This window comes from Herpailurus yagouaroundi, unplaced genomic scaffold (assembly GCF_014898765.1).
Source record: "Herpailurus yagouaroundi ecotype Mexico unplaced genomic scaffold, PumYag 197, whole genome shotgun sequence".
Taxonomy (NCBI): Eukaryota; Metazoa; Chordata; class Mammalia; order Carnivora; family Felidae; genus Herpailurus; species Herpailurus yagouaroundi.
Window position 1 is genome coordinate 14,463,569 of NW_024412428.1, and position 128,586 is coordinate 14,592,154.

Genomic DNA, 128,586 nt, shown 5'->3' on the forward strand with positions numbered 1-128,586 from the left:
TTAAAAAAAAACCCACTGCTGGGGTGCCTGGTGGCTCTGTGGGTTAAGTGTCCAACTCTTGATTTCGACTCACATGATCTCGTGGTTCACGAGTTCAAGCCCCACGTTGGGCTCTGTGTTGACAGTGCAGAGCCTGCTTGGGATTCTTTCTTTCCTTCTTACTCTGCCACTCCCCCACTTGCTTTCTATCTCTCTGTCTCTCAAAATAAATAAACCCTAAAAAAAAAAAAAAAAAAAGAAAAAGAAAAAGTCTAATAATTTGCCTGGGCCATAGGAAGGGCTCAATAAATGTTTGTTTCTGTCCCTACTTCCTTTTCAGACAGGGACAGTGACTGCTATAACACCTGCAAGCTGTCACCTTTTCTAAGCAAACTCCTTGCACCTCTTTCATTGTAAAAATAACACTGCAACTGTCTCATGACCAGCCAACTTGATTTGACAAAGGAAAATCTGCTTCTTTTTTTATGGGCTCTTCCTTCCTTGGCTGAAAGCTGAACTTACTTGGAAGAGCATAATTTACTAAAAATGAAGTTCTAATATTAGAAATAAATTTGGGGGGTGCCTGGGTGGTTCAGTCGGTTAAGCCTCTGACTTCAGCCCAGGTCATGATCTCATGGTTCGTGGTTCGAGCCCCACGTCGGGCTCTGTGCTGACAGCTCTCACCTGTAGCCTGCTTCAGATTCTGTGTCTCCCTCTCTCTCTGCCCCCCAGACCCTGCTTGCATGCTCTCTTGAAAATAAGTAAACATTAAAAAAATTAAGAAAAATAATATTCTTTAAAAAAAAAAAAAGAAACAAATTTAGACACCTGCATCAAGTTCAGGATCATGGGAAGCAGTCATGGAAAAAACAGAGCTTTAACAATGGATCAGAGAGCCTTGCTCTTCATGTTGAAAGGAAAGGGGGACTGAGAGCGGCCAGGAGCCAGGATATACTCTCCAGGTCTTCTGTTGAGTTCGCAGCCACAGGCTGTCTCTCATGATCCACATGTGCACCTAGGAAATCCTCATGTGGAGCAAAAGTCCTAGTAACGATTAAGACCAGTTGTGAACATAGGAAGTGGCCACAAGTACCCAAAATACCTCAACAGGTTCTCTTACAGTATCAAAGCAATCACTCCTAAAAGCCAGAGTATAAAGAGTCAAGCACACATTTGTAATAATAAGCATAGAATCTTAGTTGGAAACTTGTAGTTCCTTTATAAAGATAAAGTTGGTCAAATATCTACAGGTTCCATTATCATGGCATCCTCAAGGAAAAGTTATACAATTTAACATGAAAATTAGGCTATGCCTAAAGTAATTTTTAAACTTCTCAAAAATCTAGTAAAATTAAATTCCCTATATTGTACTACTAAAAAAGGGAACGCATATTTATTAAACAAAACAAAAACAGACTACCATTTTCAAGGTGAACACTGAATATTTTCTTTAACAATAAAACTTATTATATGTGTAAGAACATTTCAGTGAAATATAAAACAAATATTTTTCTCCCCTTATTTTCAGCAGTTTTTTTCTAATTCGTCTTTTCTAATATCAGTAGGGAGGAAGAGATGAATAACAAAGAAAGTCTGTAGCTGAAGATCCAGAAAGAAAAATCTACCTATTAGCTATCATTTCACTCAAGGGATTACAAAATGCAAAAACAAACACATCAATTTATTCATTAGGAGTCAAGTGAGGAGATAAACACCCCTGTTGAACCGAGAGATCTTAGTTTGGATGGTGCATAATGGAGGAAGCTCTCTAAGATGTCAAATCTAGAAAGATACCACCTAGAAATGAGTGACAGTTATTCACAGTGATACTAAAAATAGGAATCGGGTTGTAACATCTATACTCAGTGAGGCTGGAGTATCAAAGCACCTCCCTAATCTTACCAATTTATCCAGTGTACCTGGACCTTCTTTGTAGCGGGTCATAAATTGTGGAATATTTTTTGAGGAGGAGAAAAAAAAGAAAGAAGTCTAGGTCACCAGACCATCTGTTCTTGTAGTGCTCTGGCTGGGGGAGATCCAAGTATATCTGAGGTTAAGTGAAAGCGAGTGGCTAGCACTTTTGCTATCTATCTGCAGAAGCTTTTAGCACATTTATCAGAAGCCATACAGTGCAAACTCTTTTGATATTAGGTCTCTGGGTGTAGCTTTCAAGATCATTCTTTGTTCCATTCTTCCTTTATTGTCAAACTGTACCCAACAGGTGGTCTAGAGTGTGAATTTCAAACATGTGCTATTAATATGCCCAAAACTGTTGCTGCAAAGGGGAAAGAAAACCACATTAATTGAATCTTGGCCTGTTTTTACTCATAATGTCACAAATATATTTTCTATGTCCTAAAGCAATATGAAATGATTCATAAAACCATGTGAAATCTTTAGGTGAATAAACCCATTAAAATATGTATTATTTATTGCTATTAAAAGTAATTATTAGCTTACAGCAATTCTCCACCAAAAACTACACACAAAGTAAAGGTCAACATTAAAAAAATAATAATGTTACAATCTCTTTTTCATTTACCCTGTTTCCTGTCGGTAGACTGATGATCATTAGCAAAAGTATTATATATGTAAATAATTCATATTTCAAAATTTCTTTGTAAGTATCTTTAAAATATTTTTCTCATAAATGTTTTTTGGGTAGGTCACTATTTCCCATTTTATAGATGCCATATGGAAATAATAATAGCACCTACCTCAAAGTATTGTTTCAGAGATTCATTAGATCATCCACATTAAGTACACAGAGTATGTGGCAGATTACTTATTGAGTGCTCAAAACATGTTAGCTATTATTAATATGCAAAAGTATTAGCAACTATATTAAGGTTATCAGGAGTCCATTGAAAGCAGGCCAGGCTGGTTTGGGTCTTCATCTAAAACGGTACAGTTCTTCCAAAAAATAAAGATACCATTGTTTATATAACTAACTAGAATTTAAATGAAAACTTGAAACATTAAAAAAAAAAGATACCACTGTTTATATCCATCTGCCTAGAATGCTTTTCCCCTCCTCACTCCCAACTCCTGACCTCTCTACTGGGCTAATTCTTATCCTTCAGATCTCAGCTTAGATAGTACTTCTTCCAGGGGTGAGCAGTCACTAACCTCTCCCAAATCTAGATTATACTATATATACTAGGGTCCTCCTCCTACATGCCCCAACGTGGATCACAATTGCCTGCTTCTATGCTTCCCTATGACACTCAGGCAGGGATCATGTCTATCTATACACTACATTCTTGGTGCTTAGCACAATGCTAGAACAGAGTGGATGCTCAATAAATATCTGTGATATGAGGACATCTGGGATCTCAAATCAGCCTGGTTTATGTTGGCTGAACAGGTTTTCCTTTAGCCTGATTGACTACTACCAGCCAATGAGATAAAGCAGCAGACAGTTGGCGGGGGGTGATGGGGGTGGTTGAGGATGAGGCTGGTGAAATGGGATGTGGCATCATAGAAGCAGAGGGGCTGAAGGGAGGGGCTCTAGAAGAAACAGGTCCCATCTGGCCACTTAAGGTCACACCAGCAGCATCACATTCAGATTCACTAATTCTGGATATCTAGATATCAGTCCTGCAGCATGGGGAACGAGAGCCTGGGTTAAGTGCACCTGGCCCCAGTCTAAGAGACTTCTGACCAAAGTATTAATAACAAAATGCAAGCCAGGGGCCCTGAGAGCTGGAATTAAAGAATCCAATCTGATCCAAGACCCCAGAAGACTTACCAGACAGTTGGGGTGTGTTGAGCACGTCTGGCCCAGCACAGAATTGTAGTGCTGAGGAAGAAACTTTGAGACTTTGGGCACAGCTGATGGAAAATGAACTGAAATGTTCTGATTTGTTACAGCAGCTGCATCATAGGAAGGGACAACTTTAGAATAGTATCTGACAGCATGGAAGGAATTAAGAGAGAGAGCTTTGCTGGGAATTCGAGTTTTATACATATCACCAATTGCATTCTCTGAAGTGGAGCTGGACTGACCTTTAATAAAAAAGAAAACAAATATCCATCAGTATTCACAACTCTGTAACTTGGAACCACTGTATTTGAAATAAAAGTCCTCTATGTCCTTCCCTCCTGTTACAAATTTATACTACTCTTGTACTCAAATGCTGATGGAAAAACACAGCGGACTTTTTAGTATGAAGGTGCAATACACATACTGTAAATTAGTGTTTGTGTGTCATCAGAAGACAGATTTTAGAGGAGCATCAGATCTCTGTGACTGTGTGTGTGTGTGTGTGTCTTTCATAGTAATCAAAATTGTGACCATTCTTATGAACCTGAAGAAGCATGAAAGAATGTTGAAAAGTTGAACTCTACTCAAGCACAAATAAAGTGTGGTTGATTTTATATCAATGAAATGGGTTGTATAATCATATATCTATGGTCTGTACAGTAACTAGAAGGCAGAAAAAAATTTTTAAATGTATCATGAGGGGTGCCTAGGGCCTAGGTAGCTTAGTCAATTGAGTGTCTGACTCTTGATTTCACTCAAGTCATGATCCCAGGAATGTGGAATCGAGCCCCACGTCGGGCTCCGCACTGAAAGCACACAGAGGCTGTTTGAGATTCTCTCTCTCCCTCACCCTCCTCACACATGCAGGCACTCTCCCTCTCCCTCAAAAACAAAAACAAACTATACATATATATATATATATATATACACACACACACACACACACATATATATACACACACACATATATATAATATTAATAATGTAATCTGAAGTAACACTGTGAATACCTATCTTCTTTTGGATATTAGTAGTAAAGAAAATAAAGAAATTTTATGTCTACTTTACATACAAATGTATCTAGAATATTTGTGAAAAACCATTTCAGCAGATATGTACAAAGATTTATGGAAAGGACAGGTAAAGGTTACCTAATAAAATCTAAACACTGAACTCAATCAGTACTTCTGTGTTACAGGTCAGATGGTAGCAGACACCTGGTGACCTTGGGTGGTAATTTCATTTCTACAGCCTTCAATTTACCGACCTATGTGGTGAAAGTGACATTGGAAGACTTAACTGATTTCAACTGTTCCAATCCTCTTTCAAAAATAATTTGGCAACATGCATTATGACCTATATATGTGCTCACATTTTCAAACTCATTCATCACACACTCCCAGGTAGCTACCCCAAGGAAAAGTTCAAAATATAGGAAAATCTATGTATGGGGAAATATTTCCTATCATATTGTACACAGAATCACTCTCCCCACAAAACTACAAACACTAAATGTAGCAGTTGGAGGATGGCTAAGAAAATCTTCTATAAATTATTTGATAAGCCATTAAATGGTGGTATGAGGCACACAATAAAAAATTAAAGTATATTGGACATAATGTTAAGTAAAAGACACAGGCAACAAAACTGGATGTCCAATATGATTACTGCTGTAGAAAAATATACATAGAAAAAGACTTGAAGGAAACACATTAAAAATGAACAGCTATTATCTTAGCTGGGCTAGTTAAGGACTAATATTGCTTTCCAAGCGGAAAAATGTATATAAATAAAATTAAAATGGAGGTTCTGACTCAACGACCTTCAGGTCTTCCCCAGTCTGAATATGGCATACAGTCCACAGTCCTAGTATATTTGTGTCTTCCCAAGAGCAGCTGCTTCATGTGATACAACACCAAGAGATGTTGGGGCACAGAGAGGCTTGAACTCACCACCATGTAAACAGTAGTTCAGAGTTTCTGCAGAGTATAAACACTGAGAATGCAGAAGTAAGTACTGTATGTTCAAAAGGTAACATTGACAGGCATATGCCTGTGGCCTGACCTCTATCTGATTTAATCTGGGCTGATTTAATCATTCTGGGTGATATTCAGCCACAACTACTTTAAGTAGATTAACTGTGGCTCATGGCTACTTTTTTTTCTATTTTCTTCCCCTCTCCCCTAAGTCAGGGGAAAAGTCTGAATTGACTAATAAAACACCCTGAATCTTGTTTGATTATATGAACAAAGAGGACTGTATGCTATTTTGGGTCTCTTTCTCTTTTGACTTTAGACACCATCCCTAGTAACATCATTTATTCCTGCAGCTTTTACCATGTCCTCATAATATGCACAGTACCTCTACAACAGCATTTAAAGTACTACAGGAATTCTATTTTGCTACTGTGACCCTCCCCCCTACTCATTTGCCAGCTGCATAAGAACAAGAGCTGCACCTTGTTCGTCTTTGGGCCCCCATCTTTCAAGCAGGGACATTTAAGCTGAGAACTAAAGGATGAACTGGGAGTCCCCCAGGTAGAGTATGGAAAGGACATCCCCAGCACAGGGAAGGTACTGAATTAAGTGAGTGGAATCCCTTCAAGGAAGTCAACAGAAGGGTGACCTCAGACTCAGGCACTGAAGAGACAGGTCCGGGTGTCCTGTAATCTAGCATCTAACATGCAGATTAGGAGCTCAGTACCTTACTGACTTCTCAGTGAAGAGTCACTTTCAGGAATAAAAAAGTCACAAACAGGTAGCTGTATTTTTTTACTCTGGCTCCGCTTTTTTCCATCTTCTTATTTCTACAAGTACATTGGCATGCCTTGACATTATAACACAAATAACAAAAATGCCTCACAGTGGGTAAATACTTTTTTCACAAAGAATATTCATATAATGAAGGTTTCTTGAGCACCTACTGTATGCTGGTCATTGCACTAGGTACTAGAAATACACCAATGAACAAAATAAGCAAAAAAAAAAATTTCCGTGTCTTCATGGAGTTGATGATACTCTAGTGGGAGGTAACAGGCAATGAGAACATATGCAAATAAATAATATTAGAAAGTAATAAGTGCTATGAAGAAAAATACAGCAGAGAAAGTGGATAAGTCTCATGCCTTAAAAAAAGAAAGAAAAGAAAAGAGAAGAGGAAAGAAAAGAAAAGAAAAAAGAAAAGAAAATGAAAGGAAAGGAAAGGAAAGGAAAGGAAAGGAAAGGAAAGGAAAGGAAAGGAAAGGAAAGGAAAGGAAAGGAAAGGAATGAAAAGAAAAGAAAAGTCCATGCATTATGTAATGCTGGGAAGTATACAGTTTTAATAGGTGGTTGAGACTTACTGAGAAGGAGACAATTAAGCAAAGATATGAAGAAGGTAAGTAAGTTAATATGTTAAATCCTCACAACATAGTTATTATGCAATTAATCTGAGTATTTCCCTTTCCTTTAGATTCTATTCATGTAATAAAGTCACTAATGTGCTTATCATCTATCAGTAAGGTAAGCTTTCTACTGGATAGCCACATGCAAAAGAATGAAACTGGAGGCCTAATTTACACCATTCACAAAAATTAGCTCAAAATAGATTAAACACTTAAACATAAAATCTGAAACCATAAAACTCCTAGGAGAAAACAGGGAGTAAGCTCCTTGACATTGGTCTTGGCAATGATTTTTTGTATTTGACACCAAAAGCAAAGGTAACAAAAACAAAAATAAACATGTGGGACTATATCAAACCAAAAACCACTGCACAGCAAAGAAAATCATCAACCAAATGAACAGGAAACCTATGAGAAAGGAGAAAATATTTGCAAGTCACATACCTGATAAGAGATTAATATCCAAAATATATAAAGAACTCATACAACTCAACAGCAAAGAAACGAACTGATTTAAATATGGGCAGAGGATCTAAATAGGCGTTTTTCCAAGAAAGACACACAAATGGCCAATGAGTACATGAAAAGATGCTCAATATGACTAATCATCAGGGAAATGTAATTCAGAAGCACAAGGAGAGATTACCTCAAACCCATTAGAATGGCTAGTATCAAAAAGACAAGAAATAACAAGTGTTGGCGATGATCTGTACTCGTGCATTGCTGGTGGGAATGTATATTGGTGCAGCCACTAAAAACAGTACAGAAGTTCCTCAAAAAAATTAAAATACTATTACCATATGGTCCAGCAATCCCATCTCTGGGTATTTATCCAAAGAAAATGAAAATACTAACTCAAAAAGATGGAAGCACCCCTATATTTATTGCAGCATTATTGACAGGAGCCAAGAACAACCTAAGTATCCATTGATGGATAAATAAAAAAAATGTGATAGATAAGAGATATATAGACACACACACACACAGGCAAGCACACACGCACACATACACTGGAATATTATTCAACCATGAAAAAGAATGAAATCCTAAAAAAAAAAAAAATGAAATCTTGCCATTTGTAACAATATAGATCGACCTTGAGGGCATTATGTTTTGTGAAATAAGTCAGAGAATGACAAATACTGTACAATCCCACTTATACACAGAATCTCAAAAAACAAACATAAAAATTGAGCTCATAGATACAGAGAACAGACAGGTGGTTTCCAGATATGATGGCTGAGGAGTGGATGAAATGAGTGAAGGTAGTCAAAAGGCATAAAATTTTCAGTTATAAAATAAATAAGTCATGGGGATACATGTACAACATGGTGACTATAATTAATACTACTATATTACATATTTGAAAGTTGCTAAGCAACCAGATCTTAAAAGTTCACAAGAAAAAATATTGTAATTTTGTTGACAGATGTTAAGCAGACTTATTGTGATGATCATTTCACAATGTGTACAAATAACAAATCATTATAACATTAGAACATATCATCACCTGATATAATGTCTTATGTCAATTATACCTCATTTAAAAAAAAAAGATGAGCTTTCTGGTAACAATGGTCAATTTGAACCCAATTTCTGGGACAACACCATATAAATGCTTGTGGCCATCTTGTGTACTTCAAGCAGACAATACCAAAAGGACTCATGGTGTAATCTTCTAGCTACACTCCTTTCCCTGGTTATGGCAATGAATGCATAGAAGCACAGGGGTGCACAGGACACCCACATAACCCAAACATACAACCGCACAGGGCATCAGGCAGAGCTCACCTCTCACAGCTTCATCCAAGGAGCCCCCTGAGGCAGGAACAGAGTACACATTCACACACTTATTAGCCAGGAATCTGATCCCTCTCACAGGTGAATAGGCGCTTGTCAATACACCATTTTCCCTTAAAAGGATAGGAAAAAAAAACACACCTTATACAATTCCCAAGGAAGACAACATGAACATTGCTGAGTTCAATTCCTCCCTCTATCATTCAAGTTTTAACTTGACAGAGACAAATTATACATTATTTAGGCATATGAACAAATTGGTGAACAGGACTCATGATGATAGTTTCGGATGTACAGGAATGATTTGCTTTATAGTTTTTCTTTGTTTAAACATACTAATAAATTTAAATACAGAAGCATTCATTTGGCATGTCACATTTTGTACCAGCAAATTTTTTTTAAAACTCCCAACTGAAATAGGGCTGGACTGCTCCAGGGTCCATGATCTCCTACTGGGGAATGGTAGAATGCATCCTGCCTCTGTTGGTCTGCCAGTCATGACCGTCACTACTGATAAAGCCTTATTTTATGATCTTCAGAATTAACAAAACAAGAAATAAGAGTGAGTCAAATGATGAGAAGGTCGTGGGCCTGAGAATATTACATATTTTATCACTGTGACTAAATGATACAGATTGGCAATGGGAGAAGTTCATGGATTCTTCATAAATACCTGAGTTTTCATTATGGGTGGGTTCACTGCCTGTCACAATACTTCTAGTGTTAGCACTGGAGGAAAATAACAAGCCAACTGCCAATTTACAAGAGCCCTCGTCATACCTTTGTGCCATGATTGGGCCTGGGAGGGATGTCTGGATGGACACTTGTTTCTTACAAAACCTCATATTGTTCTGAAGTATTTCCGTGATCTGAGAGACCGAGACATTTATTTAGATATTTTTTCATGTATACAAATACACATACATTTCCAATTATAAAAAACAAAACTGGAGCTTTAAAGCACGGTCTATGAGGATAAAATTCAAGGGCTTAGAATCAAATACCTGGCCCATAATGGCTGGAGGGATTTTCTCCCGGACGTACTTCACATAATCAACTGTTGCCTCAAGAATCGAAGCCGCATCATTCTTTCTCCCCTTTATATATGGCAACAGAGTACGCAGCTGCTCACAGCAATACTTGATTCGTTCTCTGAGCAGAGAGTTGTAATAAATGAGGAATAATTAGTTTCATTTTCTTCCTTGTACAACAAGGACAAACAGTCCTTCCTTCTGGGTCTGTTAACAGGGAACTGCCTCCCTCCCTATCTAGTCTCTGTTTCACAGAAAGGCCATGTCCCCGTAAGCCAGCAGCCGCCATAGCCCCTGGAAGCACAACTTCCTGGGGCGTCTGTTCACGCTGCTGCCCAGTACAATGTTCGTGCTGACCGCAACCCCAGTTCACTTGCCCCGGGCCTGCTGCAGTGTGCAGGATGACCCTGCCTATGGAAACCCCCTCAGAGGAGGGAGTGGAATGCTACACATAAGTCCTTTTGTACTTCACACTAGAAGACTAGCAGACAAAGAACAGTCAGGAGATGTTTCATGTCACTGTGACCTGAACCACATTGTCAACAACAGATCAATTAGCATCTTGTAATTACATGGGCTTTACATGTAACTCTGTGTTCTGAGCCAAAAGAAAATCAGAAGGCTGCTTTCTTCAAATAAAGTAGGTATGAACAGAACAAATAAACCAATATGCAAATGAGACCATCGTTCAGGCTAGTATCAGAAAGAAACTCACCTAAGTCTTTCATGGTTCTGAAGGGAAATGCATAGGAAATATAAATCCAAGCTTTTGATCTAAGCCTTTGGTACTTCTATTTATGCATATATTCATTTAATAAACATTATTAAGCACCTGTTTTACGCTGAATAGCAAGCACCTTGACATATATAGGGTCAAACGCTGGCTCTGACAATTACCAGACCTTTGGCAAATCACCAAACCTTTCTGAACCTCAAATTGATATATAGCCTGTGAATAACTCAAATATTCTAGATCAGCAGCATTTTAATTGGACTTTGATCAGTACTGACAGTTCTCTAGAGGTGTCTCAGGGACTATTCTAGAAAAAAAAGGATAAAAAAAATCAACAATTTGACCATGTACACAAAGGCTTGAAGCTTTTCAGAACAAACTTTTTGCAAGATGATATGCATTATAGCAGTATATCAGTAAGCTATTAAAAAAAACAATCTAAACAAAACAATAGGTGGACACTTAAGTAAGCTATAGCTTACTCACTCAGTAGAATATTATCTGGCAGTAGAAATGAAATGCTATAAATCTTATGGGAAAAAATAGGATATTTGAGAAGATACAACTATAAAATATAAAGCAGTATATAAAATATGATCGAAGACATTAAACAAAGTAAAAATAAAGCACAGGAAAAGATTTGAAAGTGAAACCATCAAGTCATAGTTATTTCTGGATGGTTGGGCTATGGAAAATATTATTTCTTCCTTTTATTTTTTACATTTCCCAAATATTTTTGCCGGGTACAAGCTACTTTTACACTAACAAATCCTATAAGATATTCTTTCCAACATTCGTTAGGAAAATGTTCAAACACAGAGAAAGACTGAAAGAACTTAGAATCTGAATTCTTACAAGTTGAAAAATTAAGAATTTGTACAAAGAACATATATATACTTCACCCACCTAGAATCTACAATGAATGTTTACTGTTTTCACTTTGTCACATATGAATCATCGCACTGGCCATACCTCAATCTATTTTATTATACTGAAGAATTTCAAAATAAGTTGTAAACTTAAGACACTAAACTCTTAAACATATCATTAGCTAGAGTTCAATTATTTTATTTTCAAATAAAAGTTACATAAAATTAAAAAATACACAAACCTTAAGTGTACCATTCTATGAGTTTTGAAAAACGCACAAAACTATGTAACAAAAACCCTAATTATCATGATCACAACCCCAAAAAGTTCCTTATCTCATCCCTCAAAAGGGCCAACAACATTTCTGATATTTTTCCATCCGACATTAGTTTTGCCTGTCTTCGAACTTCATATAAATCAAAATCTACAGCATGCGCCATTTTATGTAAAATTTCTTTCACTCAGCATGTTTTTGAGATTTGTCCATGTGGCTGTTTATTATCAGTAGTTTGTTTCTCTTTATTGAGTAGTAGTATTCCATAGGGTAAGTATGCCATAGCTTATTTATCCATTCTTTTACTGACGAACACTTTGGCTGTTTCCAGTTTTCGATCATTATGAATAAACCTGCTAGAACACTCTGTACATCTTTCTGTGAATGCATGTTTTTATTTCTCTGGGAACACATCTAAGAATAGAATTAATGGGTTAATTTTTTAAATTTATAAGACACTGGAAGAACTTTTCCCAAAATAGTACCATTGTACACTCGCACTGTCAATGTATGAGAGTTCCTATTGTTTCAAATCCTTGACAACATTTAATACTGTCAGTAGTTTTAATTTTAGTATGTTGGCCTTTCTAAGCAATTTAGCATATTGTCAGTAGTTTTCATTTTAGCATTTTTGGTACATGGTAGTACCTCATGCTTTACTTGCATTTCCGTGACAAAAATAAATTACGTTGAGCACTTTTTCTGGTGTTTATTGGGCACTTGCATATCTTCCTTTGTCAAGTGTCTGTTCAAATATTTTATTTCCATTTTAATTGGATTGCAGGGCTTTTTGGTACTGCACTGTAGGAGTTCTTTATCTTCTGTAATACCATATTTTTTTCTAGCATATTTGCTTTGCAAATATTTTCTCCCAGTCTATGGTTTGCCTATTTATTTTCTTAGTGGTGTGTTTTGATAGCTACTTTTAAATTTTGATGAGTCTAATTTATCTACTCTTTTATGGTTATTACTTTCTATGTCCTAAGGAACAACTGCCCAACCTCAGCTTGTGAAGACATTCTCCTATGCTTTCTTCTAGAACAGTAAGAGTTTAATGTCTTAAGTTTACAACTTACTTTGAAATTCTTCAGTATAATAAAATAGATTGCTATATGGCCAGTGGGAGGAATCATATGTGACAAAGTGAAAACAGTTCTTCTAGAACTGTACTCTCCAATCCAATAGCCAGTAGACTGGTCTATAATGATTTACATAGCCATTAGTCTATATAAACTAGTTAAAATTAAATAAAATTCAAATTCATTACCTGTTACAATAGACATATTTCAAATACTCAACAACTACATATGACTAGCAGCTCCTTTACTGGACAATGGATGCAGATAGAGAGTATTCCTAACATTGCAGAAAGTTCTACTAAACAGTACTATTCTAAGTTTTAGCTTTATACTATAGTTCTGTCTATGCTCCAACTTGAATTAATTTTTATACAATATAACAAGAGATCAAGGTTCATTGTTTCTCCATTTGGATATCCAGCTGTTCCATCATCATTTATAAAAAAGACTTTTGTGGGGCGCCTGGGTGGCGCAGTCGGTTAAGCGTCCGACTTCAGCCAGGTCACAATCTTGCGGTCCGGGAGTTCGAGCCCCGTGTCAGGCTCTGGGCTGATGGCTCGGAGCCTGGAGCCTGTTTCCGATTCTGTGTCTCCCTCTCTCTCTGCCCCTCCCCCGTTCATGCTCTGTCTCTCTCTGTCCCAAAAATAAATAAAAAACGTTGAAAAAAAAAATTAAAAAAAAAGACTTTTGTTTCCCAGTAACTTTGCTCTGGTGATTCACTGAAAATCAAATGAACACAAATGTGTTGGTCCAGTGCTGGGATATTATGTTCCATTGATCTATTGGTCAACCTTTATGATAGTAACACACTGATTAACATACTGTATACGAAGTCTTGAATCAGATAGTTTAAGTCTTCCAATTTTGTTGTACTTTTTCAAGACTGCTTTATTCTAAGTCCTTTTATGTTATAGGTCTTTTTCATTTTTAAATCTGATTATCAATTTCTTTTTTTAATTTAAAACAATTTTTTTAATTTTTTAAAAAATTTTTAAATTAAAAAAAAATTTTAATGTTTATTTATTTTTGAGACAGACAGAGACAGAATGCGAGTGGGTTAGGGGCAGAGAAAGAGGGAGACACAGAATCCCAAGAAGGTCCAGGCTCTGAGCTGTCAGCACAGAGCCCGACATGGGGCTTGAACTCACAAGCCATGAGATCATGACCTGAGCCGAAGTCGGGCGCTCAACCGACTGAGCCACCCAGGCGCCCCTAAAACAATTTTTTTAATGTTTATTTCTAAGAGAAAGAGAGAGAGAGAGAGAGAGAGAGAGAGAGAGCATGAGTGGGAGAGTGGAGAGAGAGGAGACACAGAATCTGAGGCAGGCTCCAGGCTGTGAGCTGTCAGCACAGAGCCCGACACAGGGCTTGAACTACTAAATTGTGAGATCATGAACTCAGCTGAAGTCGGACGCTTAACTGACTGAGCCACCCAGGTGCCCCAGATTATCAATTTCTGTAAAAAAAAAAAAAAAAGCCTACTGGAATTGTGATTTATATTCAAATAAAGTTATATTTCAATTTGGTGAGAACACATTAACAGTACTGATTCTTTCAAGTTGTAATTATAGTGTAATGCATGATTTAAGTTTCCTTGGTTTATCACAGCAATAGTTTGAGTGATCAATGTACAGATACTATGTGTCTTTTGGATATTTTTTCCTAAGTACTGCCATAAATGTAATTATTTTTCATTTTTATTTTCTAATAGTTTACTGCTTATATGTAGTAACACAATTTCTGTATATTAACTTTACATCTTGCAACCTTGCTATATTAATCTTTTGGTTTTAGAGGTTGTATTGTACATGTCTTAGGACTTTACACATAAACAATCATGCTGTCTATAAATAAGAAAGTTTTGCTTTTTCCTTTCTAATCTGTATTTTTGAATTTCTTTCTCTTACCTAATTGCAATGGCTAGAACAGTTTGATCAATGCTGAATACAGTTAGCACAAATGGGCACCTTTCCTTTGTTCCAGATCTAAGAGACATGGTCAGATTTTCATCATTAAGTACAAAGCTAGCCATAGGTTTTCATTGATGCCCTTTAACAGACTGTGGAGGTTCTCTTCCATGTCTGATTTGCTGAAAGGTTGGTTTTGGTTTTTTTTTTTTTAATCTGAAAAGAGTATTGAATATCATCAAATCATTTTTCAGAATCTGTTACTCACATGGTTTTTCTCCTTTATTTTGTTTACTCTGAATTCCACTGATTGATGTTTTGAATATTACACAAGTCTTGCTTTTCTAGAATACACTTGGTGTGGTCATGATGTATTACATCTTCATATATTGCTTGATTTGATTGGCTAAAATTATGTTAAGTGTTTTATGTCCCTGTTCATGAGGAATATTGGTCTGTAATTGTTTTTTTATGCCTTTATTAGGTTAGGGTTATGCTGGCCTCGTGAAATGGGTTAGGAGTTATTCCCCCTCTTCCATTTTCTGTAAAAATTTAAGATTGGTATTACTTCATTAAATGTTTGACAGAATTCATCAGTAAAACCATCTGAGATTAATGTTTTCTCTTTGTTAAGGTTTTTAATAACAAGTTCAATTTCTTTACTATATAAGGCTACTCAGATTTTCTGCTTCTTCTGGTATCAGTGTTGGTAAATTGCGTTCTTCAAAAATTTGTCCATTTTGGGAGCGCCTGGGTGGTTCAGTAGGTTAAGCATCCGACTTCAGCTCAGGTCACGATCTCACGGTTTGTGGGTTCAAGCCCTGCATCAGCCTCTGTGCTGAAAGCTCAGCACCTGGAGTCTGCTTTGGATTCTGTGTCTCCCTCTCTCTCTCTCTGCCCTGTCCCACTCACGCTCTGTCTCTCTCAAAAATGAACAAAAAATTTTTTTTACTTTGTCCATTTTGTCTAAGTTTCTGAGGTTACTGTCATAAAATTCTTCAAAATATATTATTCCTATATTTAAATGTTTATAGGATATGTAGTGATAATTCATTTCATTTAACATATTGGTAAAATGCTTTCAATATCTCTCCTCACTTGCCTGCTTCCCCTACTTTCTATTTAATTTAGATTTAATTCACTCTTTTTCTAGCTCCTTAAAATGGACTCTTAGGTCACTAATTTTCAGACCTTTTGCCTTTTCTAATATAAGCACTTAAAGTCATAGTGTTTTCCATAAGATTTGCTTTAGCTGCATCTTGTCAATTTTGAAATACTCTCACAATCATTCAATTTGCAATACTTTCTAGTTTTTCTTGTGATATTTTTCTTTTACCCATGGATTATTTAGAAGTATGTTTTTCAATTATTTGAGGTTTTCCTTTATATCTAATTCTTATTGATTTTTAATTTGACTTCATTGTGGTCAGGGAACATACTCCTTATGAATTCAACTCTTTTAAATTCAACTCTTTCAAAACATATTATATCCTTCAGCATATGATTTATCTAAGTCATTGTACCATGTGCCTTTGAAAAGAATGGGTATTCTTCAGTAGTTGCTGCATACAATGTTCTATAAATATCTATTAGATCAAGATGGTTAATAGTGTTTATCCATTCTGACAATCTGTGCTATAGTTGGATATAGGCGGATAAAGGCCTATCATTTTATGATTTTTTTTGCCTGTAGTTTCTTTGGCTTTTTTTGTTCTTCTCTTCTTCCTTTCTTGACTTCTTTTTAAATAATTTTTAAAATCCAATTTTAATGTATTGGCTTCATAGCTATGCCTTCTGCATATCTCTTTAGGATTGCTCTAGGGATTACAATATATATCTAACTTTTCATAGTCTATTTAGAGTTAAAATTTTGTGACATCACAGAAAATATACAAATGCTGCCATCACATAAGTACCTTTGCCCCTTTCATCCTTCATGCTATAGCTGTCATATGTACACATCTACATATACAGCTGACCCCCAAACAACATGGGTTTGAACTGCACTCATCCACTTATACAGATTTTCTTCAGTAAATACAGTATAGCACTATAAATGTATTTTCTCTTCCTTATGATTTTATTAGTAACATTTTCTTTTCTCTATCTTACTTTATTATAAGAATACAGTATATAATATACATAACATATAAACTATTTGTTAATCAACTGTTTATGTTATTGGTAAGGCTTCCAGGCACCAGTAGGCTATTAGTAGTTAAGTTTTGGGGGAGTCAAAAGCTATGCACAAATTTTTGACTGCATGGGCATCAGCACCCCTATCACTTATGTTAAGAGTCAACGGTGTTACAAACCCCACAATACAATGCTATAAATTTTCACTTATAACACACTGAAGCATTTTATATAAATAAGGAGGAAAAATGTTTGTTTTCTAATATTTTCTCATGTATTGATCACTTCTGATTCTTTTCAGCCCTTCCTAAAGATCCAAGTATCCATTTGTTACAATTTCTGGTTAGCTTAAAGAATTTCCTTTAGCCTTCTTACCCTGCAGGTCTGCAGCTGTCAAAATCTCTGGTTGTCTTTTATGTTGAAATACCTTATTTCATTATTTACTGTTAAAAAATAATACCTGATGGAAATACGATTTATACAAAGAAGTGAAGGGTATCAGATATAATAAGTATGGTGGCATACATAAAAGACTAATTTGTATCTAATTTATTAACATCTTAAAAACTAATTAGTAGGCCTCTGACAGATCTGGAGCAGTTATGTCTGCTGCTGGGGTTTCTACTACAGATGCAATAACAAAGTGTTCTCACACTTTCTACCTGTCTGATTGTGGCAGCCATGACTAAATGGGAGAATACAAGGGAAAAACATGGTAATACAGAAAAAAACACGGAGAAAGAATTTATGTAACTGAGAAATAACCTTGTAAACAGTAAAGAGCCTATTTTACTAAAAAAACAAACCAAAACCAAAAAAAAAAAACCTAAAAATCTAAAATTTGAGCTAGAAGAAAAAATATTTATAGGTGAAAATGACTGAAAATTATTTACCACTTCTTCAATAAAGATGTAGGGTGTATTTCCCTCCCCTTGAATCTCTCCTGGCCTGTGCCTAAGCTAATCAAAAGATATCCAGAGAAGTGACTACAACAGTTCCAGGACTAACATCTGAGAAGACAAAGCTTCAATGCTGGTCTCGTTAAACCCTGAGCCATCAGGCAAGAGGTCTGTCTTAGCTTGCTGGAGAGACCACGTGGAGAGGTACTGGGACCATAGGGAAAGATAGCAACCCATTTGAGGATGTTTCAACCACACCCCACCAAGAGGATATCCATGTGGATGAAGCTGTGCTGGGCTCTCCAGACAGGATACTTAAGCTGAACACCACGGGGTAACCACAGTAAACACCATGTGAGGAGAATCACAAAATCAAGTTCTACTCAAATTGATGATCCATAAAGTTGTGAGATATGATAAATAGGCTGTTGTTTTAAGCCACCAAGTTTTAGGGTAACTTGTTACACCACAAAAGAACTAGAAGAATAGCTTACAATTTAAAGCAAAAATAATAACAATGTGAGGTTGATAATATATGTAAAAGTAAAATATATGACAATAACAAAAATAGAAGGTAGGTAGAAATATACTGATGTATATCAAGTGTCATAATGTCAAATCAAGGTAGACTACGGTAAGTTAAGGATGCATATTATAACCCTAGAGAACCACTAAAAAAAGATAGTTTTAGCTCAAAAGCTAATAGAGGGAATAAAAAGGAATGCCAAAACATACTTAATTAATCCAAACTAAGGCAGACAATGAGGGAAAAAAAGGAAAAGAATATTGAACTAGTGAAAACAAACAGAAAAATCATGGACCTAAAATCAAACTTAACGGTAATTATATTATAAGTAAATCAAATAAACATTCCAATGGAATAATTGTTAGAATGGACAAATTAAAAAGGAAAATAAGGGGTGCCTGGTGGCTCAATTGGTTAAGTGTTTGACTCTTGATTTCGGCTCAGGTCATGATCTCGTGGTTCATGGGATCCAGCCCCATATCGGGCTTTTTGCTAACAGCTCTCCTTCTCTCTCTATCCCTCCCCTGCTCATGTTCTCTCTCCTCCTCAAAATAAATAAACATTTTTAAAAAAAAGGAAAATAAGATTCAACTTCATGCTCTTTACATTTAAAGATACCCTTTAAATATAAAGACATATTTAGGTTACAAAAAAACATGCAAACACTAATCACAAGAAAGCTATATGAATATCAAGGTGGATTTTAAGATGAAGTACTAGCATAGATAGTTAGCACTTATCATTTCCTAACAAGTGGTCAATTCATTTAGAAGACAGTCACCTAACAATTTCAAAATACATGAAGCAAAAACTGACAGGAATGAAGTAAAAAGTAGAGCAATCTACAGTTACCACTGGACATTTATCTCTCAGAAAAATCAATAAGGATACAGAATATATATGAAAAACACTATCAACCAATTCTACCTTATTAATATTTAGAACACTATGCCCAAACAGAAAACATTCTCTTCAAGTGCATGTGGAATACTCATCAAAGGCAACCATACTTTGGGCCATAAAACAAATCTCAGAAAATATCAAAGGACAGAAACCTGACAGAATATATTCTCAGATGATAATGTAATTCAGTTATGAATCAATCCTTGGAAAATCTCCAAATATTTGGAAGCTAAGTTATACTTCTAAATAATCATTGGTCAAAGAAAAAATCACAAGGGATATGAGAAAAATACTTTGAACTAAATGATAGTGGAAATGTAATAAGTCAAAATTTATGAGATGCAGCTAAAGCACTGATAAGAAAAAAAACTTTTATAAATGGAAATTTACAGTTTTAAATACTTTTATTATAAAGGAAGAGAAGGTTAAAATCTATGATTTATGTTTCTACTTAAGAAAATGGGAAAAAGAACAAAGTATACACAAAGAGGAAATGACAGAGTAGAATCAGTGAAATATAAAATGGGCAAATAATAGAGAAAATAAATGAATAAAAATCTGGTTCACTGAAAAAAAAAATCAATAAAACAGATAAACCCCTTGTGAGACTGATCAAGAAAAAAAAAGAAAGAAAACACAAATTATCAATGCCAGGAATGAAAGAATATCATCAGAGACCTACAGACATTAAAAGGATTATAAGAGAGTATTATGAACAAAAAGTCATTCAAAAAATTTAACACCTTGGGTTAAATGAACAAATTTCTTGAAAGACATAAACTAACTGGGAGGAAAAACACAGAAAATCTATTCCTATAATCATTAAAGGAATTGAATTTTTAATTAAAACTTTCCCACAGAGAAAAGTCCAAGCCTAGATTACTTCACTGTTAAATTCTATGAAACATTTCAATCTTACACAACTCTTTTAGAAAACAGAAGAAAGACTTTCTATTTCATTTTATGAGGTCAGCATTTCCAATACCAAAATCCAATAAAGACATAAGAAATTTAGATAGCAAGAACCTTCATGAACACAGATAATTAACAAAAATTAACAAAATACTAGCAAATCAAATCTAGCAATAAAAAAATACACTAAGATAGAGTACAGCATTTTAAAATAATCAATGTAACCAGTACATTAACAGAAGAAAGGAGAACACCATACAATCAGTTTAATATATACCAAAAACATACAGACAAAATTTTACATCCATTCATGATGAAAACTTGAACCAGGAACAGAAGAAAACTTTCTTAAGCTAATAAAAGGCATGTACAAAAACAGAGTCTACATCATATGTAATGGTAAAAGACCTAATTCTTTCCCTGTAAGACTGTAAACAAAACAAGGATTTACCTTCATCACTTCTAATTCAAAAAACTGGTCAAGGCATTAAGGTGAAAAATGGAAATAGCCAAAGATTGGAAAGAAAAATGTCTTTATTCACAGATGACATAATTGTGTATGTGAGAAATCTAAAAAAATGACTAGAAGTGATGAATAGATAAAGCTAGGTCATGGGATACTAGGTCAACATACAAAATAAATTTAATTCTAGATATTACTTATGAAAATTTTGGAAATATGAATAAAAAAACTGCTTAAAACAAAATGTTTTAAAACTTCCGAAAACATTCAGAAATAATAAACTACAAAACACTGTTGACATAAAGATCTTTTTAAAAATGGAGAGATGAACTGCCAGAATCAATACTGTTCAACATCAATTTTCCCCCAAACTGATCTACTGATTCAGCACAATCCAAATCAATATCCTAGCGGGAGCACCTGGGTGGCTCAGTCTGTTAAGCATCAGACTCTTTTGGCTCAGGTCATGATTTCACAGCTTGTGAGACTGAGCCCCTGCATTGGCATTCTCTCTCGCTCACTCTCTCTCTCTGCCCCTTCACCATGCACGCACTCTTTCTCTCTCTCAAAATAAATAAACTTAAAAAAAAAAATCCTAACAGGATTTCCTTAAAAGAAAGAAATTGACAAGCTTATTTTAAAATTTACATGAAAATTCAAAGTACCTTTAATATCCAAAGCAACTTGAAAATGAGAAACAAAGTTGGAAGACTTTATCTGATTTTTGAGACTAGAAAAGCTAAATAATCACTACAGTGTATTACTGGAGTGAAGAAGAAAGAAAAGTAGGTCAGTGAAACAGGGAATCTAGAAATACACTGATATGGTAGTTGGTTTTTATGAAAGTACCAAAACAATTCACTAAAGAATGGGAAGTCTTTTCAACAAAATCTTAAAAATCTCCATCTGAAAAAAATTTCAACAATCACTTCATCTCATACATATAAATTAAGATAAATAATCATAAAAGCTAAAACTATAAAATAAAACATCCTGTAGACAACATAGGGGCATGTAATTGAACTTGGTGGTAGGCAATGGCTGCTGATACAGGATAGAGACAGCATATTTTTAAATACTGATAAATTGTACTTCAAAATTTTTGAAAACTTCTGCTGATCAAAAGATGTAACTTCGCAAAAAAGAATAGTGAGCCACAGGTTAGAAGAAAATATTTGTAGACATAAATTTGGCAAAGGATTTGAATCCAGAATATTAAAGAGCTCCTATAACTCAATAATAAAAACACAAGTAAGCACATTTTTTTAATGGGCAAAAGATTTGAACAGACTGTTCACAAAAGAAGATATACAAATGGCCAAACACATGTGAAAAGCTGCTCAACCTCATTAATCATCAGGAAAATGCAAATTTAGAATCACAATTAGATCATACTCCACAACCACAAGAATGACTAAAATGGAAAAGACTAACAATACCAAATGATGAGGATATGAAGCAACTAGTGTTCTCATATATTGCGGGTGGGAGTGCAAAATGGTGCTACTATTTTGGATTTCTGCTTGGAAGTCTCCTAAAAAGAAACATACACCAATCCTGTGATATGCCACTCTATTTCTGAGAAAAATGTAAATGTAGGTTCGTAAAACATATATAAAATAATGTGCATAGTCTTCTTCTCCTTTTTTTTTTTTTAAGTAAGCTCTATGCCAAGAGTCACATGCTCTATTAGTCAATCAGTCTATTAACTGAGCCAGCCAGGCACCCCCCCCATCCCCCACCGCCAACAGTAGCTTTATTCTTAATAGATAAAACCCAGAGAATGAATAACCAAAATGTGGCATGTTTACACAACGGAATATTCCTCAACAATAAATAGGAACAAACCACTAAAACATACATTACATTCAACACACACATTACAACAAACACACATTACAACTGTAATGAATCTTAAAACATTTTCTAGGTGAAAGAAGCCAGACATAAGTGTACATATTGATGGTTCCATTAATATATAGTTCTAGAACAAGCAAAACAAATCTATAGTGATAGAATAGTAGCTGTTGCTAGGAGATGCGAAAGGATAGACCAGGAAAGAACATGAGATAATTTAAAATGCAGGTTTTATTATTATTCAGGTATGGTGAGGCCAACAGATCAGGAGATGACCACCATTAAAAAGAGTTTGTTACTCACAGTTCCCAAGAGGAGGGGGCCACTTCACACTATGCAAGGCCACATGGGGAAGCACCAGGGTCAGTTAGGAGGCAGGAGGAGTCAGAGGAAAGAAAACAAGGGTAAGAGAGTTTATTGTGGTTTCTGAGAGAAGAAACAGGCTAGGTGGGTAAGCAGGCCTAGGATTGGCTAGTTTGAATAACTTCAGCAGGCTGTGGGATGTAGGGGCTGTCCCAGGTTGGTAGCACATCACCATGAGGTGATAAGAGCAGGGAAATATTGGCCTGGAGCATAAGAGCCTGATAGAGAGAATGGGTGTGGATGGTCTCTGGATTGGTCAGTTTGTACATATGCAGGGCATGCTCACCAGCAAATCATTTACTATCTCTAGAAACTGGCTAGTGCTGGGATGAGCTGTCTCTACATGGTCAATAAGGTACCTGATGTCAAAACATCAGAATAAAAAGACATACTTGGAGGTGCCTGGGTGGCTCAGTTGGTTAAGCATCCAACTCTTCATTTTGGCTCATGTGATGATCTCGCGGTTTGTGGGTTTGAGTCCTGTATCAGGCTCTGTGCTGACAGCAAAATGTCTGCTGCAGATTCTTTCTCTCTCTCTCTTTCCACCCCTCCCCTGCTCTCTTTCTCTCTCTCTCAAACCAAGTGAACATTAAGAAAAAAAAAAAAAAAAAAAGACATGCTTAATACACAAGGGAACATTCTGATAATGGCAACGTTGTGGTTTAGATGGGTGTATGCATTTGTCTGCCTCATGACCAATGCTGGCCCTTCCCTATGTATTCCTGAATGGTGTGATATACCTCCTCCTCTTGGGAACTGTGGGTAACAAACCATCTTTTTAAAATTCAAACCAGGGGTGCCTGGTGGCTTAGTCAGTTAAGCGTTCAACTCTTGATTTTGGCTCAGGTCATGATCCCAGGATCATGGGATATCTCTCCCTCCAAAATAAAAAATAATAAAAATAAAATTAAATAAATTCATCAAACCAAACACTTAAACACATGCAACTTACCTCTTACACTGATTTAATCTTTAAAAAAAAATTTTTTTTTTCAGCGTTTATTTATTTTTGGGACAGAGAGAGACAGAGCATGAACGGGGGAGGGGCAGAGAGAGAGGGAGACACAGAATCGGAAACAGGCTCCAGGCTCTGAGCCATCAGCCCAGAGCCCGACGCGGGGCTCGAACTCACGGACCGCGAGATCGTGACCTGGCTGAAGTCGGACGCTTAACCGACTGCGCCACCCAGGCGCCCCTACACTGATTTAATCTTGATATCAATTAAGTGTAACTTTTTATCCTAAATGCTCTAATATTCCTGAGACTATATAGTATATTAGCAAACATTATGGATCTAGCCTTTTTCATTGCTTCTCAAATCTTTCTGGCTCTAACATCAAATTTAGGAACTTGAGGTTAGGAGAGGGCAGGAAAATATGAGACCTGTATCCTTAAATGATAGTGGAGAAAACAGATTGAGTAAAGTTTCATCCTTTGACTGAGACACAACTCAAAGTGACCTCTTATGAGCACTTTGAAGTGAAAGACTTCTTTCAAGTCTTATGTATTAACTAAAAATGTGTCCAGATGCACCTGGGTGGCTCAGTTGCTTAAGCATCTAACTCTTGATTTTGGCTCGGGTCATGAGCTTATGGTTTGTGAGTATGAGCCCCGCACCAGGCTCTGCGCTGACAGTGCAGAGCCTGCTTGGGATTCATTCTCTCTCTCTCTCTCTCTGTGCCCCTCCACTCTCACATCAGATCTGGGCATGAAAAACAATGAAATAGAGGTAGCATCTCCCAATATCCTTTCATTGCAGCCATTTAGAAATATCACAAATTCTAACACCAAATAAAGTATGGAAAACACAATCTTAGAATATAAAATGTATAATATATAGTTTTAAAAATACTCCTGCACTGTGTTTTTCTCACTCAGTGCAGATCACTGAAATCTATGGGACAGCACTAGCCAACAGGTCCCCCCTAAGTCTTCATTCACTCAGCCAAAGTGGCAAACGTGAGTGATGGTCTTTTGGACTAAACTAGGCCATCCACTAGCCCATGTCATCAAGACCAAACCCTACCACATTCCCATTAATCTTCAGCAGATAACACAGGCCATTTGGCAAAAATTACTCAATTTTCCTCATGAAAAGATTCATCTTTATCCACACTTAGCTTTAGCTTCTTCCTTCCATTTTTAGAAGAGGTGTTCTTCCACCTAGTTATAGATTCCATAAGCTTCTACCTACTTAGGGATGCTAAGTCCATCACCAACCCCCTCTCTAGATATAGGAGATTTTACTATTATTTGACCTTCCTCCCACTGAGAGGTGAGGTTATGTACCCTTCCTTTAGATTGGGATAGGTTTTGTGACTGCTATGACCAATAGACATACAGGAGAAGTAGCACTGGGCCAGTTTCTGGTCCCCCACCTCAAGAGAGTGGCAGCTTCCTCTCCCTGTCTCTTGGAACACTCTCTAGGATCCCTGGGCTGCCATGTAAGAAGCCTGACTACCATGCAGGAAAAGCTTCAGTTGATAGCCCCAGCTGAGCTTAAACTTCTAGCCATCCCTCCAAAGGCTCCAGACATAAGGTCTTAGATCATCCTGACTAGACCATCCACTAGCTGAATACTACCAAGTGACCCCAGTTGATGTCATGTAGACAGAATTGCCCACTGAGCTCTGCTCAAATTTCTGATCCATAAAACCATGTATCAAGCCAGTAAATTTTGGCTTCATTTTTATATCATAGATATGTCATTTTTTTACACTATAGATCATCAGAACACGAGTATCTTCACGACCTCTGTCTCTCTTCCAGGTATTTTCTTTTGGAATATAAAAACATATTCATGTCTGGCCCAATCTTATCAACATTTTTCATTTTACCCAAGATCCCCTTTTACTTATCACACACCCTCATTTTCTTTCCTTCCACTTTCCACAGTGGTGCTTCTTCCCTAGTCATGCCAATGAAATTATTTTTGCCAAGACCAATGATGTTTAGGCTCTGACAAATACAGTTAATTATTAGTTCTTCTCTCACTTGCTCTCTGTGTCATGTCATTGAACACTCATTCCTTTAGGAAACTCTTCTCTGGTCGCCTCAATTGGTCGCCTCAATTCCATTCCCTCTTGGCTTATCTTCCTAGTAACTCCTTCCTTTCTCCCTTATTTCTTCTCTGCTGCCTGTACCCTAAATAGATTTTCCCAAGGTTCTCTTTTCCACTTATCTCTTCTTTACATGGTTTGCAAACTCATCATATCCATCCCTACAACTACTGCTTCAAGTAGATGCTGTATCCTGAGAGTTCTAAGTCCATATTTGTAGCCTGGATCTTTCTCTAGAACCTAAGGGTCAATTCTGACTGGACAGCTTAATGGAAACTCCCCTGGAGTGTTCACACCCAACAAGAGCAAAAGTCACCTCCCACTGCCAGACTGCCATTCTCCTGGACTTCCCAATCAGTTGGTAAATGCAACATCTATTTGAAAGTTACACTTGACTCCTCCTGCATCCATGCTTATACTGAATGTACCTACTTAGTATATCTGGAAATGGTTTATTCCTCTTTATCCCATTTCTAAAACCATAGTTCAGGATTTCATCACTTCTTTTTACAGATTCCACAGGCTTCCGGATTCAACTCACTCTCTAACATCCTGCTAGAGTGTTCACTCTAGGTGCAAATCTTATCATATCACTCTTTGGCTAAAACCCTTTGGTGCCTCCCCAACAGTTTCAGATTCAAATTCAAATTTCTTAACATGACGAGCACAATCCTTGGCTACTACTTCTCATCTCTTGCCTCTTCCCACTTGTGCCATTATAGCCAAGTACATGGATACACTTGGAGTTTCATAAATTCACTGAATTTTCATATTCTGCCAGTCTCTATACCTGCTCTTTCTGTTACATGAAACATCCTCCCCTTTCAAAACAAATTAATAGTCACTTTTTGTTTAAAGCTCAGTTTAGCGATCATTTTCTCAAGAAAGCCTTCCTGCCCCCTTATTCTGTCTTAGGTAACTTTCCCAGTGTGATTACTATGTGCTCTTCTCTATCATGACACTTAGAACATAATTTTCTATGTAACATCCTATTGAGAGGTCTGTCTGAGCACTAGACTAAGATTTCGAAGGCAAGGATTTTTTTTACCTAAATTCTCCAGTCACCCTTTGGCACATATCAGATACTCACAGATATTTTTTGAATGAATGAATGAATGAATGAATGAATGAGTTAGTGGCACATATTTGGTTGCCAGATTAACTAGTCTCACAGAGACTTTTAATAGCAATACAAAACATTATGAAATTCATGAAAGTAATTTCTTCCTAGAAAGGAATAATGAATATTAAAAAAGGGTTGTATCATAATTCACCTTCTCAGCTTTTCTTTGCTTGAATGAAGAAGAGAAACCTTTTTGCTTTTCTCAAACTCTGGCAATGGAGCCTTTAATTCAAGCCCAGTCTCACTTCTTAGCGATTCAGAGCTAGAAACAAGAGAAAATCATGTCACAGATTTCAGAGGAAAATTGTCAGACAATATTAAACAATCAGCACCAATACACTAATCAAAGGTGCTTCTAAGTTCCTTGCTTCATGTAAAGGTGCGGTAAATACCAAAGCACTTTACCCTACATACTTGGTGAAGAATATTTATTTCAAAGACTCTAAAGAATTTATGATCAAGATCATCACAAATCCATGATTGATTAAACTCTAAAATATACAGATACAGAGTAACAGATACCAGCAGTATTAAAATATTGACTTCATTGATTATGACTCTCCAAATTATATGACTGTATCGAAAGGTGTATAATAGGAAAAAAACCACAAAGGATTAGAGGGTCACATTACACTATTCCAACCTGATCAGCAAAGGTCAGATATCCTCCATTTATGGATATTTTCTGGCTCTACCATTTTTCTAAAACTTCTCCATGCATTTTGATTAATTTTTTTTAAATAATTCCCTAAGAAACAAATAAACTAATATTATCTCCTTTATCCCAAGAGACAGAACTTAATTTGAAAATTTACTTTTATTTGTAGTGGTAGAATTCTGAAGCAAAACAAAGATTCAAGACAAGGAGGGTTCAAAAAGGAATTGCAAATAATATGAGAAAATTACAAAGCCTTCCAAAACCCTTCCCAATCTCATATCCCAGATAAAGTTTAATGCAATAAATTTCTTTCTGGTTAAAATGTTAAAATGTTAAAATATCAAGAAACTTGTTGATATTTTTGCACCACTTAAGTGAGCACATCTTTGGTTTAACCACACTTATTGGTTGCCAAGTCTTTTCCTTGTTCAAAATAGTAGATGGTCACATTTCTACAAACAGTTGATGGTCACATTCTACAAATTTCGGAAGTGACTGACTCAAAATTCTCACCATCATCATTCATGTCCTCAGCAGCTATGTTTATTGTAGCTCTATGCTCTATTTAAAATTAAAATCCCTTTGGAAATCAGCTTAAAGTGAATGAAATAAATTCACAAAAATTGAATTTTTATAAGCAGATAAAGGTCTGATCCCCAGTTCAACTGCCTATCCAATGCAGGTTTGAATACCAGCTCTAATATCTATGGGGGTGGGGGGTTGGGTGGATGGGGACAGAGATAGAGAGACCTTTTTTTTTTTTTTTTTAATTTTTTTTTTCAACGTTTATTTATTTTTGGGACAGAGAGAGACAGAACATGAACGGGGGAGGGGCAGATAGAGAGGGAGACACAGAATCGGAAACAGGCTCCAGGCTCTGAGCCATCAGCCCAGAGCCTGACGCGGGGCTCGAACTCCCGGACCGCGAGATCGTGACCTGGCTGAAGTCGGTCGCTTAACCGACTGCGCCACCCAGGCGCCCCTAGAGAGACCTTTTTTAAGGGTTGTTTTCTCACTAACTGAGGGGACAGATTCATAAGTTCAAAAAAGACATCAGGGAGAAGCTTAGTGGTAGGTGGATAACATCTGAGGCTGTTCTTGTCTATTTAAATACTCGGGTTATATGTAAAATTTTTTTCTGAAGAAGATTCTACTGTTTCTAAAAAGTTTGAATATTGCTATTATTTAACTCTGATTAATGGTAACTCAGACTCTACCACATCCAGTGTTGGGGAACTTACTACCTTGCAATTCACCCTGGTCCCCTGTGATCAAATAGGATTGTTAAGAAGTACTTCCTAGGGGTGCCTGGGTGGCTCGGTCAGTTAAGCGTCTGACTTTGGCTCAGGTCATGATCTCACAGCTTGTGGGTTTGAGCCCTGCATCAGGCTCTGTGTTGACAAACAGAGTTCTCCAGAAATTACCCAGTAAAAATGTATATTATGAAAAAGTGAAAACAAAACTAACCAAGCAAATAGGTCAGTAGAAAAATATCCCAAGTGTTCATTGCAGGAGTTCTGCATGGGCAATCCAGGTTCTTCAGGCTTCACAGAATATTCATTCTTAACTGAAAGTTTTAAAGGGGGACTATTTTAATTCTAACATCACTGGTGGGGACGATGTTAATCACACATACAAGCCCTGAACAAAAAGCAGTTGCCACTTTTTACTCAACAGAGTTTACAAAGCAGGATTTTTTAAATAGAATGCATTTTATAGATTTCAGTCTATATATAAAGCAGGAAACCACCCAGGTTAGAAAGCAAAATGAAAATACTACATTCTATTCACTCCAGACATCAACCAAATTCTAGAACCAAATTCTAGTAACTTAGTGGTAGGTGTGCTTAAAACATATTCAACTGAGATTTATTTATTAAGTTTTTATAGGTAACTGTCATACTTAACAGAAAATAAGTATGAGTCTGCAGTAGGCAGCTGTATTGTCAAAATATGACATCTGATGGTTTTTTCTTTCTTTCGTTTTTTTTTTTTTTTTTTTGCAGCTGCTCATTTTCAGAGCAAACATGAGATGACCAGAAGCAGACGTGGTTATGACCAATAGGAAGGTGCTAGACAGCTGGTGACAAGCAGCTGCTCTATTTCCACTGAGAACCAAATAAGAGTTTGCAAAGAGGATTTGGATCACCAGTTAGCCATTTCCAGGAAGAACTCTGAAACTCAGGGGCTGAAAGCCATTGGAATGTTATAGAACAGACTCACCAATCTGCCCTCAATGTTAAAAAAGGACATGAAAAAAAGAGGAGTGTACTGAGTCCTACGTCATCTGGAGTATGAGTTTATACAGGATAATCCTGAAAGTGTTTTTCAGGCCCATTTTAAGAAAAAAAAATCTTAATTTTAAAAGATTCCTAGCTAATATCCCAGGCCTAGAAAAACCACAAATAGTCATTGACCACAATGATTTCAGTAGAATTTAATTTCAGAAGTTGGAGTTTGTCCTTTCATGAGCCAAATTAAAGCTAATTTAGCTTAAGTGTTTAGATGCTGGTGATACACATTAGACAATGTAGGTGAAGAGTTTTGAAATGTGAGGTCTAATTGAAGCAATGACAGTAATTACCTAGGTCTAAAAATCTAAAACGGAAAGGACAACCACCCTAGCAACTTACTGAAGTAAACTAATTTATAAGCAAGGGTTTTGCAAGCAGAAAGTATGATAAGATTCAAGGTTAGTGGCCCTGGCTTTTAGACACGCATACAATGACACAGCATGATTAATTCCATTTTAAAGAGCAAGAAATGATGGTAACAGCTAGGGCACTAAAAAGAAAAACCCTGTGCCTGCTGCAACACTGTTTGCCCTTGTGCAACACACTTTAAACTTTGGAACACGTAAATTTTTTCTTCGCAGGTAGGGAACATATGTTTCCTTTTATTTTATTTACACTTTTTCCTTCAGACTATGATTAATAAGGATTACATGTTCTTTACAGTACACAGCACACAGTTAATCCTCAGCCAATAAAAAAGCATAAGTGGAATACCAACTTAAAAATGTATATATATAGTTTTTGGAGCATTTAATTAGAATTTTTCAAACCTTTGGAAATTTGGTTTTCACTCACCGGTATTTGAGAAATATGTTTTCCAGTATTTTACCACAATACTCATTTTTTCAATTGTCAGTGGTTCAATTAAAGTAACATCAGCTCCATGCTCTGAAACACAACCTAAGAATTTCTGCATTAAATATTGACCTTATGACTTCTATTTATAGAAAAAACATAATATATACAATAGGCACATACCTTTAAAGTTTTCAGGGGTTATAAAAACAAACAGCAAATGTATATTTTTCTTCTTGCCAAATCTGAGAGGAAAAAAGTGTTAAAATGAAGCAAAATCATCATTTGAAAAATTGGGATTCAATATTTTACCTTAAGAACTAAACGAGAATGATTTTATTTCTTTAGAACTTCAAATGATGGCATTAATATGGAATTTAGTAAAAGTAGCATCTCAAATTAGCAATGGAAAAAAGATGAACCACTTTTATTCTTGTTTAAAAAAAAAAAAAGCCTAACTTTTATCCATGTTCTTGAGCTAACCACCAGTTTACAAGAAATTTAAGGAAAAGAGAAATATTTTAAAGAATGATATGGGAATGGGGCACCTGGGTGGCTCAGTCAGTTGAGTGTCCAACTCTTGATTTCAGCTCTGGTCATCATCTCATGGATTGAATCCCACGTCGGGGCTCTGCACAGACAGTGAGGGGCCTGCTTGGGATTTTCTCTCTCTCCCTCTCTCTCTGCTGTTCCCCAGCTCACACTTTCTCTGTCTCTCTCTCAAAATAACTAAATAAGCTTTAAAAAATATGCTGTGGGGATGAAATCAGCAAAAGCCAGAATGTGAAAAACTCGGTGAGACAAATGGCCCCTTTAAAAAATACATATAAAGAGTAAGACAAAAAAAAAAAAAAAAAAGGAAAGGGATAATTGAATCTTGATTTATATAAACAGTTTAAAAAAATCATAAGATGGGTGGCTGGCTGGTTCAGTCAGAGGGGCATGCAACTCTTGATCTCAAGGTCATGAGTTCAAGCCCCATATTGGGGGTAGAGCTTACTTAAATAAAAACTTTAAAAAAAATAAAAAATCATAAACACAGAAACTTGAACACTGGATATTTGACAAAATTAAAAAACTGTTATTAATTTTCAGGTGTGTATTGTTATTGCGGTTATTTTTTTAAAAGAGTCCGTATCTTTTAGAGGTATTTATTAAAGTATTTATGGATGAAAGAAAATGATATCTTAGATTTGCTTTCAAATAGTTCACCAGTTCAGCAGGGGTGGGAGAACTGGAAGGGCCAGAGATGAAACCAGATTGGCCATGTGTTGATAACTGTTAAAGCTGCATTATGGGTACAGGCAAGTTCATTATACTTTTATATGCTTGAAAAAAAAAACAATAAATACAAGAAATGTGGTATTACAATAAACTATACTTAGGAGTTCAGGAAGTTGGAATTTCTGATAATTTAATGGGTACTGAACTTTGGCTTTGAATAAAAGGAAATTATTTTCCAAGGAGACTATTACTGTGAGACAGACTAAAGAGAACAGCTAGTGGCGCCTGGGTGGCTCAGTCAGTTAAACATCTGACTTCAGCTCAGGTCATGGTCCTGCAGTTTATGAGTTCAAGCCCTGCGTCAGGCTCTGAAGCAGATTCTGCGTCTCCCCCTCTCTCTGCCCCTCCCCTGCTCACGTTCTGTCTCTCTCTCTCTTAAAAGTAAATAAACATTAAAAAAATTAAAAATAAGTACAGAGAACTAAACTGCTAAGCTAAACTGCCTAAGAAAAAATATTCTATAATACTTAAAAGTATCACTTATTATATTAATATGTAGTTATGTGTGGTTATTATTTATTCCCTTAAGACAGGACCTGGAAGAACCCCCACTATATAATATTGTATATTATCTTATATACGCATTTGAAAATAAAGGCACATTATGCCATGCTCCAAATTACATTACAGTTGATCCTTGAACAGCATGGGTTTGAACTATGCCAGGCCACATGTATGTGGATTTTTTTGGATAAAGTATAATACAGTAGTAAATGTATTTTTTTCCTTATGATTTTCTTAGTAACCTTTTCTTTTCTCTGGCTTAGTTTATTGCAAGAATACAGTATATAATACATATAACATACAAAATATGTATTAATTGCCAAATTATCAGTAAGGCTTCTGATCAACAGCAGGCTATTAGTAGTTAAATTTTGGGGGAGAGTCGAAAGTTACACACGGATGAGAACCACACTTGAATTGAGAAAAACTGAATAAAGGAGACTGCCATTCTTAAAGTGGGTGGGTTTCATCTAATTAATTGAAGACCTAAGTAGAATAAAAAGTCTGAGAACTCCTCCAGCCTGACTACTGAGCTGAGACCTTGGCCTTTTCCAGCCTTCAGATTCAGACTGAAATATCGGCTCTTCTTAGGTCTTGAACCTGCCAACTTTTCAAATGAAATTTATACCATCAGCTTTCCTGATCCTCAGACCTTTAGATTTGGACTGGAACTACACGTTGGCTCTCCTGGGTCTCTGGCTTGCCAATTACAGATCTTGGGACATCTTGGCTTCCATAATCGCATGAGCCACTTCCTTAAAAGAAACCAACTTCTTCCCTATCTCTAGATAAATGGATAGATGATAGACTGATCAGCATCCTACCAGCTCTGTTTCTCTGAAGAATCCTGATTAATATAGCCACATTTTATTTATTCATTCATCTGTCTATGGACATTTGGGTTGCTTCTACCTCTCGACTACTATGAATAGTGCTGTGAACATGGTGTGAAAATATTTCAGAAACATCCTTACAGACACATCCAGAGGAATGTTTTGCCAAATATCTAGGCATCCCATGACCCAATCAAGTTGACACATAAAAATTAACCATCACAGGGGCAACTGGGTGGCTCAGTCGGTTAAGTGTCCAACTTTGACTCAGGTCATGATCTCGTGGTTTGTGGGTTCAGGTCCTGCATCAGGCTATGTGCTGAAAGCTCAGAATCCTGGTTCAGATTCTATGTCTCCCTCTCTTTCTGCCCATCCCCCACTAGCACTCTGTCTCTTCTTCCTCAAAAATAAATAAACCTTAAAAAAATAAAAATAAAAATTAACCATTACAGTGTTATATACATACAATGGAATATATTACTCAGCCTTAAAAAGGAACAATCTGTTAAATGCTACCATATGGGTGAACCTTTAAGACATTATGTTAAGTAAAATAAGCCAGTCACACACACAAAAATACTATATAATTTCATTTATCTGAGGTATCTGAAGTAGTCAAATTCATAGAAATAGAAAGTAAAATGGTGGTTACTGAAAGATGTTGGGAGGGGTAAAGGAATACTTGTTTAATAGGAATAGAATTTATGATTTACAAAATGAAAAAGTTCTGGAGATATATTTCACAACAATGTGAATACACTTAACACTACTGCACTGAACACTTAAAAATGGACAAGATGGGAGGCACCTAGGTGGCTCAATGGGTTAAGCATCTGACTCTTGATTTCGGTGCAGGTCACGATTCGGTAGGTTCGAGCCCTGCATGGGGTTCCACACTCGCACTGAAGGGCCTTATTAGGATTCTCTCTCTTCCTCTCTCTCTGTCCCTCCCCTGCTCATGCTCTCAAAATAAAGAAACATTTTTAAAAATGGACAAGATAGTAAAATTTGTGTTATGTGATTTTACCACAATAAAAAAAAATACCCCCCACAAAAAGAAGCTATACATGGCTTTTCGACTGTGCAAGGCATTCATGCTCCTAAACCCCATGTTGTTCAAGGGTCAACTGTATATGAGATTTATTTTTTTTAATTTTTTTTAATGTTTATTTATTTCTGAGACAGAGAGAGACAGAGCATGAGTGGGGGAGGGGCAGAGAGAGAGGAAGACACAGAATCGGAAGCAGGCTCCAGGCTCTGAGCTGTCAGCCCAGAGCCCAACACGGGGCTCGAACTCACAAACCCTGAGATCATGACCTGAACTGAAGTCGGTCGCACAACCGACTGAGCCACCCAGGCACCCCTGTATATGAGATTTATATATCTGAGTCATATATATATTGAGAGCCCTGTATATGCCAGACTCTGTGCTAGGCTCTGGGGGATATCATAAACAGGAAAACAAGGTCTCTGCTCTGATAGAGTTAATAGTTTCTTGAAGGGGTCAGACATTGAAGAAATCACTGTAGATAATTAATGAAGTAGTCAAATATGTGCCCAGTGCTGTGAAGGAAAGCCTTAGGGGCTGGTGGGAGTACCTACTTGAGAACTAACCTACTTTGCAGCCTCAGGCTTCCAGGCAGGAATGCCTCTGTGGCTGACTAGGAGTTAGCCACACAAAAGGCTAACTTTTGTTTAAGGGGAGAGAGCAGACTCAGAGAAGCAGTAAAGTACATTCGGGACAAACAGAACAAGCCCTGGGAAGAGGCCTGGGGTATAGAGAAGAGGTAAGTTTGAGAAAGTGAAAATGCCCAATATGGTACAGAGCATCTGAGGGAGGGACACATATGATGAAACCAGAGGGGTACATAGGCCTTTGGGCCAAATTAGACATTTGGTATTCAAATGTCCCAAAATATTAAAATACCAGATATTAAGTTACTGGCATGATTGTATTTGCATTTTAAAAAGGCCACTCTATGATGGGACAGACAGGCAGAGTGCGTCCTATGTGGTGGCACGGGGTGAATTTGAGAGACCATATTGCAGTTATCCAGGCAAGAACTGATGGCAGAAAAAAGACATACCTGAGAACTTTCTATAAAAAAATAAGTATTTCTGGCGCACCTGGGTGGCTCAGTCAGTTAAGCATCCAACTCTTGGTTTCAGCTCAGGTCATAATCTCATGGCTAATGAGTTTGAGCCTTGTATCAGGCTCTGTGCTGATAGTGCAAAGCCTGCCTGGGATATTCTCTCTCCCTCTCTCTCTGCCCCTCCCCTCCTCACTATGTCTCAAAATACATTTAAAACTTAAAAAAATTGTTATAAATAAATAATTCTGAATATTTACTAATTATTAGTGCTAACATGTGACAAGAAGGCTTAGTGCTAACATGTGACATTCACACAACTGAGGTCTCTTCAGGCTTGATTCTGCTCTGTGAATTCTGAGGAGTTTGGGCTAAAAGAGAAAAAAGGAGAGAATACACATTTCTAAGAAGAAATGAGAAGCTCAGGCAGAAATAATACCATCAAATAGGCATACATGGGAGGGAGAATAGGATTAGACTGGCAGACTGGACATGGAAATAGGAAAGGCACATGAGCATACTGGTATAGGAGGGCATGCTGGCATGGTGGATGACAAGAATGTTGCTCGCCACAGTGTAAGTATTTCATGTATATTTTTAAGTGGGGCATAATGGAGGTATGATTACTGGATGAGGAAACAGAAGTGGAGGGGAAAGATGGACTGAACAAACAGGACCACAGAAAGAAACTTACAAGGTAGTTTAGCTCAACTTTTGGAATAAAAATTACTTGTTGTTTCACAAAAAGTAAATTATAAGCACACTTTAGAATTAGAGAATTTTAAATAAAACAGATTATTAGCTTTTAGAAATATTCTATGTCGATCTCATAGTTCATGGGTTCAAGCCAGGCATCGAGGTCTGTGCTGACAGCTCAGAGCCTGGAGCCTGCTTTGGATTCTGTGGCTCCCTCTCTCTCTCTGCCCCTCCCCAACTCACACTCTGTCTTTCTCTTAAAAATAAAAATAAACATTAAATTTTTAAAAGAAATATTCTATGTCTATTTTTTCATTTTACAAATTGATTTTATTGGCATTAAAATAAGTTAGATTTGGATATATGAATATATATAATGCCCTCATGATGACTTTCAAACTTCAAGCTTTACATCAGAGTTGGAATTCCTGGATTTTTGTCATTAGCACAGAATCAATTACCAACTCAAATACTTCCCCTGCTAGCGAAACGCTAATTGTGATGCTGTACAGGAGCTCCACTAATCAATAGAATTCCCAGAATCCGACACACTGGTGTGGAGCTCAGCTGCTCATTCACATTCTCTACAGATCGATAAGCTAAAAGAGTTTCTAGTTTCCAGGATCACCAAGAAAAAAAAAAAAAAAGGAAAAAGAAAAAAAAGTCCTCTTCCTAATGAATCAATGTTCCTTAAAACAAAGCAACACAAAAACAAGGCAAACATCTCTTTCATCCACCCCAATTAACAGCACTTCTTTCATATGCCAAAATCAAATTGCAGATTCTGAGACCTTATAAGTACCTTCTCAGTTGAAGTCTCTTGGGTTTTAAACATTTGCAATTCATTAGGGGACAATCCATTTCTCCTCATTGTATTTCATACAATATACTGTTTAAATGTCATGATGGTTCCTGAGACCATAGTCTACATACAAGATTGGATGTTGATATTCTAGTGTCCCTTCCTATGCCTGTCTCAGGTATTCTCTGAAACTGAAGGCAGTTATAAGTTCAAAATGCAGCAGTACAGTTCCCTAGTCTTGCCACTATACCCGGGTCTGGTCCCTGGTAGCGGGGGGGGGGGGGGGGGGGGATCATATAAAATGTCTTGAGCTGAGCTGTACACTCAACTGACTAAAGAGCCTCAGGAAAGTCCTGGCCTCTGAAATCTATCATCAATAAGAGAACCAATGGTGTCTTATAAGTCCCTATGAAGCCAGGGAAAATTTCTAAACTCATTTACTTTAGAGTCAAAAGGACTCCAAGGGACAAAAGCCAGTGTCATTTTTGGGTAGTGGTCTCCTTGAGTACAGTTATCCATTATGCTGTCTGTGGGCCAAATGCAGCCAAATTAACTTGGCTGGTCTATTTGGGACTTGCAACAAATAACGTTCTTTGCTAATGACCATTAATTAAAACAGTTTCAGTGAGAAAACTGAGAGCTTTACTATACATGTGAAAACACTTAAGTTCACTCACTACTAGTAGGGTACCTGTGATAACATGTAGTTGAGTTCTGAGAATTTATTCTGGTCAATAGTAAAGGCTGGTGTGCTCTCTTCCCATTATGTTATTCTTCAGAAGAGTTCCTGCTGTGACCATCCTAAGTCAGGGTCACCACATGACCTGATGTTAAGCATATTAAGACCTAGAATTTTCTGCAATTCCTACTTATACTCAACCATCAATTATAGAATAATGTTTTTAGTAAAACTACTTTCATGTTTTGTTGTTATTTTGTTTATTATCAAGCATTCAGCAGGGTAGGTCATGCCAACTGACTAATGAGACTTACTGAGTTGCACTGTCAAGTCAAAGATGTTTTGGAATTACGGACACAAAAGCACAACTTGTTAGACCCCTGTGGCTCACTAAGATTTCTTAGTGAATTAATAAGTCAACTGATCAGACAATTGAAACTACATGGGAAAGATAAAGTCAGAGCCAAACTTGATTTGTAGACTGAGCAGATGGAACCTCATTCCTTTGCTACTGCTGGACTGCTTGGAGCTCACGAGAACCACAGAATTCTAAAAACTGCAGAGACATTTCATGGAATGGAAAATCACAATTTCAGACAGGATCCATACATTGTTGATGAGTTTAAAAGATATTTTAATTTTCCATACCTGCCTTTGGAAGATAAAGTATCAGGATGTGTCTGAATTATTAAGTATCTGCTCTTTGAGTGTGGTTCAATTTTAGAATTCTGAAGCTAAGCATATGAACCCTAAAACTATCTTAAAATATTTTATCAATGCTGGGGTACGTGGGTGGCTCAATTGGTTAAGCGTCTGACTTCAGCTCAGGTCACGATCCCACAGTTTGTGGGTTCCAGCCCCGTGATGGGCTCTGTGCTGACAGCTCAGAGCCTGGAGCCTGCTTCAGATTCTGTGTCTCCCTCTCTCTCTGCCTCTCCCCTGCTCGCACTCTCTCTCTCTCTCAAAAATGAATAAACATTAAAAAGTGTTTTTTAAATACGTTTTATCAACAGGTAGTATTTGAGTTAAACCAGCTCAATAAAAATGTATTTATAAAATGAAAGCCAACTGGGGAGTACTATTAAGAATGTTAACCTGTAATTGAGATGTGCCATAATTCTTGAGAATGTCAGTCTGTGAAGTACCAATATTTTTTATGAATGATTAAAATTGATCCCTGATTAGCTTCAAGCTGAAAATATCATTCCTCTGTAAGAATAAATTTAAGAATCTTATTAAACAGGCTGCTTACATTTTATTCTAAAATAAGCCTAACACTATAGCTAATAGGCTACATGCTTCATTCTTATTTTTAATAGAAATCCATATGCCTTATAGATAAATAGATTTGTGATCACGGGCTTTAATACTGCAAATAAAGGTGGACACTTCTACTCTATATTAAGCTCCTCATTAACTGGTAAAACACATAAAGTACCCGGAGAGAAAAAAGTAAGATGAATAGTCATATATCTTGCCAAATCCATCCAGATTTTGAGGTATTACAACAACAAGGATCTAAGGGGGGAAAATCTAAAATACCGCAGAAGAAAAGCTAAACAAGACATTTTATTTTGGTTTAGTCATTAAATGTCAGCCCAAACTCAAAATATACAGTGTTTTAGGAAAGATAAAGGCTTAAATGCCTTACAAATGGGATAGTATGTTTATAGGACTCATTACTCTAAGAAAAACCACAGGTTCAAAAATATAAACATGCTCCACAAGGGTTTAAATAATTCATAAGTAATAAACTCATAACAGATCTTAGGGCAAGAAAGGGAATTCCAGAGACATTCCTAGCCTCTGAGGTCAGTATCATGAAAGGCAAAGATTTCACAAAGAAAACTGTCCATTTTTTAGGGAGGAACACAAAAGCTAGAAGTGTCTGCCCTGAATGGCATTTCTTCTATTCATCCACACAATCACTCACTCATACCCACAGCAAGGTACTGAATACTTGCTATTAGTCAAAATCTATACTAGATATTGGGAATAGCGGAACAAGAGACAAGAAAAACAAATCCAGGTGTTTTCAAATGATCCTTTTTTTCTTTTCAAACAAATGTTTCTATAGCAAAATAGTAGAACCATATGGTAAATATACTATTTTGGCATGTCTATATATTTAATGCCTTCTTTTTTCCCTGCTGAGAAATCTTTAGCTGTGTTATTCAGAGCAAAGAAACCAGCAATAGGGAGAATCCACACGGTGAATATGTTCTCTCCTCCAATCTTCTACCTTTTAATAATTACAACTGGACATAAAACTTGTTCTTAAATAGAACTTTATTCTCATCCTGTTCAAAATGTAGCTTCAATACTGAGCAAATATGAAGCCTTTACCACAGAGGGACCTGGCTAGGTTCCCACTCTTGGAATGAGGAGAGAGACCAGCCACACTGATTTGTCCAGTGCTCTTGTAAAATGACATGTATTTTTAGTTTATACAAAGTTTGGCATATATTGAATCTCAGGTGTAGAAGAAGGGGCTTCAACACACTAGCCAAGTAATTATAGACTTTTATAAGGAACATGAAGAGAAAAGACTTCTCCTCAGAGTTTTGTAAAAACAAGCCATATGGTCTTAGGTAAACCACTTCACCCTTAGTTGTTTGTAAAGTAGGGATGAAGAAACCTGTTCCACCTCCCCATAACACTGTTGTAAAAATGCTGAAATACTGTAATAAATGCAATATTATGATGAGGTCCCAGCCAGGGGAATTCTATTCATAGGAGTCATTTTTTAAAGGTATATAATAAAATAGGTTTATCTTCAGAAGAAGGACAGTTCACAACATGTCTTGGAAATGAAATCCACTTTGAGGTAGCCTGCCTGGTTTGTCTAGAGTTCGTACTCCCAGGAGAAAGCCAAAACAAATGCAGTAGATAATCTAAGAAACCTCAAGAGCTGTATCCGTCTCTCCACCTCTCTCTTTTTTTTTTATTTTTTTTTTCAACGTTTATTTATTTTTGGGACAGAGAGAGACAGAGCATGAACAGGGGAGGGGCAGAGAGAGAGGGAGACACAGAATGTGAAACAGGCTCCAGGCTCTGAGCCATCAGCCCAGAGCCTGATGCGGGGCTCGAACTCACGGACCGCGAGATCGTGACCTGGCTGAAGTCGGACGCTTAACCGACTGCGCCACCCAGGCGCCCCGCTCCACCTCTCTCTTTAACAAGGAACTCATTACTTGGACCTCTTCCCATTCCAACTTTTCTTGTCCCCTAACACAATACACTTGCTCCTTTTTATTCAGGGATAATATTGACTCTGAACATTCTCCTTTAGTCTTGAAAGGCCTGTCCAGCAATTATTACAAGTCCTTGTATATTCCAATATTATCTGCAATTACATTTTCTCTATCAAATCTTCTCGTAGAAGGGGAACGAAATTTTGACCTAACCTTGTTTAAAAACATCCAGAATGGCTCAAAATCCTATGTAGTCAGGCAAGGAAGCACCTAACTCTCCCACCACCAGACTCCAGATCTCTAAAGTAGAGTGGGTCAAACAGAACCAGAACATCTATGGAGCTACAAGATGAAACAAAAATATTGGAGGTGATATTGATCTGGACTCTACGGATCCAAAGAGTTTTGAGGCTTTTCCACATTAGGACATCTCTTGAAGGAGACACTTTGAGTCCATCGCTAATGTAACACAGAGCTAAGAGTACTCACCTTAGTATCTGCCATAAAAATTAATGAACTCCGAAAAGATGTGTCATTTTTTTTTAATTTTTTTTTTTTACATTTATTTATTTTTGAGAAACAGAGTGAGACAAAGCGTGAGTGGGGGAGGGGCAGAGAGAGAAGGAGACACAGAATCTGAAGCAGCCTCCAGGCTCTGAGCAAGCAGTCAGCACAGAGCCTGATGCAGGGCTCAAACCCACAAACTGTGAGATCATGACCTGAGCCGAAGCTGGATGCTCAACTGACTGAGCCACCCAGGCACCCCGGATGTGTCATTTTAAATGACATAGTTATTCAAAAGGAGTACCTATGGGATTAAGGTAAGTACTATGTACCAAATAAATTTCAATGACCAGTTAATTCTCACATTCACCCACATCACTTTTTTTTTGCTGTTGTTTTACCTTTTTTTAATGTTTATTTATTTTTGAGAGAAAGAGGGACAGAGTGCAAGTCAGGGAGGAGCAGGGAGAGGAGACACAGAATCAGAAGCAGGCTCCAGGCTCTGAGCTGTCAGCACAGAGCCTGACATGGGGCTCAAAAGACAGGAGTCAAAGGTGGACACTTAACTGACTGAGCCACCTACGCTCCCCCACATCAATTACTTTTTAAATTAAAATGATAATTGTTATAATAGTATGCCAAACTGGCAATAAAAACAATATTATGTATACCTATTCTTCCCATGAAAGTATCTCTCATCTTAAAAATTAAAGCATAAACAGTACCATCTTTAAAGGTTTGTTGTTGTTGTTTTTTATAGAAATGGGTTTCTAAGGGCACTTGGGTGGCACAGTTGGTTAAGCATCTGACTCCTGATCTTGGCTCAGGTCATGATCTCACAGTTCATGAGTTCAAGCCCCATATCCGGCTCTGTGCTGATGGTGCAGAACCTGATGGTGCAGAACCTGCTTGGGATTTTCTCTCTCCTTCTGTCTTCCCGTTCCCCACTTGTGCACACACTCTCTTTCTCTCTCCCTCTCAAAAAAAAATTTTTTTTTTAATTTTAAAAATTTAAACGTTTTTGAAGTTCACCTAATTAATTTGGCAGCTTCCAGCTCATCAGCAGTTGGTAAAGAAGTCGTCTTCAAGAAAACCATGTCAAATGGGCAATTCTCCAGAAGTGCTGCTGCCCCCTCCACATCTCTGATGGTTATGGAGACTTTTGCAATATGTGAAAAGGATTTCTGTGCAATATCAGCCAGGTACTGAACAGTGACATCTCCAACTAATAAGAGGTCTATTTTTGCCTGAAAGAGAAGGAAAAAAAGCAGAAGTACCACATAATTCATATCTGAGCACAGAGAAGATGCCATGTATGAGAGGATAAAATAAAGGTGACAAATAATACCATGACTGACTATACAAACAGACTGAATGGTCAACGATAAGCACCTCAGGGACAGGAACTAGTAGTTTCTTGTCCTCAGTACTTAGGGTAGTGAATAGATCTAATGGTCATGCTATTTTTTTTTAAGGTTTTTAAATGTTTATTTATTTTTGAGAGAGAGAAAGAGAGCGAGGAAGGGGCAGAGAGAGGGAGACACAGAATCTGAAGCAGCTCCAGGCTCTGAACTGTCAGCCCAGAGCCCGAAGCAGGGCTCAAACCCATGAACCATGAGATCATGACCTGAGCCAAAGTCTGATGCTTAACCAACTGAGCCAGCCAGGTGCCCCGAAGGTCATGCCATTTTTAAAAGCTCTGCCTACAAATAACTATTCTACTGTGATTTTCCTCCCAGTTTCTTTTTCATTCTAGGAACAATAGACAGGATTCTTAAGGCCCAGTTTCCCAGTCACTCATCCTGCTGGAAAGTGTTTACTAATGAGAAAAAAACTGGTGATTCTCTTAAAGCACTTGTTTTAATGAAACACACATTCCAGAGAACAAAGTAAGATTTAAATTCCTAAATTCCAAGAGATACTCACAGTCTTTTCTGTAAATGGAATATACATGCCATTCAAACTTCATTATTTTAGAGCCAAAAAGCATCTTTCTTTCCTTTGGGGGTTATTTTCAAGCACACTCAATCAAGAAAAATATAATTTCCATCTTCACCTTTTATTTTCCTATGTTTTATTTTCTACAGCTATTGAACATAATCCACTAAAACTGTCAAAGAAGGGCGATGCTTAAATTAGTGGAAACAGCAGACACTTGGAAACGGCAGGCCACAGGTCCGCATGAGAAAACAGATTTGGGAGCTGACCAGAATTGAAGCCGAAAGAAGTGGGTGAAGGAGTTGGAAATACCTAGGAAGAGAAAGGCAGCTTAGGGCGCCTGGGTGTCTCAGTCAGTTAAGCATCCGACCTTGGCTCAGGTCATGATCTCACCATTCATGAGTTCAATCCCCACGTCGGGCTCTGCACGGACAGCTCGGAGCCTGGAACTTGCTTCAGATTCTGTGTCTTCCTCGCCCTCTCTGCCCTTCCCTAGCTCACGCTCTGTCTCTCTTGGTCTCTCAAGGATAAATAAATGTTAAATAAATAAATAAATAAATAAATAAATAAATAAATAAAGAGAGAGAGAGAGAGAGAGAGAGAGAGAGACAGAGACAGAGAAAGGCAGCTTGCCAAAGATACAACCCTTCAGAGCAGGATGCTCGTGGAGTATCCCCTCTCCTTCACCTGGTTTCCCAGGGGCTGCTGAAGGGAACTTAGGAGGTGCAAGAAACTAGTCAGGTTTAAAGTAAGTAAAACTTTGGCCCTTCTTATTTCTGCCTTCTAATTTTCTTCCTTCTGTTAAAAAAAGAAAAGAAAAGAAAAGAAAAAAGTGAGTCTTCTTTTATCCCTCTCTCATATCCTAATTTAATCTCCTCCTCAGAAGCAACCACTGTCAATGATTTTGTCTATATCCTTCCAGATGAATTCTTTTTTTTCTTTTTATTTTTTCCCTGTTTTTTTTTTAAATTTTATTATTTGTTAAAAGTTACATCCAAATTAGTTAGCATATAGTGCAACAATGATTTCAGGAGTAGATTCCTTAGTGCCCCTTACCCATTTAGCCCATCCCCCCTCCCACAACCCCTCCAGTAACCCTCAGTTTGTTCTCCATATTTATGAGTCTCTTCTGTTTTGTCCCCCTCCATGTTTTTATATTATTTTTGTTTCCCTTCCCTCATGTTCATCTGTTTTGTCTCTCAAAGTCCTCATATGAGTGAAGTCATATGATTTTTGTCTTTCTCTGACTAATTTCACTTAGCATAATACCCTCCAGTTCCATCCATGTAGTTGCAAATGACAAGATTTCATTCTTTTTGATTGCCGAGTAATACTCCATGGTATATATATACCACATCTTCTTTATCCATTCATCCATCGATGGACATGTGGGCTCTTTCCATACTTTGGCTACTGTTGATAGTGCTGCTATAAACATGGGGTTACATGTGTCCCTTCACAACAGCACACCTGTATCCCATGGATAAATGCCTAGTAGTGCGATTGCTGGGTCGTAGGGTAGTTCTATTTTTAGTTTTTTGAGAAGCCTCCATACTGTTTTCCAGAGTGGCTGCACCAGCTTGCATTCCCAACCTTCCAGATGAATTCTATGTTAATCATATAACACGTATATACCTTTTTTTCATAAAGGAGGTATTTTTAAAAGTGAGTTTCTTTTCTCACTGTAGTTCAACAATTCCTCAGAAATTCCAGTTCACTGGGAACATTTTCACTTCCCAGGCTGTTAAAGATTTATTCTCTTAAATACACGTTTTCTATCATTTGTTGGGATCTGGAGCAGAAGGAGAACGTGTACTCATCTGTCATCTTGATCCAATCTTCCTCATTTATGAGGATAGTAACTTATCAAACCATTATTGCTATAATGCTGTAATGAACACCTTTGTGTACATATGTATTTTTAGTCTCATTAAATTCAAAGTAAACCGTGGACAACTTATGACGGATCTAATATGAATAACGGGCAGGACTGAATCAAAGAAATAAACAAGATTACTGTTTAAAAGAATGAAAAAGAAAAGTGTGGCATGTACAAAGAATGGAATATTATTCAGCCTTAAAAAGGAACTGAATTCTGATACATGCTACAACGTGAGTGAACCTTGAAACCATTATGCTAAGTGAGAAAAGGCAGACAAAAAAGCAGAAATGTTGAATTATTTCATTTGTATGATATCCCTAAAATAGGTAAATTCAAAGAGACAGAATATAGAATAATGGTTACCACGGGCTGGGGGCAGGGGAAAATGAAGAGTGAGTGTTTAATGAAATACAGCATTGTTTTGAATGATTTTTTAGAAGTTCTGAAAATGGGTAGTGGTAAAAAGTATGTTATGTATATTATACCCCAATTTTAATAAAAAGGAATGAGGCGCTAATACATTCCACAATATGGGTGAAGCCTGAAAACTTTATGGTAAGTAAAAGGAGGCTATAAGAAAAGACCATGATTCTATTCACATGAAATGTCCAGAGTAGACAAATCCATAGAGACAAGTACTTTAGTGCTTACCGGGGGGGATACGGAGGTTGGAGTGATTGTTAATGGGTACAGAGTTTCTTTTTGGGATGAAGAAGATGTACCAACACTTACTGTGGTGATGTTCGTCCAATTCTCTGAATAGCAACCCTGGAAGTGTATACTTTAAATGGGTGAATTGCATGGTTATGAATCATGTCTCAATAAAAGTTTATTTTTAAAGGAAAATAAATGGAGGAATAAATACATCTTTGTACAAGTAAGTCTAAGTCCTAGTGCCAAAACTATAAGATTAAAAGGTAATTTTTTGCTTTTGTTTCTCAACTTAGATACTGCCAAATTGTTCTTCCCAAAAGACAGAAAAATCCCCAAGAGTGTACAGGAGTACCATTTCCCCAATCCTTAATAAGACTATTTATTAATTTTCTTCATTTTTGCCAATATTATGAGGAAAAAAAACCCCAATCTTCCTTTTTGTTTGCGTTTTTCTGATTAACTGTGAAGTTGGGTATCTTTTCATTATCGTGGCAATTTCCACTTCTATTTATTGCATATTCTATTTATTATGCTTGTCTACTTATTATCTTTTTCTAGGTTCCTATTTGTTGTTTATCTTCTTCTTATTGCTCCATAGTTTATATATTCTGGATATGTTAACTACTTTTTTCTATTTGTCATGGCTTTTAACTTTGATTACAAGGTCTGTCACAAATAAATGTTTAATATTTAGTAACAGCCACCTACTGTTTCCTTTATGGGCTTGGTGAATTTCATCTTGCTTTCAAAGCCATCTCTATTTACATTATTAAAATATGTTTTCATAGTGTGTTCTAATACTTCTATGGTGTTTTTTTTTTTTTTTTTTTTTGCATTTTGCTTTTTATCTCATATGGAATTTATTTGGTGATGTATCTAATTTCATCTCTTTCAAATGCAGGGCTAATTACCCAAGTAGCCTTACTGAATAGAGTAACCTTCTCCCAGTATTTTCAAATGCCACCTTTATATATATGCATGTACAATTTTCTGGGCTTCATTCTGACCCACTGATCTATTTGCCTATTCCTAATTAATACAACACTAATTACTAGCTTTTTATATCTTTTATATTTGATACAGCTTATCGTTCCCTCCTTGCTATCCTTCAATTTGGTTCTTAGATATTTCCCACAATTTCTCCTCCAATAGAATTTTAGCATCAGGTTGTCAAGTTCCAAAAAGAAGCCTGTTAAAATGTTGATTGTGGCTGCATTTATTTGACAGATTAATTAGGGAATATCAATCCAGTATTAAATCTCCCTATTTAGGAAGTAGGACTTAGAGAACTCAGGTCTTTTTTAAATGTAAACTTCATACAGATTCTGCACATGTCCTCATGTTTATTGCTAGATATTTGAAAGTTGAGGAGTCATTGTAAAGGGGATAGCTTTTCTCACTGTATTTTCTGATTGATTATAGCCAACACAGACAGAGCTACTGACTTCTGTATGAGGAATCTGCTTCAAGAACCTTATGGTACTCTCTCTTTAGTTTCAATATACTTTAGTTGATTCTTCTGAATTTTCTAGGAATATAAATAATCATTCAGTCTTCAAAAATGACATTTTTGTCTCTACACCCAGAATTTATGCTTTTTATTCACTGATCTTAAAGCACTGGCTAGAAATCCAAAACAATGGTGAATACAAGGAGTAACACTGGGTATTCTTACTTTGTTCCTGAGTTTAGTGGCAATATTTGAAATGTTTTTACCACTAAATATGATGCAGAAGGTTTCTGGTCACTACCCTCTACCAAGTTAAAGAAGTTTCTTTCTACTTGGAGGATAAGAATTTTAAATCAGAAATGGGTGTTGAAATTTATCAAATATTTTAATATCAACATGATCATATTTTTTCTCCTTTATTCTGTTAGGTAGTGAGTTACATTAACAGATTTCCTAATGACAAGCCATCATCGCCTTGCTGGGATAAACCTATACATAATGTGTAATAGACTAAATTCATTCGTATTATTTAAAATTTTTCCATCTATATTCATGAGCAAAATAGGATACAATTTTGTTTCATTATATTGTCTTATCTGGGTTGGGTATCATCAGGATTATGCCAGCTTTGAAGAGTAAAACAGAAAGCTTCAATATTATTTTATGGTCTTGAATATTTTATAAAACCGAATTATCTGCTTCTTGAAATTTAGGTAAACATGTCTGCAGAATCTGGGCCTGAGGCCATTTAGAGAGATGAGTTTTAGAGTATCTTTTACAGTTCCTTAATGACTACCAGTAAATTTAAATTTTCTCCCTTAAGTGAATTTTGTTCATATATTTTTTAATTCTATTTTATCTATCTTTTCAAATATATTAATTTTTAAATGTGTATAATGCTTACTATTTGTATTGACTTATTCTTGCTAACTGGAAATTAATATATAATTAAATCTTTTCTATCTTCTTTTTTATGGTAATGCTTTATTAGAGACTATAGAACTGCGGGGTCCAAATGATAGCCACATGTGGCAATTTATTTACACTTATGTTAACTAAAATTAAAGTTTGAAACTCACTTCAGTTACACTAGCCTCATTTCAAGTGCTCCATATCCATGTATGACAAATGGCTGCCATATCAGACATAGAACATTGTCATCACTGCATAAAGTGCTTTTGGATGGCACAGTCCTCCAAGTGGCATTCTACTGTACCCCACAGATTTTCATGTATATTACGTTTGTGTTCATTCATTGCCAGTATGTAATTTCACTTTATACTTCCATTTTAACCTAGGAGTTGCATTAAACATCTATATAAAAATGTTTTTAATTTTCAAGATTATGATATTTTTGGTTTTGGTTCTTAATTTTTTGTCTATTGACAAAATTTCCTCTTTCAGTGCATTGTCAACAGTGAATGTATCCTGCATGACTACTTCTTAGAATTTATTTTCTTTGTGGCGTAATACATAGTCATTTTTTGTTAATGTTCCATGGATACTTGAAAATAATGTGTATTTTCTGCTGGGCACAGAACTTGTTAATTGTTTTCTTTCTTACTTTAGGTCTACTTGAAGTTTCAGTTTATGGCATGTATCAACATCTCTCCTTTCTAATTATGGTTTGTGAATTTATCAATTACTCCAACTACAGACTCTAATTTGGGGTTAGATATATAAAGATTCATGATAATTATATTCACATAAAACATAATATTTAATATATATTAAATAACATGTTATATAGCATATTTTAAATACTATATCAAGAATATCATATATTGATAATTATGTCCATTATATGGACAGAAAACTATATATATGAAATATTCTTTGTCCTTTTTAATGTTTTCTACTTGAAATTTTTTTCTGGTATACAGTAGTTTTTCATATCTCTTTATTTTGAGCTTTTCTATATATCATTTTGATTATGTGTGAATTTTGTAAATAGAATATATCTGATTTTTTAGGTTTCTTTTCATGATATGTGACTTTAGTTTTAATATAGGAATTTAATTAATTTCATTAATGGCATTAACTAATGTACATTAATATCAAGTAATAACATTAATTGTGAAACATTTATAACTTAACCTGAAGTGGTCTTATTCCCTTCATTTGTTATTTCACATTTCCCATCCATAGTAATTTTGTTTCTTTTTCCTTATGCCTTCTGTTAGGCTGATGGAATTTTCCTTTTTCCCCTCCTGCTGTTCCTACAATACTTTGGGAGTTAAGGCCCTTATTTCTATTACTTAATAGTGGCATTTGGGCCCACAATTCAGTGCCAGTTTTACCTAATAAATACTTCTTTTTTTTTTTTTTTTTTACGTTTATTTATTTTTGAGACAGGGAGAGACAGCATGAACGGGGGAGGGTCAGAGAGAGGGAGACACAGAATCTGAAACAGGCTCCAGGCTGTCAGCACAGAGCCTGACACGGGGCTCGAACTCACGGACCGCGAGATCGTGACCTGAGCCGAAGTCGGACACTTAACCGACTGAGGCACCCAGACACCCCTACCTGGTAAATACTTCCAAGGTCAAAATCCCCTGCTTCTGAACCTTGAAGCTATTGGTCCATTTTCTTCTGGCATCCAGTTGTTAGTAAAAATAAGCTGCTTTGCTTTCCTTTCAGTGCTTTTCTCATTATGCTGTGGGTTCTGATAGTTTGTGAGGATGTGTCTGGGTATCGATCTTATTCATCCTACCTGGCACTCAGTGGATCTTTGGCTTTGGAAGTTTCCTTCTGTTTCTCTATTTCCTCCTGTCTTCATCGCTCCTAGATGCAGGACATCCACAATTGATCCTTCATGGCTCAGCTTCTCTCAGAGACAGTCCCTTAACTTTATTTTTCATATCACCAGCTCAGTCTTAATTCCTCCCAAAGATTGTTATAATTTCAGTTCGTTTAATGTGAATTGCTCCCTTCTAAGATTTTTCATTTTTGGTAATTCTTCATATCCTGCTATTTTTAGGATGTGATATCCTCACGGAGAATACAAATTAGAATTTTAAGTTTGTTATATCCTCTCACGAACTTGTCTCTGGAATAGTTGTGTCCAGTGGCTGCATTTGTGTCTAGTTCTGTTAATGTCTGGAGATCCTTGGTTATTTGAACATAAATATGAATCAAGGACTAAGTCAATGTCTATAAGTAATCTCAGCGGCTGCCTCCTTTGACGGGGCAACTGACTGGGGTTCGGTGTTAAGTGGGCAGGACAGTGGAAGCAAGGCTGGAGAGCAGAGAGGCTGGGACCAGCTAATTGTCAAAATAATAATAATGGCAGGCATTACTCTGAAGGCCAAGCAACAATAGTTTATTTCCCTCCTGGGCAGAGCTGCCTCCTTGTCAGTTATAAAGATCTGGAAATGACCAACACCAGGAACCCAGGGGCCACATGTCGTCCATTCTGTTTAGGATGAAGTAGGTGTGAACTGGGAGAGTCAAGGGGTAAAGAAATGCCAAGGCCCACGTGGCCCAGGTGCTCTGCATACAGCTAATTTATCACCAGGTGAGCACCCTCTGGTCAATTTCATCTGTTTCTTCTAACATTCAGCCAGAGCTACCATTAGTATTGTTTTTGCCTTTGCCCTTCTTCTTTAGGTCTTTTAAGCTGTGGTTTTTCTACTTTTCTTTTAGTGGCAATTTCATTCCATCTGCTTTCTAAGTTTCAAGTTTTCCTGTGGATTTTTTTTCTTAATGGTCAGAGACAAGCTGCTTTGTTCAAACCAAGATCCCAAGAAGGACTATGCATTACATTTGGTTAGGTTACTCTTGGACCTCTAATTTGGAATACCTGCTCCCTGCTCCCCCTGCCACACACACACCTTTTTTTTTTTTTTTCCCCCATGATTTTTTCTTGCTGAAGGTATCAGCACATGTTTAAGTATCTCCTGCTCTGGGTCAGGGTCAGACCAGGAAGTTGACATGTGCACTCCATTCCTCATCAGGAGTCAATCTGATTTACCTGCCCCACCCTGTTTCAAACAGGGTAAGAATTCAAACTCCTTAGCACAGCCTTTCAATAGCTTAATATCAACCCATGTCACCAGCCTTATTTCTTTCCACTGCCCTCAAATGCCCTATGATCTAAGAAGACAGCAAAACACTTTCAAATGAGCTTTGAAATTGGGAATTTCTACAGTAGAAAATATCACGACCCTTTAGTGCGTTTCCTTTTCATTTTATAAACATCTCGCATTTCCAATAGCGCTTTAGGAGCAACGTGGGACTCAAAAAAAACCACTGTGATGCTTTTGTGTGCGGATTGTTTGTGAAGCTCCATGGTAGCACAGGATTGCTTCCATCAATATATTCCCTTGTGAACAAAATGCCAAGAATTGAAATGCTCATTAACAAGTGGTCATAAAAGGATTATAGTTTTGTTTTTTAATTCACCTGGTTAACTAAACCTATGAACGTCCAAAACTAATCATTTAATTAACCTTCCAAATTGAGATACTTTTGAGAATGAAAGGGGGAGCTAATAATAATTACACTAAAATAACACATATAAAACAAGGTATCCTGGGCTATGAATAACTTGTAAAGCTTTCTACCAAGATTTATTTTCTCTTTCCTTTAAAACACCCAACACTTTGCATCTGCTTAAGTTTGACTGATATCTATTTATTCTCTCCACAGATGTTTTTTGAGCCCTTACTACAAGGCAGATGCTGTACTGGGAAGGCAAAGAGGACAGAGAAAGTCCTGCCTTCATGGGGCTGACATTCTAGTAATCCTTTTTTTCTGCTACTAAGAATAGCTTTCATTCTTTGGAGCACAGGAAGAATGCGTCTCAGTTCCACCAAAGCTACTACTGATTCTCTTTAAACAGCTGGATGCAGTGTGGGAAGAGGGCAAAGGCTTTCCATGCACATAGACCAGGGTCTGTTGCCTAGGTCAGCCACTTACTAGTGGTTTTGAGTAAGACACTAGTGATCCTCATCTGGGAGTTGAAAATACTTAAATCCTGACTGCTATAGGAAGAAATGTTGGTACGATGCCCTGTAGGTGGTATTGCCATGTTTTCTCAATAATATCAAACCTGAGCAGAAACAACATCAAATCAATATGATGGGGAAGGAAGTAGAAGGGGAAAAGAAAATGTGTCTGAAGACAGCCCTAAATCAAATGGGTCTTTGCATTACTTTAGCCATAGAGAAGGGGACACAGGGCCCACAGTAAATAAAAGGTAAGCCTTGAATAACAAAAACCAGCTGCTAACTTAAACCCTTTCCTACTAGCTCTGATGCTTCTTGACTGCAATATTCCCTGCGGAGGCTCAGTGTCCAACTCCCCCAGAATCTCTCAGCTAGTATTATGGAGAAGTCAAGAGTAAGCTCTGAAGGGCAGGACACAGGTACTGGAGAGAAATCTGAGAGGAAGTAGGAAAAATCCAGAAAGGGATGAGAAGGTGCAGTACCAGTAACAGGCTGTTTTGCACAGGAGTCTATAGTTCTGTGCCATGGTGCAAGGCATTTCACAGAGTAACAGCAGCTCTGGAGGGGTGCCTGGGTGGCTCAGTAGGTTCAGCATCCGACTTTGGCTCAGGCCATGATCTCATGGTACGTGAGTTAGAGCCTCCCATCAGGCTCTGCACTAAACAGAATCCCAGTGTCTGGGATTCTCTCTCCTTCTCACTCTGCCCCTCCTACCCTCCCCCACTCTCTCTCTCTCTCTCTCTCTCTCTCTCTCTCTCTCTCAAAATAAATAAACTTAAAAAAAAAAAAAAGCAGCTGTAGAAAGAAGGGACTTGCTCTCCTGCCAAAAACTTCCTCCTCTGCCCTACAAAATCAACGCCATAGCACACGTGGAATGTTAATAATCAGACAAATTAGAACACTGCCCTAGTCCACTATCCCAAGGTAACTCGAATTAACTGAATAGCTTCTAATCAACTTAAATCTGAATATTCATTAAGTTAAAAATATCTTGTTGGCAGTATAATATGAACACAGGTGATGAGAAAAATCCACTGATAGGAATAATAAAAGGGAAATGAACAAAACTTTCTAGTATATTCTGCTTTGGGAAACTGCCTTTTCTAATACATCCAAGATTTTCACCTGAGTATCACAACTTCAACGGATGTTTGACTTCGTGTGGTGGGATTTTTTTTTCTATTTGAATTGATTACTACACCTTTTATTTAAAAAAAAAAAAAAAGGAATACATATTCATTGGGAAAGATAGGAAAAAAATTTTTTAAAGCCTAACGAGGAAATAAAAAGCATTTGTAATTTCACCACTTGGGGATAAATACTACTAACACCTTGGTGTAGATCTCTGAAGTGTGGGCAGTTTTTAGATTTGGACATCATCATCACCACTGGTCTTTATCCACTCAGTTTGATTTCTAAATCACAGTACCACTCAGGGCACTCTAGTCTCTACAATGTTGAAAACACTGGATTTCCATTTGCAGTGTGTGGCAGGCTAAACCCTTAATTAGTAACAGCAGGTGCTGAAGTGCTTAAAGCAAATCACTCCTACATTTTAGTGAGTTGTTATTTATGTCACTCTTATCGCCAGGAGCAGTGCTGACAATCAGCAGCAGCTGCATGGGCCAACGCTCTCACAGGGCAATTGTTGGCCTCGAGTTTCCCCAAGAGTCAAAGGATTTAAACAGCTCTAGCTGGAGAAACTGATCAAGCTGCTCTTCAAATGCAAACAAAAGATTCAGTTGGGGCTTCAGACTTTCTTAAGGGTAGGAAGCCGAGATTGTTCATGCACTATTAGATAATCAGATATTTCACTCAGAGTTCCATTTTGTGTAGCTTTGCCTAATCCCACACCTTAAAATACTATTTTTTCTTTGAGTTTAAAGAGGTGCCTCCATTCTGAAATAATTAAGAAAACCTATTAAACCGGTCCACTTCAAAGTGGTAATTTCAGAAAGCTTGTGCTTAAAGCAGAGGAGATTTAAGTATGCAGAACATTCTAAGGGCTAAAAAACTTCAGGCAGCCCAAGAGGCTTGCCTCTCCTATTTCTCTACCAAGATACGTCAAACAAGAAAGCCAACACCAGCTTGCCTTGCTCTCTGGGGTGGGTGAGGTTTTATGCCTTCCTTCTAGAAAGCTTATCATCACCTTTCATTTTCTATCTACAACAGTCACGGAAATGATCCTGTGCTTCTTTCTGCTAAGGGGAAGATAAATCAGGTGCCTTCAAAAGAGGCCAGCGGGCTTTTTGAGTCCCCTGGAGGTGGGAGGACGTGTGAACAGCACAGATGCCTTTTCCCGCCAACGGCTTTGGTTTCCAGGCACAACTGCCTGTTTGGGTGGAAGCCTGAGGAAGGACGTGCGAGGACTTTTTGGACCCCGTGCCCGTAAGCAAACTGAAAAAAGCCTGCCAAGCTGTGCGGAGACAAGAATGCCCAAAATAAATTTCCCCATGTTAAATAAACTTCCCCGTATTCAAAGTAAAACCAAAGTTGTCGTCATTCACATTCTGTGCAGACACCTACTAGGTTTCGCTCCCGGCTAACCCTCCGAGTGGTCGACTAGAAAAGCGGAGTTTGGCCGGTGCCGAGGGCCACAGAGGCAGGCCTGTGGAAAACAGCTCAGTTCGGCCTCCCGCCCTGGGCGACTCCGTCCGGGCGGGACCCCCCCACCCCCGCCCTCGGACGCCGGCTCGCGCCCCTGGAAGTGGCCCTCCGGGCGCCGCGCTCCTCCGGCGTCCCCTGAATGAGAGATGTCTGTGCGGGCCTAGGGGGCCACCCGGCCAGGGCCCGCGCGCGGTGATCAACGCAGCTGCCGCCCCTTCCTCCTCCTCTGCCTCTTACCTGGCCAGAGATTCGGCCGCGCTCCGGGCGGGTAATTGAGGCCGCCATGGCCTGTTGCCCACGTGCCGGGTCCTGGGGCAGCCTCGCCGCAGGAGGAGCTCGGCCGAGCCGCCGCGTCCCGGACGCCGGCTCGGGCCGCGCTGATGGGTCTCGCGGCCCGCAGCTGTGGGCGCGCACGCCCCAGGCCCGCCTTAAAGTGGCCATGACGCCCGGGGCCGGGCACCTGGGGGTGCTGCAGCCTGCTCCAAGGGGCCCCGCGGGACCTGGGCTGGGGGAGGGGCTCCCGGGGGCTGCCGGGAGGGGCTGTCCAGGGTGCCCTGGGGGCCCTTGGTGGCACGCTGCCCACCCACAGTCCCGGCCCCAGTCCCCGTCCCACGCTCAGGGAGGTCACGGCCCGAGGCCTTCGTAGAACTTCCAGGAGAAGGCGGAAGCCTTCTGCCTCGCCTCAGGCTGCTCTAAATATCTTTAGGGTATCTTTTGGATCAGCAAACGGTTTTTTGGTTTTTTTCCCTAGACAAACATGTAGAAGCTAGAGAAGGCGAGTGCTGTTATGGCGTTTTCGTTCCAAAGAAATTAAATATTTTAGAAGTATTTCATTTTGTCCGGTGACTCAGCATTGTCCCCATTTTCTCAACTGAGAAACTTGGACAATTAGGAAGTCTTCTGGTAGCTGCTGTGTAACTCACTTCATTCAGCCTTGGCTGGACGTTTTATTTAGATCTGTTGAGTGCCAGGAGCTGTAGGGGATCCTTTCTCTTATGGTCTTTACTATTGTTCTTGATTTTTCCATTGCTAGAAATTGGGGTTGGGGGCGGGGCGCCGGGACGGGCAGGAGAGTGAGGGAGAAGATGGTATCTGGTAATTGTCACTTTGGATTTCCCTAGATTCTTGATCTCACTTAACATATAATACAAACGTGCAGTACTTGAATTATCAGTGCCTGCTTTCTTGCGCAAGCTTTGATTTCCTGAGCAGGTCCTGCAGTGTTCTGAAGCCCTAATTTTGACCATGAGAGCGTGTCAAAAATATTGCTGTGATGCTCTGATTTTGATGGGAAGAAAAGGCGCAGATAAATTTCTGATGAAATCATTCTGCAACGTTTTGGGAAGTAAATGTTCACATTTTAATAGTTACGATTTTGGCTCTTTATCGCTTTTCCAGTTAATCAGGAACTGAGTGTCTAGATAAACATCTCTGAGACACTTTGCTAACCAATATTGGACAAAGGTGAAGCCAAGCCCAAGCCCTGGGTGGGTGTGAACTGAGACAGCTTTGAGCATTTCCCCTCTCTATGGTAATCAGGGCACTGCTCCAGGGGTCTAATAAGCAAATCTGATTCTAATACTAACAAAGACATTGTTGGAACTGACACAGACTCATTGTTTTTAAATTTGAGGGGACAATGCCCCTAAATTTTTGTGAGAGGAAGAAATCAACCCTCCAATTATGTGTTGGAGGAAGGAATAAAAAATAATAAATTTCTCCAGGATCCGTAATATAAGATCATCACAAGTTCCCTAAGAATTAATTTGAGATATTTTAATAGTTTCAAATCTAAAAGAAAGACAAAGACAAGCTTACTTTATAAGTGAGCAGGCATCTACTTGAAAACAACTGAGGGTGATTTTGACCCCCAAGGGACATTTGCCAATGTCTGGAGACATTTTTTTGGTCATCACAACTGGCTTCTAATGGCCAGGAGTCAGGGATGCTTGCTGCTAAACATTCTGCAATGCACAAGGACAGCCTCCTATAACAGAATTATCTGGCCCAAAATGTTCTGAGTGCTGAGGTTGAGAAACTACTCTAAACCTTGTAAGTTATAACACAGAATGCAAACCATGTAATTTTTTGTCACCTTTAACATTCTTGAATCATACTCCTATTACTGGGCAGAAAAATGGGCAGATGGATGCTCTCTGTGGTTCCCCGAAATAACAATATGCTACTTATACTCTTGATGGAAAACTGAATATGATGAATTATAAAATAGGACAAGAATAATTTTACACAGAGGAATATATTTTAAAACTTGCACTCAAAATCAAGTTGCTTCTTTAAAAATGATGTTCTGGGGCGCCTAAGTGGCTCAATTAGTTAAGGGACAAACTCTTAATTTCAGCTTAGGTCATGATCTCACAGTTCATGGGTTCAAGCACCATGTCGGGCTCTGTGCTGACAGGGTGGAATTCTCTCTTTCCCTCTCTCTCTGCCCCTCCCCAGCACTCCTTCTCTCTCTCTCAAAATAAATACATAAATAAAAAAATAGTATCCTGGTCATTTAAGATTATTAGCATTCATAGTATGCACTTTACATTATTTTCCCTTCCAATTGTGTATTTTTCACAATATGATACAACCTTGAATAGGTTTATAAGTACTACAGTGTACATGGTCTGTTCAAATGAGCTCTTGTAAAGAACCTATGCTTGAAATGTTAGGAATTTTTCCATCCAGCTATTTTACAGAAACTAATATAGAAAGCTCTCTCCAGTATTGTTATTACTTGGCTTGTCCTCAGAAACACAGAAATTTAGAACTCGACAAGACCCTAGAGATGACCTAATTGCTTTCCCTTTCAAAGATGGTAAGGCCCAAACAATGTTCTCATAAGTAGAACTGTAACCATAGAAGTTGGAAGCCAGAGAATTAACTAATTGCAATAACTTTCACTGATAATTTTTACATTTAGCAGTGCACTGAACTTGTTACAGAACCAGGCTGGAACGCTGGCGGAAAAACCAAGCAGCACTTGGAGACCTTGGTGGATCAGATTTACTTCACACCGGTGGGCTCAGAGGAGACCATTTCTCCAAAGATCTGAGCTCCGAATGAAGGGGGGAAAGGTAATTTATAGTTGTCAGCTTCCTATCTGTGGCAAGTTTTTGTGTGTGTGGCAAACAGGGCAAGAAGAACCCGGAAGAGGGGTCTCTAAGCTAGAGACCAGATCTTGTTTTAGTCCCCTTGGACATTTTATGGTGTAAAACTTTATTCATTTCCCCCCCAAACTCACTTTTTAAATCTGTTAAAAAAACATTTTAAACACCATGCTTACATTATCCTTGGAATATTAAATCCAGGAGTCCACCCTAACTTGACTAACCATTGAGTTCTATATAGGATTACTAGCAAGGATATTTTCATAATGTTAACTGAGGAAGGTGATTTTTGCTTCCACTTATGCCATCTTCCCCCTCCTCCTTGCAGGTCCATTATAGAATAGCCAGAATAATCTTTTAAAATATAAATTGAAATATTAACTCTTCTCAAAATCATTCCTTCAGAAAAAAATCCAAATTATTTTCTATGTCCAGCAAGACTTTATGACTCTCCTCCTCCAACCTTACCTTATCTCTTACCATTCTTATGACCTTTCAAGACCTCTAGTCACACTGCCTTCTTCTGAGAATACCAGATAAGTGCAAAGCACTCTGCCTTTGTTCTTCCTTCTGTTTGTAATGTTCTTACCTGTCTTCCCCCCAGATTGCTCCATTTCATTTAAATTTTTGTTATGATGTCACCTCCTCCAACATTCCCTGTCAGAATCTAACCTCTTACTTTATTTTTCATAGCACTTTTCTATATTAGAAAGCATATGTATTTGTTTTTCCTTATCTTTCTCCCCTAAGAGGATCTGTCTGTACTATCCACTTCCATCACGTTGGTCTGGCTCATAGCAGGCACTTATTTGAAGCATGAATTAAAGTTACTTTAGAAGTTGACTGGTATATGTGGACTTGGAATCAGGTCTTTCTGGCGATGATCTGTCCTCTATTTCATAATGCCACTCATTTTGTAGTGGAAACAAAAAGACAAGGTTTGGAGGAAAGGAAAAAATATTGTGTGCATCAAAATGATAAGCTTGGTATCTCAAAGTTGGAACTAGTATAAATTGTGTTGGTTGTGGCCCAGGAAAAATGAAAGATGACTTTTAATCCCATCCTTTCCATATTTAAAAATGTGCAAAGACACCTATGTTTACCTAATTAAATTCCCATTCCTCAGTGTGGCATTAGGGCCCATGTTACCTCACCGATTTGGCTTTCTAGATTCAGCTTTTAATCAAGTTGACTAGATTTGTTTCTATTCCCTGACAGTGTCCTTGGATTTCCCCCAACAATGTGCAGTGTAGGAACTCCACAATCAGACTGAGTAACCACATCCTCTGGAACTGCAGGGTCAATGGGATCAATCACTTGAAGGCTTAAGACATCCTGAACTACTTCTAAAGGACAGTATTGGCCAGCAAACATCCGTGAGCACAGGTCATTGACTTGGGAACTCCCCTGGGTATTTCCCCTGATCCCTCCCAGCTGCTAATTCATCTATGCCTTGTTCTTTGATTCTGACCTCAGCCTAAAAACTTTACTTGCCCTGTGATCCCTGTGTCAAAGAGGGTAGGACCTCTCCTGCTCACATGCCTCCTTCTTGCCTCTGGCTCAGTTCTCCTAACCAGCAAGTTCAGTTCTGACAACCACATTCCCTGAGCATTCTTTGTCCTGGCTTTCTCTCCCACACTACCGTCTGACTCACGTTCTCCTTTTGTGGGTAATCTGGGGAGACAGGAAAATTCTCAAAGAATTCCTAATTCCATTTTATACCTCTGTTCAACAAGTAGAACTCTGTTTCAGTAGAATGTTAAGGCAGAGCTTGTTTTACTAGACTTCATATCCTGGTATCTAGTATATAGAAGGTGATCAATAAATACATGTTTTCCCCCAATGAAGTAGGAACTATTGCTAGTAGGCAGTGATAAAGGTCAGAAAATAGCAACTTCTAGTGATGTCCTGCAATCATTTGCACTAAGATGTGACAATTTTCTCATCATCCAATATACCAATATATTTTCAAAACTAGGAGTTAGTTCTACCAAATTAAAATGATGTATATTTGCCTTATTAACCATAAGTCTTTGCAAGGTAATGTGGAGCTATACCAAAGTGACACTATAATTCTGGATGAGGGGGCTCTGTCACACTGATTTCAGAGCGAGGCCAGCCACACTGGTTAATTTGGAGGGCATCCTCCCAGTGCAACAAAACAGCAGAACCATTAGAAACAGCCCGGGGTTATTGATTAGGCCTCTACTACCTGAGCCTATCACATAGTTACAAAATAACTATTTTTTCTTTGGTCACAATGACTACCAAGTCAAAGTTATGAGGAATTTCTACACAAACAATCCAGACAGTCTTAAAGGAGAGAAGTTTCTTATATGTGAAGGTGGAGGACAAGGTGAAGGAAAAAAGAATGTAGTTCACACTTTCCTTGAAAATACTTAGATGTATAGTAATGATTTAAAAGTCAGCTAGTGTAATTTTTTTTATTATGGAAAATTTCATACACATCCAAGTATAGATATATTATGGATATACAATATAAAGTATATGAATGTGTATATACCTATGACCCCACCTAACACATACTGCCAATAATTTTGAAATCTTTTTTATGTGCCTCTCCCATTTCCATTCTCTTTTCTCTATCCCAAGATATAAAGACTACTTACTTATTGACTTTTTTAACTACTAAAACCTAAATGGATTGTGCCCTGAGAAAGAAATAAACCTTTGTGTTAAGCCTCTGAAGTTTGGAATTGTTTCTTGTAGTCATAATTCAGAATAACTTGAATTTAGGTGCTGCATTAACAAAATAGTAAAATAAAACAAGCCTGGTGGCATTAACTTAGCAGATCTGCAGGGGAGGCAGGGAAACAAGCATGAAAGAGAAGGCCTGGACATCCCTGTTACATCCCAGAGGTCCAAGTGGTTACCAAACCTGTAAGTCAAGGAAAAGATGTTCAAAAAAATCTACTACTACCAATTTGTGATGGATGTTACTGACTGCCTTTGACAGGACAGAAGAAAAGATTAGCTTGGGATATTATTAGCCAGTTTGCAAGGAGAAATGAAAAGAATAGAAAGAATCTGAGGGAGAATCTAGAAATCTGGGGCATTAGAGGGTTGGAAAGGCCAATACCTTTAGACCCCAAAAAGCAAGAGATAAGACTGAGAAGCATTTTGACCAACAGGAGCCACTAAGACAGCCTTATGGCAAAGATCAGATTATGAGTATTAGATTTACACCCTAACCTATTATTTCAAATAGCTGCAAGGTAGCTGCCGTCAGGTACAGAGAGAAATAGGCCAAAGAAACAAATTATGCTCTGAAATTTATCATTATTATACATGGAATTGACTACTACTTGGATGGAGTTATATTATCCAAGAAACCATAAACTTTGACCAAAAGCCTTTAACTATTTGAACTGTGAAGTTATGTCAGGGCACCCAGGCTGGTTTGTTCAAAAAATGCACACTAGAAGCTGTGCATCCCCGAAGGCAAGCCTAACTAACCTACAACACCCACTTCAACTATGGGCAAGAAGACTGAAAAGAAAGAAACTCCCATGGAGTAGTGCCACAGGTCACCGAGAAAAATGGGTAAGAATATTCCTTCCTGGAAACAAAATCAGAGCCTGATCAAGGAACATCCTCCATTTGCAGAGAAGAGGGCTTTCACCATGTCTACCTAATGGGATTCCATGAGTGCTACGGACCAGTGATGCTGTGCATTCTTCCTTTTCTAAGTAAAAGTGATTAAGGGTATCCTACCCCTCTCACGCATTAGTTGGTGCATTCCAACAATGTTTGGGTACAGCCTGTGTTTGGCTATCATTCTGTACAGCATTTGCACGAGGCTTAAAAGAACAGTATCCTAGAAAGTCATTGCTGGAAAAGCAAGAGATTCTGTTTAGAAAAAAAAAAAATCTAGTTATGTTCAGCAAACTGGAAAATATGCTGAGTTGGAACCAATTTAAAAATCTCAACTGACATTCTAGAATTTGACTCAATGATGCAGGCAGGCCAGGGGCCATCGCTATCAAGAATCGTTGAATTTATCTCTATGTAGTTTTGAAGAAAGATATCATTAATCTACCAAAAAGAAAAAAAGAATCCAAATACCTGTAAGCCTTACTAAAAACATTGTTTGGTACTATATTAGTGAGCATCAGTTAACTGCTTCAGCAAGTAAAACACAAATCTCAGTGACAACACATGTGCACATATACATACTCACAAGAGGATTTCCTTTTCACATACACCACGATCAAATGAGGGTCACAAGGTGAAATCAATGGATTTGCTATGCGCAATAATTCAGGCACCTATGTTTCTTCCATCTGTGGCTCTACCATCCTCTGGAGCCGTGGCATTTACGTCTAGACCCTCAACATCCACTCATCACACAAAATTTTCAAAGAGCACAACCAAGAATGATCACCTGGGAGGTTTTCATGGGCCAGTCACAGAAATGACATATACAGCTTAGATTATATTGTCCTGAAGTCAGTCACAGGGCCACACCTAGCTACACATAGTGTTTCACAACTGTATCTCTAAACACAGTAGCACACACATCACTCATTACTAAATAGTGTTTTTCACGCATATATCATTAAAAAAAAAAAAAGTAGCGTATATACCAGGCACTGGTAAACAATGTGTTTCACACATGGAAAATGTGGCCTAATTCTGTCCCATTAGAAAAAAGGCAACAGTCTGGTAAGCACATAGCAGTCTTCACCATAATCCATCAATTTGATCACCAAATATCCTTTTGTTCCTTTCTTCCCAGGATATACTTACCTTCCCACCAAGAAACACAAGACAAAGCCCTGTCCAGTCATTTTATCCAGTATAAATTTTAGTTTAAAATTAAGGTGAGAAAAATTTATTTAGGTGATAACATTAAACAAATTGTTATAGACTAAGTAAGATGAGTTTTTATACTGGATTTAAAAATATTTTCCATGTTTTGATGCTCTAAGTTTAAAGGGATGGGTCCTTTACTTCTGGCCTTCATGGAGTATCAAAGGCAAGATTTACCCTCTTGCTGTGAACAAATTAAAAACTGGACAAAATGGGGCACATGGGTGGCTCAGTTGGTTAAGCATCTGAGTCTTTTGGCTCAGGTCATGATTTCACAAAATTAAAAACCAGTCAGACCAATGGAAGGTAATTAAATGGTTATAGATTTTTGCTCATACAACTGCAACAAGTTTTCAATAAAACATTTGAGTGTATAAAAAAAAAAAAACCAGTCCAACATCTAATGAGAAATTAGTAGGTATGACAAGACACAGAAAATGAGACCCAAAACCATGAGTAAAATCAGCCCCTAGAAACAGACCTAGAAATGACAGAGATAAAGATAAAGGAATTAACAAATAAATATGTTAAAATAGCTATTATAACTGTATTTGACTATTTAAAGAGAAACATAAATACATCAAGGGAAATAAAGGATATAAAAAAAGAAAAAACAAATGGCACAATATCAAGTGTCCTACCACAGGTCGTAATTAAGTCCTGAAAGGAGAGAAAAGGGACAGAAAAACAACTTGAAAAATAACCAAAAATCTTCCAGATTGATGAAAACTCAAAATCTACAGATGGAAGCAGCTCAGTGAACCCCATGCATGATAAACATAACACCACACTAAGACTCATTATAAGCAATTCCTGAAAACCAATGGTAGAAACTCTTAAATAAGCCTATTATAAAAACCACATTATGTACAAAGGAACAAAGAAAAACCACACACTTCTTATCAGAAACTGTGGGTGCAATCACACAAAAGAATGGAATTTTTAATGTGTTGAAAGACTAATACCATCAACCTAACTTGTTTCCTTCTATTCCAGAAGATTCCTCCTGTCCCTCTCCTCCAGACCCTGGAATCATCATTTTGGGGCCTAATCTTCCCCTGTAGACTTGACCATTAATTTGTGCATACCAGTGAAATTATCTTTCAAAAAGGAAGGTTTTTGCTCCAATTCCTTTAACATTATATAGACAAATTACTCTAGTGCTGTGAGCTACTTTCAAGACTTTCTTAACTATTTACACACTGGTAAGTCAATATGCATTATCTCAATACCTTGTGATGTTCTGTGATTTCTATAAACTTATTTTTATTACACGAAGATATCAGAACTGTTGCAATAAAAGGGTTTATACCCCCCTTCTGTCCCACACACACATAAGGTACCTTTGAAATCAATTATTTCTATTTTTATTCTACAAAGTAAAAGCTTGACAGGAAGGTAAGCAAACTTCCCTTAAGTTAGCGTGTTAAAATAGGTTCCCTTGTACTCCACATGTCTCTGCCTCTCCCTTCCCCCTTTTGCTAGATCACCATTTGGAGCCTAGCTCACGTTCCTCTGTAGAGTTGGATGGTAAATTCGTATAACAGAAACACATCTTTCGGCATCAGTAGACTAAAGTCCCCTTTTTGTAGCCTCTTCTGTAGATATGTTTAAATAGTTAAAATCATATTGCATGTATGACTTTGTACCATTGCGTTAACATCCTAACATTGTCACCCCATGATATTATAAATGGTTTTGCAAACATTCATTAAAGTTAAACAAAATGTATTAAGTACCTGTCATATACTAGGTACTAAGCTAGCTGGTGACAAGTGAATAAAATTGTCCATTTTAAAGTGCTGGAGATAAATGACACTGAAGTGCTTCAAATGCAGGAAATACACGAGGAGAAATAATTTCAATATAAAACAGAAAGTGCTAATTGCAGCATAATAACCATGTGGATGAATCACAATCCACTTATGCATATAATTGTACATTAAGGAAGCCTCCCTATTTTGGTATTAATAATGCTGATAATACGGCTGTCCTGTGTTTTCTATATGCATGGTTTTTCATTAGAATAGATTAGAAATACAATTATTGAGTCAATGTATAAACATTAAGGCTTTTCAAGAATATAATCAAATTGTTTTCCAAAAGAACTATATTAATTGATACCCCCACCAGCAGTATACTAGAACTTTTAAACTTCAGATGTATTAGCATTAAAAATTATCTTTTTGAAAACCACTGTTCATTATTTTTTAGATGAAAAATGGTATGTTTTCAGTTTACATTTAAAAAATGGCCATTAATAATATTACCCCTGATTTTGCTAGTTGTGGCTACTGGTAAAGCAATAATGTTTTTGAAAGTCCATATTTACAGTCTACATGATACAATTATATTTTAGGAAGTGTTTTTTTGTCTCTGGTGTCCTTATCTAATAAATGAGCAGGGGACTCACAGAAGGGATATTAGCAGTCATTGAATTCAATTTCCACCCACTGCAGGAATTCCTTCTATGATATCCCTGACAAAGGGTCACCTAGCCTTGAACATGTCCAATTAATGATAAACTCACTGTTGGCTGATTCCCCAGATAATAAGATTTTTCCTGTAACTTGGATAATACTATGAAATTGCTTTGATAAAGTTAAAAGGATGTTCTATAAATTCAAAATTTGTCTAATTCATAAATCAGGTTAATCTGTTAACTTGTTTTTAAAATAGCACCCTACTATCACAATGATATGACCTTATATTCAAATGGTGCTTTATTATTTTAAAAATACTTTTTCATACATTAATCATGTTTAGTGACTTTAGCAGCAGTTTGTTTTTGTTTTTATTTTAGAGAAAAGAGAGAGAGAGCAAGCTGGGGTGGGGTGTGTGTGGGAGAGAGAGAGAGAGAGAGAGAGAGAGAGAGAGAGAGAGAGAATCCCAAGCAGGCTCCATGTTCAGTACGGAGCCTGACATGGGGCTCGATCCCATGACCCTGGGATCATGACCTGAGCTGAAATAAAAAATCAGACACTCGACCTACTGAGCCACCCAGGCACCCCTTAATAGCAGTTTTAGTATTCTGGTATACTCTGCTCTTTTAAAATACCAAAACCCTTAGCATCACTGTTGTCATAATTCTGTTATTCTGGTATTTTTTTTTAATCTAAATTATTTAGGGGTGCCTGGGTGGCCCAGTCAGTTAAGCATCTGACTTCAGCTCAGGTCATGATCTCGCAGTTCGTGAGTTAGAGTCCTGCATCAGGCTCTGTGCTGACAGCTCAGAGCCTGGAGCCTGCTTCAGATACTGTGTCTCCCTCTTTCTCTGCCCCTCCCCTGCTTGCACTCTCTCTCTCTCAAAAATAAATAAACATTAAATGTGTTTTTTTAATCTAAATTATTTACATCTTGGAATAAATATTTATTACTCAAGTACTCAATTTATGAAAAAAAGACACATAATATATGGTCTGTAAGTCTAGATGTGTCCTTACTTGTATACATAGCAAAAAAAAATCAAGTGTTTTTAATAAGCTTCTGTTGCAAGAATAGTTTTTAGTCCAAAATAAAAAATTTCTTGTCCACTGAATACAGATATCACAGTACTAAAATTGATATAGATAACTCTGCTTTGGAATGTCTAGCTGCACATGATAGAAGTAATGAAGATGATGAAAACTAGAAATACCTTCTTTAAACAAAACTATATAGCTCCTTATAAATTAAAAAATATCTTAGTCAAAAATCAAAAGATGTTTCATAAAAATTAAATGCCAACAAACTGGACAACCTGGAAGAAATTGACAAGTTCCTAAGCATCCACACATTTCCAAAACTCAATCAGGAGGAAATAGAAAGCTTGAACAGACCCATAACCAGCGAAGAAATTGAATCAGTTATCAAAAATCTCCCAACAAATAAGAGTCCAGGACCAGATGCTTCCCTGGGGGATTCTACCAGACATTTAAAGCAGAGATAATACCTATTCTTCTCAAGCTGTTCCAAAAAATAGAAAGGGAAGGAAAACTTCCAGACTCATTCTATGAAGCCAGCATTACTTTGATTCCCAAACCAGACAGAGACCCAGCAAAAAAAAAAAAAAAAAGAGAATTACAGGCCAATATCCCTGATGAATATGGATGCAAAAATTCTCAATAAGATACTAGCAAATCGAATTCAACAGCATATAAAAAGAATTATTCACCATGATCAAGTGGGATTCATTCCTGGGCTGCAGGGCTGGTTCAACATTCACAAATCAATGAACGTGATACATCACATTAATAAAAGAAAAGATAAGAACCATATGATCCTGTCAATTGATGCAGAAAAAGCATTTGACAAAATTCAGCATTCTTTCTTAATAAAAACCCTCGAGAAAGTCGGGATAGAAGGAACATAGTTAAACATCATAAAAGTCATTTATGAAAAGCCCACAGCTAATATCATCCTCAATGGGGAAAAACTGAGAGTTTTCCCCCTGAGATCAGGAACACAACAGGGATGTCCACTCTCACTGCTGTTGTGTAACATAGTGTTGGAAGTTCTAGCATCACCAATCAGACAACAAAAGGAAATCAAGGGCATCAAAATTGGCAAAAATGAAGTCAAATTTTCACTTTTTCCAGACCAAAAGTCTGCTAGAACAGATGCATGAATTCAGCAAAGTCGCAGGATACAAAATTAATGTACAGAAATCAGTTGCATTCTTATACACTAATAATGAAGCAACAGAAAGACAAAGAAACTGATCCCATTCACAATTGCATCAAGAATCATAAAATACCTAGGAATAAACCTAACCAAAGATGTAAAAGATCTGTATGCTGAAAACTATAGAAAGCTTATGAAGGATATTGAAGAAGACATAAAGAAATGGAAAAACATTCCGTGCTCATGGATTGGAAGAATAAATATTGTTAAAATGTCAGTACTACCCAAAGCTATCTACACATTCAATGCAATCCCAATCAAAATTGCACCAGTATTCTTCTCGAAGCTAGAACAAGCAATCCTAAAATTTATAAGGAACCACAAAAGACCCCGAATAGCCAAAGTAATTTTGAAGAAGACCAAAGCGGGAGGCATCACAATCCCAGACTTTAGCCTCTACTACAAAGCTGTAATCATCAAGATAGCATGGTATTGGCACAAACACAGACACATAGACCAATGAATAGAATAGAAACCCCAGAACTAGACCCACAAAAGTATGGCCAACTAATCTTTGACAAAGCAAAAAAGAATATCCAATGGAAAAAAGTCTCTTTAACAAATGGTGCTGGGAGAACTGGACAGCAACATGCAGAAGAATGAAACTAGACCACTTTCTTACACCGTTCACAAAAGTAAACTCAAAATTGATAAAGGACCTGAATGTGAGACAGGAAACCATCAAAACTCTAGAGGAGAAAGCAGGAAAAAACCTCTCTGACCTCAGCCGCAGCCATTTCTTACTTGACACATCTCCAAAGGCAAGGTAATTAAAAGCAAAAATCAACTATTGGGACCTCATGTAGATAAAAAGCTTCTGCACTGCAAAGGAAACAATCAAAACTAAAAGGCAACTGACAGAATGGGAAAAGATATTTGCAAATGACATATCAGACAAAGGGCTAGTATCCAAAATGTATAAAGAATCACCAAACTCCACACCCAAAAAACAAATAATCCAGTGAAGAAATGGGCAGAAAACATGAATAGACACTTCACGAAAGAAGACATCCAGATGGCCAACAGGCACATGAAAAGATGCTCAACGTCGCTCCTCATCAGGGAAATACAAATCAAAACCACACTCAGATATCACCCCACGCCAGTCAGAGTGGCCAAAATGAACAAATCAGGAGACTATAGATGCTGGAGAGGTTATGGAGAAACGGGAATCCTCTTGCACTGTTGGTGGGAGTGCAAACTGGTACAGCCACTCTGGAAAACACTGTGGAGGTTCCTCAAAAAATTAAAAATAGATCTACCCTATGACCCACCAATAGCACTGCTAGGAATTTACCCAAGGGATACAGGAGGGCTGATGCATAGGGACACTTGTACCCCAATGTTTATAGCAACATTTTCAACAATAGCCAAATTATGGAAAGAGTCTAAATGCCCATCAGTTGATGAACGGATAAAGAAATTGTAGTTTATATACACAATGGAATACTACTTGGCAATGAGAAAGAATGAAATATGGCCTTTTGTAGCAATGTGGATGGAAATGGAGAGTGTGATGCTAAGTGAAATAAGTCATACAGAGAAAGACAGATACCATATGTTTTCACTCTTATGTGGATCCTGAGAAACTTAACAGAAGACCATGGGGGAGGGGAAGGAAAGAAAAAAAAGTTAAAGAGGGAGGGAGCCAAATCATAAGAGACTCTTAAAAACTGAGAATTAACTGAGGTTTGATGGGGGGTGAGAGGGAGGGGAAAGTGGGTGATGGGCATTGAGGAGGGCACCTGTTGGGATGAGCACTGGGTGTTGTATAGAAACCAATTTGACAATAAATTTCATAAAGTAAATAAATAAACATACAGATTCCTTTAAAAAATGTTTCATAAATCTCTCCACAAGGTTATGAAGCAAGAGATGAGATTATTCAAAAGAAGTCAAGGAAATTTGGCAAGTAGCACTTAATCCTCATTATTCTTCTGACTAGTGTAGTATCTGAAAGAGTTTCTTTGTTGGAAAATTATGCTCAAAATTATGTTCTTGACTCAACAATAGCACCAAATGACGATCCATCTTAATTTTTAAGATCACATCTTCTGAGAAAGATCAAATAATACTTTATTAAAATTTATTTGCTAATTTATATTAACATATTAGCATGTTTAACATTTGTTTTTTATAACAGCTTTATTGAGGTACAAGTCATATAACATGCAATTAACTCATCTAACTGGCTCAGTGTTTTTTAGTATATTCACAGAGTTGTGCAACCATCACCACAATTAATTTTGCAACATTTTCATCACCCCCAAAAGAAATCTTGTACACATTAGCAGTCATTCCCCATCACCCACCCTTCTTCCCCTAGCCCCACCAGCCTTTGGAAACTATTACTAACCTACTTTTTGTCTGCATGAATTGCCTATTCTGGACTTTTCATATAAATGGAATTATACAATATATGACCTCTTATGACTGGCTTTTTCCATTTAGAATGTTTTCAAGGTCCATCCAAATTGTAGTATACATCAGTACTTCTTTCTTATTGCTGAATAATATCCCACTGTTTAGATACACTACATTTTGTTTATCCATTCATCAGTTGATGGACATTTTTTGGCTATTATGAATTATGGTGCTATAAATATTTGTATATACATTTTTATATAGATATAGGTTTTCATTGCTCTGGGGTATATACCTAGGAGTGGAATTGCTGGATCATATAGTAACTCTTTTTCAAAATGGTTGTACCATTTTACATCCCCACCAGCAGTTTATGAGGGTTCCAATTTTTCCACATCCTTGTTTTTACTCACCATCTTCCTTTTTCATAGCAAAATTTGTTTTCATAAATGATATTGATATTTTATAACACATTTAGATATTAAAATGTTGAAATATATTAAATATTGCTCACTGATATTTTGCTTTATGAATTCTAAACTCTTCAAAAAAAACCCAAACACTGATATTAATACATATTTCAGTATTAAACAAAGTTAAAATCCCAAGCTATCATTTTTGCACTCATTATTTCAAAAAATAATTACATTTTCTTATAAAACTGCACATGAGGGGTGCTTGGGTAGCTCAGTCGGTTAAGTGTCCCCCTCTTGATTCTGGCTCAGGTCATGATCTCATGGTCGTGAGATCAAGCCTCAAGTCTGTACAGCACGGAGGCTACCTGGGATTTTCTCTTTCCCTCTCCCTCTGTCCCTCCCCAGCTAACACGTGTGTGTGCGCACGCGCTCTCTTTTTCTCTCTGTCAAAAAAACAAAACAAAACAAAACTTCACATGATACATTATCGTTAAAGCTTAGAATTAGGTAAAACTTTTTCTCTACTTGTATATTCCTTCTACAAAAAGGTGAGAGCTGTATAATTCAGTCCTTCTTTGTGCTGATTGCTAGAAAGCTTAAAAGCTCAAGCTTTTCTTAGTTGGGAATTCTTACAAGAAATTAACTTTTTTTTTCTGTTATCTTATGATCTTTGTTTTTATACCTCTATATTTAGTAAAATCTAACACAATCTTTTTAGAAATAGGGCAAATAAACAAATAAATATGTAGTAACTATCCTTGATCTGCACAGCAATTTATTCCCAGTTCCATAAATGATGAAAATGAGACAATGAAAAGTGGCTTACTCAAGGTCAGAATCTTAGAAGTGGCAAAGCTGATATTAGAACTTAGATCTTAGAAAGCCCCCATATCAGTTCTTTATGCTACGCCATCTCTCTGTTTAAGACAGACCTTTTCTGTCATTGAAGTATCCCAAAGTAGCTCCTGCAGAAATAATACTGAACATGACAGTGTCCCTGTAATAAGATGTTCAACTACCCATCCTAGTAATTGACATAAATTTAAATGTTCTTAAATCCAATCCCCACAACGGCTTGCTTTGTATGATAGAAATAAATTTATTTTTCAGTGACAATTCTGATTATAAATATCATTAATATTTAAATCATCAGTTTGCTGCTAATGCTAAGAAAGATTGTATAAGACTTAAAAATCTAATATTTGCAGGGCGCCTGGGTGGCGCAGTCGGTTAAGCGTCCGACTTCAGCCAGGTCACGATCTCGCGGTCCGTGAGTTGGAGCCCCACATCAGGCCCTGGGCTGATGGCTCGGAGCCTGGAGCCTGTTTCCGATTCTGTGTCTCCCTCTCTCTCTGCCCTTCCCCCGTTCATGCTCTGTCTCTCTCTGTCCAAAAATAAATAAATGTTGAAAAAAAAATTTTTTTTTTTAAAAAAATTAAAAAAAAATCTAATATTTGCTTAACAATATGGGTCACTATACCTGATATCTGTTGTTAGCTTAAGAATAGGAGAAATAGGGGTGCCTGGGTGGCTCAATTGGTTAAGTGTCCAGCGTTGGCTCAGGTCATGATCTCGTGGTCCATGAGTTCGGGCCCAGCGTCAGGCTCTGTGCAGACAGCTGACAGCCTGGAGCCTGTTTCAGATTCTATGTCTCCCCCTCTCTCTGCCCCTCCCTGGCTCATTCTCTGTCTCTGTCTCTGAAAAATGAATAAACCTTAAAAAAAAAAAAAAGGAATGGGAGAAATATTTCCAAACAGTTTCCATCTGGAATAATTTATAGAAAGTTACTGAATGTTTTTCTGTATTACTTTTTAAAGTCACATAAAAGAATTATTTGTCTATCTGAAATGTATGCATTGTTCCTTAAGGAAAGTGAATATCTATACAATTTATTATAGAAATGCATTTAGTATTCATTACTGATACTAAATGGAAGTTAGGTTTTAGTTCCAGATATAAGGTGGGAACACCATTTGCTGGAAAATATACTTAGTTAACTGTGAGTTATTTCTGGAAATATAAAGTCTAATAATTTTACTTATTAAGTTGGGCAAATAAATCATAGGTATGTTCCAGACCTAGGTAACAATTATAAAACAACCTAAACATAAATAGAAAATTTCAATAAATTATATAAATGCCTTAAATAAACCCTTCTCCTATCCTCTCTATCTCCACTTTTAGACTTGAAGATTGTGAATGCTTGCAATATTTGGTCTACAGAATTAGGCCATCACTGTGAATTAAGAAACATCATAAAATGATTTAAATCACTATGTGCTAAGTAGTAGGAGCTTGTAGTTAAGTAAGTATTGGTTTTCTAGCAAAGTACAAACCTTAGAAGTTATATCATTTGCCTCCATCATTTTACTGATATGGGAAATAAAGATGGGATGAAGGAAATTGCCCAAGATCTAAGTTCATGGCAGGGTGGGAATTATAACCAAGCTGATGGCTGATTGAAGGTTATGTCCATAACACCACATTAGTTCAAATCAAAGTTTAAAATCCATCTGATTTGTAGCTTTGTTTAAACCATAAGTTTTTATGTTTTGTGTTTTGTTTTTATTTTAGAGAGAGAGAGAGAGACAGCACAAGCAGGGGAGAGGGGCAGAGGGAGAAAGAGAGAATCCCAAGCAGGCTCCGTGCTTGGCATGGAGCCTAACAAGGGCTTGATCCTACCATTCTAGGATTATGACCTGAGTTGAAATCAAGAGTTGGACATCCAGCTAAGCCACCCAGGTGCCCTAAGCCATAAGTTTAGTACTTATTTTTCTTATAATTTATTGTCAGCTAACATACAGTATATGCAGTGTAGTCTTGGCTTCAGGAGTAGATTCCCGTGATTCATCACTTACAAAAAATACCCAGTGCTCATCCCAACAAGTGCCCTCCTCAATGCCTATCAACCATTTTCCCCACCCCCATCAGTGTTTGTTCTCTGTATTTAAGAGTCTCTTATGGTTTGGCTCTCTCTCTGTTTATAACTCATTTTTCTTTCTCTTCCCCCTATGGTTTTCTGTTAAGTTTCTCAAATTCTACATATGAGTGAAAACATATGATATGTGTCTTTTTCTGACTGACTTATTTCACTTAGCATAATACCCTCCAGTTCCACCCACGTTGTTGCAAATGGTAATATTTCATTCTTTTTCATCACTAATATCTATATCTATATATCTATATCTATATCTATATCTATATCTATATCTATATCTGTATCTGTATCTATGCACCACATCTTCTTTATCCATTCATCAATTGATGGACATTTGGGTCTTCCCATAATTTGTCTATTGTTGATAGTGCTGCTATAAACATTGGAGTACATGTGTCCCTACAAATCAGCACTCCTATATCCTTTGGATAAACTTCTAGGAGTGCTACTGCTGGGTCATAGGGTAATTCTGTTTCTAATTTTTTGAGGAACCTCCACACTGTTTTCCAGAGCAGCTACACCAGTTTGCACTCCCACTACCAGTGCAAGAGGGTTCCCTTTCCTCCATATCCTCACCAACATCTGTTGCTAAACCATAAGTTTAAAAGATCTGAATATGATATAGCCTATAAGAACTAAATGTTTTGATGAGCTCACATTTTTAGCTAACAACCAACTAGAAGCCAATTACTACCAGCACAGATCATGGATATATTATTATTAAAGGCAAGTGTAATAATGCCAACTTTCAGGATATTTTTAAAATCAAAAGCAACACTATTAGGTATTTTAGATCACTTATATTAGATCACTTCAGAAAATTACTTTAATACAGACAAAGGAAAAAAACTTTTGTAAGAGGGGCTAAGGAGAAGTTTGATAGCTCTTTCTTGTCTATTTCATTCCCTGAAAAATGTGTTGCACATTAACTTCATAAGTTGAATATTATGGATGAGAAAAAGGAAGAAATAGAATTCCAGTTCTAGAATTATGGATCGAGTTTTGGGAGATGGTTTGATCTTGTAATCTTTTTTCCTGGTCCTCTCTTGGCATTCATTGTCTTCTGATTAACTGGATTATATCTTACCCTGAAATAAAAGAAGTGTTAATCATGATTTTTCAGTCACCACTGTGTACAACAGAAACATTATATGCTTATGGTACCATCCTAAACAGCCATATGTTATACCACATTATCTCATTACAGACAGGCAACCATCTCAAGGGCAGATAATCCAAAGGCCAGGAAGGAGCCCATGAGGTGGCCTAATGTAGAAAGCTCTGTTCAAAGAGGGATGAGATGGACCATTCTGATATTACCTCTGGAAATATGAATTAAAGCTAAGAAAATATAGACAGTGACCATGAAGTTGAGCAAGGAGAGTAAGGAAATAAGTAAGCCAAAGATATGTTACCAAAAATTATAATAAAATTGAAACTAAGACCAAGGTCTGTGATATTAAAAAGATACAGAGAGTGAAGATGGCAGTGGTAATGAAAAGAAAAGTGAAATAGAGACTGAACTAGTTGATTACATAAAAATAATAACAGCAACATTTTTACAGCACACAATTTATGCCAGGGACTATTCTTTTTTTTTATGTTTATTTTTTGAGAGAGAGGGAGACAGAGCATGAGAAGGGGAGGAGCAGAGAGAGAGGGAGACACAGAATCCAAAGCAGGCTCCAGGCTCTGAGTGGTTGGCACAGAGCCCGACGTGGGGCTTGAACTCATGAACCGCGAGATCATGACCTGAGCTGAAGTTGGATGCTTAACTGACTGAGCCACCCAGGCACCCCTGCCAGGGACTATTCTAAAATCTATTCTAGTCTATGAATTGATTCATAGATTCAAAGATTGATTCTTATCAACCTCAATGAAAATGCCTATGATGTAGGTACTATTATTACCCCTGTTAGATAAATGAGAAAAATGAGGTTATATAGTTAGTAAGTGGATCTGGAATTTGAATCCAGATAGCTGAGTTCAAAGTCTGTGCCTTTAATTACTATTTTGTATGGCAGACCACTAACGTGAAGATCTATGAAGTTCTGCTCATTTTTTTAAAGCTACCTTGAATTCTAGCTTTAATATCTTGGGCCCAGTTATATTAGAAGTCCTTTTCTTGAATTTCCATGGGACTATCTTTCCTTTATTGACTTACATATCTTTATAAAGCCAACTTTCCCACGCTCTTATTTGGGAGTAGAGTCAGCTTCAATTCCCTCCAAGATGCTTTTCAAAAATCTTTTACTCAGGGAGTGATGCTGGGGAAAATGATAGAATAAGGATTTTAGAAAATTCTTTTCTCCATAAAATCAATGAAAAAATTGGCAAAAATGGTCAGAAGCAACTTTTTCAGAGCTCTGGAAATTAACCAAGGATTTGTAGCAATTCTGGAGAATTTATTAAACACACCACACACACACACACACACACACACACACACACACACACACACACACAACTGAAATTCAGCAAGAACACAACTTTGTAGCATTTTAACTCTCCTTAGCCTTTTCCCCCAGCTCTCTGGTATCCCTGTGAAAAAACTGAAAAACTGAAAAACTGATCCTAAAATTCATATGGAAATTAAAGGGACTCCAAACAACCAAAACAATCTTGAAAAAGAAGAATAAAGTTGGAGTACTCACACTAACTTATTCCAAAATTACTGAAAAGTTAGTCATCAAGACAGCATGGCACTAGCATTAGGATAGACTTATAGACAAATGGAATAGAAGAACTGAGAGCCTAGAAATAAACTCTTATGTTTATGCTTAATTTATTTTTTATTTTTTATTTTTCCTTTTAAGTAGACTTCATGCCCCATGTGGAGCCAAATGCAGGGCTTGAACTCATGACGCTGAGATCAAGACCTGAGCTGAGATCAAGAGTTGGATGCTTAACCAACTGAGACACCCAAGTGCCCCCTTTTTTCCATATGGTTGGTTTTTTATGTTTTTAAATTTTTTTAGATGTTTATTTATTTTTGACAGAGAGAGACAGAACATGAATGGGGGAGGGGCAGAGAGAGAGGGAGACACAGAATCCCAAGCAGGCTCTAGGCTCTTAGCTGTCAGCACAGAGCCCAACATGGGGCTCAAACCCATGGACCACGAGATCATGACCTGAGCCAAAGTTGGATGCTCAACCGACTGAGCCACCCAGGTGCCTCAATATGGTTGATTTTTTAAAAGGGTACAAAGACAATCAACTGGGGAGGAATATTCTTTGTAACAAATGGCGCTAGGACAACTGGATAGACACATGCAAAAGACTGAATGAAACTGGACCCCAGTCTCACATCATATACAAAAATTAACTCAAAAAAGACTCAAAAATGGAACTAAAACTATTAAACCTAGAAGAAAACATATCTATAAATCTTTGTGTTGTTGAATTAGGCTTAGATACGATACCTAAAGCACAAGTAACCAAGAAAAACAAATCCTAGGAAGGCAGATCAATTGTACTTTATCCAAATCAAAACTTTTATGCTTCAAAAGACATCATTAAGAAAGAAAAAAAAAGTGACAAAAAATGGGAGAACATATTTGCATATCATGTATCAGATAAGGTCTGGTAACCAGAATATATAAAGGACTCTTATAACACAACAACAAGACAACAAGTCAATTTAAAAATGGGCAAAAGACTTGAATAAACCTTTCTACAAAGAAGATATATGAATGGCAAGCAAGTACACAAAAAGATGCTCAACATCAATAGTCCTTAGGAAGTACAAATCAAAACTACAATGAGATACTACTTCACATCTACTAAGAGAGGGAAAAAAAAGGACAATAACAAATGTTGATAAAGATGTGAAGAAACTGGAACACTCATACATTACTAGTGGGAATATAAAATGGTGCAGCCGCTCTGGAAAATAGTTGGGCAGTTCCCCAAAAAGATAAACAGTTATCAATTGACCCAACAATTCCATTTCAGGGCATCTACCCAACAGAATTAAAAACTTATATGCAGCAGGAATGTTCATAGCACCATTATTCAAAATAGTCAAAAGATATAAACAACCCAAACGTCCATCAATTGATTAATGGATAAACAAAATGTGATAGATCCAAACACTGAAATATTATTCAGACACAAAAAAGAATAAAATACTGATATATGCTCCTACACAGATGAACCTTGAAAAATCATGCTAAATGACAAAGGCATACCAGGCTGCATATTGTTTGCTTCCATTTATATGAAATAACAAGAATAAACAGATCTATAGTGGCAGAAAGTAGATTAGTGATTGGCAGGGGCTGGGGGAGAGAGGAATAGAAAGTGAATGCTAATGGGTAAAAGGGTTTTGGGGGGAGATGAAAATGTTCTAGTGGTGATGATTTTGCAACTTTGTGAATATTCCAACAAGCAATGAGTTTCATTGTATGTAAATTATATCTCAATATAAATATTTTTTGAATGTACTTTGGGAATAAACCATTTCCTATGCTAAAATGTTTCCTTAATTAAATAGCAATGTTTTAGAATAATTTCATCTTCTGGTGTAATATGGAATTAACCACAAGCATTCAGTTATACCATATTCAATTCATAGCTCATTATACATTCTACATTGTTTACTATACTTAATGCTTTTATAGTGTGCTGAGAATATTTCAAATAGCTTCCTTAATATCAATGATCTCTATAGGATCCAACTGACATGATGACACTAATCATCAAGCTGAGATACTTAACTCTAAAAATATGTTTAATTTCCTAGATATCTTTTAGAACAGTGTTTTTCAAACTGCAATTGATATAGGTCAAAGGGGACTGAGGGGCGCAAGGGGGTCAGTTGGTTAAGCATCTGACTCTTGATCTCAGCTCAGGTCTTGATCTCAGGGCTGTGAATTCAAGCTCCACATTGGGCTCCACGCTGGACCCCCCAAAAATAGTGGATTTATTTAGTGAATTATAACAGCAATATAAAAAAATAAAACAAAATAGAAAATACCAGGGTGCATCACATATAATAAGACTATGTACTGTTTCATAATGTTTTTTCAGTTATATATAAATATATATGCGGGTATAGTGGGTCACAATATGCTAACAGTCATGGTAAATAAAATTTGGAAACCACTTTCCATTCCTGTGTATTGTGGCTTTTATATACATCATAGTAGCTTAGACCCTTGCAAGATTATGCTTTGTCATTTGCAGTTTCAAATTATTGTCATATGTTTTATTCTCTTCCCACAAACAAATTCTTTGTTACTTTGCTAATTCTTTATATTCAAAAAATACTATACATTGTAGAATAATAATAACAGCTGGTATTATGGAACTAGGGATTTTTCAATAATCTCTAATTTTCATATTAACCATTCAATCTGGATTTCATCATGCCCATATAACAGGTGAATAAACAGAGTATGAGGGAGGTTACTTTACATAAAGCCACATTAAATCTAAGTGGCGGAGGCAAAAACTGATTCATCTATCTGTTCCAAACCCAGTCAAATTTTTCAGTTACCACCTTACTTTTCACTATTTTTTAAAATACCATACTGCATTATCTACACAAATACTTACACTGTTATTTTGACTTGAGGGATTCCATAGTCATTCTAGTAGATGAATTTTCTCTTGCCTTTTTTCCTTTATTTTATTTAAGTTTAAAATTTTTTTAATTTTTTAAATAATCTCTACACTTAACATGGGGCTCAAACTCATAACCCTGAGATCAAGAGTTGCATGCTCTACCGACTGAGCCAGCCAGGTGCCCCTTGATTTTTCTCCATTAATATAATATAGTTAAAAATGATTTAAAAGAATACATATTCTTTTCTTTAAAATGGCTGCCCCAATTCTACCCTACAGAAACAAGTGGAAACATGAAAAGCAATTAGACACAAGTACCCAGTTAATAATTACCTTGACTTCCTACACACGTCTAGTTCCAAGTGAAGTTATCAAGGTTTAGTTGTTTTCTGTGCTTATTTAAAATCTTTATTGTTATTTTCTTAGTAGAACCAATGGAACTTTATAAAACTAGCTCTATATCTTGAATACCCATTATAAGCTGGGTACTTTAGGTTGTGTAAAAGTACACATATTCTTATAGAAAATGCCAGAAGGTATAAGTCATTTATAATCCCACCTTACTATTTTTTATTATAATTTTTACTTACTACTATAAATAAATGTTTTCCTATGTCAGTTATATAATTTCCTAGAATGTAATATTTTGTAACTTCATAATATCCTCATAGTTTATTAAATTATTCATTCCCTTAATGTTGGATATTTTGGTTGTGTTTTCTCTATTCTAGCTCTTTCTTATCAAAAGGAGGTTCCCTGAATAATCTGTCTCTTAGTGAGTCCTAGAATCATTTTCCCTCAGGTCCTGTGATTCCAGGGCACTAAAGGATTGCTTTGTTATTTCCTTCCTCTAGAGCTTGTCATCACTCTAGAACACTTCTAAACAGAAAAAAAAAAAAAAAAAATGAGGCTGTTCACACTAAAGAAAAATTAATTTTATAGTTGTTTACTTTTAGGAAACACTGCTTGTGTTACCAGCTTTTGAACTCCTTGCTTGCAGGAAAATGATTTTTTATAGTTAATACATGCCATGAGTCATAATAATAAGGTTACCGATTAACTTGTCTAGAAGTTTTCAGCAACTTCCAAACTTCATCCTAAAGAGATGATTTCTATTTATCTTAAAGATAATATCTCTTATTTATCCTTTTTTTCTTTTTTTAATATTTTATTTTTAAGTAACCTCTACACCTGATGTGGGGCTTGAACTTAAATCCCCAAGATCAGGAGTCTCATGCTCCACTGACTGAACCAGCCAGGTGCCCTGTATCTTTTTTTCAAATCAGTCTATACAAGGATCTCTGGAATACGTCTTTCAATAGCAGTATAGATATCTTGTTCATTTCTGGGCATGGTTCCACAAAGTAGGAGTATATGTGGTGGCTAATATTCACTTATCCCTCTTTGATAGACTTAAAAAAAATATATAGTATATCACAGGGACACCTCGGTGGCTCAGTCAGTTAAGCATCTGGCTCTTGATTTCAGCTCAGGTCATGATCTCCCGGTTTGTGGGATCCAGCCCCACATGGGGCTGTAAGCACCATATGCTGTAAGCACAGAGCCTACTGGGAATTCTCTCTCCTCCTCTCTGCCCCTCCCCCACGTGCATGCTCTCTCTCTCCCTTTCTTCCTCTCAAAATAAATAAATATTTTTTAAAAAACAGCATATCACAGTGAAATGGGTATTTCCTAATGCTCTGATTTATTCTGAACATTAGGAAAACTCCCTAAGTCGATATTTAATATTAGCATATGTAGGAATATCAACCAAAGCAAACATTAAAAGCCACTAAAACTTGATTTTTAAAATACTGCTTTAAGTATAATATATATACAGAGTGCATAAAACATTGTTGTAAGCGCTATGAATTATAATAAAGTGAATACTCATGTAACCACTACCCAGGTCAACAAACAGAACGCTGCCATCACATCGGAATACCTTGTGCTCCTCCCAATTATCATCCCCCTTCTCCTTTCCATTAGTAAACACTATCCTGTCTTCTGACACCACAGTTTAATTTTGCCTGTCTTTGAACATGATATGAATAGAATCATACGTGTTCTTTTATTTCTGGCCTCTTTTCCCCAACACTGTGATGATTATCCATGATGTTGTGTGAGCTGTAGTTTGTTTTTATTGTTATTATTCATATATATAATATATTCATGTTATTATTAATAAATATATGAATATTTGTTTTTATATGAGTAACATAGATGTATAAATTTGTATCTCTTAAAAAATTTTATCGATTCTGGGGCGCCTGGGTGGCGCAGTCGGTTAAGCGTCAGACTTCAGCCAGGTCACGATCTCGCGGTCTGTGAGTTCGAGCCCCGCGTCGGGCTGTGGGCTGATGGCTCAGAGCCTGGAGCCTGTTTCCGATTCTGTGTCTCCCTCTCTCTCTGCCCCTCCCCCGTTCATGCTGTGTCTCTCTCTGTCCCAAAAAATAAATAAATGTTGGAAAAAAAATTTTTTTTTTAATTTTATCGATTCTACTATTTTTAAAAAATGTTTATTTATTTTGAGGGAGAGAGGGTGTGTGCATAAACTACAGAGAGGTAGAAGGGGAGGGAGAGAGAGAATCCCAAGCAGGTTCTGTGCTGTCAGCACAGAGCCCAATGCAGGGCTCAATCTCATAAAACATGAGATCATGACATGAGCTAAAATCAGAAGTCTGATGCTTAACTAATTGAGCCACCTAGGCACCCCCATTCTGCTACTGATAGATATTTGAGTTGTTTTCAGCTTATGGCTGTTATGAATAAAGCTTCTATGAAACATTCTTGGACAGGTTTTTTTGGTGTAAATGTATGTACCATTTGGTTAGGTATGTAACTAAGAATGCAATTGTTGGGTCATAGAGTAGTTACATAATCATCTAAATGTAGAAAGTAATACTAAACACTATTCCAAAGTGGTTGCATAAATTTACACATCCTCCATACCTTTGACAACACTTGGAATTAGCAACCTTAAAATTTGTGGTGGCCTCTCAAAAAATTTTTTTTGAGAGAGAGAGAAAGCAAGAGCAAGCTAGGGAGAAGGGCAGAGGGAGAGGGGGAGGAAGAAACCCAAGAAGTCTGCACACCCAGCACAGAACCCAATGTGGGACTTGATCCCACGACACTGGGATAATGACCTGAGCCGAAATCAAGAGTCGGTAGCTCAATTGAGCTACCAGGCACCCCTGGTCATCTCATGATTTTAATTTACATTTGGCTGAATAAGTAATGGTGTTGAGTACATTTTCACATGTCCATTGGCCATTTGGATATCCTCTTCTGTGGGGTGCTTAACATTAAAACTTGGTTTTCTTTATTTTTCTAAAACTTGATTTTAAGACTAAAATCAAAAAGTATACTAAATTCCAGAGTTAAGGCAGTAATTAAGTACAATTTTTTTAAGTTTATTTATTTATTGTAATAATAAATGAGCAAGAGGGCAAGAGTACGCATGAGTGGGGGAGGGGCAGAGAGGGAGAGAGGGAGAGAGGGAGAGAATCCCAAGCAGGCTCTATGCTATCTGAGCGGGGTCTGATGTGGAGCTCAATCTCAGGAACCCTGAGATCATGACCTGAATGGAGATCAAGCGTTGGAGGCTTAAACAACTGAACCACCCAGGCGCCCCAATAATATTTTAAAGTAGTGCCAATTATATATACCTAATTTGGAAGGTTATAGGTATATAGAAATGTTTCTATTATTTGAGTTATTTGCGTTATTAATACTTCTAGAAAATGAAGAGTTGTTTGTCTATTTGTGTAATCATTTATTCACTCATGCGTTCATTAAAAAAATTAGTAAACACCTATTCATGCCAGGCACTATATTCAACATTAGGTTCTATCAAAGATGGAAGTGATACATCTGAGCTCAAGCAGTGCGGTGCCAGAGGCCCCAAACAAGCTTACTGAGCAGGTATTTCAGACCACGTCATCCACCTCTGATGCACCAGCACCTCTAGCTCAATTCAGACCGATGTCATGGAGGCCCAGCAGACACTGACTGCCAGGGTGATACAGCAGGGGGCCAGGAGGAAGGAGTTTGGTATCTAGGTCATTTGCTCAAGGCTCCTTAAATACTGCCTTGCTCAATTTGACAGTAAGTGGATGAGTACCACTTACACATGGCAAACAGGACTCAGATTCTCAGGGTAGGTCACCCCATTAGAAGGAAAGAAAGCCCACGCTTCGTCCACTGATGAGTCAGCTTGATACAAGGGACTGCAGCTGCACTGCACTCCTATTCTCTCTGCCTAAACCTATTTCCTTCCCTTGCCCTCGAGGAACTCATTTTAAGAAGGCTCACTAGTAAACTTCTTGCATGCTGATTTCAGAGTCTCCCTGAGAGATCCAATCTACAACAGTATTCAGTGGAAAATCAAACTGCTCTAACAGAGTATAGTCTAGTGTTATATATGTATATGTGTGATGATTAGAGTAAGTTTTATCTGTATTTGCAAAATATTTCTCCCTTCATTATTTAAGTAGATTTGAATAAAAGAGGTAATATCTTTCTAAAAGAAATTTGAAATGGAAGACATATGTAAAAATAAAAAAAGAAATATGCAGGGTGACTGTACCAGGCCTGAAACTGCTTTCCTTACAAAGGCCTGTTTGCAAGGTTGGCCCTTGGTTGGTGTCTGGGAACTTAGTGGTAAAAAGTTCCATACACGGATATAACTTTCCTTAAATGAAAGAGAACGGCTCACTGTACTTAAGCTGTACAAACAATATGGTTTATGTGAACATCTGTTTTCCTTCTGGAAGTCTGGAATTTGGTATGTGTTGAGCACAGGGCACATATGTGACCAGTGGGCGCCCCCCCACCGCCGCCCCAGGCACTGTATCTGATGAGTTTCCCTGGAAGATAAAACTTCATGCATTGTTGCACATGGTATAAACCTACTGCTGGAGGAATTAAGTGTGTTCTATGTGACTCCACTGGAGGACTTTTAGAAACTTGTACCTAGTTGCCTCCAAACTTCATCCCATACACCTTTTTCCTTTGATGATTTTTCTTCGTATCCTTTGGCTGAAATCCATCCTAGCTGTGTGCACAAATACATGCTGAGTCCTGTGAGTTGTTCTAGCAAATCACTGAACAGGGGAGTGGTCTTGGGGCCCCCTAGCACAGAGGCATAATAGTTTCCAGAGGGAAGTTCTTTCCCAGAATTTAATGTTTTAACTCTATTATATTTCTACTGATAAAAATATACAGGATAATGATTTATAATTTAAAATATTTATGACCATGGGGTGCATGGATGGCTGAGTTGGCTAAGTGTTCAACTGTTGGTTTTGATTCAGGTCATGATGTCACAATTCATGGGTCTGAGCACCACACTGGTCTCTACAGCTGGCAGCAGGGAGCCTACTTGGTATTCTCTCTCTCTCTCCCTCTCTCTCTGCTCCTTCCCCCATTTGTGCTGCTCTGTCTCTATCAGAATAAACTAAACTAAACTAAACTAAAATATGACTACTGAAGGAAGAATACACTTTTACCCATCTAACCAAATATTGGACAAAATGTATCCCTTGAATCTCTACGAAAAAGAAAATTGCTAAGATATTGCATATACCTTGAGTGCCTGTATTTGAAAAGAATTCTGATTTATACTAATTTACATCTTGGTTTACTTTTTTATATCATTAATTTATATATAAGTATATTCTCCTAAATAGAATAAGGTAGAATTGCCTGACTAATTCTTCTGGATTTAGTAGAGAACAGGAAAAATCATGTGTGGACATAACTTCCTAAACGCATAAAACATTCCTCTGTTCTTTATTCATCCTAAATTGTCTTTGTTTACATAGGAAAACACAGTTTAAACTGCACTGTCATCTACACTAATTTCAGTATCCATCTCTGGTCAGTAAAAAAGTTAAGGCTGATAATTTAATTGTATTTATATTGTTGTTAATGGTGTCGATTTAGGCTCTTCTTGGGTATGGCATTGTTCTAGCTTAGGAAACAAGAACTTACCATGTTGGAGGACAAAACATATTCTTGGGATCTACAAAAATGTATATAAATAGTGAATAGAGAGCACAAACTTCTTTAAGTTCTTCTACCATCTGTTTGTTATTTTATATTGTTGCTATAAAATCTAGAAGTTCAACTTCCAAATATAATGGACACCTGTTTTGTCAGTACCATCCACAGGCAAATGTACTTAATTAGAAAGGAAGGATACAGTTAGACTTACATTTTCACTGAATTCTCTTTCATTCTAGGCAGTTGATCCATCTGTTGCCTTTTAGAAACATGGTATGAGTCAGAGACCTGAAATACAAACATTTGAGCATTTGTCCTCTTATTTCATGACTGATTTTGAGCTAAGAGAAATAGTCCATTCTCAATTAACTCTTTTATAACCAGGCCCTTAGGTGGCATGCATAAGAGAAACTAAATTCTGGCCTTCTCCAGGATTATAAGGTTTCTAAATATTATGGAGACCCCTCTATCTCAACCCCACATTCCATGTGGTTTTTATAACAAATACAGAGGAAATTGTTTAAATCATATTATCTATGGGTATAAAGATCATTAAAAGTTTTTGTAATAGACACTGAATATAAATAATACATGCACTCTGTCATTAAGGAAGATATGACCATAGAAGCTGTATGCGTCCTGAAATGGAAAGACAAGATCGTATTTTTATTTTTGTCTGTTTTGAGATACTTCCACGGCACAAGAGTGGAGACTTCTTTGTAGGTGGTGGAACAATCAAGGCTGATGACCTCAGAGATAGATAGCAATTCAAGACATGAGTAAATGAGGTCATTCAGTAAGAACACACAGAGAAGAGAGCTGATCATATAAACTAGAGAAAGCAAGCACCTTTTAAGGGATAGGAGAATTGCCAAAGGCCATTATTTAAACAATAGGAAAACCCAGGACAAAATACTGTCATTAAAGTCAAGAGATGAGGGATATTCAAAAAAGTGAGTGTGGTTAGCAATATGAAATGCCTCAGAGATGTTTACTACCAGGAGGATTGAAAAGGAGTCGTGTTTGGCAATTAAAAAGTAAACTGTGGCACAGCCAGTGGTGGGAGTCAGAGAGAGTTGAAAGAGGTTGAGGAGTAAAAGCAAAACAGTGAGTATATCCACCTTTGCACAAAGTTTAACTGAGAAAAGGAAAGCTAAGTAGTAGGGGGGTTTTTGTTTGTTTTTTAACATTTATTTATTTTTGAGAGAGAGAGAAAGAGAGAGAGAGAGAGAGAGAGACAGCACGCTTGAGTGGGGGAGGGGCAGAGAGAGAGAGGGAGACACAGAATCCAAAGCAGGCTCTGGGCTCTGAGTTGTCAACACAGAGTCCAATGCAGGGCTCAAACTTACGAATCATGAGAACATGAGCTGAGCCAAAGTCGGAGGCTTCACTGCCTGAGTCACCCAGGTGCCCCTAGTAGTAGTTTTATTAAGGTAGGGTAAAATAAAAGTTTGTTTTTGTTTTATTTTGGTAGAAGACAAGAGCATTTTTATGAAGATGTGAGACCATTTGCTAAGAGGGGCAATTTTGGGCATATTGGACCAGAAGACGGAATTCATTCATTTATTCACTCAGCAGATATTATTGAGTATCCACTATGGGCAACCTCAAATTTAGCACTAGGGCACAAAGATAAATCATGGTTCTTACAATCTATTGGAGAAAACAGCACAATAAATAGATTGTACAATTCGCTGCCTCGACAGAGGTTTGCACAGGTGCTTTGTAAGCATAAAGCAGATGCTCATTTGGGCTATAGGGGGCCTGGACGAGTAGCCAGTCAAGAACTGGAAAGGACATTCCAGGCAGAAGGAGCAGCAAGGGCCTACAACTATAAGGCAACATGACAGATGTAGGGACCACATATATGGCTGGTCTGGCTGCAGTACAGGATGTGAGCAGGAACATGGATGGAAAGGCAGGCACTGTGTGTTGGAAAGGACATTGTAGACCACTCTAACAAGCTTTGCTGAGATCCTCTGGACAATGCAGAGTCACTGAAGGTTTTAAATGGGGAACAACATCGTATCTGCATTTTGCAAGGATTTCTCAGGCAGCAGAGGAGGAAAAAAATGGCAAGATTTTTTTTTTTTTAATTTTTTTTTTCAACGTTTATTTTATTTTTGGGACAGACAGAAACAGAGCATGAACGGGGGAGGGGCAGAGAGAGAGGGAGACACAGAATCGGAAGCAGGCTCCAGGCTCTGAGCCATCAGCCCAGAGCCCGACGCGGGGCTCGAACTCACGGCCCGCGAGATCGTGACCTGGCTGAAGTCGGACGCTTAACCGACTGCGCCACCCAGGCGCCCCAAAAATGGCAAGATTTTAACAGCTATGCTATTGAGATTATATTTCAAGTCTAGATTTAAATCTGGGGAACTCTATTTTCAATTGAACAATAACAAAATAGAGTTGTTTGAAAAGACAACAGAACATTTGGATAGGTTAGAACCCATGTCAGAGGGAATTGCTAGTGTAACTTTTGTTGTAATTTGATATTTTAGCGTAGGGGAAAAAACTATGGAAACACTTAAGGGTTGTTTTCAAATATTTGAGAAGCTGTTACACAGGAGAAGTATAGAATTATTCTATATTCTTCAGAGGATGCAACTAAAACCAATAGATTTTAAGGAAGGAGAATAAGGAGCATCACATGATGCTTTAACAATTCTAATAATTACAATTGCTTGACAATGAAACAGACTGGCCTCAGGTTCCTTATCTTTAAACCAAAGTATTATATTCAACAATGTCTCAGATCGATCCACTGCTAAAATTCTATGTTTATGGGAATAGAACTTAAGTTTATTATGTGTTACAAGCAGCTCTAGTCAGTCTTTCTGCCTGGCTTTTAAGTAATGAATGTACTTATATATTCTTAAAAATCAACTATACACATAGTATGTAAATTGGAAAAATCGTGAGATATGGAAACTCCGTTTCATTCAAAACAGTGAAGACAGCAGTATACACAACAGACTCAGCCAATAGCTCTAGTTATCCACCTAAGAATAATTATTTATGTATTCAGCATGGAAAGAACTGCAGATCATCCACTGACCTTTCCAGTCACTGGAGTATCCACATGGTCAGAACCATCTTTGACTGTAAAGATTAACAATTCACTCTAGAGTGAAAATCCTTATTAACATTTATACTGGAGAACAGGATTAACAGCTTCCTGGGAAGCTGTTAAAATAGGCTTTGATTGTATGTTCAGTGATCCTGCATAATCAGAGTAGAACCTATTCCACCTAAATGAATTTTTCAGATAAACAAAGGTAAAGGAGGAAGCTGAGGCAGGAAGAAAATCTAATGCCCCTGTCACAGAGAGGGAGGCTCGGGAGATCAGGAAAGAAAAACAGGAAAATAATACTCACCACTTATTAGAATTCAGAATGTATTATGGGCCAGGCATTTTACTCAGCACTTTACATATATTACATCTCTAAACACTCACAAATCCCCTGCAAGACACTACTATTATTTCCCCTTCTACCAAGAAGGAAAGAAATTACGGCCCCAAAGCTCAAATGACAATCAAGTACAAAGCTGGGTTTTAAATCCAAATTTACAATGACTCCAAAATCTGTGGTTCTTTCATCAAATCACAATCTCATAAAGCAGGTAGCGTTTACGCTAGAACTTCAGGGAAGCGGAGTTGACATGTATGAAAAGCAGCATATTCTAGGGGGACTCATGGTCTGATGAAAGGCAGGAGTAAGTAGTGCTGCCAACTAAGTATCCAGTACCATCAAGTATAAACTGACTGTTTTATGGGTAGGAGGCTACAAGGAGTGATCCTATTTTGTCTCAATTTCCTAATTTAATCTTAGTACTAGAAATCTAAGCCTCCGTTTACCCACTACTGCCCTGACTTTCATTCCCAAATTGTTCTATACATCCCCTTCTCAGCTCCAATCCCTAGTCTTTTTTTAAAAAAAATTTTTTTACATTTATTTATTTCTGAGAGACAGAGAGAGACAGAGCGTGAGTGGGGGAGGGGCAGAGAGAGAGGGAGACACAGAATCTGAAACAGGCTCCAGGCTCTGAGCTGTCAGCACAGAGCCCTATTCGGGGCTCGAACTCACAAATCATGACCTGAGCCGAAGTTAGACGCTTAACTGACTGAGCTACCCAATCCCCAGTGCCACTCCAATCCCCAGTCTTAATTCCATCCTCTCAATCCTTTCATTGATCCTCTGGAAACACCAGATTAGTGACTAGCAGACTATCTTTATGGCAAACCTAGACCTCAAGGTCCTCTACTTCCTTACCTCACCTAGTTATCTCCTGAAGACTCCAATCCTCTTTTTGGCTCTTTGTCCCTTGACTATCACTGTTGAAACTCTGCAGAGCTATATTCTAGACTCTCTTTTCTTTTCACCCTGTGTGTATTCTCCCTGATACATTTCATTCATTCACTTGGCTTCATTTACTATCTATATGCCAATAATTTCCATGTTTATATCTCCAATTTTTATCTTTTCTTCCCTGAGATTCATATGTCCAACTGCTCTTTGGATGCTTCCATTTTGATAATGCACATTGAAAACTAAACTCATATCGTGATCTTAAAACATCCATCAGAATAAAGTTGCTAAGGTTTAAATATTTAAATGTTAAATAGGTAACCAACTACTAAAAAAAAGATGTGATAAATGTTATGAAACATTGAGATGAAACATTGAGATCAAAACAGTCTTTTAAACTATGACATGTGAAGCCATAAATAAAAAATAGCTCTGACAACATCAAAACAAAAACCCTATAATAATACTAACATCATAAATAAAACTGAAAGGCAAATGAAAAACTATGGAAAATATATGCAACATCATTTTTAATTTACTGATCACTTTCCTGTCCTGTCATTTGTAGTTGCATACTTTCCAATTCTGTACTAAGTTGCTAGCCCTTTCTAGTGATAGCAGTGCTATATCTATCTTAGATCTCACTGTGCATAATTATGACATAAAATACCATGAATTTCATTATAGCACAGGGATAACTGCTTATTTGGTTGAGTTTTAGAAATTACAGATCAAACTTAAAAGATAACGAAAGAAGCAAATATGAAAAAATTCCCTTAATTTGGGAAACTTTTATCTCCTTTTATGCCTTTTTATAAAAGCTATAAATTTGCTTTTTCACTTTATATATTTAGAAACTTGGTACATTTTCTCCTATAATCCCAACATGTTTATCAAATCAAACCAATCAAAAACCTAGAAAAGTGAAAAATGTAATTTATAGTGAGAGGAAACTCTTAAAATTTGGAAGTAAGAAAACAAAAGTTACCTGAGACATTTCAGCTAGATAGGTATGGCACTCATTGTTGGTCTTGTGGTAAGCCTACAAGAAACATACAAAAATAAAGAACCCAACATCAGAGAAGATTTGCAATACTAGCAAGACTATTACTAAGTCAAGTTTATGTCTCTATGTTTTTTTTAAATAGTGTAGGAAATAGTTTTGTAAGTATTTTGTGATAATAATATAGTAGGTTTGTAGATAACATACTAAAAATCATGGCAGTTACAAAGAAATTTCTAGTATAGAATAAAAACAAACCTTTGATTCTTGTTCCAGTCTCAGTGCATAGTCTTTCACTTGATTTTTAAGCCTCCTTTTCTCTTTTTCTAGCTGTTTAAGTAATATATTTAAGGATTCCTGAAAGTATAAATAGTAAATATTTCCATTTACTCATGTTCTAAATAATAATACATTTCAGTGACAAATGCCTTCTACCCCATAACCTTCTGTGATTTCAAATTCTATAGTATATACCTTTTAAGTAATAGTAATAACTACAATATTTTTTAATCCTAACAATATGCCAAGTCAGTACTTGTGCTAAGTGCTTTCCACAGATTATTTCAGTTAATCCTTACAACAGCCATAGAGACGGCTAATATATTTATTTCCATTTTACTGTTAAGAAAATCACATCTGATAGATGTTAAATAACTGGTCCAAAGACACGCAGCTAATAAGTGGTGAAGCTGTTATTAGAACCCAGGTAGTCTGGGGTGCCTGGCTGGCTCAGTCAGTGGAGCATGTGACTCTTGATCTTGAGCCCCCCGTTGGGTGTAGAGATTACTTAAAAATAAAAATTTTAGGGGCACCTGGGTGGCTCAGTCGGCTAAGCATCCAACTTGGGTGCAGGTCATGATCTCACAGTCTGTGAGTTCGAGCCCCACGTCGGGCTCTGTGCTGACAGCTCAGAGCCTGGGGCCTGTTTCAGATTCTATGTCTCCCTCTCTCTCTGCCCCTCCCCTGCTCATGTTCTGTCTCTCTGTCTCTCTCTCTCAAAAATAAATAAACATTAAATAAATAAATAAATAAATAAATAAATAAATAATCTTTGGGGGAAAAAAAAAGAACCCAGGTAATCTGACTCCAAAAGCCACACATGCTAAACAATTATTATGTATATATCCATATGATTGATACCAGCATAACAATAGTAGAGAGGAAGAACAGACAATGAAGTTGATGGCCAGAAGAACTGAGAGAATACTGCAGAGTAGGACAGTTCTGGAAGCTAAGACTTCAATGCAGATACCGTTCATCACAAATAGCTGGAGCTGAGTAGAGGTTTAGCCAAGTGCCAGAGCAATAATGCATTATACCAATTTGAATTAAAAGTTTAATCCCTAAACTAATAACTAATCATTTGCAGTAACCCCAATTATTTCTCATATTCTTACACATTAATGTTTTTTAAAAAATCTCCAAATCGAATTCTATATAACCCTTGTTGGTCATGATCTAGGTCACTGAATTTATTAAAACATTTAAAGAAAAAAAAAAAAACAAAAACAGAAGCAGCTGATTTAAAGCTCCACAAGGTGAAACTGAGATATTTTAGAGCTCATATCTTCCTCCTGAAAAATAGTTAATTCTCTAAAAACTTTACTAATACTCTCCTAGATACTTGTTATAATTATTAGGATTTTAAAAATTGTATCAATAGGATAATTAGGTCAGCTGAGACCAGGAAAGTTCTTGTCTCTAAAAATAACACCAGTGATAAAACAAATCCCTTGGTTGTGACAATTCTCCACTATGCATATTTGATTACCATTAAAACATAACTGGGTGATATTTCTCAGGCACGCATTATTTGTCTTTGAAAATTACACACTGGCATCATAAACGGCTTTCAGTCCACCTTCCCCAAATACAAACTTGCTCCAGAAGAAGCTCCATGAAAGTCCCACAAATTTAAGAGGCTAAACTGATTTATCTTAAGGAAACTATACCCTAATGAAATAAGCCACTGCTCAAGTATGAAGAGTTTTTAAACCAATAATCAGACACTGATGGAAGTAGTGCAAAATACTGCTGCACAGACCTTTGCTCCAAGGATTCCAAGCTTAGCCCACCAGAGTAATATGGTTCAGTTAACATCATTTGTTAAATACACTTTTATAAAGGTAAAAGATAATCTAACTCTTTTTAATATTGTTTCAATGGGAAAACGCACTCTAAGTTCTTTTTATTTTATTTTATTTATTTATTTTGAGAGAGAGAGAGAGAGAGAGAGAGAGAGAGAGTCAGTCAGCAGGGGAGTGGCAGAAAGAGAGGGAGAGAGAGAATCCCAAGCAGGTTCCACACTGTCATCACAGAACCCAATGTGGGGGCCCGAACTCACAAACCATGAGATCATGACCTGAGTCAAAATCACGAGTCAGACTCTCACCTGACTGAGCCACCCAGGTGCCTCACACTCCAAGTTCTAAAAGAAATTATCTTATTGATAAACTACTGGGATACAAATTATTTTTATATTAATGTTGACCTGAATGAGATATGACCTAGAACTCTAGAAGCTTATACAAGAAATGTACATATGCAACAGGTAAAATTCAAGGCAATATATGATGAAATGCCAAAATGTGAAGCACAGACAATAAATGTCTCACAAGTTTTTTTAAAGAGGCCAATCAACACGGACTAGAGAGAGCATTCAGGATCCCCCAAAAGAGAAGGATTTGGATGGGAGAAAAAGGGGAGCTATATATTGATCAAAGACTTGAGTCAAAATGATTATTTAGCGGTAATAACAGAGGTGAAGCAAAGTATTTGAGAAATAAATAAGAGGTAAGGTAAGATAATTAAGGAAAGCCCTGGCTATAGAAGACTCAGATTGCCAGGCTCAGGAAGCTAAACACAGGGGGCTATTGGAAGGTATTAAACAAGTGGCAAAATGAAAGCAGGGGGGTAGGAATACTAACCAAGTGGCAGTTTCTATGACAGAAGAAGTTTCTATGTTATTTACTGATGTGGATTTACAGTTCTAAGCTTTGAAGCTTAAATATTTTTAATACACTTTCTTTGTGTTAGACTATATCGCGCTACTACTCCTATCCTGACTAAATTCTTTGTCTTGTTACCTAATATTACAATTCATTCATTTATTCAAAAAATATTCATCAAGCACCTCCTATGTTCCAGATGTTGTGCTAAGGATACCACAGTGAGATTTACAAACCCAGATCCTGACCTCATGAAGCTGAGAGTCTTCTATGGTTTACCTTGGTGAATGTTACATGTAAGCATAAGAAGAAACTGTATTCTGTCATTGGATGGAATATTCTATAAATGTCAATCGATTGAGTTGATTGCTGTTCAGGTCAACTATGTCTCTATTGACTTTTCTCCCTTTTTGATCTATCAATTACTGACAGGGTGGGTGTTACTTTAATAGTGAGTGGATATGCCTATTTTTCCTCCATTAATTCATCAAAATCACCATGTAAGTGTTCCTACCAGTTTTGAGCAGGCTCTGTTCCAAGGAAGCAGATGTCATTAGTAACTATCTGGATTTGTCTGTTTATACAGATTTCAGGATGGGAGTTTGCCCTGCAAACTCAGTTCACTAATGAGTCAAGAACAGTGATTGGGTGTGTTGAACAGTGTGAACAATGATTCACCTTTTTTTTGTTGTAATGACAGCACTATGCATATTGGAGCTGAAGCCAGAAGTCGCAAACTGTTTTTGATCCTCTTTTCTAATTGGAACAAAAAGAATGCATTCTCGAAATCGGTGGCTGCACACCCTACACTGAAGGCTGACTAGTGTGCTCCAGCAGGGATACCACATCTGGCAAAGCAGCTGCAGTTGGGGCTACCAATTGGTTAAGCCTGCAGTGGTCTATAGTCTTTCTCTAAAATTCATCCAGTTTTTGCAGGGGCCAGACTAGCAACTTAAATAGAACAATGATAGGTCCTAGGACCCTTCCATCTTTTAGGTTTTTAATTGTGGCACTAATCACTGCTCTTTTCCCCGGGATAAGAAATTGTGTTTGCTTTACAATTTTGACCTTGGGTGGGAGAGGGACAGTTTCTAAAGTTTCCATGTGTTTTTTCCCATTGTGATAGCTTTTACTCCAGAGATGAAGGCCCAGTAAGGGGGTTAACTTCAATTGTCAAGTATATCTGTTCCAATTATACACTCCGGGACTGGGAAAATGATCACCATGGGAGCAGGGGAGTTTGTGAACACATGGGGCCCAGTGTGATTTGGACTGTAGGCATTTGGGGAATCAATGTCAACTTGGACTTCAAAATGTCTGGTCGTTTCCTTTCTCACAGTGTACCGTCACCCACACAAGTGGTCAGAGGCCCTTTGGGGCGAAAACTGGAGATATTGTCAAGATATATACTTGGACCAACATAGGGTCCTTTCTGCTAGGAATCTACCCACCTCTTTTGTCAATGATTTCTGAAACTGAAAATTGGTTCAGATCTGGCAAATGAGCAAAGAATTGTGCTTTCTACTGGGTTAACTGTCCTCAGCCTCTTGCTCCTCCATTCTTTTGCTTAATTTTTAAATGTTTATTTATTTTAAGAGACAGAGAGAGAGGGAGGGGGGATGGAAAGGGAGGGACAGAGAGAGAGGGAAAGAGAGAGAATCCCAAGCAGGCTCCGTCCTATCAGCACGGAGCCCAATGCGGAGCTCGAACCCATGAACCATGAGATCATGACCTGAGCTGAAATCAAGAGACAGACACTCAACTGACTGAGCCACCCAGGTGCCCCTCTTTTTTTTATAGATGCTTAACAGCACCCTCATTAATTGGCCCAGCTGCCAGAAGAGGAGGTGAGAGCAACTCCTGAGGGGAGAACCTGTTGTCTTGTTGGAGAGAGGACTATATAGCATCTTCTAAGCCAGTGAGGTTTCTAGCCCTTACTAGAGGTAGAGGTGGGTCACCTCTGCCTGCCCAGAGGGTGCAGCTGTAGTTGTTAAGTCAACATCCTCAGAGGCATCCATTCAGATGTCCTATCATACTTTTCAGGACCCCTGATTATTCCTATCAGGACCCTGCCCTTTGCATAACACATGTGCATGGACTGACTATCTGAATACCTCCGGAGCTCTGCAACTCACAATCAGGTCTTCAGCCCTACTGTTTTACTGTGTCTGCCCTTCTACTACTGGTATAGAAGGCCTCTTTAGAGACTACCACCAAGACTCTCTGCTTTTCACTCTTAGATATTAGTGCTTATCAACTATTCTCAGTCTCATTTATCCTTACACAGGGTGTCAATACAAGTTAAAAATAACCCCCTATTGTCCAAATATGAAATCTTTCACAATAGTCCCCTCTGCCATAAAATTTCTCAAGGTCACCATTAGTGAAGTCTTTAGCAGTTGAACTGCCACTCTGAGCCATCTATTGGTGCCACATCTACCAGCCAGGACAGCATCTTCTGCCTGCCACATGGTAAGAGAGCCAGGCCCATGTCCCCACCTTACCTCCTATTTTCTTGCATCACTCCTAGAACCTGTAGCTGTAGACTTGGTCTTCAGACACCAAGATGGGATTAAATGTGAAATGATTCTGTTATCAGAAATATCTGCCTGAGAGGAAATAGGGAAGGAGCAGGAGAAGGCTGGGAAAGCAATGCAAAAAACTGATTACAATGCAAGTCTGAGCCTTAGTGAAGGAAAAAGGAAAAGAAGGTTAGGTGGAAGTGGAAACATCCTAGGTTGGCATGCAGCCTAAGCAAAACCATCAAGGAATCCTTAAGCCAAGTCACTGCAATGGAGTCCCATTTCCCAGGAATAGGTTTGCTTTAGTATCCCCACTGCACTGATTATGGGCATGGGGCAGCCCATAGGAGGTATGATCTTGATGCAAAAGTACTGATGGATTTTGAAGCCTAATACCTGGGGTCCTCAGTCAATTAACCCCCCTGTCACGGAAAGTCCGTAAGGTACATTCTCTGGGTAACCACATTAAAAGTCTTTTCTTAAGGGCATTTTAGTTTTTCAACTGAAGAATTGTCCAGTCTCTTACCTTTTGAGGTTTAATCTTAGCCACTGGTTTTCTGGGGGACAAGAGCTAAGAGTTCCATTATTCAGACCATGTATTTTTAATTTCCTCATTCTTAGACCTCTATTTCACTCTCATCTTCCTCTGTGCCTGAAGGCCCCAAATCTAGAGGTTCTGCAGCTTAATTTCTCCAGAAAATAGACTCCTGACGGAAGGAGAGCATCCTGACTGTGCAGGGTGACAAAGAGGTCCCAGGGGCCAACTGCTTTATGTCTATATGTCCTGTCAAGTCAGTGACTACTCTTCCAGCTGAGGATCTTCCAAAATTTGTTTAAATTTCTCACCTGCTGAGATCTCCTTCTCTATTCTTCTTATCCATTCACTTCAATTATAAACTATCATTTCTCTGCTAATAAATATCACATCCAAATCTAAGAGTCCTATGTGTCTATTCTTAACACTTGCTTGACATTTCAAGTTCAATTTTACCAAAACCAACTTTACACAACTTTACACAACTTATATCCCAATAAAAATGCTTTAATGGTACCAGGCATAGTTTTCCAATTTCACATGATATATTTAGATTTGGTTAAGTGGGAGTAGTCTAGAAATTTTGTACATGGGAAGAAGACTATGGGTTTGTGAGAAAGGGCCATCTAAGAGTGAATATGCCAAACAATGAACTGTAGTAGTCATTAAATTTTTTTTCCTAACAGAGCTTGGGTCTGAGAGCCTACTATATATACTATCTCCCTTCTTAATTTTACAACCAAAATAATCTTGATTACAATGGGGGCCATTCCAATTAAGCACATTTTTTAAAACACTATACTAGTATTACTTCAATAATAGCTCTTCAATAATTTTATACTCAAACACTATGAATTCTAAAATAGATTTTATTTGAGATGCTAGCCACAAAGTGTCTTGTTTTCCTGGTTCACCTTAGGACTGTTCCCACAAGCAGAATTCCTGGGACCCATCACATTCTCCTTCCCTGAGCCTGTTTCCTACAGTTGAGTTTTAGATGCTCTATACTTTGAAATTATGCCATAACTCGGGAAAGTAGGATGGTTCATTGGGGCAATCTCATGGGAATAAGACAAGCACAAAAATAAACTGTCTCAATTAATGGAATATATTATATCAACAGACTAAAAACAATCATGTAATCATCTCAACAGTTGCAGGAAAAGCATTTGACAAATCCAACACCTACTTATACTAAAAACTCTCAGTGAACTAGGAATACAGGGGAACTTCCTCAATTTCACAAAGAATATCTTTAAAAAAAAAAACCAAAACTATAGTAACATACTTAATAGTAAGAATCTTGAAGCTTTCCCACTAAGATCAGATGGTATAAAGGATGTGCCTTCTCGTTACCTGTTGAAACATCACACTGAAAGTCCTTGCTAATACAATAAGGCAAGAAAGGGAAATAAAAATTTGTACTGATTGGGAAGGCAGATAAAAATACTATCTTCATTTGCAGATAACATGATCATTTATGTATAATATCCAAAATAATCAACAATAATAACAAATGAAACTCTGGAACTAAAAAGTGATTATAGCTAGGTTGCAGGATACCAGGTTAATATAAAAAAAATCAATTGTTTTCCTATATCCAGGCAATGAACAAGTAGAATTTGAAACTAAAAACACAATAGTATTTATGTTAGCACCACTCACAAATGAAATACTTAAGCATAAATTTAACAAAATATAATGTGTAAGATCTGGATAAGGAAAACTAAAAAACTATGATGAACAAAATCAAAGAACTTAATAAATGAAAACATGTTCATGGCTGGGAAGACTCAATATTGTCAGATGTCCATTCTTCCCAACCCAATCTACAGATTTAGTGCAATCCCAATAAAAACTCCAGCATATTATTTTATGGATATTGATGAACTGATTCTAAAGTTTATAGGAGAAGCAAAAGCCCAAATGGCCAATTCAGCATTGAAAAAGAAGAACAAAACTGGAGGACTGATGTTTACCAACTTCAAGACTTACCAAAAAGAAATCAAGACTGGTATTAGCAAAACGATAGAACAAATAAAAAGCCTGGTCTACAGCCTTAGCACCCTGAAAGCGCCCAATCTCATCTGATCTCAGAAGCTAAGCAGGGTCAGGCCTGGGTAGTACTTGGATGGGAGAAAGCCTAGAAATAGACCACCCAGGACAAATAGATCCTATTTCAATTGACTTTTGACAAAGGAACAAAGGCAATACCATGGAGCAAAGATAGTCTTTTCAACAAATGGTGTCAGAACAACTAGACATCCACATGCAAAATAAAAAAGAATATAGACATCTTACATGCTTCACAGAAGTTAACCCAAAGTGGATCACAGACCTAAATGTAAAATGCAAAACTATAAAACTCCTAGAAGATGACATAGGAGAAAACCTAGATGACCTAGAGAAAAGGTATGGTGATACCTTTTGAGAAACAACACTAAAGACACTATTCATGAGAGAAATAATAAATAAGCTGGTCTTCATTAAAATTGAAAACTTGTGCTCTGTGAAAGACAATGCCAAGAGAATTCTAAGACAAGTCACAGACTGCAAAAGACACATCTGTTAATGAACTGTTATCTAAAATACACAAGGAACTCTTAAAACTCAACAACAAATGACCTGATTTAAAACTGGGCAAAAGGGGCACCTGAGTGGCTGAGTCGGTTAAGTGTCTGATTCTTAGTTTCGGCTCAGGTCATGATCTCACGGTTTGTGGGTTCAAAGCCCCACATCGGGTTCCATGCTAACAGTGTGGAGCCTGCCTAGGATTCTTTCTCTCTCCTTTTCTATGTCCCTCCTCCACTCTCTCTCACTCTCTCTCAAAATAAATAAACATTTTAAAAAAAAAAAATGGGCAAAAGATCTTAACAAATACTTCATCAAAGAAGATACACAGATGAAAAATAAGCATATGAAAAAATGTTCCATGTCATACAGCACCAGGGAAATGCAAATTAAAACAACAAAATATCACTACTCATCAATTAGTATGGCTAAAATCAACAACACTGAAGACACCAAATGCTGATGAGGATGTGGAGAAACAGAAACTCTCATATATTGCTGGTGGGAATGCAAAACGGCACAGCCACTTTAGCAGATAGTCTGGCAGTTTCTTATAAAACTAAACATACTCTTAACATACGATCCAGTGATTGCACTTCTTGGTATTTACCCAAAGGAGTTGAAACTTATGTCCCTACAAAATCCTTCATATGGATGTTTACAGAAGCTTTATTCATAGCTGCCAAAACTTGGAAGCAACCAACATGCCCTTCAGTAGATGGATGGATATATGAACTGTGGTACATCCAGACAAGGAAATATTATTCAGCATTAAAACCAATGGGCTTTCAAGTCATGAAAAAACACGGAGGAATCTTAAATGCATATTACTAAGTAAAAGAAGCCAATGTGAAAAGACTAGATACTGTATGATTCCAACTATATGACATCCTGGAAAAGGCCAAACTATGAAGACAATAAAAAGATCAGGGGTTGCCAGTGATTGGGAGTTAAGAGTGGGGAGAACTAAGTGGACCACAAAGAATTTTTAGGGCAGTGAATATAATCTGTATGATACTACAAGGATGGATATATGTCGTTATACATTGTCCAAACCCATAGAATGTACAAAACCAAGAGTAAACCCTAAGGTAAACTATGGACTTTGGGTGATTATGATGAGTCAATGTAGGATCATTCCAGTGAGTAATGTTGATAATGGGGAGGCTATGCATGTGTAGAGTTAGGGAGTATGTGGAAAATCTCTGTGCCTTCCTCTCAATTTTGTTAAGAACCTAAAACTGATTTTTTCAAAAAAAGTATGAATTAGAAGTGCCTAGGTGGCACGACCAGTAGAATGTCTGACTCTTGATTTCAGCTCAGGTCATAATCCCAGGGTTGTGGGATTGAGCCCCGTGTTGGGCTCTGTGCTAAGCATGGAGCTTGATTAGAAGCCCCTCTCTCTCCCTCTGCCCCTCTGCTCCACTTGCTCTCTCTCTAAAATAAAAATAATAGATAAATAAATAAATAAATAATGTTAAAGTATTAATTAATTTAAAAAAATCGTTCTGGAGAGAAAACAAGGACACATTCTGGATTTTGTAAAAACTATTAGGCATTAAATACTCTGGATCATTAAAAGCAAGATATTTGTAATTATTCATTTATAAAATTATTATACACATCAGAAATCCTTTACAATTATAAAATTATATTCCAATAACTTTAAGGCTTATTCTAGATTTGGCTTCTTTATTTTGACTCCAAAATGAACTATTTTAAAAAATTATTTTATCAAAGGCATACTCTCTCATCCCAGCATTTATAATTTATTAGAAGACCTATAACTTAATGTTCTTGATCTTTCTAAGGAGCTCTTTTTATCTGATTATATAATGAATGGTCACATACTAGAAAACTACAGCCTGCAAAGACATACTAAAGCTATAGCCAAATTGAAGACTCCACTGGAAATTAACCAAAAAAAAATCACATATACAAAAATTAATTCTTCTCTTATCATGGAAGAGCTGTTTTGTTTCTGATACTATTGAGTTCTTAATCTTTCACCTATTTCCTCAGAAATGAGAAAAGGTCACTTTCTAATAGTACATTGAAACAAAAGGGTAAAAATAAGAAACTTCAGCATACTTTTACATACCTGAAATCAAATATACTTACTTGGTTTAAGTCCCTTTCTTCTATCTCAAGTCAAAAGGAAGTTCTATTAGCCACCTATTTTTTAAGCAATGGTAGTTGCTATACTATACTAAAGAACACATAAAAACTACAAAAAAAATAACTCTATTGAATGCTTACAAGAGAAAAATATGAGAATACAATTAAATCACAGCTCCTAGATATGTAGTACTTTTCAATGAAGGCAATTGCAGCAGTGAGTGGATGCAGCCTTCTGTGTGCTTAAGTACCAAGTGCCCCCTTGTGGACAACATTGTTATTAGATTATATATAAAATTTGTGTAACTTGTTTTGTGATTTGAGGCTACACCTGTCTCCAAATTGACACATGATCTTTGGGGAGAGCACAAACTTGGTGATATCTGGGACAGAATATATCAGGAAGCAGTCTAAGATGGATTCTACAGATCTACCACCAGCCAGATGCCTAGTGGGAACTCCACCTCTCGCTTTGTTTATATCACATTCTTGAGAATCCAAGATCCCTTCAGTAATCCTTTCACTATATGGCTGATATATCACTTTAAATACAAATATATTTAGAGATTTCAGTAGTGCTTTTCGTTCATTACTATCAATTCCCAGTTATTAGGCTCTAAAATATGTATTTATGGCTTTAAAAACAGAATTTCTAACAATGTTCTGAATGTGGAAATGACCAGAATGAGCCCAGTAGGAGCATGACTGGATGCTTCAGTGAGGTAATAGCTCTCAGGAAGGTCCAAACTGGGCTGTATGTTTGTCCAGGACCCCATGAAGCAGCGTAACTAAAAGAAGAATCTGAATCACAAAAAAGGGAATCACGTTCAGGAAAATGGTATGGGGCATCAGGATGAACAAAAGAGTAGCACGATGATTAAGGACATTGGAAGTCAGCATGTGGAACATAAACAGACCAAAATAGAGAATGATATGAAGGGAGAGTCTTGTTTCTTTGAAGGATCAAGTACATGATGAAGAGACTAGTCCAGCTGTTTGAAGGAATTTGTAAGAATTAAAACCATCTCTTCCTTCAAGCCTCTCTTGTTAATAAGCAGGACTAAGAGAGGGGTTTTACGGTTTGTCCTAAGGAAAGCTGAAACATACTTCAGAAGGGAAACTAGATAAATATCCAAAAATTAACATTTCAAGAAGTCAACTGACCAAAGGATTAACTTGCAAAGAGGCCAATTCACCTAGGATTCTAAATTTACCAAGTCACCAAAAATTTGCTTTTAGTAGTATCTTCCATACATATGAACTTATGACCTAAACATATTCTTTTTCTGAATATATTTTCAATGATGATACTAAATGTAAACCATTTTCATAAGAATGTATTCAAAGATTTAGATTTCAGCAAATTAATTTCCTATGACTTGATATTCTACTAATTGATCAAGAGTCTTCCAGAGAACATTTAATGTGACACTCAACATTTTCGTAAATAATATTTCTCTGTTTCCATACTTTCTCCTCCATGTCTCCCACCAGCACATAGCCTTGTTGGCTTTAGGAGCAGGATCTTCTGTGCTATATCCATCTGACTGGCAGAGTGTTTGCTCTGGTGAGAGGATTCCCGTAAGGGTCCAAGCTGTCTGCATGTACTGAGAAACAAGGGAATGCACTGATGGGAAAAAGAAGCAGAGAGAAATAGAAGTGCTATGGTTTGAATGACTGTGACCTCCCCAAATTCATGTGTTGAAATCCTAATGCCTCCTATGATGGCATTAGGAGGTGGAAACTTTGGGAGATGCTCAGGTCCTGAGGGTGGGGCTCTCATTAATAGGATAATGCTCTTATAAAAGAGACCCCACAGAGCTCCCAAGCCCCTTCCCATGTGAGGACACAGCTAGAAGGAGCCATCTCTGAACCAGAAACTGCTGTTACCAAACACCATATTTGCTGGTGTCTTGATCCTGGACTTACAGCCTCCAGAACTGTGAGAAGTAAATCTCTGTTGTTTTTAAGCCACACGGTCTGTGGTATTCTTTTATAGCAGCCTAAACAGACTATAAGATAAGGGGTCACCAATTTTTTGACTGCTAATGAATCAAGGAACAGGACTTCCACCATGCAACAGAGTTGACCGCAGGGATACGATAGAACTTTTTGATAAAGACTTTATAGTAACTTTTCCCAAGAGAGACTACCCTGGAACTCTTTCTCTGAGGGACACATATCCCCTAAATCTGTTGTTGTTGTTGTTGTTGTTGTTGTTGTACTCAAAACATTACTGGGGAACTACCTATGGGACTATCTACCAGGAGCCATAAAGTTCTGATAAAGAGTTCAGCTGAATTCTCAGCTTTGTATTCTAACTGGAGATTAATGAGGAAGCCTAGAGTGCCAAGTCAGAACCTGAAAAACAGCTATTGCTCATCAGAGACAACACAGCCTAATTATCATTAGCTTTTAGTCATTTGGAATGCTTAAGATAGATTCTAGTCTGCTAGTGAGTGAATGGATACAGATCTTTGCTCAATACACCAGGAAATTCTTGGAGGGAACATTAGGTAAGCACTAGGTTCTTCTGGTGGATGCAAATAGAAGAGGTTAGAAAATGTCCACTCAGCAACCCCCAAAGAAGTAAAAGTTCTGTGCTTTTTATTAGATCCCTGAAGAGCCCCCTGCTTACTGGACAGGTACTAAGGAGCCATAGAATTCTACTATAGTTTTAGGAAGAAACCAGAAGATTCACAACCTCTGTAACAGCACAGCTGAATAATTGCACAACTTACCCTTGCCCTTATTTTCTTGAAATGTACTAAGGTTAATTTCACAACAGACTTTGTTCTAATGAAACCTAGAGTTCCCTCTAAAGTTCCTGCTATCAAGGGAAGGGAAGAAAGGAACTAACACTTTATTGAGAGAAGTGCTTACGGTGTCAGGTATTATGCTATTGGCTTTATATATAACTCTAATAATACTTATGACAAACTTGCAAGAGGGCTTAATTAACTCCATTTTACAGATGAGGAAATTAAGCCTCAGAGAAATGAAATAATTTCCTTAGTGTCCCATAGTCTGAATTTGAATCAGGGCAGTCTAATTCTAAAAGCCATGTTTCTGGGTAAAGTGGGTTACACTGACTCCAACTGTCTCACCCCTGCTTTTTCACTACACTCATTTTCTCTCAGTATCCTATCTTCTCATTAGCATTTGCTTACCTTCTTTCCCCTTTGAATCAATAATGTGCTGGAACTTCGGACCATGTGCTTTGTCCTACCCTGCATCTGAAATTTCCTGGAGAACATTCTTCTGCTAAACATTCATTAAAACCTTCTTCTCCCTTAACTTCTGTAATGCCACCCTTTTCCAGCTCTCCCTTCTCCCTTTCTCAATATTTTTCCTTGTCAGTTATCTTCACTGAATTGCCTCCTCAGCTAAAACCTTAAGTGTTAGTATTCCCTAAGATTCCATCCTCAATCCTACTTTTCAGACCATGTATTTCTTTCTGAACAATCTCATACTTTCATTGACTTCAAATGACACTGATGATTCCATGATCTCTCTTTACGGAAAAACAACTTTCCATGGTCTAAAGTCATGTCCAGATGTTTACTGACCACTATCATCTATGTAACATACACAACACTAAACTCAATTCCTAACACTCCACCTAGTTCTGATTCCTACTGTGTTGGTTCACTGTAGTCATTGTTCAAGCGAGAACCCTTAATCATCCTCCAGTCCTCTCCCAGTCTCACCCCAGCATCCAAGTACTCATGAAATCCACATTCCTAAATATCTCTTAAATCTGTCACGTTGGCTCCACCCCCATATACTACTGCCCAAGTTGAACAACCCACCCTCCCTCACCTGGACTGCTACAAAAGTATCCTAACTGGTTTCCCTGCCCCAAATCTCACTGACCCTGGGAAAGCCTTTCTCCATGGGGGTAAAAGGCTTTTAAAATCTATATTAAATACTTCAAAAGCTTCCCATCACATGTAAAAAGGTTCACATGTATACAAAATCCTTTGTTATCGAGGGCCTGCTTATATTTCCAGTCGTATCTCCCATCACCTCTTGTATTTATTCCAGACCTACTGAACTAACTGTAGGCCTGAGATGTCTTTAGATTGATCCAGAGGGATTCTATCATTCTTTGAAAATATGCTTATATCATGATCTAAAAATTTCACTCTATGTACACTAGAGCAGTGATTCTCAAACTTTGGTGTATATCTGAATTCTGGAGTTAATAAAGAACTCAGAAATGGCAAGCTGGTTGAAGGATAGGGCTGGCCTTTGTATTTTTATGAAGTTTCCTATGTGATTCTGTTACCTACCAAAGTTTGAGGACCACTGGCCTAAAGCAAGGGCCAGCAAACTATAGCCTGAAGACCAAGTCCAGCCATAGCCTGCTTTTATAAGTCAAGATTTGTTAGAATAAAACCCTACCTATTCATTTAGTTATTGCCTACAGCTCCTTTCACACTATAACGGCAGCAGCAAACAGAGATCATATGGCCTGCAGAGCTGAGAATATCATCTAGCCTTCTGTAGAAAAGTTAGCCAACTCTAGAGGAACACTTTACACTAGAAGACATGTATTAAGCATGTTCCCTGTGGCAATGTTTGTCATAGTGATATTTTGAAAAATCCACAATGTACATAAATAGGGGAGCAAATGAAGATATATAGATATAAAGTGGAATACTATGTAGCAAACAAAACTTATCAGATCCTTATATATTAACATGGACAGAATTTTAAAAAAGCATGTGTGCAACATGATATTTTTATATGAATTTTTAGATACAATATCTGTAGAAAGGTATTTAAAAATAAATTGGAATGATGTATACCAAATCCATGATAGTACTGTCCTATAAAGAGGAAGCAAAGGGAGAGAGACAGGGAGAGAAACAAAAGGGTCCTCGACTCTATAGATCGTTTTCATTAAAATACTGAAATCAAAAAGTGACAAAAACTAAAGAGTTACTAATACTAGAATATATTGGTTGTCAGATTATCCTCTGTGAGTTTTATTCTATTCAAAATTAAAACCACAAATAACCTAACATATTCAAATATAGGAAAAGGAACTGAATATTAATAATCCAGTGCAATGGAAAATAACGTAGCTTTCAAAAATATACAGGAAGAAAATATAACATAAGAAAATCATTGGTTTAATTGTCCATGACTACTACAGGATACAAAATTATCCACAAAACAAGGTTAAAATTCTAAAATATATATTTTAGAAATGCTATCCTTATATTCTGGTTTCTTTTCGAATAAATCTTTTACCTTTTACTAAAAAAAAAAAGTATGTCCTTATTTTTTCCTTTTTTGGGGTTCATTTATTTACTGGGTTGTAATTTTTATTTTTTTAATGTTTATTTTTGAGAGAGAGAGAGACAAAGCACAAATGGGGAGGGGCAGAGAGAGACACAGACACAGACACACACACACACACACACACACACACACACACACACACAGAATCCAAAGCAGGCTCAAGGCTCCAAGCTGTCAGCACAGAGCCAAACACCGGCCTGAACACAAGAACCATGAGATGATGTCCTGAGCTGAAGGTGGACGCTTAACCGACTGAGCCACCCAGGCACCCCGGGTTGTAATTTTTAATCAATATACATGCATGCAAAACTTTTAAAAAAGAGGCCAACAGTAGATATGTTTGACTTAATACTTATCTTTGTCTTTTATTTTCTGAATAATATTAAATGAATGCATACTACTTTAAAATGAATGGTATTCATTGAAAATGATCTTGTATGGCACATAGAGCTAATTGTTTTTGTTTTTTTAATTTTTTTTAATGTTTATTTATTTTTGAGACAGAGAGAGACAGAGCATGAACAGGGGAGGGGCAGAGAGAGAGGGAGACACAGAATCTGAAACAGGCTCCAGGCTCCAAGCTGTCAGCACAGAGCCCAACGCGGGGCTCGAACTCACGGACCGCGAGATCATGACCTGAGCCGAAGTAGGACGCCTAACCAACCAAGCCACCCAGGCGCCCCGGCACATAGAGCTAATTGTATAACTGATACACATTCTGCCCTTCTTCCTACTACCATGCTCAGTAAAACACTAAATTTCTCAGTCTTCCTTCAAGATACAGGAGGCCACATGATGCAGTTCTAACCAATGAGATGTAAGGGGAGATGTTGGGTGCAGCACGTTGGAAAATACTTTGAAAGAAAACAGACTTGACTGGCCTTCACCTTTGCCCTTTTCCCTTCATCTACTTCTTTCTTTGAAAGAGAAGGTGAAGCAGGTGAGAAAGTGAAGTGGCCATCTTGTGACCATGCTGGACAAAAACCACTCAAAGGACCGAGTGGAGAGTCAAGAGTCTGGAGGAGCCATTATACCAACCCCAACAGCATCCCTCTAACACTTCCTGTTACATGAGAAAACAAAACCAAACACCTTACTGGTTTAAGCCTTTCTTTTACACGCAACCAAATGTAACCCTTTACTGAAATATCTTGCTAAAATTAAATTCTAACAAATTATACTGTTGAAAGGCACTTTAAAGATTACCTAATCTATATAGTACCTGTGGGTGAGAAAAATAATCTTCAAAAAGGTTGAGGTTGATCTTCAACCTTCAAAAAGGTTGATACCATTCTGTATCAGAACAAGGACCAGAACTTCATTCTCACTTAAGTGAATACTTTTTCTAGAATACTAAGATCAAGTCCACTTTTATGACCCAGTTTGTAAATTACTTACTTAATATTTTATATATTTTTTTCTAAATGATAACATTTTTTAAATGACATATATACTGGTCATAAATTAGTATTCATCCCTGTTTTGCCCATACACAAACTTGCAATTTGAAGTTAGTCAAAATTGGTATTCAAACTGACATCAGTTTCTTACGTATGTCTGTGTAGATTACTCCTAAAGACTAAACAATCTACAACAAAGATTAAGAATCAGTAAATTTATAAAAAGTGTTTCATTTCATATTCTATCCCCGCCCAAAAAACAATTTAAACCCTTTTCTCCAATTATCAACCTAATAGGAAACCAAAAATGTCTGCATTTCATAGAGTATATATCTGAATTTCATAAATATTGTTCTTATATAAAGAATAAGACTTAATATATTCTCTTTTAACCTTGAATAAAAGATTTTGTCATTGGATATCAGATTCTTGGATCCCAATGCTTTTTGCTCAGTAGTTGGCTACTTCTATCACCAGCTCCTTGGCTAGATTCCTAATCTGCTGCTGTTCAGACAAACTCCTCCCAGATTCCATGTGTAAGAAAACCTAAATACTCATGCATGCAAAGTATCTGCCCCCAAAATAGAGAGAACCAGCTCCTCAAGAGCTGCACTTTCATTATCTTTCCTTTCTGCTTGGTACATGGCCCTACTCTTGGTTCTTCTAAAATGTCTTCAGTCCTTTACTGAAAAGAAATAAAACTATCTGTCTCCAGAGCTAAACCTCTTAGAAGACCATATTTTTTTCAAGATTAACACAAACCCATCAAAGGGAAGAAATGTATTTTTTGTCAACATGAGTATGTTATGGAGTCTGAGGCACCAGTTAGAAAGCCAATCAAATGCTTCTTGGGTTGCTCTAGAGTACTGCACCATGGCACAGCAGCTCTTGTGGCCACTCTCCATAAGGCTGGCGATACCCAATTTCTTAAGCTAGTACTGAGGATAAGTTATCAAGAAACAGGGAGCCAGAATATTTTATATTCTATATTCTATAGGTAGAATTAAAATTCTATCTACAGTTAAGAAAGACAAGGCTTAAAATAGCCCTTGCAGCAATTTCTAAATACCACAAGATGGGGATATGACTCTATGGTAGGGGGGGAAAAATGTTATGTTCCTGACTTTCCAAGCCATAGTAATAAAGGTATTTCTGGGTTGAAAATAATGGAGGTGTACAAATTAGATTATTTCTTTCCTGAATCATTATTTTAAAAAATACAAGATTTTTCTGTATTTTTCACTAAAGGTCTGCAGTTATTCAAAGAGCAATCTCCATAAATGCTCTGGTCCCCAGGACCTCTGTGAATATAGCAGTCAGTTTAGTGCTCTATGTACCACTATTAAAAAACATGTTACTTCTGGTAAGTGGTATAGAACGGCTGTTGGCATAGTATGGTGTAGTCAAATGGGCATAAGTTTTTTTTAGAGGAAGAGAATTGACCTCCACATTTCCAGACTGTGTGATTTTGAGCAAATCAGTCATTTTTTTTTGTTTTTGTTTTGAGAGATAGAAGAGAGGGCGGCGGGAGAGGGGCAGAGGGAGAGGGGCAGAGGGAGAGGGGCAGAGGAGGGGGGGGAGAGAGAGAGAGAGAGAGAGAGAGAGAGAGAGAGAGAGAGGATCTTACGCTGGCTCCACACTCAGCATGGAGCCTGATGCAGGGCTGGATCCCACGACCCTGGGATCATGGCCTGAGCTGAAATCAAGAGTTGGACACTCAAATGACTAAGCCACCCAGGTGCCCCTCACTTAGTCATTTTAAGCTTAGTGTCACAGGTATTAAAAGGAATAATATTAAATTTTATCTCATGGAGTTATAATCCTGCCAATTTAGGTGAGTATTATATTTTCATTTTCATATTAGGTACCCTTGATTTTTAATAATATTTCCATGTTTTTCTGAATATTCCTTAAGTAAAAATGCAGCATGAGTTACAAAGAAAAGGCTATTTCCAAGCATGCTCTAGACCCAGAAAAGTCATGCATCAGATCTTCTCTACATTTTAAAGGATAAACATTTAAATCAATGAAAAACAAATAAATGTTCTTTGTAAAATATAAAACATATGAATTTAAGTAATTTATCAGGAGGAAAGGATGTCATTAGGGCCGCCCAAAGAAAAAATAGGTAGATAAGCTCAATGAGGTTTCTTTCATGTTATAGGGTAATTTTGTGGGTTCTCTGTTGGATTATATATATATATATATATATATATATATATAGTGTGTGTGTGTGTGTGTGTGTGAATGTGAATATATATGTGTGTATGTATATCTATACATGTGTATATATATATTCCAGAGGAAGTGGAATGCAAATGTTTTTATGTAGGTAAAGATTTGTATTTCTGTGTTTAATAGGCTCTTTTAGGTTACAGAATAAACACACTTGTGTTTCCACCCAGCCTGATTACTGAAATTCTTTTTCTTCCATTTTGGTTGTACCTGCAACCCTGCCCAGCTTTATAAGGTGGACATTAAGTTGAAGATTTTGCTACAGAACTCCTTACTTCCTAGGAAGAGTTCCAATAAACAAAATACTTTATTTGTAACTTGATACAGTCTTTAAATGTTTGGGAGGATCTATTTTTTTAAACAGTACATAATTTCTTTCCTTCAACTATTCTTCTTATTTAACCAGCTTTTACTCACCACTGGCATTTTTTCATAGACACGGATAAAAGACAATCTATCTACAACAAAGCAAATATGAACAATTAATATTCTATCACTTTTAAATCAACTTAAAAACATATATATAGTTGTTTCTGTACCTGAAGGATTTCCACAAATTTTTTTCATTTTCTCTTCTAGAGAAACAATTTGCTTTTCTAATTGATCATTCAGTTCAAGTTGTGTCTCATAACGAACTTTCCATTCACCACCTGAGTGAAAAAGAGGGGAAAATCAAGATCACTTTGCCACCTCTCATTTATTCATTACACCACCATTAATTGGCTCAATCTTACTGTACTTCACTTTGTTAGCAATATAGACGAACTAGAGTGACTAATTTTTTTTTTAATGTTTTAATTTATTTTTGAGAGAGAGAGAAAGACAGAGCATGAGCAGGAGAGGGGCAGAGAGAGGGGAGACACAGAATCTGAAGCAGGCTCCAGGCTCTGAGCTGTCAGCACACAGCTGGATGCGGGGCTTGAACTCACAAACCATGAGATCATGACCTGAGCCGAAGTCAGACACTTAACCAAATGAGCCACCCAGGTGCCCCTGATTAAATTACTTAAAAAAAATATTTTACATCCTTCTTATAAACCTGAACTGCAATTCATAGATATTATAATCTACCAACACATCTAAGTCAATATAACAACTTAATTCTAATATAATATAAAGGTAATATTTTTTTTAAGATTTGGGGGTTTTCATTTTGTTTACTTTTTATTATTTTTTTAACTGTTTCTTTAATTTTGAGAAAGAGAGCACGCGAGCAAGGAAGGGGCAGAGAGAGAGGGAGACACAGAATCTGAAGCAGGCTCCAGGCTCTGAGCTGTCAGCTCAGCTTGAGCAGAGCTCGAGCTTGTGAACCACAAGATCATGACCTGAGCCAAAGTCAGACACTTAACCAACTGAGCCACCCAGGTGCCCCTAGAGTGAACTAATTTTTAAGTATGCATTTCTCTGTTATGTAGGATCTTTCAGATTGCAGACAGTAGATTCACAGTCGGATTACCACCCAGCCAGACTTCACTAGGACTAATGTGATTCCTGGTCTTCTCACTCCCTAACCCCTTTGTCCTTTACTTCCTCATGTATCCTTATACGGAATTCTATTAGAGGGACTATCAGGAAAATGTTACTTTCATAGGAACTTGAAATATCCATACATAACAGCATAAATAATACTGACCCTCCATCCAATGTCATGTTCATTTTCTTTCCTTTGCAAACAAATTCTGAAGACTGTTTGCTGTGTATAAAGTACACAATGCCTTACATGTATTAAGTAACTATTCCTCATTAAAAAAAAATTTAGTTACCTATTATACAGATGAAGAAACCAAGGGTCAGAGATGTCAAACAACATTCTTAAGATGACAAAGCTAATAGATGAGGGAACTGGGTTTTATCTGACTTGAAAGTGTACCCTCTTTTTTTGGAGAGAGAGCAAGCAAGCAGGGGAGGGGTAGAGGGAGAGAGAATCCTAAGCAGGCTCCGCATCCAGGACAGATCCCGACGTGGAGCTTGATCTCATGACCATGAGATTATGACCTGGGCCAAAATCAAGAGTCAAACACTTCACTGACTGAGCCACTCAGGTACCCCAAAAGTGTATCTTGTTAACTGCTATGCAAATACATGTAGCTGCCTATTCAGGCATCTTCTCTTTTCTGTAAACAGGTTTCCTTCACCAAACCCCTTTGGCTATTAAGGCCGAAACATTTGTCTTATTGCTACAGGAGAGGAGGAGAATACAGCCTAGAATTTAAACATCTTTGGTTGGCTTCAGGGCCCAAAGCTAATTTTATTTTATCTTTAAAGTCACACTTTATATAGAGAAAAAAAGATAGCTTGCTTCTAAACTTTAAATGCGCTTTACATTTATGAGGCAATTTCTGCTCCTTAATAGTTGACAGAGGAGTCTAAGCAGAAAGAGTAGTAGCACATGCTACTGGCCTCAACTTTCTCAACCCAGCACACATGTCTCCCTTAGCCCCCTCATCTCTAGCAAATCACCCTCCCAAACTGAAGTTGAAAGTCATTAGTCCAAATGCGCTAGGGAACAAGAAAAGAGAAGCCTGAAGAGAAGCCTGAAAGAGAAGAGAGACTGAACATTTATCCAAAAGATACCAGAGTCCAAATAGATGGAGTTATCTGTATAACCGACTAGCTGAAGTCTCTCTTTGTTGGGACCCCTTTTCCCACCATGGGAATGGGGACTTCAGAGCAAAATCAGAACAGTTACTGAAACATTAAGAACGTAAGTCAATTTTGGGGTGCCTGGGTGGCGCAGTCGGTTAAGCGTCCGACTTCAGCCAGGTCACGATCTCGCGGTCCGTGAGTTCGAGCCCCGCGTCGGGCTCTGGGCTGGTGGCTCGGAGCCTGGAGCCTGTTTCCGATTCTGTGTCTCCCTCTCTCTCTGCCCCTCCCCCATTCATGCTCTGTCTCTCTCTGTCCCAAAAATAAATAAAAACGTTGAAAAAAAAATTAAAAAAAAAAAAGAACGTAAGTCATTTTGAACACATCTGACTATAGTTTATAAATGTTTGCCTCCACTTTAAAAATATTACTGATCTAGAGATCCTCAAATACAAGTAAACCTAATAGTATACTATCATGTATTAATGTTAATAAGTGCAACGCCTTGGAGGTAATGATGTCAATGTTCACATCCCCCAGTGTGGTGAACTGACCTCAAACATACACTCAAACGTGTAACTCCTTCAGTATATACAGACGGCTCTGCATTGTAGGGGACAAAAGACAAAGAGTAAGCATACTGACTGTTGAATTAAAGGAGAAAATTGTAAAACAGTAGTGTCTATTAAAAAAGGAGAAAAAATAGTCTTGATGCTACTGTAGTAGGGTCACATTGGGACTTTCATGGGACCTTGACCCTGTTGCCTTAGTGGGCCTCTTCCTCCATTAAAAAAAAATATTAAAAATTCTATTTTACTACTATGTTGGTATAAAGACAAACATAATCCAGACTGGATCATATTCATTTTTTTCTTCTGATTTTAAAATAAAATATCTCGGGGCGCCTGGGTGGCGCAGTCGGTTAAGCGTCCGACTTCAGCCAGGTCACGATCTCGCAGTCCGTGAGTTCGAGCCCCGCGTCGGGCTCTGGGCTGATGGCTCGGAGCCTGGAGCCTGTTTCCGATTCTGTGTCTCCCTCTCTTTCTGCCCCTCGCCCGTTCATGCTCTGTCTCTCTCTGTCCCAAAAATAAATAAACATTGAAAAAAAATTAAAAAAAAAAAAATAAAAAAAAAAATAAAATAAAATATCTCATTGGCCTCTAAAAGTAACATCAAGAGACCTTAATAATGTCCTGACTGTGCCTAATGAATAAGTCAGCAGAGCAGATATGAAAGCAAGCTTGGCTAGTTCTAGGTCAACTTCTTAATAGAGTACAAATTAATCTGTTCAGAGCAAAGAATATTCTGTTCTTAAGCTGTCTAGACTATTGGGTAATCACTGGGACTGATGTCCAGAGTTAATTTGGAATAACCTTTGTTTGATATTTTTGCAATGAGTTCATATCTAAATCTAACCTATCCTGCCTGCACTAATTACTGCCACTTTGCCAAAGTTGGCCTGAGAGTGTATTCATTGCTGTTTTGATCATGCTATGAGGAAGAAGACACATAAAACAGGAGAATCTATTTTAGAAAAATCTTAAGATGTATAAACTAACTGAGCCCAACTGATCAGTTTCTGTTGTTGAACTGACGGGAAAAGACAAGACAGATCTATCAAACAGTTAAATAAAACACTGATTTGTTCCAGGTAAATTATGTCCCTAACCCTGGGAAGACAATGTGTATATTATTAATAATTCATTAATTAATAATTAATCAATTAACATTCAAGTGCATAAAAATGAGGACTATATAACTTACCAAAACCTGCAGCCATCACTGATTTACATGGCTAATACAAAAATGTGTTATAATTTCTGATTCCTTAACAAGTGGATGGGGGCCCACAAAGCTGGAGATTAATAAAATTGTTTACTTTTCACAAAACAGCATTGGCTCCCACAAATCACATCAACTTCCTACTTATCAAGTATTTCCTTTTTTTTTTTTTTTAATTTTTTTTCAAAGTTTTAAATTTATTTTTGGGACAGAGAGAGACAGAGCATGAACGGGGGAGGGGCAGAAAGAGAGGGAGACACAGAATCGGAAACAGGCTCCGAGCCATCAGCCCAGAGCCTGACGCGGGGCTCGAACTCACGGACCGCGAGAGCGTGACCTGGCTGAAGTCGGACGCTTAACCGACTGCGCCACCCAGGCGCCCCAAGTATTTCCTTTTTTGAAAAAGGACCACACTGATTATTTCTTTCCCTACCACACTTTCTTCTGTGATAACCCAAAAGTACCCAAAATATTAAGGTTTACAATTTTTGCATAATTCTTTATCCATCTTTATTTATTATTTAAAAAAAATTGTTTTAATGTTTATTTATTTTTGAGAGAGATAGAGAGAGACAGAGTGCGAGCGAGGGAGGGGTAGAGAGAGGGAGACACAGAATCTGATGTAGGCTCCAGGCTCTGAGCTGTCAGCACAGAGCCCAATGCAGGGCTTGAACTCACAAACTGGTAGATCATGACCTAAGCTGAAGTCAGACGCTCAAGCCACTGAGCCACCCAGGCGCACCATCCATCTTTAAAATGCAATAATGTTTAAAGTATGTTTTCAACAGGGAAGAAGAGTGGCAGTAAAAAATAGCAAGTTTTTCAGGGTGTTTGAGTGGCTCAGTCAGTTGAGTGTCCAACTCTTGATTTCAGCTCAGGTCATGATCCTAGGGTCATGGGATCGAGCCCTGTGTCGGGCTCTGCACTGAGTCTGTAGTGTGCTTGAGATTCTCCCTCACTCTCTCTCTTCTTCTCTCTCTCCCTCTGTCCTTCTCTCCCACTCTCTCTCTCTCTCAAAAATATTTTAGATAAAAAAAATAAAATACAATTTAAAAAAATAGCAAGTTTTTTTTAAATAGTCTTGATACTAAGGGAAGTTAAGAGACATCTGAAACTAACCCAAATAAGAGATGTAGTGCTATCTTTGAGACAGCCGCAATAAACTCGACATCAAAATAGACGCTTCCTGATCTTGAGCACAACAGCAGCCAATGTATCAAGGCCTACAATACACTTATAATACACCAGTATTTAAAATACAGACTGGGGCGCCTAGGTGGCTCAGTCAGTTGGGTGTCCAACTTTGGCTTAGGTCATGAGTTCAAGCCCCATGTCAGGCTCTGTGCTGAGAGCTCAGAGCCTGGAGACTGCTTTGGATTCTGTGTCTCCCTCTCTGTCCCACCCCCACTCCCTCTCTGTCTCTCTCCCCCCAACCTCAAAAATAAACATTAAAAAAAAATACAGACAATGAGGGGCACCTGGGTGGCTCAGTCGGTTAAGCCTCTGTCTTCAGCTCAAGTCATGATCTCATGGTTCATAAGTTCAAGCCCCTCACTGAGCTCTCTGCTGTCAGCACAGAGCCTGCTTTGGATCCCCTGTCTCCCTCTCTTTCTGCCCCTCCCCTGCTTGAGCTCTCTCTCTCTCTCTCTCTCAATAAATAAATAAATTAATTAATTAAAAAATACAAAAATAAAATAAAATACAGACTAAGAGGATAAAAATTTAGCAGAAACATTTGTGCCTCTTGGTGGAAAAATATCCTGAGTAATACTCCTTCAGTAACTCTAAAAACAAACAAAAAATAAGCACTAATTTGGAAAGGAAAAATAAAATTGCTTTGCAATCTCAAAGAGGGATCTTGTCTAGAATCAGTACAAGAAAAAGCAAAATCAAACCAAAAATGGAAACATTCTAGAAGTTTGATTCATGGTCAATTTTATGAATTGACATTGTAAGAGGAAGTTCATAAAGCAAGAGAAAATTAGGTGAAACCCTACCTTTTAGTTGTGATTTTTGGTGGGGCGGGCGCGGGGCTCTAAGAGAGATAGCAGTGTTAACAAAAACAAAGCCCCACTAAGCAACAATGCCAAATAATACATCTTAAAGTGTTAAAAAAGAACACAGTTGAATTGGTTGAAACTTGACCCTACACAGACTTATTAAGTTCAGTCATATTTAATTGTATTGGTCATTGTATTTATAATGATAATAGTGATGAAGTTATGTTGACTTGAAAAGACTTTGTAAAATAAGAAAATGATAATAAGGAAAGTAAAAAGCCTAATATATGGCACTGTGCTGGGCACTAGGGTTACAAAAATAAAATAGACACAGCCCCAGCAGTCAATTAGCAGTAGGACAAGTGGTGGTGAGGGGAAACATACAGCCAGAACATTTGAGACTATTGGTTAAGTGGATGAGATGGAACATACAAAAGGACAACCAATGTGGAAGGTGGCAGAAGCCACTGAGAGATAGGGAGGTCAAGATTGAAGAGGGTCAAGAAATGCTCTCGGGGGAAATGGCACCTGTTCCAAGCCAGAGGAGGTGAGAAAGAATATTCAAGCAGCAAGAACAGCATGAACAAAAATACCTATGTGTCAACAAAGGAGAGGATACAATGAGGCAAAGAGTAACTCCTATGGTGAAGTTGACCCCCCACCAAATTTTCAGATTTCATGAGGAAAAACATCCCTAAAGTAGGACTAGTGAGTTTGAGTCATGTCTCTACCACCCGCTAGCTTATTTATGTGATCGTGAGCAAGTTACCTATCCTGCACCTCAATTTCTCATATCTAAAATAAGGTCAGGGTTGCTGGGGTGGCTCAGTCAGCTAAACTTTGTCCAATTCTTGATTTCGGCTCGGGTCATGATCTCACAATTCGTGAGACTGAGCCGAGTCAGGTTCAGTGCTGACAGCAAGAAGCCCACTTGGGATTCTCTCTCTCTCTCTTTCTCTGCCCCTCTCCTGCTCACGCACACACATTCTCTCTCAAAATAAATAAATAAACTTTATAAAAATAATGAAATAAAATAAGGACAATTCAAGTTCCTAAATTATAGGATATTGGGAGGATTCATTAAAATATATAAAATACTCAGAACAGTGCAGGGCCCACACAAAATGCTATAAGAGTTAGTTGATATTGTCATTATTTTATTCTTCTTCTTTTCCATCATCACCAGCAGCAGCAGCAGCAGCAGCAGCAGCAGCAATTTACCACAAAACTGTTCTCCAAAAGGGTAGCACTACATTGCTAACAGTAATGTATAAAGTTCCAATTTCACTTAAAAACAAACAAACAAACAAACAAACAAACAAAAACTCTACTTCTTCAATAGGCAACAAATTGTATGTGTTTCAATTCAATTCAAATTTCTTTGAGGAAAAAACAAGTTGGATATTTTACATACTCATGAATTCTCTCTGTTCTACTCATATTTATTACTGAGAACTTCATTTTTTTTCTAATTGAATTGCAGAGGATATAAATATAGTCAAAATATGGACATTTTGCCTATCATCTTGGCTACTAATGTATTTCCAATTACATTAGTAGGGAATGCTGTTTAACTTCTTGTATGTTGTCTTTTTTTTTAATCCAGCTCCTCCCCATGAGAAGATTTGCTCATAATACAATTTGTTGGGCTCACATTTTACTAGTGGGCATGGTTATTCATTGCATGCATATCTGTGAGTGTGACCCGTTTTGCCTGTAACTGGATAGATGAGAAAATTCAGCTAGCCTTGCCACTTCAACTACTTGGTAAGTGCACTCACAGTCCGCCTGCCACAGAGCCAGTTATAGCCCAGATATAGTTATATCCCAGATGTGAAGACGTAGGAAGCTACTTCAGAATTGGGACAAAGAAGTGTTCTCCAATCAAGCTTTAAAAGAGCCTTGGGTACTTAAGAAAAGTAGCATTTTATTTCCTATATAGTTACTAATTCTTTTTGTTCATGGCTTCCCCAATAGAAAAGTATAAATGGGTTTAAGAACCAAAGTCCACCCCCATAAGCTTAATAAAACCCTACTGTTCTTTAGCATTCGGTTCAAGCACTGCCTCCTCTGGAAAGGCTGTCTTTATGCCTTCATCTAAATTGTGTTAGGTTCCCTTAACTGGGTTTCCTCCTCATGCAGAAGTGACATCCCTTCTCATATTCATATTTTAGTTTGATACTTTCTCCCAATAGTCAGTGAACCTTTTTAGAACAGGGAAAAGAAAGGTCTTCCATTCAATGTGTTGAAATATGGCAGGTCTCAATATTTGTGGAATAAATTAGTATCTTACATACATTTTAAGTTTTATTTTTTTTCTTTTTTTTTTTTTTTTTTTTTTAATTTTTTTTCAACGTTTATTTATTTTTGGGACAGAGAGAGAGGCCGAACGGGGGAGGGGCAGAGAGAGAGGGAGACACAGAATCGGAAACAGGCTCCAGGCTCTGAGCCATCAGCCCAGAGCCCGACGCGGGGCTCGAACTCACGGACCGCGAGATCGTGACCTGGCTGAAGTCGGACGCTTAACCGACTGCGCCACCCAGGCGCCCCCACATTTTAAGTTTTAAAGATATGTGGGTATGTGAGTGTGCAGATGTGTGTGTGTGTGTGTGTGTGTGCACAGCACTCGTCCACCATTCTTTCAACACAAATAGCCAAAACCTAGATAAAGATTTTAAAGTTATGGCCAAATGCAGAAGTTAAGATATGAGAGGTATTAAGTTAAATAGAAAACTTGTATTTTATTATCTACCAAAAACAATAATGTATTGATGTCATGTAACAAAAGTTTTGCTAACTAATGAACATTTTGAAGTTGTAAGTAGGTGAATAATTATGCAGTAACACGTTTGACATTGGAAATATTAGTTTTAGGGGTGCCTGGGTGGCTCAGTTGGTTATACATCTGACTTCGGCTCAGGTCATGATCTCATGGTTCGTGGGTTCGAGCCCTGCATTGGGCTCTATGCTAACAGCTCAGAGCTTGGAGCCTGCTTCGGATTCTGTGTCTCCCTCTCTCTCTTCTCCTTCCCAACTCATGCTCTCTCTCACTCTCGCTCTCAAAAATAAACATAAAAAAATTGAAAAAAAGAAAATATTGGCCTTAAAGCCTAATAATTAATAAATTATTATTTATGCTGCCAAAAAGCAGTGCTGAGATCTTGGTACTACTATTTCCTGTATTTAATTTAATGCTCTACCAGTATCTTGGCAAAATAAACAATAATTATACCAGAGTCACATATAAAAATATTTATTTACATACCTTTGTCATCAGTATTGAGTTTGGCTTCCAGTTCCTCTATCTTGTGTATTATTTCAAGCATTGATAGTTGCACTATATCCCTATTATTACAAATATCTTGTTAATTATGATCCAATTATAACATGAAAAGAATAACATATCAATGCACAACTACTTTAGGAACAATTTATTATGAAATGTCTCTAATTGAAGGCATGGTTGACAATCAGAAATCAGGCAAATGGAGGCTTCTGATTACCAAGGTCGACAAGGACACTAATATGCACTAAGGCTCAGAGGCCTCCAGGTGACCATTAGAAACCCTTTACTCTTAACTTAAATATGATCCCAAGAAGTTGTTATCTGGCTTCTCAAAGACCAGCAAATGAACTGCAATTTATTGGAGAACGGAATAGCCAGGTAATAACTGATAATCTGAAACAAAGAGGAAAAAAGAAACACTAATAAAAAAAAAACCCACACATATACACACACATACAAATAGCATTCCAGAGATGATGTATTTAGGACATGAGTAAATTAGCACATTAACTATTAAAATTTGATGACCGAGGGGCACCTGGGTGGCTCAGCCGGTTGAGTACCCAACTTCGGCTCAGGTCATGATCTCGCAGTCTGTGAGTTCAAGCCCCGCGTCGGGCTCTGTGCTGATGGCTCAGAGCCTGGAGCCTGTTTCAGATTCTGTGTCTCCCTCTCTCTCTGACCCTCCCCCGTTCATGCTATGTCTCTCTCTCTCTCTCTGTCAAAAATAAAATAAACATAAAAATGTTTTTTTTTAATTTGATGACCAAATCATTTATGCACTATGTATTTTTGGTTGCCTATTATGTCAAAGCATTGTGCTAAATGCTTAAAATACTACAGTGAATAAGTGAACTGAACAACAGCAACAGCAGCGGCTTCCACTGAATGCTTATTATAAGCGGATGCGAAGTGCTTTACATTCTTTTCACTCAACCCTGCCAACAACCACATCAAGTGTAATAATTCTTACACCTATCTTAGAGTTCAGAACACTGAAGCTTTAGTGGTTCATTAACTTGCCCAAGATCAGGTACTTACTAAGTGATAAGAGCTGGGATTTGAATTTATGCAGGATTCCTCTAAGTACTTGCTCTTATAGTCTACTGCCTAAGGGAATGTTTATGGTTTAGTATCAGATCAAGAAATAACTAACTAAAATAGTGTGGCTGGAGCCACAATAGAGGAAAGCTCAGGAAGCTTTAGGGCACATAAGAGGGTCTAAATCTTGTGGGGCTGGCTGGTGGGACTGGGGTTATTAAAAAAAAAAAAAAAAAAACTTAAAAATTTTCAAAGATTTAATATGAAGTATAATATTGAGTATTTTTAAGTATATAGGAGAGGCGTTATTTTTACAAAATGCCACCATTTTTTAAGTTCTTCTAAAGGGATGGGATGAAAGATAAGCATAACTAAACAAAACCTTTGGAATTTGAAACAGAAAAGCTGAATTTAGTGGAACATGAAAACAAGACACATAGGTTAGCATTACAGTATACGCACACAATACACTCCCATCTGATCTGATCCTAAAGACAGAAAATCCTACCTCAAAATCTGCCTATTTCTAATACCAAATGCTAATCAAAGAAGCAAATGAATCTTTCCTATAAAACACTGATTTTAGATGTCGCCAGATCTCCCCGGGTATTAATCACACTGCTTGTGTCACATCGACCTCAGGAGCTTCAGCTTGGAAGGGCGGAGCACACACAGGTGCATTTCCTTGAGCTACGTGTACCTGAACCCTACACGCGCGCGAAAGTCCGCGCGCCGCCCTTCAACTCACTTCTGATGGATTTCTTCCAGTAACTCCTTTTCAAGGCGGTCGGTGCTCACACCGTCGAAGTTGGCGCCTCTTCCTTCCTCCATAGTGTCAGGTCAGAAACGTCCCACGCCCTTCCCCTCTTACAGCTAACACCACAAAACCTGACACCCTCCCAGAACCTGGGAACGTGAGGGCATTGTCTCGAGCTGTCACTAAGGTTTACTGACTCACAGTCGCCCGCTCTCGGCGCCTCGCGGTGACGTCACAGGGCGTTGCCCGGGAGCCGGGAAGGGCATTCCGAGCGAGTCGGGGAGCAGTCCGCAGGCTGAGCCTTGGAGTGCTGCTAAAACAGAAAGAGGTTTCGCTGCCCCGGGAACACTTCGTCGAGAAAAGTTCCTCAGTGCCCGAAACCTGCGGCCTCATTCCTTTTCCCAAACAGGTGGAGGGGGCACGTGCACCAGCCACATGGCCGACTGCAAGGGAGTAAGGAACCATTGGCTCTGGTGCTGTTTTAAACACTGACTCAAGCCCACTCTTCACTTTACTCTTAGTCCTTGTTAGGGAAATGCGGAATCCAAGAATGGCTGTGTCTTTCTTTGCTTCAGTTTACCGAGTACCAGAGGCTCTGGTTAAGAGTGAGGAGGAGCAGACCCTGAGAAGGCACTGCCTGACCTCTGAGTTTCCAGTCCAGATTGTTCTGTCTTTGAGTTTTGACAAATCTGGGGACTGATTGTCCATGGACATAGGTCAGAGCTGCCCACTACAGTTTGAAATTTCAAGCTTATATTTGTAATCACAAAGTTTGCATTCTGCTCCTGATAGGTCTGTGCTTTAGTATTATCCCTGGCTCCCATCCATCTTTGACTAGAAAGATTGATCTGCCTTTTCCTTTGACTTCTCTGGTGCATTTTCCCTACTGTGAATCAGTTTGAGAAGTGTGAATGTGAGACCTTGTTGTCTGACAGAAATCAGCACTAGTACTCTGGTACAGAATTTATTTTGCTTACTGCTTGATCTTTAGTGCTGAGAAGAGGGACCCTTAGTAGTTATGTACGGTTATGCTAATAAACGACAATTTCAAAGATTTTTTAAGCATAAAAAGCACATGTGGTAAATGCTTGTTTCATTTGGTTGCTGCTTATCAGCATATTTTTGGAAAGTTGATAATTTATGGGAAAAATATAAACAGCAAAATGGTTTTGCTACACTTAAAGTTTGTGTAAAATAGAATTGTTTATTAAATGCATGCTGGAGCTAAGCAAAGTCTTCAATTAGAAAGTAGGTTTTAAAGGAGAAAAGAGATTAAGGAAGTTTAAAAATCTATATTGGGGGATATTTTAAGCATGGGGACAGTTTGGAATTGAATTGTTTGAATAGAACATAAATGTAGTAAGTAACACATTTGATGGATAACATGTTTAATGTCCAAAAGAACAACCCAGATTTGTAGGCAAAAGAGAATTTTAAGCATTTTGAAGAACCAGTGCAATTAATATCAATTACGTACAAAGAGATGCTAAATATGTTCACTGCTTTAAAAATAAAACCTACAGGGGCGCTTGGGTGGCTCAGTCGGTTAAGCGTCCGACTTCACCCCAGGTCATGAACTCACGGTTCGTGAGTTTGAGTCCTGCATCGAGCTCTGTGCTGACAGCTCGGAGCCTGGAGCCTGCTTCTGATTCTGTGTCTCCCTCTCTCTCTGCCCCTCCCTAGCTCATGCGCACGCGCGTGCTCTTTCTCGCTCTGTTAGGAAATAAATAAACTTAAAAAAATAAAACCTACAGTTTAAAAAGAAGTGTAATATGAAGGGCACCTGGGTGGCCCAGTTGGTTGAGCATCCAACTCTTGGTTTTGGCTCAGGTCATGATCTCAGTTTGTGAGTTCAAGCCCGGCTCTCCACCCCCCCAGCACTGTGCTGATGGTGCAGAACCTGCTTGGGATTCTCTCTCTCTCTCTCTCTCTCTCTCTCTCTCTCTCTCTCTCTCTCTCCCCCCCCCTCCTGCTTGCTCTCAATATAAATACTTTAAAAAATAAAAATAAAACATAAAAAGAAGTGTAATATGAAAGAATTCTGTCAATTACTCAAGTGGCATGGCAAATCCTGCACTCCCACTTTTGTGCTTAGCCTGGGACAGGTTGTGGGGAGCAAGTTGCAGGTCTCTCAGACACTCACCAGCGTCTATTCCCTGCCTTAGTGGCTTTCTCCTTTCTTCCCTAGCCAGAGTTCTCAGTTCTTCTCTCTTATAGACTCTCCTACAGACTTATAGGAGTGGGGGTGGGAGTGAGATAGGGATGGTAGAGGGATAGTCACGTATTATATATTCTTCCAAATCTTTGATTTACACCTAAACAATAGCTTTTGAAATGTCAAAAGCCATGAATTGATGTTTTTGTTCTCTGGTTTCTTTGTAGAACCCCCTGCTTCTTTGGGTCAGGAGGAGCAAGAATTCTCTCCACCTGTAATGCTACTTCCAGATCACTACTCTTCCATCTTCATGTAAAAACTCACGCCTCTGGTGCTGATTCATAGGGGCACATGTACCCCAATGTTTATAGCAGCACGTTCAACAACAGCCAAATTATGGAAAGAACCAAAATGTCCATCATATTATAAATATATATTTCTCTTGGTAATGTGAAAGAATGAAATCCTGCCATTTGCAGCAACGTGGATGGAACCGGAGGGTATTATGCTAAGTGAAATATGTTTTCACTCATATGTGGAACTTGAGAAACTTAACAGAAGACCATGGGGGAAGGGAAGGGGGAAAAACAGTTACAGAGAGGGAGGGAGGCAAACCATAAGAGGCTCTTAAATACAGAGAACAAACTGAGGGTTGATGGGGGTGGGGGGGAGAGGGGAAAATGGGAGATGGGCATTGAGAAGGGCACTTGTTGGGATGAGCACTGGGTGTTGTATGTAAGTGGTGAATCATGGGAATCTACCCCCAAAACCAAGGACACACTGTATACACTGTATGTTAGCCAACTTGACAATAAATTGTATTAAAAAAAAATTTAAAAAGTTACCAAAAAACCCTCACTCCTCTGATATGCATGGCTTTTAAATTGTTTTTAATTTCAATTTTAATTCCAGTAAAGTTAGCATACGGTGTTATATTAGTTTCAGGTGTACAATATAGTGATTCAACAATTATATACATTACTAGTGCTCATCACAGTGTGCTCTTAATCCCCTTCATCTATTTTACCCATCCCCCCACCTACCTTTCCTCTGGTAACCATCAGTTTGTTCTTTATACTTAAAAGTCTGTTCTTTGTTTTCTTCTTTGCTCATTTGTTTCTTAAATTCCACATATGATGGTATTTGTCTTTCTCTGACTTATTTCACTTAGCGTTATACCCTCTAGATCCATCCATGTTGTTGCAAATGGCAAGATTTCATTATTTTTTATGGCTGAGTACTTCTGCATTGTATATATATACATCTTCATTCATCTATCAATGGACACTTGGCTGCTTCCATAATTTGACTATTGTAAATAATGCTGCAATAAACATGGGGGTGCATATATCTTTTCAAATTAGTATTTTTGCATTCTTTGGGTCAATACCCAGTAGTAGAATTATTGGATCATATGGTAGTTCTATTTTTAGTTTTTTTTAATGTTTATTTATTTAAAATTTGACAGATAAAGAGACAGAGCATGAGCAGGGGAGGGGCAGAGAGAGGGAGACACAGAATCCGAAGCAGGCTCCAGGCTCTGAGCTGTCAGCACAGAGCCCGACTCGGGGCTTGAACTCACGAACCGTGAGTTCATGACCTGGGCTGAAGTCGGACGCTTAACCGACTGAGCCACCCAGGCGCCCCTATTTTTAGTTTTTTGAGGAATCTCTATGCTGTGGTCCACAGTGGCTATACCAGTTTTCATTCCTACCAACAATCCATGAGGGTTCCCTTTTCTCAAATCCTTGCTGTACTTGTTTCTTGTGTTTTTTGATTTTAGCCATTCAGACAGGTGTGAGGTGATATCTCATCTTGGCCATTTTTGTTATCTTCTTTGGAGATATATCTGTTCATATCTTCTGCTCATTTTTAAATTGAAAAATTTAGTGGCGCTTGGGTGGCTCAGTAGGTTAAGCCTCTGACTGGCTCAGGTCATGATCTCACGATTTGTTACTTCAAGCCCCATGTTGGGCTCTGTGCTCACAGCTCATAGCCTCGAGCCTGCTTCAGATTCTGTGCCTCCCTCTCTCTCTCAAAAATAAACATTACAAAAAAACCCATAAATTGGAAAATTTGTGTTTTTGGGTGTTGAGTTTTATAAGTACTTTATAGATTTTGGATACTAACCCTTTGTCAGATATGTCATTTGCAAATATCTTCTCCCATTCCATAAACTGACCTTTAACTTTGTTGACTGTTTCTTTTTGCTGTACTGCTTATTTTGATGTAATAGGGCTTTTATGGTTTCAGGTCGTATTTCTTTTAAGAAATGTTTTTTTAAAGTTTCTTAAAAGTTTATTTAAAGTTTTATTTATTTTAAAGTTTTATTTTTATTTTTGAAAGAAAGAGCGTGAGCAGAAGAGGGGCAGAGAGAGAGAGGAAGATAGAATCTGAAGCAGGCTCCAGGCTCGGAGCTGTCAGCACAGAGCCCGGTGTGAGGCTGGAACTCATGAACCGTGAGATCAGGACCGGAGCTGAAGTCAGATGCTTAACCCACTGAGCCATCCAGGTGCCCCTCAGATCTTACAATTAGATCTTTATAATATATTTTGAGCTTATTTTTGTGTATAAGAAAGTGGTCCAGTTTCATCCTTTCACATGTAGCTATCCAATTTTCCCACCACTATTTGTTGAACAGACTGTCTTTTCCCCATTGCATATTCTTGCTTCTTTTGTGAAATGTAATCATGAGTTTATTTCTGGGCTGTTCTGTCCCATTGAGTGTCTGTTTTTGCATCAGTACCATAGTATTTTGATTACTATAGCTTTGTAATACATCTTAAAATCTAGGACTGTGATGCCTCCAGTTTTGTTTTTTTCAAGATGGCTTGGCTAGCTAAGGTCTTGTGTTTCCATACAAACTTTAGGATTATTCTAGTTCTGTCAAAAATGTTGTTGGTATTTTGATAGTGATTGCATTAAATCTGTAGATTGCTTTGGACAGTATGGACATATTAACATTATTTGTTTTTCCAATCCACGGGCATGGAGTATCTTTCCATTTGTGTTATCTTCAATTTCTTTCAGTGTTATATGGTTTTCAGAATACAGACCTTTTACCTTCCTGGTTAAGTGTTTTCCTAGGTATTTTGATTTTGGTGCAGTTATAAATGGGCATTCCTTCCTAATGTAACACCATCTATTCCTCACTTCCCAAAGACTTCACAGTCATCCATTGTCTGACTTTGACATCAAAGTGGTCTTTCCACTGGAAGTCTTGCCCACACCTTGACCTTCAACTTGCAACTCTCATCACTTTAATCTCCACTCCACTTCCACAGCTATACTCTGAATCCTGTCATCAGAGTGGCTTTAACTCAGAAAACTTAAATTAGCAAAACTACCGCATACCAAAACCTCATTCTTTTAGGTCCCAACTCAGATACTCTCTAAATAACAATGTTTTGTTAACCAGGGATATTGTCTATGAAGCTTCTTAAACCTGCAAATGCTGGGACCCTGTCCCTTATCACAGAGATCTTCGTTCTTCAATAGCACACTCTAACAATTTGCTCTTCAGCTGGCTTCCAATTTTGAACAAAATAGATTGGTGTGTGTATGTGTACAAAGAACACTTTTCATTGTTACTGTTTCCTCCAATGAATAGCTTCTCCAGGGTGATCAGTTTCTTCACTTGTGACAACTTTTTACATAGAATACATTTGAAGATATTACTTGGGAGTTTTTTTCCCACCTCATCGATGTTCTTATAATTTTTAATTCATCTTTCTGTATCTTGAAAATATACTGTGAAAGAAAAAAATTTTGAAGAAAACAAAGCTATCGAGAAATATAATGTTCTAAGTATTTCTGTTGCTAAACTAAATACAAAATGGTGAAAACGATAGGAAATCTTGAATTTGGCAAGAACAGACCAGAGAACTAGTTTCTGTGCAGAGCTTTACTCAGGCTTAACTAAAAAGTGAAATATAAAAGGATTTCTGGCTAACAAGCCCTAAGCTTCACTTTTCTTAGCTTGGCCTAAAATACCCATGAAGGCAGAGAAAAAGACAAGCTCACACTATCACCAAAACCGAAGACTAATGATCTGTTTGGTAATAACTTGGGCAATTTTCCACTAAGTATCAAGAGAGTGGAACTGTAATTTAAAATAAAATAAAAACAACTAGTGTTAAGCAGCTGGAGTCAGAGGATATCTATAAAGGCCATTTGTCCTTTCCTATTTACCTCAGTTTAAGAAAGATGTCTGGCCTATCACTCCATGTAGGTCTCTCCTTTTTGAGGTTAGTGTAGAACGTTTTTCATACTTTTAGATCTTTCTCAAGAACCTCTCTTTGATCTCTATCTCAGTTTCCGATTCTATAAAATGAAATTGTAATAGTATGTAACTCATAGGAATGTTGTGAGGTTAAAGTGAGTTAATGTATGTAAGAGCACTTAGAACATTAATGGCTCACAGTAAGCACTACATAAACGTTAGCTATCATTATTTCTAGACAGTTGGTGCCTTGACGTACTCCCAGAAAACTACCCTATACAGCATGAGGAAGGGACAGTCTGTTGAGGCAAAATGAGGAAAAACCCTGGTAGCAGTAAATATTGAGAACTGTTGTTTTTCATATGGTGTATCTTATGAATACTAAACAGCAAAGCAGAGCTACTAGGTAAGGGCCTCTATACAGTGAAAACGGGACTACAAAGCAGCTGTGATGGTTAATTTTGTCAGTTTAACTGGGCCACAAGATGTACACACACTTGGCCAAGTATTATTCTGGATGTATCTGTGAGAGTGTTCCTGGATGAGATTAACATTTCCATCAGTAGACCTAATAAATCAGATTGCCCTCCCAAAGACAATGGACCTCATCCAATCAACGGACCTGAATAGAACAAAAAGGCTAAGAAGGAACTTGATTTAGTTGAACTTGGTTTAAATCCTTAGTTTTCTGGCCTTTATACTCAGACTGAAATGGGCTCTTTTTGAGTTTTGAGCCTACAGGCTTTCAGAACGGAACTTACACCATTAGCTCACCTGGTTCTCGGGCCTTCAGACTTGGACTGAAACAACACATTAGATCTCCTAAGTCTCCAGCTCACTGAAGGGCTATCTTGGGAATTTGCAGCCTCCATAATTTCATGAGTCAATTCCTTGTAAATCTCTTTATACTCTCTCTTTATATATAAATCTCTTTATACTCTCTCTCTCTCTCTCTCTCTCTCTCTCTCTCTCTCACACACACACACACACACACACACACACACACACACACACACACACACAC

The 128,586-nt window shown here is 37.6% G+C and overlaps 2 protein-coding genes across 6 annotated transcripts; both read right to left on the reverse strand.

Moving 5' to 3' along the window:
* Positions 1 to 1,639: 1,639 nt before the first annotated feature.
* On the reverse strand, positions 1,640 to 55,594 carry SOHLH2 (spermatogenesis and oogenesis specific basic helix-loop-helix 2). 3 transcript variants are annotated; one of them, XM_040448202.1, is made up of 11 exons: positions 55,113 to 55,589; positions 42,428 to 42,642; positions 30,993 to 31,054; positions 30,810 to 30,914; positions 29,188 to 29,287; positions 27,214 to 27,324; positions 9,932 to 10,079; positions 9,708 to 9,796; positions 8,919 to 9,040; positions 3,731 to 3,987; positions 1,640 to 2,254 (listed from the first exon to the last, which is right to left on the reverse strand). In XM_040448202.1, exons 1-11 carry the CDS (start codon positions 55,314 to 55,316, stop codon positions 2,234 to 2,236), a joined length of 1,434 nt encoding a protein of 477 aa, XP_040304136.1. In that variant the 5' UTR covers positions 55,317 to 55,589; the 3' UTR covers positions 1,640 to 2,233. The 3 variants fall into 3 exon arrangements, with proteins under 3 accessions (XP_040304136.1, XP_040304135.1, XP_040304137.1); XM_040448201.1 differs by lacking the exon at positions 1,640 to 2,254 and adding an exon at positions 2,393 to 2,892 and having other exon boundaries at positions 55,113 to 55,592; XM_040448203.1 differs by lacking the exons at positions 1,640 to 2,254; positions 30,810 to 30,914 and adding an exon at positions 2,393 to 2,892 and having other exon boundaries at positions 55,113 to 55,594.
* An 18,390-nt stretch (positions 55,595 to 73,984) lies between these two features.
* On the reverse strand, positions 73,985 to 121,400 carry CCDC169 (coiled-coil domain containing 169). 3 transcript variants are annotated; one of them, XM_040448204.1, is made up of 8 exons: positions 121,177 to 121,400; positions 119,367 to 119,446; positions 110,276 to 110,386; positions 110,154 to 110,194; positions 90,353 to 90,451; positions 90,080 to 90,133; positions 84,990 to 85,066; positions 73,985 to 74,292 (listed from the first exon to the last, which is right to left on the reverse strand). In XM_040448204.1, exons 1-8 carry the CDS (start codon positions 121,257 to 121,259, stop codon positions 74,193 to 74,195), a joined length of 645 nt encoding a protein of 214 aa, XP_040304138.1. In that variant the 5' UTR covers positions 121,260 to 121,400; the 3' UTR covers positions 73,985 to 74,192. The 3 variants fall into 3 exon arrangements, with proteins under 3 accessions (XP_040304138.1, XP_040304139.1, XP_040304140.1); XM_040448205.1 differs by lacking the exon at positions 119,367 to 119,446 and having other exon boundaries at positions 121,177 to 121,282; XM_040448206.1 differs by lacking the exons at positions 119,367 to 119,446; positions 121,177 to 121,400 and having other exon boundaries at positions 110,154 to 110,190; positions 110,276 to 110,388.
* Positions 121,401 to 128,586: the final 7,186 nt, after the last annotated feature.

Excerpts from the sequence above, each read along its gene's own strand:
- SOHLH2 (XM_040448201.1), bottom strand. The coding sequence starts at position 55,316 with ATGGCCACTTTAAGGCGGGCCTGGGGCGTGCGCGCCCACAGCTGCGGG. Across the intron at positions 3,988-8,918 it reads CTTGGATGAAGCTGTGAGAG|GTCAGTCCAGCTCCACTTCA; the intron begins GTGAGCTCTGCC and ends TTTTTATTAAAG. Across the intron at positions 2,893-3,730 it reads CAACACACCCCAACTGTCTG|AACTGTACCGTTTTAGATGA; the intron begins GTAAGTCTTCTG and ends ATTTTTTGGAAG.
- CCDC169 (XM_040448204.1), bottom strand. The coding sequence starts at position 121,259 with ATGGAGGAAGGAAGAGGCGCCAACTTCGACGGTGTGAGCACCGACCGC. Across the intron at positions 110,195-110,275 it reads AATTTGTGGAAATCCTTCAG|ATAGATTGTCTTTTATCCGT; the intron begins GTACAGAAACAA and ends GCTTTGTTGTAG. Across the intron at positions 90,134-90,352 it reads GACTGGAACAAGAATCAAAG|GCTTACCACAAGACCAACAA; the intron begins GTTTGTTTTTAT and ends TGTTTCTTGTAG.